The sequence below is a fragment of the Rhincodon typus genome, chromosome 6 (assembly GCF_021869965.1).
Source record: "Rhincodon typus isolate 14 chromosome 6, sRhiTyp1.1, whole genome shotgun sequence".
Lineage (NCBI taxonomy): Eukaryota > Metazoa > Chordata > Chondrichthyes > Orectolobiformes > Rhincodontidae > Rhincodon > Rhincodon typus.
In genome coordinates, this window is record NC_063337.1 from 50,556,241 (window position 1) to 50,676,954 (window position 120,714).

Consider the following 120,714-nt stretch of genomic DNA (forward strand, 5'->3'; position numbering starts at 1 on the left):
CTTCATCAGACCCTTTTCTGATGAAGGGTCTAGGCCCGAAACGTCAGCCTCTCTGCTCCTATGATGCTGCTTGGCCTGCTGTGTTCATCCAGCCCTGCACCTTGTTGTCTCGGATTCTCCAGCATCTGCAGTTCCTACTATCTCCAAAAGTAAAAGGAAAGTACTTCTACAGTTTGCATTCTATAGTCAGCAGAGATTAGGGGATGAAGAAAGAGTGAGATATGAGAAGCAGGAACAAGTATGCTGATCTATTAGTTTTCAATTTATTCAGGTCTGTTGCTGGTCATACTTCTAGAAACAATGACTATTACCACCATAATCAGGATTAGGACATGCTGGCCCAACTGTCCCCTAACATATCCTGTTACATCCTGCCGCATTTGACTGTGCATCACTTTTTCCTATAAGCAGTAAAGGGAAGAATGTCAGTAAGTGCTGTGCAACCATTTGCTGGATGTGGTCACCATAGTTAAACAGCTAGCGATCTATGCAAATTGTAAACGTGGATTTGAGACTTGCAACAGTACTGTGTGAGGGAGCATATTAATATTAGATAGGAGACCTGATTGATGAGAGATTGTTAATAGGTGACTTCCGACTATATGGTGAATTCAGGAATACCTATTAGTTAGTTGCAGATGGCATTTGAATGCATACTTTTATGAGCACTCATGTGAAGTTATTAAACTTGAGACATCACATTCAGGTTCTCAGGCAGGTTCTGAGCGTGAATCTGGAAGGCCTCCCAGTTCTTTTTGTATACAGGACATCTCTTCTCCATCTCCTCCATCAAAGCCTCTGGTGCATGCTCTCTGCTATTCTATTCTTCATTGTTTTCAAGGTTAGATTCACTTCCTAACTAACTTGCATGATGCTCCATGAAGCTAGACTGCATCATTAGTGGTTAATCCCCCACAAACAACATCCCAGTGATCATAGTTGACCAGAAGTGTAAATGACACAACCATAGTGCACGGCAGCTCAGTGGTTAGCGCTGCTGCCTCACTGCACCAGGGATTCCAGGTTTGGATCACTGTCTGTGTCGAGTTTGCACATTTGCCCCGTGTCTGCGTGGGTTTCCTCCGATTGCTTCGGTTTCCTCCCACAGTCCAAAGATGTGCTGGTTAGGTGGATTGATAAATTGACTGTGGTGTGCAAGGATGTGCCGGCTAGGTGGCCTAGCCATGGAAAATGTGTAGTTACAGGGATAGGATGAGGGGGCTGGGTCTAGGTGGGATGCTCTTTGGAGGGTCAGTGTGGAGCTAATGGGCCGAATGGCTCTTTCCACACTGTAGGGGTTCTATGATTCTATGATATAGATGTTATGAGTGCATGATCCTTCCATCATTTGCACATGGTAGTAGCAGTGTATACCCCTTACAAGACACACTACAGCACCTCACTTTTCCAATCTGCATGGACCCACTGTGAGCTTTGTGTACACTATTAGTTAGAGATATGGGTTAATTATTGTCTAACCTTTTATGTAGAAATAGTTGATTTGAAGCAAGTTATCTTTAAAAACAATATAAAACCTTTGTTTTTCTAATAAATATTTGAGTTCTGTGATATCTTTGGATATGTACACCTTCCATGAATAAATGTTTAAACAAAGAAACCTGAGTCTCGTCAGGCTAAAGAAGGAATAAAGGGTTAAATTAATCTTTCAGAACCATATCACTGTTAACTTACTGTTGTTGGGTTAAAATTCTGGAACTCACTCCCTAACAGCACTGTACCTACAGCCACATAAACACCACCCTTTCTCAAGGACAACATGGATTGAGAAACTAATGCTAGTCTACCAAGCAACACGCTTCCATAAATGAATAAGAAAAGATTGCACCTACATCAGCCACAATGCATCTCCCATTTCAGAGGAGTGAGCTGGCTTTAATAATGTTACAATGTTACTATGTTGGAACCTTGCTGATGCATGTAGCCAATGCATGTTGTTGTTAGTACTGGATGCACCCAGCAATCTTTCTAATGATCAGTTTTCATGAAGGTGACATGCTGCCTGCATTTCACTAAACAGGCGGGGGTTAATTGCACATCTCAATCCCCATGTCTCTTTGCATAACTTCATTTAAAAATATGCAAATATAACATTAAAAATACCTGCGTGACGCCAACAAAAAAGGACATACTCAAGGAAACTGCCCTTCTTGCAACATTAACGATTGCTTTGTTTTCTCTCACTTACATCAGTAATGTTAAAACATTCCTGCAGACAAAATTATTCTCATTTCAGGATGAATCAGATCTGGTTCAAGTGCAAATACAAAATTACTCTTGCAATGTTAATGTTTAAAACCTAAATTTATTGATATCAAATATTTAAAATCTCACATCTTTCAACCAACTGCTTCCAGTTCTCCATGTGCTTATCATTAATGGCACTAAAAATACTCAAATTATTAGATATCACATCCTAGAAGTCTGTTATTCAGTTTTACTTCTATCACAGTTCATAGATTGTGATTAATAAAACAAATAAATAATTAGTCACAAAATTATCACAAATATCACCATTATACTTTAGCTGATTTCCTCCATTCACATGAGCATTATATGTCCAGATATTTCTGAAGAGCAGATACAATGGAGAACATGGACCATTTAATGATTTTGAATAATGTGATATACTTGGCCAAAGAAAATATGCCACTGTTTTAAAGTAAGCACAAATTGTGGCATTTTTTAAAATACAAATATCCAGCGCCATCCATTTGACTACTTCAGAATATCAATAACATTTTAAAATAAATGTAAATAAATTTTCACATATAACAAAATAACATCTTTAAATTTTAAAAGTACATCAATAAACTCCTTTTTATCAGGGTTGAGTCCAGCAATGAACTATTTGTCGGTTTAATTAAGCAGCTTGGGCAGTCGATCAGCATAGGAATTATTTCTTAGTTCATACACTGCTGACAATTGGAAGTTATGGCTTGTGTTAAATGTTTGCAGTGTAAAAATTGTTCTGCTGTGAAATCCATTTACGTTTTGAAACAAATTTTGCTTTGCAGTGTATAATGCAACCATAATAAAAAACAGTAAATAACTGCCCAGACTTCACCACTAACTTACCAACTATCTCCATTACCTCACTGCTCAAAATGTCTTCCTTAAGTCTCTGTTATTCCTTAATGTCTGCAATTTAACCGTCATTTAATTTCATGTATTGTTGATTTGAGTGCAGGAAGACTGTGAGGTTACCTGGGAAGGATACACATAGATAAATCCTCAATTATAAAGTGTAGTAAAAGAAATTACTTTAAATAAAGTTAAATGAAGATTTAAAAATAATTATAGTGCAAAAATAAAATTACACATACAGATTTAGAAATTAAGCCCTGCACTCTCAAATATGGACATGGGTGAAGTTGTGCAGGCTAGCACGCAAAAATTCATTTAATCTAAATTCCAAGTGAAGACAGCAAAACCATTAGGCACTTCAGTTTTCCTTGGAGAGGTCTCTATGTAGTTTCTGGCTTAGAGCCAGTGTAGTTGATGTACAATTTGGCTGTTTGCACGTCTAACATATTTTGCAGAAAAACAATGTGGGGTAAAGCCCAAATGTCTAAAGGATAGATTTAAGTCTTCAATCCTCTTTAATATGCCTTTACCAGTAAATGATCCAGGATCATTGTGAAATAATGTATACAGTGTAACAAAGTCCATAATCTGTACAAGGTGAAAAATAATTAGTGAGGAAGCATAGACATCAAGTGTAATAAATGCATTACAAAGGCAAACACAGTGAATGTCTAAAATTTGCTGTTAAGAAGGGAGTTCCAGGATTTGACATAGCGACAGTGAAGGAATGGCAATACACTTCCAAATCAGGATGGCGTGTGATTTGGAAGGAAACTTGTATAAGACCAAACGACATAGGAGCACAATTAGGCCATTTGGCCCATCGGGTATACTCTGTCATTCCATTGCGGCTGATCTGTTTTTTAAACCCATTTACCTGCCTTCTCCCCATAATCCTTGTCCCATTAACAATAAAGAACCTATCTATCTCTGTCTTAAATATACCCAATGACTCACCCTCCACAGCCCTCTGTGCAATGAGTTCCACAAATTAACCACCCTCTGGCTGAAGAAATTCCTCCGTAGCTTGGTTTTAAAGGGTCATCCCTTCACTCTGAGGCTGTGCCCTCGAGTCCTAGTCTCTCTAACTGGTTCACTCTATGCAGGCCTCTCAGTATTCTGAAAGTTCCAATCAGATCTCACCTCATCCTTCTAATTGAGTACAGACCTACAGTCCTCAACCTCTCCTCATGTGACAAGCTCTTCATTCCTGAGATCATTCATGTGAACATCCTCTTGGACCCTGCAAAGCCAGCAAATCATTCCTTAGATATGGAGCCCAAAACTACACACATCATTCCAAATACAGTCTGACCAGAGCCATGCCCGCTCTTGTATTCCAGTCCTCTTGAAATGAATGCTAAATGGCAGTTAGGACAGCAAATACAAACTAAACCTGCACGTTAAGCTTAAGAGAAGCTTGAATGAAGACTCCAAAGTCCCTTTTCGTGCATCAGATTTCCGAAACCTTTCCCTGTTTAGAAAATTGTCTATGCTTCTATTCTTCCCACCAAAGCACACAAGTCACACCTTCCCTCTGCTTTTTCTTTGCCCACTTTCCCAGAATGTCTAAGTCCCCACTTCTTCAATACTACCTGCCCCTCCATCTATCTGTTTATCATCAAACTTGCGATAATGTCCTCAGTTCCTTCATCCAGATCATTAATGTACAACATGAATAGTTGTGGTCCCAACACTGACCCATGTGGAACTCCACTGACTGCCATCCTGAAAAATACCCTTTTATGCCTACTCTCCGCCTTCTGCCAATCAGCCAATCCTCTATCCAGGCCAGTACCTTGCTGAGGAAGTTATCCAAAGATTATTAGTTTTTTGGTTCTGCTTTTTAGTTTAGCCCCTAGTTGCTCATAATCCCTCAGCAGAACCTCTTTCCTGTTCCTACCTATACTGTAGGTACCTATATGGACCACAACAACCATGACAACCCTCCTACTCCAAGTTCCCCTGCAGCCCAGATGGGATATTCTGAACCCGGGCACCAGGCAGGCAACACAGTGTTCAGGAGTCTCGATTCTGGCCACTGGGAACAGCGTCAATTCCTCTGATTACACTATCACTAAATACAGCCATGTTTCTCTTTTCTAGCCCCTCCCCCCTTCCTTGAATGGCTTCCTCTGTACCATGATGCCCTTGTCCTTGCAGGTGGTAGGATTTGGAAAGGTGTCAAAGGAGCCTCGGTGTGCTACTGCAGGGAATCTTATGGATGCTACACACTGTGTGAAGGGAGTGAATGTTGAAGGTGATGGATGTGGTACCAATCAAACTGGCTGCTTTGTCCGGGATGGTGTCAAGATTCTTCAGTTTGTTGGAGCTGCACTCATGCAGGCAAGGAAAGAGTTTTCCATCACACTCCTGACTTCTGCCTTGTGGATAGTGGACAGTCAATGGGAGACAGGAGATGACTTACTTGCCGTAGAATTCTTAGTGTCTGACCTGTTCTTGTAACCATGGAGAGGATACTACTAAGAGGAGAATCGTTAGAAGTTTTCAAAATCATGACAGGTCTAGATGGATTAGACAGGGAGATACTGTTGCTGCCAGTAAAAGAATCAAGAATGGGAGGGTACAGATTTGATTTTCAGAAGTAGCAAATGTTATGCGAGAAAAAAGTTTCTTCATTGGTAAAAGACTTGGATTGCACTGCCTGAAAGTGCAGTAGAGTTTGATTCAAATCGATGCATTTAAGAGGCCATTAGATGATTTAATTTTAAATAGAAAGAATGCAAAAGACTATGGGGAAAAGCCAAGAGAATGGCATTAAATCATAATGTTCAGCGAGCAGATGCAGACACAATGGGCCAAATAGCCTCCGTGTGTGTTTTAACAATGCTGTGATTCTCTAATGTGGCCTTACTTGTTCAGTTTCTGATCAATGGCAAATACCAATCCTGATTGTGAGGTTCCAGTGATGGTAATGCCATTGACACCAAGGGTGGTTTAGATTCTCTCTTGTTGGAGATGGTCATTGCTTTTTTGTCTATATTGAACCAAGGCTGTAATGAGATCAGGAGCTGAATGGGCCTGATGGACCCAAAACTGAGCAACAGTGAGAATGTCATTCCTTTGCTAGTGTCGGTTGATCGCATTGTTGACAACTCCTTCTATCACATTGCTGATGATGGAGAGAATGTTAACTGGCTGGGTTGAATTTGTCCTGCCTTTTATGCTCAGGACTTACCTGGGAAACTCTGCAAATAATGCCAAACAAGGTCTTACATGAATTATAATACTTAGTTCTACGGCCAGTTCTCTAATTATTTCCTTCTCTTTCAAATGCCACACCGCTTTTCCCAAGTTCTCATGTGAACCTTGACTGTGAACAGCATTACGATTTAGCCTGTTCATGAACTCACCACATAACCATACACATTTTTTTACAATGCAGGCCAGTCAATTACAAATAATGTAGTTGTGGCACTTGTCCTCTTCTCTAGGTCATTAGTACTGAAGCTAATTGCTGCAATCCAATGAGATCAGCTAGCCTTCCGCAAGGGTGAAATTGAAGTGGGATCTCCCTTTTACTGTGTCTCAGGCACATAATATCCAGTACCTTTACTTACTAAGAAGTGAGGGAGCTGCACGTATATTTCTGAAGTAACTACCAGTTCCTAACAGTTACTGCAATTACTTAGTAGAGAACATGATTACTTGTAATCAGCAATGATGATGAAACTGTAAAGTTCAAAACAAAACGGGGATATTTTCAAATTTAAGATGGATTTAACTTTATAGTTACATAAAAGTAAGCAAAATCAAAGATTATGAATGAATATGAAAGTAGTGACAGAATATGAAGGCAGCACCTATAAATACAGATAAATATACGCAAACTTTTAAAGGGGCTCGGCTCCTTTTAAGTTATATGGTTATAAGCACGATTTGAAACAAGCTTATTTGCTGCACATTTCAAAATGAAAGGTTTGCCGTTATTATAGTAGGTATCTCGGCAGCAAACTGTGCGATTAACAGGCTTCACATGCATCCATTCATTCACATATGCAATCCGCGAAAATAATAACAACGAGTGTAGCAATCTCAACTGCACCAAAACCACAAATATGATAAGCGTTATGGTTTTTTTTTAAGATAATTCGAGAACCGAATGAAAAGTTGCACCCAACTCTGTAATTTTAGCGTGGCATCCATCATTCACACACAGGTCTGGATTAACATGTTTGCTGCAGACAATCAGCAAGCAAAACGAATTTTCACAACGCCGCCCACGCGAAGTTATGAAATGTCAGTGACGATTTAACGCACGAAAACAGCAGATAAACGGCAGTCCGAGTCGATAGATGCATAACATTAAGACAAGAGTTTTTAAAAGTCCCGCTTAAATCTACACGGTCGGAAAGTTGTTTTTCACCAGAACGTGTGGGGTGCCGAAGCAGGCAGAAGAGGGGTAGGGTGACAGCGGTGAGTGAGCGGGGAAGGGTGCCTGTGGTTTACCTCCTGCCGCTGCTGAGACCTGCCGTGTGTCTCCACATGGGCGACCCGCTGCCGCTGTCAGCTGAGGCGATCTGTGCACAGCCACTAGGCACCACCGGGAAGCTGCGGCTCGCCAGGAAACCCGCGCTCCTACATGCTCTCTTCCCGTTCTCTCTCATGTTGTAAATACATCTCAAGGCAGGAGACTAAACCTGGGCAACCAAAATAGTGAAATCCGAATCACCATAGAAACCAGTAAACGGCTAAAGAAGCGCACTTTAAAATGAAAAAAAGGGAACCGATTATATAATCAATCCAATTCTGTCACTGTTCGCGGGAAGTGATGATCAAGGAAAACTGACACAAAAACAAATTGGGATAAATAAACGTTAAGTAGGTCAGACAGTTTTTTTTTTCTTCCGCCCCCTCCCTGTGTTGCCGGATTGTAAATTGGTTTCTCCCCCCTCCCCCTCCTGTCCTTTCTGACTGGAAGAGGAGGAAATGATCCACTGACCTAAATATTTTTCCAAACATCTGTGACCTTTTTCTGGCTCCTGTGGGAGGAGACAGGCGCGGGTCCAATGAACGGAGCCAAGAGGAATCTGCAGCGGGGAGGAAGGTTCCTGTGGCTCGAGCCGGCTCCAGCGCAGTTGTCATTCTGGGCACGTCGGGGTGTTTTCGCTCAGCACGGCCGGACTCTCTGCGAAGAATTATTCATTTCTCGATAGAAGCTGGCTGCAGAAATTACTGAAGGAGAACTATGCGCGGGGCAACTGGCCCGGCGACAAAAAAAAACATAGAATGGTGGGTGTACCCTGCTCTTTGGTTCACTCCGAGATGACAAGCACATTGACGCCGCTGCACGATGGTGTGCGGGGTTTTTTTCTCCCTCCTTTTAGAAAGTAGGTCAGTAATTTCAATGTTCGAGCTTCTTCCGTCATTGTGCTGAAATTAGCCACTCCTTATGTAAGATGTTACGACGTTTCGAGATACGATAGGCTAACGTTAAAACGATTGTCAAGTGTTCTTGACATGAAAGTTTAAGATTTTGAAATGAAAGTAGCCGACAGCGAAGAGACTCCAGCATCTGCAGTTCTTGCTGTCTCTGAGACCAGCTTAAGTCAGTGGTTCCTGCGGCGCTATCCTTATGTTGCTTTGCGCAACTTTTGGAAAATAATGTGGCTGGAGTTGAATCGTTCGTGATAAAGATGGAAGCACGTTTTTATTCCTGATGGGTCAAATTCCTTGAGTATGATCTAATCACTGATTCAGGGTCCAGTGCTGGTTTAATGGAATAGGCTCACGATAGGCAGCATCTGTGGAGCAAACCATGGGGTTAATGTTTCAGTGCAATGACATTTCGGTACTCGGGCGAAGGGTCCACTAGACTAACTAGCAGAGAGTCATGCAGAGCAAATTACACTGGTTAGTCTCGACTATCTTTTTAAAATCGTGGGAAGAACAAAGAAATCCTGGCCCTCTCGCTGGGTGACCAGTCGTCTTTGGCATTGCTTTTCTTCCCATTGCAGCCTGGAGGCAAAGCTATTTCACAAGAGTCATGCAGCACAGAAACAGACCCTTTGGTCCAACTCATCTGCACCAACCAGACATCCCAATCTAACCTAGACAACAAGGTGCAGAGCTGGATGAACACAGCAGGCCAAGCAGCATCATAGGAGCAGAAAGGTTGACATTTCGAGCCTAGACCCAAAAAAGAAAAACCTTCCACCCCAACCTTAAAGAAAACCTTCCACCCCACCCTTAAAAAAAGAAAAAATTCATCCACTTCACCAACACCTTCCACCTCAACCTTAAAAAAAGACAAAAAAAATCTCTTTCAATTCCTCCCACTTCCTACAGACAAAGGGGATGGCCATGGGTACCCGCATGGGCCCAAGCTACGCCTGCCTCTTTGTAGGTTACGTGGAACAATCCCTCTTCCATACCTACACTGGCCCTAAACCCCACCTCTTCCTCCGTTACATTGATGACTGTATCAGCGCCGCCTCGTGCTCCCACGAGGAGCTCGAACAGTTCATCCACTTCACCAACATCTTCCACTCCAACCTTAAAAAAAGAAAAAAAACCAACCGTGCCAATCTAACCTAGTCCCATTTGCCAGCTTTTAGCCCAAAATTCTCTTAAACACTTCCTATTCATATACCCATACAGATGCTTTTTAAATGTTGTAATTGTGCTCGCCTCCACAATTTCTTCTGGCAACTGGTCCCAGTCACAAAGCCTCGTCTGCGTGAAAAAGTGACTCCTCAGGTCCTTTTCAAATCTTTCTCCTCTCATCGTAAATCTATGCCCTCTATTTTTGGACTCCCCCACCCAAGGAAAAAGACCATGTTTATTCACCCTATCATGATTTTAAAAAACTCTATAAGCTTCAGCCTCTGATGCTGCAGGGAAAATAGCCCCATCCTTTTCAGTCCCTCCCAATAGCTCAAAACCACCATTCCCAGCAACATCCTTGTAAATCTTTTCTGCACCCTCTCAAGTTGAACAATATCCTTCCTATAGAAGGGTGACCAGAATTATAAGCAGTATTCCAGAGGTGGCCTCACCAATGCCCTGCACAGCTGCAACATGACATTGGTGAGGCCACCTCTGGAATACTGCGTACAATTCTGGTCACTCTTCCATAGGATATTGTTCAGCTTGAGAGGGTGCAGAAAAGATTTACAAGGATGTTGCTGGGAATGGAGGTTTTGAGCTTTTAGGAGAGACTGAAAAGGATGGGTCTATTTTCCCTGTCCTGGACAGCTGCAACATGATCTCCCAACTCCTATACTCAAATATTATGACCAATGAAGGCAAGTGTGCCAAAAGCCTTATTCACCATCCTCTCTACCTGTGACTCCACTTTCAAGGAACAATGCATCTGCACCCCTAGGTCTCTCTGTTCGACAGCATTCCCCAGAGGCCTACTATTTACTGTATAAGCCCAGCCCTGGTTTGCCTTACCAAAATGCAACAGCTCACATTTATCTAAATTAAACTCCATTTGCCGCTTCTCGGCCCGTTGGCCCATCTGATCAAGGTCCCATTGTACTCTGAGATTATCTTCGCTGCCCCCTACACCACTTATTTTGGTGTCATCTGTAAACTTACTTACCATACCTCCTATATTCACATCCAAATCATTTGTATGAATGATGAAAAGTAGTGGACGCAGCACTGATCCTTGTGGCACACCACTGGTCACAGGCCTCCGGTCTGAAAAACATCCTTCCACCACCAGGTCTCCTACCTTCAAGCCAATTTTGTATCCAATTGGCTATCACCCCCTGGATCACATGTAACCTAACCTTGTTAACCAGTCTACCATGCGGAAACTTGTCGAAAGCCTTACAGAAGTCCATACAGACAATGTCTACTGCTCTGCCATCATCTATCTTCTTTGTCACCTGTTTAAAAATTTCAGTCAAGTTAGTGAGACATGGCTTCCCATGCACAAAGCCATGCTGACTATCCCTAATCAGTCCTTGCCCTTCCAAATACATGTAAATCCTGTCCCTCAGAATCCCCTGCAACAACTTACCCACCACTGACGTAAGGCTCACCTGGCTTTTCCTTACAGCCTTTCTTAAATAATGGCACCACAATAGCCAACCTCCAGTCTTCTGGCACCTCACCTGTGACTAGCGATGATACAAGTATCTCAGCAAGAGCCCCAGCAGTCTCTTCCCTAGCCTCCCACAAAATTCTGGGAAACACCTGATCAGGTCCTGGGAATTTATCTACCTTGATGCGTTTTAAGACCTCCAGCACTTCCTTTTCTGTAATATTGACACTTTGCAAGCTATTGCTATTTATTTCCCCAAGTTCTCTAGCTTCTATGTCCTTCTCTATAGTAACTACTAATATGAAATACTCATTTAGTACCTCACCCATTTCCTGTGGTTCCATACATAGCCTTGCTGATCTTTAAGGGCCCCTAGTCGCTCCCTAGTTACTCTTTTGCCCTTCAGGTATTTATAGAATCTCTTTGGTTTCTTCATAGAGTCATAGAATCCCTACAGTGTGGAAACAAGCCATTCAGCCCAACAAGTCCACACCACCCCTCCAAAGAGCATCCTGCCCAGACCCATCCCCTTACCCTTTCCCTGTAACCCTGTATTTCCCATGTCTAATCCACCTAACTTACACACCCCTGGAGACTATGGGCAATTTAGCATGGCAAATCCACCTAACCTGCACATCTTTGGACTGTGGGAGGAAAGTGGAGCACCCGGAGGAAACCCACGCAGACACGGGGAGAATGTTCTTAACTCTATTTGCCAAAGCTATCTCATGTTCCCATTTTGCCCTCCTGATTTCCCTCTTAAGATACTCCTACTGCCCTTAAACTCTGATAAATGTCTCCTTCTTTTTCTTGACCAGAGCTTCAATTTGTCTAGTCATCCAGCATTCCCTGTACCCACCAGCCTTGGCCTTCACACTAGCAGGAACATACTGTCTCTGAACTTTTGTTATCTCATCCTTAAAGGCCTCCTAGAATCCTCAATTCAAATCCCGTATGCCCAAGTGTCCCTCTGTCTCTGATAATTCAGTCCTATGGAATCGGAGGAGCAAATCAAAGGAATAAAAGGGGGAGGTGGTGGGGAGTAGGAAATAAACACAATAACTATCGCTGGCAAAAAATATATTAGGGTAACTAATGGGGCTAAAGGCCATTAAGACCCCTCGCCCTGACAGGTTGCATCCTAGGATTATAAAGGAAATTACTGCAATGATAGTGAATGCACTAGTCATAAACTTCCAATAATTTTTAGATTCTGGATTTTTTAGAATTTTGTCCCAGAGGATTGTAAAATTGACAAAATAACACCCTTACTCAAAAAATGGAGTGGGACAAAGAATGGGTGACCATAGACTAGTTAGCCTAACCTCTGTTGTTGGGAAAATATCAGAGTCTGTTATAAACAATATAATAGCAGAGCATTTAGAAACACATAATCAAGCAGCGTTAATATGACTTTATGAAGGGGAAATCATTCCTGACAAACTTATTTCAGTTCTTTGAGGAAGTAATGAGTAGGGTAGATAAAGCAGAACTTATAGTTGCAAAATATTGAATTTCCAAAAGGTATTCAATAAAATGCTACATTTAAGGGTATTTTATAAAACAAGAGCCTATGGTTCTTATGGAGTAGAACATCACCATGGATATAGGATTGACTAATTAATAGAAGACAGAGAATTGGATTATGGAGGCATTTTCAGGATGGCAGTCTAACTAGTGAAGTGCCACAGGATCAGTGCTTGGGCCACAACTATTTACGATATATCTTAATGACTTGGATAGGGGAAGTGAGTGCATCATCGCTAAGTTTGGAAATGACAAATTAGGTGGGACAACAAGTAGTAAAGATAACACAAAGAATTCATAGAGGTAGAGAAACAGGTTTAGTGAGTTGGGAAAAATTTGGTAGATGGAATACAATGTGGAAAAATGTGACGTTATACACTTTGGCAGGAAGAGTAGAGGAGCTGAATATTATTAAAATGGGGAAGGACTGCAGAAAGCTGAAACACAGAGGGAATAGGGGGTTCTGGTGAATGAATCACAAAAAGCTAGCATCCAATTTTAGTGGGTAATAGAGAAACCAAATGAATGTTGGCCTTTATTTCAAAGGGAATAGGGTATAAAAATACAGAAGTCTTGCTAAAACTACCCAATGCACTAGTCAGATCACAGCTAGAATATTGTTAACAGGGTTTGGTCTCTTTATTGAAAGAAAGATATACTGGGATTGGAGGCTGTCAGAAGAAGGTTCATAGTTTGACCTGGCGTATGGAATGATTTTTTTATGAGGAAAGGTTGAGTAAGTTGTGCTTGTACTCACTGCAAATTAGAAGAATGAGAGGAGGTCTAATATATAAGATTATTTGCCAGGGTTGATGTGGAGAAGTTGTGGAGAAAGCCTAGGACTAGAGGGCATAATTTCAGGGTAAAGGGTCACCTGTTTAAGTCAGAGATGAGCAGGAAATTCTTCTCTCCAAGGGTAGGGAACTTATGGAATTCTTTACTGCAAAGAGCTGTCAAGACAGGGCTGTTAAGTATAGTGAAGGCTGAAATGGACAGATTTTTAATCATTAAGAAAATCAAGGATTATAGGGTTAATGCAGGAAATTGGAGTTGAGGATTATCAGATCAGCCGTAATCTCATTGAACAGTGGAGCAGACTTGATGACCTGAATGGTCTTGTGGTCACTGACCTTGATGTTTTTACCAGATCTCTGCTAAATTGGGTATCCATTTCCTGCAGAAATCCTGGGATGTGTTCAAACCAACAGAAACATGTTCACCAGAATGAATTTGAATGTTTATTAATTTGAGACAAGATGATGAATTGCTTTATATCCCTTGTTATTCTGGTATATTTGACTTCAGTTCATGTTGAATGTCAGCAGCCTGTGTAATTTTAAATGTGTGCACCTTTGTTCAAGACAAATTTTTGTGCATAATGTGTCCCCAGAATTTTTTTTGTGTTGAGAAAAGCTGAACTATGAATTTGGAAATTGTGTTTTGCTCTTCCATACTCCAGTGTACCAAACTATTGCATTTGAAATTTTTTCTACCATTGAAGGAGAAGAGATCAAAGAGTGGACATTCCTGCTGGCAGAAGATGATTAATGATAATATAGTGTTGGTCATTGATGATCTGCACACTAATGATATTCATGAGGCATTCTGGGCCTGTGGACACAATGGCCCAAGTTTTCTGATAGTGATTGCTGGAACAAAGACCGGACTTGCATGTTGGCAAAATGCAGAAGTCCTGACAGAGCGAACTCTGTTGGAATAGCCCAGAAAGTTGAAACTTCCAAAGGGCAATTACATGGCATGAAAAACTCTTTAAGACAGTCCTTGACTTAGAATTGGAGAATCTGGATAGTTCCAACTGACTTATCTGAAGAGTTAGCCAGGAAACGTTAGAAGAATAAAATCAGCTCTAACTCCAATTAAATTGACACAATCTTCTGTCTCAACACTGATCCCACAAGCCTTTAGGGACACCAACCTACTGTAACATGACACCCAACCTGCCTGGGAACCAACAGCCAACCCTGAACCCAACCCTTGGCCTACATCACCCAAGACCAGTCATTCCCTGGACCTGACCCAAGGCCCAACACCAATTCCTGCCTTCCATTGACCGTACCTACCAGAACACCACCCTCCACTCAAAATGGCATTCCCTGGAACTGGCACCCCACTCCCACTGACCTCCGAGCATCCTCTTCTGACCTGACCCAACACCATCCTTCCTGATCTATGTGTCCTTCAAAGGACCTCCCAACACACCTCCAAAGACCTGACCTAATATGAGCTCTCATTCACTCACCTGGCACCCTATCCCTCACTTATGTTCTGTTGTTAAATTATATGCGCAGTCTCTTGTGTGAATACGTTTCAATGACTAACTACCACAGACCAACAAAAATGATGACATGTTTGATCTATCTGGAATCTTCTTTCACAATTGCTATCAGATCTGCTGATTTTCTCCAGCACTTTCTGTTTTTATTTTAGAATAGTACTTTGCTTTTATATGATCTACCAAAACGTTTCATTCTGGACCTGACTTTGTCCGGTATTATCATTAGCTGGGATCAACACAATGCATCAGTCAACTGTTTTAAATTTATCTGGGCAGCATATTGACTGCTAAACATCGGTATAAAGAGATTATGAAGTCATATCTTTTTAGTTAGCACTCATCAAGACTGAAATGTAAGTGAACCAACTTAGAAAGGAACAAATAATATATAAAGCACGAGAGGCTGGTGTTAATTGGTCGTGGTATGGTCAGAAGGAGATGCGTGCATGTTCACAGTCTTAATTAACAGATTAAATTCAGACCAGGCAAAGTCAACTTGTATTAATTAGGAGGTTTCCATGGGGATGCAGGAGGAATTGGCTGTCTTCCACAGCACTTTCCTCAGTGAGAAAGGTCCAAAGTTTTATTTGACTGCAAAGAATAGGGCCACCTGTGTGAATAAATGCAACCTTAGCATGTGCAAATGACTCACACTGCAAGGTTTATTTATAATTTGGTTTGCATTGTAATTCTTAGAACGGTCCAGATTATTTACTAAATGTTGTCCAATAGAAGCACATTTAAGGTTAGTCACTATTTCTGAGTTTTTCAAGTGCTTGAAAAGAGCTGGAAGTATAATAATGAAGACTGGAAATGAAACTAGGCAACAGATAGCATACCTGCTTAAATGGAACAAACCAGGCATCTCTTTGTTTGTCTTTTCTATTCAACTACAGAGAAAGGGCAGCATTTTAAACACCAGCAAATAATTGGATGCTGGCAAGCCCAAAGGATCAATGTTGTTTAAGGGATCCTTACCCACTTTAGAAGTTCCAAGATTCTAAGTTAGAACCTGACCATCCTTTAATATCATTTAAAAATAAACCAGATTACTATATTGTGTGCATGGTACAGGAAGCTAAAAGAAATCTCAAAAAACTTCTTCATTAATTGTCGTTTAGAATCAGCTTTGAATTAACATTGACAGTACTTGATAGTCTGGGTCAAATTTTCATGTGATGATATAATGAGAGCTGTGTTGGGTGCCCATGAGCACAGAGGGAGTCCAGAAGTCAGCGCAACATGTTTTTTAACCCATCATTTGCATCCTAAATAATAGGCTCTTGTCTCATAAACTAGCTCTATAGATATCATGATAATGACAGTTGCAGCATGGAGTGGTGGGGTTGAACAGAGTCTCAGCATGCTTGGCCATAAAGGTGGGGAGATGGGGCTCCTAATCCTTTGGTGACAGAGCTGAATATCAGATAGCCACATGGCATGCAACACACACTCAGCTACTGGAATATGATCATGTTCATGATATTCACTTAAAGATATTTACTGTGACAGATTTAAGTCATGTCATCCATCTGCTGTGGCTACCAAGTGTCCCATGGGAATGACCCAGGTGGATGACAAGGCCAACTCAGAGGCAGTCACACATTCAGAGCATTCACCGTCACAAGACTCATGCCGATTGTCAGTCACTTTGGTGGGATCAGTGAGAAACTGGCCAGAAGTTTTAGGATGACAGAGAGCATCTCCATTGTTGCAAAAATGGTGAAAGTCAGAAAGTTAGAAGAGAATTGAAATGCTGTCCCTGAGTTCAGCATCCGCCATTTCCATGGAAGCAGGAATGGAGTATATTTTGTTCTACGTATAGTCATTTCACAGACACCTCCGCAGTTCAAGTAAAAATCCATGTTGAAAGGAATTCTAATTGCCATTAGCACATAGCTAGTTACCATATTTAAATAGATGTCTCTCTCCAGTGCGGACCTTGTGCACAGCTTAATGTGTTGCAGTTAAGTGTGAAGTCAGCAGTTGGAGATGAAGAACTGCCTGAAGAACTGACAATTTCAGTGTTAACCTCAAGCCACAAATCCCCTCTCTGCATGACTGAACAAGGTATCTTAGCATAGCTGTACATAGTGATGAGACCAACATCAGGTCGGGAAGTCATTAGCGCTGTCCAAGGCTCAGCTGTGGCATTAACATCTGACTTCAGGGTTTCCCAGTGTAGGAAGAGAGGGTGAGAGGGATGAATTTCAACTCTTCAAACAAAGGATTTCCCTTTGAAAGAGCATAGGGGACAGAAATAATTGACTGCTGTGACACAGGAATAGAAAAGACCTGTGAGCACTATCCCCCAAGCCTCCTATCTGAAATTCATGCTCTGGGATCAAAGTGAGATGTTGATCGCCAATGATGGGACAATATCTGGCATGGACTGGGTTGGAAAGACAGTTTTTCTGAATTTTTTATTTCTTTATTTTTCTAATTTATTCCTATGATCTGTAATGCTGGACATTTTATTTCTTTACTTTTCTAACTTTTTTTTTCCTAAGAATTTGTTCTTAGGAAAGTAATCTAGTATAATGTGTCCATTGAACAAAAAAGTTTGATTTGTGATATTGGTGGAAATTGGTTATCTGTTTCTTTGTACAAGATTATTTTAAAATGAGGCTCGGTTACTAGTCCTGCTATTGTGCATGCCCATCCTGCATCACCCATTGAAGACGATGATTTGTTGTTATGAAATCACTTGCCTGTCTCCAGACATTGCATTCTCCAGTGGTTTCATAGCTTAGTGGGAATACACATGTAAATACAATTTTTAAAAAGTCAGTGGGAGTAACATTGTAAAAATAAAACAGAGAACTATGAACGCTGGATATACAAAACAAAAACAAAAGCAGAAATTGCTGGAGAAATTCAGCAGGTGTGGGAGCATCTGTGCAGCAGTGGAACTGTCTTGACCATGAAATAAATGCTGAGCTTTGTCAACCATCATTCGAACAACTATTCAGTCTCTGCTCACTGCACTGACATAGTATTCTTGACTAAGGTTGTTCAAATCATGGAAGGATCTGACAAAAGGTTACCAATATGAACCATTAATTCTATTTCTCCATCTCTATAGATGCTGTTTAACCTGATGAGAAAACAGAGTTAAAGTTTCGAGTCCAGTGACTCTTCTTTAGAACTAGAAGTAGCTAAAGAAAAGCTAATATTTAAGCTAAAGACTGGGCGGGGTGTTCCAGTGAGCAAATAGTTGGAAAGGGAGCCCAGAGAGAGAAAGATAGAAGGGTAGGTGGACAATTTGTCTCCACCTATCCTCTCGCCTCTCCCCCTCACCCCATCTTCAGCTTAAATACCATGTTTTCCTAGACAAAATTGCCCAAGGCTAGTTCTTCTCATAAGCTGGGCATCCAACCTTTCCCCTCAGAACACTATGCCTTTGGCATGTAGAAGATAATGTTGAAATGTTTAGGTAGAAGCTGCAGAGATGAGTTTGCTAAGATGTGGCAAGAAGAGAAAAACCCTGTATGAAACTTGTTAAAATTGACACTTAACCAAAAAAAATTAAGATTCTGCTCATCGTCGATGTTAATAATCTATGTACAATAATAAGACAAAATTTTGGAAGTACTCATCAGGTTGAACAGCATCTATAGAGATGGAGAAATAGAATTAATGGTTCATATTGATGACTTTTTGTCAGATCCTTCCATGATTTGAACAACCTTAGTCAAGAATACTGTGTCAGTGCAGTGAGCAGAGACTGAATAGTTGTTTGGACAATTGTTGATAAAGCTCAGTTTTTAGTTCGTGGTCAAGAGAGTTCCATTAGCTGCATACAACTAGTAAAACAGGAGTGCCTGATTTTTAGAGGCAGATTTTGTTTTTAATTACGCAGCTATTAGGTCGCAGATAAACAGGTTTCACCCTTCTTTATATAAAAAGCATGACCCAGTTTGTAGTGAATGGCAAATAGCGTAAAGGGTGTTGGTTTTCACCTTTGCACAATGAATGCAATTCAAGAATGAGCAAGTTATACAAGCTCAGCAAACGAAATCCGGAAATTCAGTCCAATTTATTGCACATTAAAAAAATTGTCTGTTATGTAAGGCCATATATAGTCAAAATTTATGCTTTACAAAGGCTATACTCTATTTCTGTAAAAGATATGGTATTTAATGCAAAATAAAGTGTTTTTCTCTGTGGACAAGAAGGAGTTCTCCAAACAACCTTAGATTTGCTTTTGTTGTAGAATTGACTTTACAAACGCTGATTCAGAAGATTCTGCCAACTACATGATGTATTAATCACATTCATTTAAAAAAGTAGCCACCTTCTCTCAGAAGATCTTTTATTAAGGAGGCCTCTAGCACGCTATTGTCTGATTAATTACACATCCAAATTGACAGTGGATATGGAAGGAAGACCATTTTGATTTATATGATGACTAATGTGGTAAATATGGATATTTCAAATATGGATATTTTGAACAATGCTATCAAATGTGAACAATCTGGGGAAAAGACTGTCATTCTGCAGAACTGAAGTTAAGGAGTATTTCTTTAAGACTCATGCTTTCAGTCATCTGACTACAATGGCTTAAAGTTAGGGGTAATTTACTTTCTCTACTGACAGGCAGGGTGAATCCCGATAAGACAATAAAATATAGGAGCAGAAATAGGCCATTCTGCTCTGCCATTCAATGAGATCGTGGCTGATCTGTTAATCTTTAATTCTACTTTTTTGCCTTTCCCTATAGCCTTTGATTCACTTCTTGATTAAAAATGTGTCTATATGAGCCTTGAATAGACTTAATGACCCAGCTCAACAGCCCACCTTGGTAAGGAATTCTACAGGTTCATTCATAAGTTAACAAGTAAATTCCTCATCTGTTACAAATTATTCTGAGATGATGCCATCTGCTCCTAGACTGTCCCACAAGGGGAAACAACCTGTCCTCATCTACCACATAAAGATGTCTAAGAATCTTGTATGTTTCCATAAGGTTGCCTCTCATTCTTCTAAACCCAAAGATTACAGACGCAACCTACTCAACCATTACTCATTAGACAATGTCTCCATACCCAGCGTCAACTTAGTGAATCTTCTCTGGGCTGTCTCCAGTGTCAGTATATACTTCCTTAGATAAGAGGTCTAAAGTGTGGTCTAAATAGTGCCTTGAATAGTTTTGGCAAGACTTTCCTATTTTACAGTCTATTTCATTTGAAATAAAGGCCAACATTCCATTTGCCTTCCCTATTAAGTGCTGAACATGTATGCTAGTTTTTTTTGTGGGGTCTTCCTCCAGTTAAATAATATGCAGCACCACTTTTTTTCCTGCTGAAGTACATAACCTCACATTTCCCCACTTTATATTCCATCTTCCATGTTTTTGCCCACTCATTTTAACTGTTTGCCTGTGGCTCAGATGGTAATTCAAAGATTATTACCTTTGAGTTGTAGAAGTAACAAAATATGCCAAAAAATTCAGAGAAAACCATGATAATCTCCTGCAAATTAATTGCTTGTCAAAAGCTGAAACTCAACATTTAACCTAAATATAGGCTTATTACAGAAAAGTGATAATTTTGTAATCAGGAAGTCATGGCCAATAGATCTGGCAATTTAGTTGCTCATGTACACAGAACACCAAAATGTAGCAATCAGGTTCAAAAAAATTTGATGAAGAATATAAAAGGCAGAGGTTTTGCAACAGCTGAAATGCTAATGGAATGCTGGTTTTTATATCTTGAGGAATACAAGGAGTAGGAGTTACACTTTAGCTGTAGAACGCCCTTGTTAGAGCATTCCTAGAGTACTCTGAGTAGTTGTGGGCATAACACTTTAGGAAGGATATATTAATCTTGGAGAAAGTACAGCATAAATTTACTAGAACAATATATATGATCTCCATGACTTGAACTATGGTTGTATATTCTAGAATTTAGAAGGTTAAGGGTGATTTGATCGATAATAAGAGGAAAAGATGGGATAAATTGGCAGAGTCTAAATGCAAAATGAAAGGCAAACATAATTCAAAAATTAGAGTCAAACCTTCTGGGAATGAAAGTAGGAAATATTTCTTAAAGCAAAAGATAGAGGAAGTTTAGACTCTCTTCTGAAAATGTCATTGATGATAAATTATTTGTTAATTTTAAAACAGAGATTGATAGATTTTTATTAACCAAAGGCATGACAGATATTGGCTGAATGTAGTTAGGTCATAGATAAGCCTTGATCTCATCGAATGGCAGAACAGGCTCAATGGTGTAAGTGGACCACTCCTGTTTCTATGTTTCTAGCAACATAAAGCTCTTGTTAGACCCCATATGGTGTACTGTCTGTTGCTCTGACACTATTCTTGGAAAAGATATGTTAGTCTTGGAAGGATATTTTGTAGATTCACAAAGTTCTCCCAGGGCTCGGAGGTTTAAATTTTGAGGAAAGATTACATAGGCTTGTATTCCCTGAGAGACTGTAAGATAAAAGATGCTTGGATTGAGGTTTTATATTTTAAAAGGAATTGATTGGGTAGTTGGATAAAATGTTTCAGCTGCTAGATTATCTAGGACAAGGGAAGATACCCTTAAAATCAAAGGTAGCCATTTGATTGAAGCAAAAAACAACTTCTTCATGCAAAAGGTAAGTGAATTATGGAACCTTCTCCTACAAGAAGCTGTAGGTGCAATGTCAATAAATAATTTTAAAACTGAAATGGTTTTGTTTACTAACAAAAAGAAGAAATCTGGAATCTTAGTGCGTGGATGGATTTAAGATGCAGATCAATCATGAATGCTTTGAATAGTGCAACAGGCTTGAGGGGCTGAATGGCCTACTTCTGTTTCTACATTTCTTTGTACTAGCATATAATGTTGATCACAAGTTCCTCTGAGAAGGTGATCTTCTTCTTGAAGCATTACAATGGCAAAAGTACTCCACAGTGCCATTGGATAAAATGTTCAAGGACATTGACATGCAGTGATGAAGGAATGGTAGCACATATCTAAATCAGTTGCCATATTATAACAAACAAGTGTTCTGCATATCCTCTGATCAATTCTACATTCCATGTCAATCTACTTCTTTGGGGCTCTAGCTGATGTACTGTTGTACGATGGTGGACTAGTCTTAAGATCTAAACAAGATTTGAATGCTATATCTTGGGGTTCTATCACAATTATATAGAATTATACAGAATATACAACATAGAATTAGGTCATTCATTCCAATGTGTCCATGCCTGCATTCACATTGCTCTTGAGCTCTTCCTTTCCTTCCTCACCGTAATGATTTAGCATAGCTTTAAATTCCCTTCTCTGTCATACACGTAGATAGCCTTCCTTTAAATGCAAATATTATTTGCCTCGACAGCAGTTATATGTTCCACATGCTTGTCATTCTTCAGTGAAAAATGTTGTTGCTAAAAAGTGACACAAAGTCAAAGCTGTTCGTTTTGCATTTATCAGGTGAAAGGCTTTAGCAATGTTTAAGTTCTGTACTACCAAGTAATTATTTGTGTAGAAGTTACTTTTGAATTTCTCATTTAATTTCCTGGTGACTATCTTCTTTACATGGTTTTGGTTGGTGCTCTTCCCAATTTACATTTTCCTTTAGTCATCTGTGGGTGTAACCTGGAGAAAGTCTCACTTAATACATCACTTTGTATCCATCATAACCGCTTGTCCAGCTACGGCACTCTAGAGAAGCGAACTAACATAACTGAATAAGGGACACTGTGAGAGGGAGTATGTCAAATAATTAGAGGAAAAAGAGTAAAGTTCTGGTACACTTAAGCTCACATTGTATTTTCATTTGTATGCATAGGAGAAGAATATCTTACTTGGTATCAGGCCTTCACAGTAGTGTGGAGTCTTCAAGTTAGGTTCAGAGTTTTTAATGTAAACAGAAGTTTTGATCTTCCAGAATTTATCAGTATCCAGTGGCTACATTGGGAGAGGTGAATGCTAATCCTGACAAAAGTCAGGAGTGGCAACTAAAGGTGAATTGATGACTAAATGTGTCACTCCTGCAACTAGGTCAGTTTGCATTTTTTAGACCCAATCAGAGACATTGGGAGGTGGACTGTGAAGTTTGAGCAGTGCATGTATCCATCATTTTTGCCATGCTTGAGCCCTGGAGAGGACACTCCAATTTTACTGCAAAGTATTACCACCACATGGGAGAGACAGTAGTCACAAGCAATAAGCCCGACTTGCTTGGTGTAGAGGTTACATAGTACCTGTTGGTGGTAGAGACCATCATGTCTCACCTCAAGTTGGGAGACCCCCTCCTCGTAAGGCGCTGACCCACCAGGGCCTGACTGCTTGGATTTTGGAGTTTCTGCTTAACAAGTGAATGGACTCCAGTGCATGGCAGAAATAAAAACAAAAAGAAAGAAGTTGACAACTCTTTAATTGGCAAGCTGTATTGCTAGGACTATGTACTTAGCACGTGAATTTGCAATTAGAATTTATTGTCATGTGTACTTTTACAAGAAAAATACGATGAAATGTGTTATAAAATCACCCTACCATGGTGCCTACATTAATGACAGAAGTCATTAGTAAATTCATAAGTAACAATAAAAAATAAATTTAAGACAAAGTTCATCACAGTCTATGTAACAGCTCCTGGTTTCGGAAGAAGCCAATCAAAAGAAGAAACACACAAATAGAATCAAACCATTAATCCATGACGAGAATGCCACGCCACGACGAAACTGACACACTGGGCCATCAGACAAACAGGGCCGAAAGCCTCCACTGAAGAAAACCGCCACCGGGATAAAAACGCTGGGCTGTCGGAATGGGGCTGAAACATCTGCCGAATGTGGGCAATTGCTGACTATACTAGCATTTATTGCCCTTTCCTAATTGTCCAAAGGACAGTTAAAAGTCACCCACATTGCTGTGGGTCTGGAATCACATGCAGACCAGACAGATAGTTTATTAAAAATATACAAACGAAGAATATCCTTTAAGTGGAGACCTATTTAAACAAACTAAATGTTCATGAAAACCAAAAAAAACTGCGGATGCCGTAAATTAGAAACAAAAAGCAAGTCCAACAGCATCTCAGAACAGTTCTGAAGAAGGGTCACTCGAACCAAAACGATTTCTCTGATTTCTCTCCACAGATGCTGCCAGACCTGCGGAGCTTTTCCAGCAATTTCTGTTTTTGTAAGTGTTCGTGAAAGTCAGATAGTTTTTTGTCCATGCAAAGTTCATAAAATGAAAATTAAGCAGCTGCTTTTTTATTATGGCTACTAAGCACTGAAATTAAAATTAAAATTTATTTGTGTTCTTGCTTTTGATTTTGAACATAATTGGGCAATATGTATGTTTATCTACTGAAACATAAGAAACTAGAATAAACATGATGCAATAGATTTTGTGATGTGTTTATAATATGACAGAATAATTAATGTTGTGATGGTGGTAAATATGATCCTGTTCATTTTGAAGAATCTCATCAGTTGCATTAATTTGTAATGTCCACATTAAACAGAATATATTCTACATAATTAATGGCAAACTGCAAATGCTACAGCATGTCTTTCGTTAGAATAATTAGAATGGGATTGGTTTTATTTAAAACAAGTACCAATTAGATGTGAATTCTCTTAAGTTAATAGAAATAGGAATTGAACATTACATGAAAGTGGAAAGTTCTAGATATAGAATTGAACAGTCAGAAGTTTGTACCAGAAACTGCAAATGTTACATGATTATAGCAATGATTTTAAATCCGGTAAAGTGTTTTAAAGGAACATCATCAGGCAATGAGATTTCTTAGACTGGATTTTCTTGATGATTGTCTGTCTATTTTCTGTTTAATGTTTGTGAGTTTGACATCAGTGCTAAAAACACTAGGTTCATTTCAGAAGTAAACTCAATTCTGTGGCCTGCTGGGTTTAAGTTATTGGTCTAAGTATACTATTGCATGGAGCCTTGTACCTAGAAACAGAGATGAAATGTCACTGCTGCGGCCGGCCTGATAACTTCAACAATAAGGTCCATGTCCAATAACGAGAGTTAGAGGCACTCAGGTTTTCACAGGCACTGGAAAAGGTACCTTCTGAATCTTGTATCTTTCCTGCTCAACTTCTTCTATCCTTTAATGGGGAGTAACTTGGCAAAGGGCTTAAGGTTCACATCTTCTGTGGTTTAATAAAGACAGATGCTAGCCAGCAAGTGAACAAGCAGGTGTGAATATTCACTTGCACCTCATTCATATTCCAATGATTAAATCTGGGCTTATTGAAATCTCAAATATTCTGCATTATCACCCTCCGAAAAAGCAGAGCTCTGAAAAGGCTGAAGACCTGATATCATATGTATATACATTGAAAGCTGGAAATATACATTCCATATGTACAAATAAGAAGAACACATCTCTTTAGTTATTATTATGGAAAAAACAATTATGTAATCTTTATCATTTGGAATACTATCCTTAAAATGCTAGCATCTCAGTAAGTTTCTAGCTGTATGAATGAGGTGGCTATATTCAGTTGCATGAAGGCCTTATGTTCAATTAATATGTCAATTGTAGAGCCTTATTGAACTCTCTGCAGTTTTTACAAATGTCTACTCAATGCTCTTCCAGTATTGTCTTCCACTTCCATTCTTACTTGTACCTATCCAGTACACACATCCTTTCAAATGTTTTAGCTTCCAATACTGCACAGTCACACCTGCCATACCTCAGACTCCATCCTCAAATTCCTCCTATTCCTTATTAACATATTGCATCAGCAACGTAATCTTCAAACAAGGTTCCTCTGGTACATTGATGATATTTATGGGCAAGTTTTCACAGGCTATAGGAAGTGTACTTGGGCATATGAGGAACTAAATTCCCTCAACATGGCTTTGAATTGGGAACCAAGTATCACCCTGTCACTTTCTGGGTTTTATTCAGATGGGTTTGAAGGCAAATGGAGGTTGTGTGGTCTTCTCTTACAAGAAGAGAAGGCAGAAAATTATTGGGTTAAAATGATTTATATGGATAGGGTGGGAAAAGCAACATTTATGAACAATATTGAGGCATGGGTGTAATAGAGGGTGGTAGGATAAAGATGAGTTTGAGTGTTGGCTGATCAGATAGGGATGATAGAAAGTACCCAGAGAGAGAGAGCAATGAGTATAACAAGGTCATCCAGATGGATCTCTTAGAATATGAGTTCCCTGATGGGGGCTGTTAATCTGGTCCAATCAAGGAGCCTTGGTTGACAGATATAAACAGAAGTGTCAGAGGTTCTGTTCATTCCAGGATCTGGCTGTAAGGAAGCCAGACCTGTGTTGAGTACTATGTAAATATAAATAAAGGGTGACTTAGTGACGGGCTACTGACCTCAATGGAGTTATTTCAACGAAGTGTGTTGTGCTGAGGGGTGCTGTGCTGGGGATTATTTGGAAAGTCAGAGCATGGGCAATTGAAATTGCCATGCCATTTCCATTTCCCACCCTTCTGAATCCTTTTGGTACACTCAAGGGATGACACTCCTGATGCTGACTCAGTCAGCCAGTTCTAAGCATACCTGTTGGAGAGATCGGAGATTTCTGTGATCCTGGGGATAAAAGATACCTGTTTGGTTGGAGAGCTTGGCCTGATCCTTGTGTCATTGGGAATGAGCCCTACTCTGTAGTCTCTCAGATTCCTCAACACGACCTCCAGGTAGAAGTGAGAGAACTGAAAAGGAGCCTTTCCAGGTGCACTCTCTGCAAAACTCCATGTGCTTTTGAGCCTTTTGGATCCATGCCAAAAGTGTGATTCCATGATTGTTCGGAGAACCTGAAAGTGGGATGTGTGTATCATGACTGAGCTTAAAAGCCTTCAGAAAACCTGCCCCCTTCACCATTTGTGTTGCTGACCCAGTGCTGGACACATAATTTCGATGGGGACGTCGAGTTGAAATTCCACCCATGTTTTCTCCATCCCCACTGATGTCAGGATTATTAGTGAATTACCTGACTGTCAGTCTGACATCAACTTCTTGGTAAATTGTAACTTTCCATAATTCCCATTTGACAACAATTTATTCAGTGACCCAAAATGATATATAAAAGGTGGTGATTTGTGGAGATAGAGTCACTGAAGGAAGTGTTTTAAGGAGTTGCTGATGATAGCATTTATTCTATTTCCTGATGTGATTGGGATCATAATGAAATGAGGCCTGGAAGATAAAATAGACAGGTTGACATGCTGCTGCTGGAATGGTACTTTCTGCAATAAAGGAATATTATAGACATTGAAAAAGGCAAACATTGATATTTTAAACATTTTGTTTTAAGCTGAGAATCTTCTCAAGGGAGTAATTGGGTTGCAATGTAGTGCAGCTAATACGACAATTTATTTAGACTAATACTTAAAATTAAATGCAAATATAACTTTAAAGATATGAATACTAATTAATACAAATGATTAATACTAATATTAGTAAATAATGTTTTTTTCCAGCTGTATCTATTAATATATATATTCAAAATGCCTGTTTCCTGTCCACCATAAAAGGAAATTAGTTACCAATGTGAATTTCCTTCTAGCTGTTTGTTTTATTTTATTTTTAATTTTCATAGAACATCATGATATCAGAGATATTAAGTTAAAACTAATGCTGTACTAAAAACAATATGAAACCTTAAACAATGAATTCTAAAGTAAATGCTTTATCTTGCACACACCCTTACCTCTATGTGGTTCTGTATCCAAGGATGGCAGTCAATACTTCAATACCTTTAGAATCATAAAATAAGAGAATCACTATATTTTGGAAGCAGGCCATTCAGCCTATCAAGTCCAGACTGCCCCTCTGAAGAAAATTACATCCAGACCCAGCCCCTACCCTATCCCTGTAACCCTGCATTTCCCATGGCTAATTCACCCAACCTGCACAACTCCCGAGATTATGGAGCAATATAGCATGGTCGATCCATCTAACCTGCATGTCTTCGGACTCACTAGGCCCCATGTGATTTCCTGCCACTTAGGTTTTTCCACAAATCATTCTCCTCAATGTCTGTGTTTTCCCCAACACCCAGACTTCACCACTGCTCCGGATGCTGACTGTCTCCCTCCCAGATTTAACCACTGCTCCAGGCATTGACTCTCTTCCCCCCTGACTTCACCACTGCTCCAGACGCTGACTCTTTACCTCCTGACATCACCACAGCTTTCTTCCTTGAATGCTATGAATGTACAGTGGGTGCAGTCTCAATGTTCACCTGCTGAACACTAGCACACTGTGACTGCAGAATGTACATTTAGCAGGATGCACTCCAATACAACACCTCTCCCTTAAACTCTCCCTTCCCTGGAATTTCTATCACCAAGCAATGATAACAGTAATATGTGAGAACATCTTCAACTTGGGATTCACCTCAACCATCTCGATTTGTACAAACATCACTATTTTCCCATTGGCCATATCCTGGACTGTCCTACTTTGGGGGTGAGTACCATTGCCACAAGGACTGCAGCTTTTCAAGAACATGACCTGCTCCTACCATCTCAGAGGAACTAGGTACGGATAATAAATGCAGGGCTTGCCAGTGTTGGCATATCTTGAGAAAGAATGGTAAGTTAGAGAATCTGTGGATAAAATAATGTACATCTGTAACCTATAGCTTTGTCAGCATTAATAAAGTGATAATCATCTTCATACTGTAGTTGTCACTGACAGGTGAAAATATAATGCTTTCCTGATTCAATGAACATTACACACTGAAAGTAGGTCAAGTAGCGCTCAGGCACAAATTGACCAGCTTTGACTCCATGCTCAGATTTGTACCTTAAGTTCAAAGTGAATATAATCATAAGGAGATTAAAAAATAATATTGAATTTAATGGAAAACTCTGTTCTATGGAATTAAAGTGAAATTTTAAATACACAATGGTTAAAATCTTGTGAAGACAAGCCAGGTTTTGGAAGTTTAGTCTCTGTTACTTAGTTTTGTGAGTGTGAATAGAGGATACATAAATGTTACTACCAGCAAAACAAAGCATTCAGTAATTTGAAACAAAGAATGGGGTGGATTATGTGTTCATGTGCCATTGTCATCATTGCAATTGCCATAGAGTTGACAACACTTAAATTGTGAGCTTAAGGCATTAAATGAACATTTATTTGTTGCAAACATTGGGTTAAGTACAGAGAGTGTTATTGATATGCAGGTGTGATATCCAGGATGACCCAGAACACTTGGCGGCAAAATTCTGGTTTGCATGATCTGATGAAGAGTCACCAGACTTGAAATGTGAATTCTGCTTTCTCCCCACAGATGCTGCCGAACCTGTTGAGTTTCAACAGCAATTTCTGTTTTTATTCTAGCTTTGTAGTACTGGTAGTTTCGGCATCTGTTTCACAGATAATATCATTCATACTGTTTCATCAGTGGAACACCATGTTGATGAGGGCATAACAATTGCTGTTAAGTCTCTGCAGAATTGGAATCTCGCAGCATAGGCAGATCAGGAAGTCAGTCAGCATCTTACACTGATCTGACAACCAACCTGCCATTTCTGCAGTTTAATCCCTTATTACTTTGCATTGGTTCCTGCCAAGTTTACGGAGGTACTCAGTATTTGAAGGCATTAAGAACAGTGGCATTTGTGGTTACTTCAAGGGCTGTGTGTACCCTTTTGAACTGCAGCATCAGAGGGAGTTGGAGAAAAGGCAGCATGGAAACTAAAGTGTTGACAGAGCGAGGAGAGAGAAAGAAGATGACCATATCCACCTACGTCTTTCCGGGACCATGACTCTTACTTTTCCTAAGCCAGCTGTATTACGTTTGGTGTCTACAATTCACCAACAAAGCGGTGACATAACTGTGCCATCTCTTGGCGCCAGACCCGCAGTCTTAGAGCATGGGGAGGACAATGGCTGTGAAGGTGACAATAACTCTGAATATTTTTGAGATACAATTATTCTAGACTGAAACAAGGACAAAGCTAACATCTTGCAGTTCGCTGTCCATTGCTGCATCTGGGAGGTGACAGAGCCTCTGCATGCCAGGAGGATGGACTTCATTATCTAATTTCTCATTGAGTGACAAGATCATGGGTTTCCCCATGGTGCAGGACACATATAGCTTTTCACATTTCAAGTATGAAATGTACTGAAACTGCAAACGTTACCACCCACTTAGTGAGCGGTTGGTCTGCGATTATGCTCAGCACATCATGCTGGTAAATGCCCACTATCCTGGCACAGTCACAATGTGCATATCCTGCACCAGTTCATTCAAGAGAAAAGTCATGTAGGTTCCAGTTCCCTGAAGTGCAAGGGTGGTACAGGAATTCTGCTGCAGAATATTTGGATGGAGACTTCAATGAGGCTTCTCCATGCTACCTGAGAGTGACAGCAGACAGACTGAAGTCTAACCAATGCATCAAACAATTTTTCAGCTGCCACATTGAACCAGAGGCCCAATGACGTGGGTTGTTCGCTGTGTGCCCTAGTTGCTGGTTTCACAACACAACTGAACCACAGTGCATCACTATTCAGAAAGCGGTGGTATTACCAAAAGTAAAGAATTTGTGTGTTAGGATGGAGTGAATATTCTTATTTATAATAGACTGTTGCATACTATGCAATCTACCCATCACAAGGGTATGACGTTGCCAGTATAGATTTGGTAAGCATTATAAAAGGAGATGGATCATCATGATGCCAATTCTGTGAATATATCATTCAGCTCCAGTTCCGACAAGTAGAACCCAGGTCCCCAACCTTCAACAGGTCCACACCATTCCTCCATTTGGACCACTGCAGTCTCCTGTTGGCCCCAGTCTTGAAATAAAAACCACAACAAAATCAAACCTTGCACATCAACTTTACCAAATGAAACACCTCATACTTCAGATAATACTCAATTAATCGCCATGTATTTCCATAGTTGGCTGTCATGTTGGTGCTTTTGCCTGTTCAAGTGTTAGCTCTGTGGCTGCAGCACAGCTGATGGAAAGATGCTGACTTTCAATAGAGAAGATGGCAGGAAGTCCTGCAAGTTGATCTTCAGCAGTTCTGTGCCTCGAAGACTTCAGAATGCATCACCTGGACTTCTGTAGCAGCAGCAACATCCGGGGCTGGTTGGCTAACAGGCAATTGAAGGGTCACTGATGGACTGACAGTGATGGGAACATGAATGCTGTCAACCAAGAGAGGGTGGCATGTTTTATCTTCTTCTGTATCAATGCCCTTTCCAGGGCGTTGTTCTTCAGCTATTACAGTTGCTGGTAGAAGGACAGATAGTTGAATAAGGTTGTAGACATACTGGCCGAGCTGGTAGGTTTGGTTGAAAATATTTCGTCACCCTGCTAGGTAACATCGTCAGTGCGCCTCTGGTGAAGCGACAGTGTTCAGTCCCGCTTGTTATTTATATGCCTCAGTTGGTGTTTCTTTTGGTTCTGTTTCTCAGTGGTTTGTACACAGGGTCTAATTCAATGTGTTTGTTGATGGAGTTCTGGTTGGAATGCCAGGCCTCCATGAATTCCCTGGCGTGTCTCTGTTTGGTTTGTGCAATTATGGGCATGTTGTCCCAGATGAATTTGTGTCCTTCTTTGTCCGTATCTAGTGAGACAAGTGAGAATTAGTCGTGTCTCTTGGCGTCTAGTTGGTGTTTGTGTATCCGTATAGTCAGTTTTCCTCCGGTTTGACCTATGTAGTGTTTCTCACAGACCTTGCATGGTATTTTGTATATAACCCCAGTTTTGCTGGTTTTGGGTATGGGATCCTTTACATTCGTCAGTAGCTGTTGTAGGGTGGTTGGGGGTTTGTGGACTACCTAGGGGTCTGTGTAATTTTGTGGTCATCTCTGAAATGTCCTTGATGTACAGTAGGGTGACTAGTGAGTCTGGTCATGTTGTGTTTTCCTGTTGTGTTCTGTCTTGAAGGTAACGGCGGATTGTGCTTTTTGGATATTCATTCCTTTTGAAGGCTCCGTATAGGTGCTGCTGTTCTGCTTTGCATAGTTCCGGGTTGCTGCAATGTGTTTTGGCTCATTTAAATAGTGTCCTGATGCAGCCCTGTTTGTGGGTGTTGGGGTGGTTGCTAATGTAATTGAGTATCTGGGCCATATATGTGATCTTTCTATATATGCTAGTGTGGAGTTCCCTGTTGCTTTTGCATTCTACCATTATGTCCAGGTAGGGTAGTTGGCTGTTGTTCTCTTCTTCTTTTGTGAATTTTATCCGTTGATTTGTTTGTATATGCCATCATTGAATGTGAAGTGGGTTGTGAGGCACAGATCAAGTAGTTTTATGGTGGTGTCCTTATTGATGTTGTTGGTGTCCTGAGGAGCCTGCCTACTTGATTCATCCAGTAGTGTGGCAATTGTCTTTTTGGATAGGTGAATGTTTATGGATGTAAATAGTGCTGTTACATTGAAGAATATCATCATCTCATCCTCTTCTATCCTGTTGTCTTTGATGATGTTGAGGAATTCTTGGGATGAGTGGATGGAGTGGTAAGTGTTGACCACTAAGTATTTCAATTTCTGTTGTAGTTCTTTGGCAATTCTATATGTTCGTGTACCTGGCAGTGAGACAATGGGTCTGAGGGGGACCACCAGTTTGTGTACTTTGGGGAATCTGTAGACTTAGCGTGTGTTGGATCCCTCTGTCTTCTCTTTTTGCTAGTCTGTCTTGCCTATATCTCCTGAGTTGTGTAATTTCTTCAGGGTCATTGTAATCTGATTCCTTAACTGTGGTGTCGAGTCTGTCACCATCTGTTGGTATCTGCTAGTAGTGTGTTAGCTTTCTTGATGTATTGGGTTCTATTGAGAATTATTGTCATGGGTCCTTTGTCCGCTGGTAACATTACAATGTTCTTGTCTTTCTTGAGTCTTTCCAGGGCTTTCCTCTCTTCTGTGTTGAATCTGTTCCACTTTCCTTTTTGTTTTAATGTTGGGACTATCATCTATCTGATGGTCTATTGTATTTCTTATGTGAGTCCGTTGTTCTTTAGTGTTGATTCCAGCGCAGCCAGGAAGTCAGTTTTTTTGGCACGCAATTTCCTGCTCGAATGATAAAGGTTATGATCAACAATGCCCACAACTGCCTCCACAAATACGAGCGGGAAATTGCACACCAAAAAACTCTGCACTCCAACGCAACCAACCAGGAATAGACATCCACACTGGAACAATCCTTCAGCATACAACAACAAAAGACCAGAACAAAGAAGAGAATAGCCCTTTAAGAAAAACTGTCCAAAATCACCCGCATCAACGACATGGACAACACAGATTCGTGGATTAAAAACATCTCGGACTGACCACTTACAGACACCGAGAAGACCATCCTAGTACGAGGACTGAATTATAAATACAGAAACGCCAAAAAAAACTGACTTTGTGGCTACACTGGAATCGACACTAAAGAGCAACTGACTCATGGAGGAAATAAAACAGACAGCATTCCCCACTATACAACCCAAACTTGGGTCCGATATGTTGATGACACCTTCGTCATTATTAAACACACAAAGCTAGAAGAAACCACTGACACATAAACAACATCCTTACCAGGATAAAATTCATGAAAGAAGATGAGAGCAACAACTGACTATCCTTCCTGGACATATGGTAGAACACAAAAACAATGGGGAACTCCACACTAGTGTATATAGAAAGACCACACATACGTACCGGATACTCATTTACACTAGCAACCACCCCAACGCCCACAAACGGAGCTGCATCAGGACATTATTTAAATGAGCCAAAACACATTGCAGCAACCTGGAACTACGCAAAGCAGAACAGGAACACCTATACAGAGTCTACCTGAAAAGCACAATCCGCCATTACCTCCAAGACAGACCACAACAGGTAGACACAACATGATCAGACTCACTAATCCCCTTACCTTGCATCAAGGACATTTCAGAGATGACCACAAGACTACTCAGACCCCTAGGTATTAGAGTAGCCCACAAACCAATAATCAACCTACAACAGCTACTGACGAATGTAAAGGATCCCATTCCCAAAACCAGCAAAACCAGTGTTATATACAAAATACCATGCAAGGTCTGTGAGAAACACTGCATAGGTCAAACCGTAAGAAAACTGACAATATGGATACACAAACACCAACTGGCCGCCAAGAGACACAACCAATTCTCACTTGTCTCACTACATACGGACAACGAGGGACATAAATTCAACTGGGATGACATGCCCATAATTGCACAAACCAAACAGAGACACACCAGGGAATTCCCGGAGGCCTGGTATTCCAACCAGAACACCAACAACAAACACATTGAATTAGACCCTGTGCACAAACCACTGAGAAACAGAACTGGAAGCAATACCAAACACCCCAGCAAATCGAGGCATATAAATAACAAGCGGGACAGAACACCGACGCTTCACTGGAGGCGCACTGATGCTGTCACCTAGCAGGGAGACGCAACGTCTGCAACCAAACCCACCGGCTCAGCGAGCCTGTCTGCAATCTCATCCACAACCCAAGCTAAAAATCTCATCGAAAACTTTAGATAGTTAAATAGCTGTGAAACCTTGAAAGTGCCTTTTAGCACTGGTACCAGCAGCAGAATGGGCCTGTATGTACCTTCATCAGCAAGCTTTGAGAATATGAGCTCAGACTGAGCTTGCAAGGCAGCATGTAGATTAGGTGGCTTCTGCCTTGTACATGATTGGGTATGCAAGTATACAGATGGGGATTGGTTTCCGCTTGCATACTGGTAAGATAAGCTCCAAAAGTTCTGCGAAGCTTATACCACGTTCTCCATTCTACTTTAACATGACATAAGGCTGCCTGCAGGCCAACCAATGCACCAGACATTTCTGTATGTATCCCCATCAGCTTTTCTCTTTGCACATCCCATTTAAGTTCTCATTTGAATTCTCCGGAGCAGAAATCCTGGGTGACCCTCAGCTCCAGGGAGCTGGCTCCAACATGACCGTTCACCCTGATCTGGCTGGGACCTACTCATGGCAGGTGACTCACAACATGCAGTTCAGCATCTCTGCTTTTACCACCCTCATAACCAAGTTCCAGGACATTACCACGCACTGTATCTCACGCACAAAACTTTAAATCTATACCCAAATGATGATCGCTCCAATTACTTGCAGCATTGATCCCTCCATGACTCTAAGTACATGCAACTGTTCCTGGCTTGCCACTGACTGTCACTATCTAAATGGACCAAGTTGCTCTGGAAAAATACATTACTGTGTCGTTGCATGTGGTACAATGTGTTGATGATGCCTTTTAACCACACATTCCCATAAACCTTTATGTCATTGATAATCAAAAAAATGATCAACCTTACCTTTAAACATACTCAAAGACAGTTTCTGACAGGCCTTTGGGGTATAGAATTCTAAAGGTTCATCACCCTCTGAGTAAATAAGTTTTCATCATCTCGGACCTAAATGGCATCATCCTTGTGTTCAAGTAGTGCCCCCTAGTTATAGACTCCCAAACAGGAGAATCAACTTACCTGCTTCTTTCTGTCTATCCCAAGGTTTGAAGAATGTAACTGTTGGATTGGGTTCAACAGATGTTGAAAACCAATGCTGGAGAAAACGCTTCATTGACCTCATCTAGATTAATCCAGCTGTAACAGAAATAATTGCCCGCCACAGCATTGGCAAGAGATAGCAATGCATTAAAACAAGGTAGTGTCTTAGAATTTCTGAAGAAGAGTTATACTATGCTTGAAAATCAACTCAGATTTTCTCAGCGCAGATGCTGCTAGACCTGCTGAGTGTCTCCAGCATTCTCTGTGTTTGTTTCAGATTTCCAGCATCTGCAATATTTTATCTTTACTCCTTCCAGAATCTCGTATGTTCCATGAAGACCCCTCTATTTTTCTAAACTCTAGACAATATAGGCCCAGTTTACTGAGCCTCTCATCATTAAGACCATGACCATCTTAAATCTGAGTGTCAAGTGGATGATCCATCTTGGCCACCTCCTGAGGTCCCCACTGTCACAGATGTTGGTCTTTAACCAGAGTGATTCACTTTAGCACTTCCTCAAAGTTTCTGTCCAAGTCATACACCATCCTGACTTGGAAGTAGATCACTGTTCCTTCACCATTACTAGGTTAGAATTCCAGACCTCTTAATAGAATGATGAGAGTACTGTATTCACACAGATTATAGTTCAAGAAGGCTGTCATCATCAATTTCTCAAGAGCAATTAGGGAGGGATAATAAATGTCAGCTTTCTCAGTGATGCCTGTGTCCCATCAGCAAATAAATAATTACATTTTTATGAGATAATTAAGAACCTTAACTCATTACAGCTTATTTTAATGTTATTGTATAAAACATCTGCATCTTTTCATTTAATTCACTGTTTGACTTACTGCCACTTCTCTTCCAGGAATGCTCGTCTTGAAGATGTTCTGCTATTCTCAGAGGTATATAAAAAAATTTTCCAACGCCTCTCAGTTCTGAAGAAATCATACCACACTTGGAATGTTAACTCCGTTTCTCTCTCAACAGATGCTGCCAAACCTGCCATGTTTCTTCAGCATCCTGTGTTTACAGTTTTTTAATGTTTGTTTAGTATTATTGCTTTTATTTGTCCCCACACAAGATTTTTTTTTTCTTTAGACATGTTTCTCTCATCTTTCAGTAAGTGCCTCTGGATGTTTTAGAGTTTAGTTTTAAACATATTATGCCCCCTCTGAAGACACAGAGCCACAAATGGCTAGTACAGGGATGAAACTGGTTGGAAAATTAGGGGTTTTCTGCTTTGATTTTCCACTTGTTTAGGCTATTTATCTTAGTGAAAAGAGCAGCTGTCTTTGCTACCCTGAACTGGAAAAGAAAATTGGATGGCCATTCTTGTGTGCCCCATACTATCCAATCAAATCCAACATGAACTATGCACAATCCTGCCCTCTTAGGTCCATGATGTGACGGAACCTCAAACAAGAGAAATAAAAAAGAATTCACACTTAAGTTCATCAAATTTGTGTAGAGGTTGAGCAAAATCTGGATTCCAATTCACCTTTATTCTTATCACACTACAAGCAAAGTCTGCCATCTTGTGTACTGTTAGAAATCTAACAGAGTCAGCTATACCCTGTTTCTCAGAGCTTAGTCACAGATGAAATAATCACATGACTTCATCAAGACAAAATACACACTTTCCTTCAGTCTTATCCATAAAACTGGGAACGCAAACAAAAGAAAGACTGATCCATTCCAACATAGTTAAGAACTAATGATATAATTGACAAGATGTCTTAAAGAAAACCTTGAAATAGTGGAAGTAAGCTTTCTAGATTTCAGCTGAGATGGCTGGGGGAATCGAAAGAATAAAAATGAGCCTTTGAAAAATCTTCACACTAGTTAGATTTTAGCGCTGATAGCTGATACCATGTGGGGTAACTCCAAATTTCATAACATCGACAAATTATGCTAATAATTTGAACTTAACCAGTTCTATTGCAAGAATTTAGGCAATTTACTTGCTATATAAGGCATGCTATGTATTGCAGCCTGATATTTTATATGTATGCTAGAAATATTATAACATTAACAAGATTTAAGAGGAAAAATAAGATGTACAAAGAATTGGGAGAGTCAAACAACACAGCAGTAAGAAAATTGTAAAGTATTAGATTGGGTCAGTGTGAGGGAATGCAATTAAGTTTGGAATTAGGCTTACAGCGCATTTATGTGAACATGTGGAGTGTGGTATATAAGGTTAGTGAGCTGCATGCTGAGGAAGCCATGTGGAAGTATAAGGCTGTGGAGATACAAGAGACCTGGCTGAAAAACATACAGAATACTAAGTACTAATTACTGGTCACTAAATTTTCCTGGATGATAGGGAAGGAAAGATAGGAAGAGGGATAGCAATATTGTTTAAGGATAACATCACAGTGCTGGAGAGAGGATGACCTAGAGGTAGCAAGGACAAAAGATATTGGGTCAGAGATATTGAACAATAGATGTACCATTATACTGTTGGAGCGTATTCTATAGGCCTCCAAGTATTGAGAAAGACAGAGAAATAAAATTAGAAAGAAAATAGAGAAGTTATGTATTGTTATAATGGTGGGATTTAATTATCTTACTATAGCTGAGAGAGCAACAGTAGAAAGGACAGAGAGGAGGAAACTTCTAATGTGCGATCAGGAACATTTTCTACATCAGTATGTTTCAGTCCAATGAGGAAGAAGCTCCCTGCCAGATGTTGCTATAGGGAATGAGGTGTGACAAGACGCATCAAGCCAATGGGTTCCCAAGCTGTGGTCCTGATTTCCAATGGAATTGCAGATATAGATTTTGTGGTTGTACACTCTCCTTCCTTTGACTTATCAATGGTGACTGTGGAGAGGATACTCTGTTCTGACCACACCAACCCATTGCCTGCTAGCACCAAACTGCAAAGAGGTAAATGGTGAGCCTAAAACACCCTTTAATATTCAGAAGCACTTAGAACTGCAATTATTGTGCAGGACCAGGATGTTTGTGCATTGAGTGGTGCAGGCAGAGGCAGGTAAATGAAATTTAGTCACTGAGTGCAAACAAAAATCATGCAGCTGAGCCAGGAAGGCAAGTGGCTACTTCAAACTTTACTGTGTTTCAGGAGATAGCAAGAACTGCAGATGCTGGAAGTCAGAATTGATACGGCATAGAGCTGGAGGAACACAGCAGGTCTGGCAGCATCAGAAGAGCAGGAAAGTCAACATTTCTGGTCAGGACCCTTCATCAGGACTGAGCATTATAACATTAAGTATATAGTTATTTAAGTAATTATAAATTATTAATTTTATAATGCATCATATAAATATCAAAACATTTATTTTTAAAGTACTTTGTAAAAACGTTATTTTGTATACTCATGTAGGTTCCAAGCTCTCCACGTTCCCTGGTGACAAGATTCTTGAAGCCAAGTTAAATTCTTCTTAAATATTATTAGCTTATCACAGTAATGCATTTCATTTTCTAGAAGCCTTTGCTGTAAAACAGGCAAACAGGAGCTGAACCACAGTAAAGAGTCAATACAGTGTGGAGGTGGAGGAACACAGCAGGTCAGCAGCATTAGAGGAGCAGGTTTTTGCTGGTGTCTGTAGTCACCTCATTTTCAAGCATTAAAATGGTCTTTTACTTTGAACAATAATTTCAGAAGTAGTGTATTAAGGGAAACTTTAGAAGACAGTGTTCACACTCTCATAGAATTTAGGCTGTTTGTAGGGAAAAGGTAAAGAACTACGCAATGTATAAACAATTGGGTAAGATTAATTTCTGTGAGAACGAAAATGGCAAAGATTGGCGGGTAAAACTGTAATTGACCATTGGGTTATCCGTGAAGAGGAGATAGTTCAGCTACAATAAAGGATGATGATACTGGCAAAATCATAGTGAAAGCAGAGGCAGTTGAGCCACTGAATGGATTAAAAGTGACAGAGAGTTATTAGAAATACTGGCTGAAATTGAACTGATATTGATAAGTCAACAGTACCATATCAATCACAGTCCAGAATACTGGAGGAAGTAAAGATGGAAATTGCAATCCATTGGTTATCATTTTCCAATCTTTCTTAGACACAGGGCTGTATCTAAAAGAAACCCCAGCAACCACAGTATAGCCTCTGTGGTAGTACAGCTTTTTTAGATGTGATAAATTAGGACAAAATTCATTGCCCCTTGGAAAAAGATGAATTAAATTAAGGAAAGTCAGCACAGACCTATTATAAAACAGTGGCTTCACGGGCTTGCAATTGATTAAGTGACAGGAAACAGAAGTAGTGAATGAGACAACAGTGTGGAGCTGGAGGAAAACAGCAGGCCAGGCAGCATTAGAGGCACAGGAAAGTTGACGTTTCAGGCCGGGACCCTTCTTCAAAAATAAGGAGGGGGAAGGAAGCTGGGAAATAAATAGAGAAAGGAAGGGTGGGGCTGGGGAATGTAGGTGGGATGGTGATATGTGAGTACAGGTAGGGAGTGGTGGGGATTGGTTAGTGGGATGGGTGGGGAGGATAGGTGGGAGAGAAAGAGAGATAACAAGGTGTAGAGCTGGATGAACACAGCAGGCCAAGCAGCATCAGAGGAGCAGGAAGGCTGATGTTTCAGGAGAGAAGATGGACAGGTTGTGTCAGGTCAAGGAGGCGGGGATGAGAGGGACGGTTGGACAGAGGGTTGGGTTGGGGAGGTTTTAAAACTGGTGAATTCCATGTTTAGGGCGTTGGGCTGTAGGTTCCCAGGCGGAATATGAGGTATGGCTCCTCCAGTTTGTGGGTGGCGTCATTGTGACACTGGAGGAGGCCCAGGATAGACATGTCATCCAGGGAGTGGGAGGGGGAGTTAAAATGGTTGGCGAGTGTAAGGTGGAATGCCCCATCTTGGGAGCAGATGCGGCAGAGCTGGAGGAATTGGGAATAGGGGATCGTATTCTTGCAGGAGGGTGGGTGAGAGGAGGTGTAGTCTAGGTAGCTGTGGGAGTCAGTGGACTTGAAATAGATGTCAGTTTCGAGGCGGTCACCAGAGATGGAGACAGAGAGGTCCGGGAAGGAGAGGGAGGTCCAGGTGAATTTGAGAAGCACCCGCATGGGCCCAAGCTATGCCTACCTCTTTATAGGATATGTGGAACAGTCCCTTTTCTGCTGTTACACTGGCACCATCCCCCACTTCTCCCTCCGCTACATTGATGACTGTATCGGCGCTGCCTCGTGCTCCCACGAGGAGCTTGAACAGTTCATCAACTTTACTAACACCTTTCACCCCAACCTCAAATTCACCTGGACCATCTCTGATAACTCCCGGTCCTTCCTGGACCTCTCTATCTCCATCTCTGGTGACCACCTGGAAACTGATATCTATTTCAAGCCCACCGACTCCCACAGCTACCTACACCTCACCTCCTCTCACCCATCCTTCTGCAAAAATGCGATCCCCTACTCCCAATGCCTCCGCCTCTGCCGTGTCTGCTCCCAAGATGGTTTTCCTCCCACAGTCCAAAGATGTGCAGGCTAGGTGGATTGGCTATGCTAAATTGCCCATGTTCAGGGATGTTTAGCTTAGGTGGGTTATAGGGGGATGGGTCTGGGTGGGATGCTCAAAGGGTCGGTGTGGACATGTTGGGCCGAAGGGCCTGTATCCACACTGTAGGGATTCTATGATCTATGTTACTTGCTCCACAGATGCTGCCAGATCTGCTGAGTTCCTCCAGCATTCTGTTTGTTTCTGATTTGCAGCATCCGCAGTTCTTTGCTTTTATTTGAAATTTGAAAAGGTATTTGTACTGGAGAATTTACAACAAATCTGATATAATTTCTAACTTTTTTGTCAGAAATGACTTTCTGGAGCATGGTTGTCTTAGATTAATGTTTCTATATTCCTGATCACAGCTGTTTAAGATAACCTGGATGTTTCCAGGTGTGAATGCATTAACTGACAATAATTCTTAACATTGTATTTATCAAATTGCCAAATTGCCAGAGTTTCGAAATAAAACAAGGGGTCTGACTGACCCAAGTTAAAAACAAAGCTGTGATATACATTCAGAATTACAGCAGGCTTAAAAACAAGTGTCAAATCAGTGTTTAAAACTAAAATGTTGGGGGGTCACATGCCCTAGTAAATAGATTGTATACCTTCAGCCCTCATACCTCTTTCCAATAATTTTGAAATTGTTGGCAGCAATAGGTTCAACTATTGCTACCTTAAAAGGACAGAAAATTAAATCAATTGACATGGTTAAATAGCAATGCAAACGGAACTGGAAACGTGGTGCTGCTTATAAACTGTGGCAGGGGAGGAGGAGCTGGACAAGTGGTGGTCACTGGCTATCCTTGCCAGGGTCATTTACTTTGCTGCCTTTGTCACTTGCAGTTTTCATCTTCAGGTCGTCAACTCCCAGCTTGGCTGGTAGGTCTGCCAATCTCCACACTGGAGGGTCATGGGAGGTCATCCATTGTTGGGGAGTCTGCCAGCAGTCCCAGTCTGGACAGTTAGCACAGACCTGGCTACAGCTTTGAAAATTCTAGTGGCTATGCTTTAGGTCAGGTGTTGGACTCACACACTTTTCCAGTTCCCAACCAGATTGAAAATCCAGTCTACGGTTCTTTAGTATCTACTATTCCATTGGGTGACATAACTCATCATTCAATCTGAACTCTCTCTCTCTCTCTTTCTGTGAAGACTCCAAATTAATTATTCTTGTAAAGTTGAAAAGTACACTCTCCATAAATGACTGAGACATAACCAAATTAATATATTTTAAACTTCAAAGTCCAGAAAAACTTACTAATAACAAACTTCATAGAAACTTTTTTTGAACTGGATAGATTGGTTCCTCCAGGAGATAACTGACTGACAATTACATTGTGACCAAACTCCTACGGGAAATTGACAGGAATGAACTACTTTAATGATATGAATGACTTTTGTCTGTTTTTTTCATTTTTAAAAACTGGCAGCTTGCTCCCAGGTATCTACCAAAGTCACTCCAAATTGCTGCCTTTAAAATTAATTGACAGTACCTCAGGATGGGTCATTTTCTGCTGCGCAATAATCTACAAAGACTCAGCCAAGATAAGAAATTCAATGCCTATATCTTGTTTCACTTTGGTAAGGCATAATTTTGTTTTAATTTTGAAATGAAAATGCAAAACCAGTGAGGTTTACACCTGAAATGATTTAATTATGAGAATACCTTTACAAAACATGAACAACATCTTGCTTACATGATTTTACAGGATCGTGTACAGAAAACAACAAATGAATATACATAATTTAGAGGAACATTTTGATAATGCACAGCAATGCAATAGCCCTGATAAGACAAAATGGAGTTCTTACTCACAATAAGCAGCCTTTATGTAATTGGTGCCTGTCCTCTGAATCAGATTACTACATGAAGCACACCCAGGTTTTTATATATTGATTTCATTTGGATGTGTGGAATATAACATTTTCATTAGAGACTGTACTTCCTGGTACTATTATGCCATATGTCAGTGCTTTTGTGTCCTTAATGGAAAACAAATGTTTACACAATAGCATTAACTCCACACACAGCCAAATTAAACCATTAACTAATCATTCTTTTGGATGGCATTTGAAAAAGATATTAAAAATTGACTTGTTTTCAACAAAAGAAAAATTCAGGCATAAAACCCTATTGACTGGGATACCAGTTAATTTTCAATACAAGGTCCATTTTATATTATGTGGGAGTCATCACCAGAAGGAGCCATACCAAGGATGATCATTTTTTTAAAAAGCTACAAAATTAAAGTGAGCTATTTTCAACATAAATGGGAAAAAGCAAAAGGTACAACAAGGCAGGAAAGTGAGGCTGAGAGAAAATAGAAGATATGGCAAATAGGAACTGTATTAAAAACATTTATTGTGCAGTAAAGAAGCTACTTTCAAAATCTGAGTAATTCTATTCCAGCAGTATTCGAATTTGTTTCAATGATGTTTGCAAACTGAAAATCTTTGTTAAAATGTGTTCAGTGAGCAAGTTGGAAATTTCCCTGGTCATCAAGTGTTATATTTAAAGACTTAAGCCAATCTTACTGCGGGTTTCATATCATCATACATACCCTGTTCAGAAAAGTTGAGCATTTTTGTTTGCTTTTGTTGATAAAGGAGCTACAAATAATTGTGCACATTAAGTTCTGATTTTTTTGTTAAGTAAAAGTACCTTCCCATTCCTTGGTGAGTCAAATTTCTTGTACTTACACTTCATGTAAAATTTCTCAGCATCTAAGCCAAAGATTTTTCTATGAGTTACCTATTCAACTAATTAGCAATAGGTATTAATAGTGTACACTTAATAGGGAGTGAATGAAATATGCTTAATTTCATGAAGAAGAAATCTATGAAGAAGTCTGTAAACTGGTTTAGTACTTGATCAGACTCTTCCTGGGCAATCTATCCAAAGCCATGTTACAGCTGTACAAAAAGGCACAAATTCCTAACTTGAAGAGCAATTTTTCTCTTTAAGATGCAAGAACAAGACTGACAAAGCTCACTCATTTAGTCAAACATGAGCAAGAACCTTCCCCTCCTCACATCACCAACTTCCTGCACAATCTGTATGGATTGGATTCAACAGATGCTGGCAGCACTCCAGGTGATTGTAGGTTCACATAGACAAAAAAAAAAGTCAGTTAATTTTAATGTATATGACCATGGTCAGATCATTATAAACCTAATCTTGTTCTGGTGTAATAGTTTTTCCTGTTACATTTCCAGTATTTCTATGCTACCTTTTCAATAGGCGCTGATTTCATGCCGAGTAAAGTTCCACAGGAACTCTCCAGTACTTGGCCAAATATGTAATATTGAAGTATGAGCCTCAACAGTAACCACTGGCAATGATTCCTACCAATTGATGAAATGGGGCAGGGGAAGGCAGGGTACGTAGCAACATTATAATTGTCCATTTTCCACAAAAATAGGCCTTCTGCAGGGATCAATTCATTACAAATCAGCAATGATTGCTCTAGTTCATCATCCTCTTGTTTACCCGAAAGGTGTAATGCCACGATGGTAGCCTAGAATGAAATTAGACAAAATCAGTGCATATTAGACATTAAATCTGAAGTCTGTATGCATGGCTTAAACAAATATATTGGAAACAACATTTGTGTTGATGTGCTTTCTGATTGTTCTAGGATTTTGGTTTTGAGGATGGAAAAAATGGAATATTGGGTCATAGTGCTTTATATTAGATGTATATCATAATATTGTCCTGTAGAGTCTTGCCATATTGAGACATCAACTGTGCAGAAGAACTTTATTCAAGAATGCCAAGTTTCTTTTTCCCAAGATTTTGTTCCAGCATTTACTTAATTTAACATCAATTATAGACATTACTGCTTTCACAAAAGAATTATAAATTAAATGGAATTTCTGTGCAGTATACAGCTGCAGTTTTAAAACAAAATTGAGGCTCTTTTGAAGACTGAATATGAAAACAAAAACATAAATATCGAGTGACTACAAATGTAAGAATTTGAATACTTACATTTTTTAAAATCTGTTAATACCCACGACCACTCTCTGGAGGTTCCATTCAAATACTCATCCACATGCAATTCCTCAACATTTGCATAACTGGCAGAATTTTAAGTTCTGATATTTTGCACTAAATTTAAAAATATTACACTAGAAGCAAGCCTAGTCCATAACACTGACCATGATTCAGAATAAGTTAATTATCGAGAGTTTATGATAATGGTGTTTGTCTGTCAACTTGAAGGTCCAAAACTTAAGGAAGAATTTTTAAGCACAAGGGCATTTATTAGTATGTTTTGATTTTTGTTGGAAAAAAAAAGGACTGACTTTATTGTAAAAAAATCAGGTCACAGCCGAAGGGCCTATTCCTATGCTGTATAGTTCTATGTTCTATGTTCCATGTTCACACACACACAGGTTGGATTGAGACTGATGTGAAGTGTTTATTTTTTAAATGACAAATCCATGTAATAATGAAGCTTTACAGATTTACCACAAATATTTTGAGAAATTTATTTTGAATTACATTAAATGTGTTTTAAAATGTTGCCTAATTCATAACTGATTTTGTGTTCAGTGATATGGAAACAGAATGATTGGAAACTCAAAGACAGTCTTTTCAACATGGATGTAATCTGCATTGGAATCATCAAATGCACTCAGAATGGAAAATTTTACCCCATTGCATTTTAATAACTAATCTTCTTCAGAATCACTGTTGCTGTTTAATGGAGCACTTGTCCTGATAGATGACATCAATTTATCTTCAATTTGTCTTCTTGGGTTTTCCTCTAGTTCAGTTTTGATTGCACCAGAATCTGACAGTTTCCATTCCAGTTCTTCATTGAAAATAAAGCAAGGAGACAAGAAGATAGAAAGACAATAAAAGGAACTTACAATATTATTTAATTCAAAAAGATTTTAAAAAAATCCTCTTCCCTACATTCCTCCAAATGGAACTTATTGTCATTCCGTATATATTAACTAACGGGCATAAAGACTAAATTGCAATATACAAATGTACATTCCAATGATTTAGATCAGGATTGTATTGTATACATTACGATTAAAAGTCTCAGTAGATCTGATGACCCACATTCTTCAAAGGTCACCACACTAAATCTGTTAAGAAAAAAATGGTGTGTGATCTGACACTTATTTTAATCAAATAGCTAATTGACTACTTATAAATGAAGAATGTATTAGCAGCAGTTAATTGTCTAAATTGCTGAAATCATTTTGACATTGATTTGAGTCATCACCTAAAACGTACTGACATTAGGGTCACGGATGGTTCTTAAAGAAAATAGCTGATTTTAACCATCAATAGCGGCATGGTGGCTCAGTGGTTAGCACTGCTGCCTCACAGCACCAGGGACCTGGGCTCGATTCCACCCTCAGTTTATGTGGAGTTTTTACGTCCTCCCCGTATCTGCATAGGTTTCCTCCGGGTGCTCCGGTTTCCTCCTACAGTCCAAAGTTGTGCAGGTTTGGTGGATTGGCCATGCTAAATTGCCTGTAGTGTTCAGGGATGTGTAGATTAGGTGGATGGGTTTGGGTGGGTCGCTCTGAGGGTCGGTGTGGACTTGTTGGGCTGAAGGGCCTGTTTCCACATTGTAGGGATTCTATGATTCTATGAATAGCATTATAAACCTTTGGGAAAAAAGGAGACATTCATTTGAGAGATGTATCCCATACTGAGAGATTCGGGTACAATTTAAGTACTTACCTGGAACTTAAATTCTTAGCTGTGTCTATTATACTGCCTCCCAATCTAAATACTTTCTTGACTACTGCTTAGTACCCTGCCTGTGGTTCACTCCTGCCTAGTGCAGCCAATTATCTCTCTCCCAGCATCAGTTCATGATGAATCAGTTTGTTTTTAATCTTTTTCCCCGCTAATATAGTTCATCCTGCATGTACTGTGAACAGAGTTATGTAAATTGTCATAAATGGTACACATTACAATGCAATAAATAATGCACATTAAAAATGTGCACATGTAAACTAGCGAACTTTCATCAATAGTTAAAGTCATTACCTGCAATTTCGAAAAAGCAAGTGACCCAACAAGCAGCACAGACATGTTTAAAGAAGCAGTAATTGAAGTCTGAACTGCAGATAGTGAGTTAGAGAGAGACCTGAAGAAAATCTGTTTATGTTTCATGCAACAGATGTTGAAAGCTGTGACTTTTAACTGATAAGTCAGAGACTTTTTAAATGAGTGAAGTAGCCAGCTTGTGTCTCTTACCAACTAGTGAAAGATTCCGGAGAGAAAGATGACTGAAGCAACATGCTGGCCAGTGGAAAAGTCATAAAGATCAGTTCAACTACAGAACTTGGGAATGAAGACTATCTTTACATTTTTCCCCCCTGTCCATTTCACCCAGTCTGTTTGTCTGTGTGTGTAAGGGGCAGTTTATAAGGGGATTACGGTTTTTAATTAGTGGTGTTATATACCGATGATTTGGAGCTGTTCACTCATAGCTAGAGTTTAATTACTTGTAACGAAAAATAATTCTGAAATGCAAAAACCTGATCCAAGCTTATTATCAATCTGGGCCTGAAAAAAAAAAATCAGTAAATTGGGGAACTTGGCGTACTTTTTATTAATTTTTTTGACGTTTCTGGGAATAGCAAGGCTCAATTTTCAGCGCAATACCCCAGTGAGGCACAACACTAGCATCAGAAAGGGAAGGAGCCAGAAACACACATTCAGAATGTAGTCATGCTCATTACATGTTGGATATTCCTAGAGTCAGAGTTGTACACAGCTCATAAATGGGCCCTTTGGTTCAACTTATCAGTGCTGACCAGAATGATTGAAATCCCATTTTCCAGCATTTGGCTTATATCCCTCTAAACCTTTCCTATTCATATACACATCCAGATAGCTTTTAAAATGTTGGAATTGTACTAGCCTTCACCTCCTCCTTTGACAGCTCATTCCATACATGCACCATCCTCTGCATGAAAAAGTTACCCGTTGGGTCCCTTTTAAATCTTTTCCCTCTCACCTTAAATCTGTGCTCTCTACTTTAAGGCTCCTCCACCCTGGGAACAAGACCTTGGCTACTCACCATGTCCATGCCCCTCATGACTTTATAAATCTCTATGAGGTGTGTCTCCCGCCCCACCCCAGCCTCCGACGTTCCAAGGAAAAAAGCCCCAGCTTATTCAGCCTCTCCCTACAAATCAAATGGTCCAGTCCTAGCAACATCCTCGTAAATCTTTTCTGCACTCAAGTTTAACAACATCCTTCCTGTAGAAGTGCGACTAGAATTGTATGTAGTACTCTAAAAGTGGCCTCAACAATGTCTTGTAAAGCATCAACATGGCATCTCAACTCCTGTACTCATGTTCTGACCAATGAAGGCAACCATGCCAAAACACCTTCTTCACCACCCTGTCTACCTGTGATGCCACTTTCAAGGAAATATGCATCTGCAGCCCCAGGTCTTAGTTCGACAACACTCCCCAGGGCACTACATTTAATTGTATAAGTTTGGCATTTTTTGAAAAAAAAATGAACAAACTTACATTTATATAACACCATTTCATAAAATACAAAATGCTTTCGTCGTGAAGGAAATACTTTTGAATCACAGTGAATACTAGAAGGTAGGCAAACACAGTAGTCAACTTGTGCACAGCAAAATCTGACAAATGCTATGAGATAAATGTCAGTTGATTGCTTTAGTGATGTGGATGAGGTATAAGTACTTGCCCAGCCGCTGGGGTACTTTTTATGCTGCTGCATCAAGAAGATGCTGAAAGGTGATGACAAGTTGGATGTGAAGATGTTTCCTCTTATAGGAGAATCAAGAACTACAGAATATTTAAAAAACACAGGTTGCCTGTGTAAAACAGAGATGAGGTAAATGTTCTTCTTTCAGAGCATCGAGTGTCTTTGAAGCTCTCTTCCTGAAAAGGTAGAATCATGAATATTTTTAAGGCAGAGGTAAATAGATTTTTTTGAGGGGTGAATGGTCATCGGGGGTGGCAGGAAAGTGGATCTGATATTGCAATCAGATCAGCCATGATTTTACTAAAATGGCTGAGCAGGTTCGAGGGGCCAAATGGCCTGCTCTCTGTTTGCACGTACTGCTGTACCCACACTTCAGGAGGAGATAAATCATGTATAGTTCTTCTGATAACGTTCTTGTTTTAGTAACACAACAGCCACTGGCCTGCGTGACCCATGAGAGCAAATAAAAAGTTGTGTTGAGTTTGCTGCAACCTGTTCCTTCAATTAAAAGAAAAATCCAACTGATTAATTTTCCACAATAGCTCTGGCTCATAAGTATGGGAAAACCAGGCTGAAGAGTACAAACTGTCCACTGAGGTAATGGAAAAAAAATCTACAACAGCTCAGTGCTGTGCTGTACTGTACCTGTAACATAATACACAAAGACTGGTTCTTGAGAACACAACTTAGTGCTGAATAAAAGCTCCCAAAACACACGACCAGGTGGAAAACAGTTTATGGTTAGTATTTTGTACTTTAATGTTCAGTACTGTGAAGTACCTCTAATGTGTCTGACATACCAATAAATGTTGAGCTTTGCAATAGGGAACAGTTAAAAATTATAGTTTAATCTGCTTTCAGGTCAAATCTTAATTTATGAACTGCATCATGTCACTCTGCGCATCCCTCACAACCTAATGCAGCTACACTAATAACTCTCTGCTCCATTAGTGGCAGCATGGAATTTCCCCAGCGTGTAATTTAGTCACTAATTGCATAGTCAATCTCACAGGAAAACAAGGAAAAGAATAAATCTCGTATGATGAAAACATGTCAATTCCACTCAAAGTTGCAAAGTCCAGACTTAGGAAATGAAGAAGTCATAAATCTCCTGATAGTGATAGCCCTATGCAATAATCTACACCTTGCTACCACTGACAAATGCATTTCCCGGAGGTCTGCAGCATTACAGATGCCAGTCTTTGCAATATTCAGTGCCTTCTTGATATCAAAGTGAATTGGCTAAAGACTATGGACCCTGACAACATTTCAGCAGTAGTAATCTGTGCACCAGAACTAGTTGTGACTCTAGTCAAGATATTCAGGCACAACTATAACAGTGACATATAGCCGACAATGTGGAAAAATTGCCCAGGTATGTCCTGTACACAAAAAGCAGGACCACTCCGATCCAGCCAATAACTACGCTATCAGTTGACTCTCGATCATTAATAAAGCAATGAAAGGTGTCATCAACAGTGCTTTCAAGCAGCATCTGCTCAACAACATGCTCAGTGATGCCCAGGAACAAAAACATAAGTTGCTGGAAAAGCTCAGCAAGTCACAGGACCCGAAATGTTAACTCTGATTTTTTTCTTCACAGATGCTGCCAGACTTGCTGAGCTTTTCCAGCAACTTATGTTTTTGTTCCTGATTTACAGCATGCGCAGTTCTTTCAGTTCTTATTCAGTGATGCCCAGTTTGGATCCACTCAGTTCCTGCCCTCATTAGCTGCAAACACGTCTGGCAGATAGAAAAATGGTCATGATTGTTGGAGGTCAGTCATTTCAGTTCCAGGACATCTCTGCAGGATTTCCTCAGGGTAGTGTGCTAGGCCCCCAATCATCTTCAGTTGCTTCGTCAATGACCTTCCCTCCATCATGAGGTCAGACGCAAGGATGTTCACCAACGATTGCTCAAGGTTCAGCACCATCTGCAATTCCTCAGATACTGAAGCAGTTCAAGACCAAATATAGCAAGACCTAGACAATATCCAGGCTTAGGCTGAGAAGTAGCAAGTAATATTTGTGCTGCAAATGTGTCAAACAAGAACACCTTCAATAACCATCACCCCTTGACATTCAATGATATTAACATCATCAAATCCCCAACTTTCAACATCCTTGGGTTATCTTGACCAAAAACTGAACTGGATTAACCATATAAATACTGTGCATAAAAAGGGATAATCACAGGTTAAAAATCCTGAAGCATATAACTCAATCCCTGACTCCCAAAATCCTTTCCAACATGTAGAGTGCATAACTCAGGAACTTGATGGAATATTCCCCATTGCCCAGATGAGCACAACTCCAACAACACATAAGAATCTCAACATCATAGTTTGCACATTCTCCACGTGTCTGCATGGGTTTCCTCCAGGTGCTCCAGTTTCCTTCCACAGTCCAAAGATGTGCAGGTTAGGTGGATTGGCCATGCTAAACTACCCATAGCGTCCAGGGAGGTGTAGATTAGGTGGATGGGTCTGGGTGGGATGCTCCGAGGGTCGGTGTGGACTTGTTGGGCTGAAGGGCCTGTTTCCACACTGTAGGGATTCTATGATCTATGACCACCTGGAACAAATAACCCTGCTTGATTGGCACCATACCCACAAACATACACTCGCTCCACCTCAGATGCACAATAGCAGCAATGTGTACTATCTATAACATGCACTGCAAATATTCACCAAGATTTCCTAGCTAGTATCTTCAAAACCCATGATCAAAACCATCTAGAAGGTCAAGGACAAAAAGTACATGGAACCATCATGACCTGCAAGTTCACCTCCAAACCACTCACCATCCTGACTTGGAAATATGACACTATTCCTTCAAGTCAAGATCCTTGAACTCCCTCCCTAATAGCACTATGGCTCTGCCCACTAAATGGATTGCAGCAGTTCAAGGTGGCAGCTCACCAGCTCCCACGAGGGATGGGCAAGCCAGTGAAGCAACATACCATAAATGAAGTTATATAAAAAAAATAGCTGGGAGTTATCAGAAACTTCGAGTAGGAACTGCTGGGTGGAAAGTGCTCACTGATTATCCCTGGGATCAAAGACAGTACTTTTTTTTGTAATTCACATTAACAATGAAGATTCAGAAGTTCAAGGCAAAATGATCAATTTTACATTGAATAATAAAACTGGAGGGTGAAACAATTTACGAATCAGGGAATGCAGCCTATAAATGAAAAAAAATGAAAATATACCAGAGGATAGCAGTGATGGATGAAATCTAATGTGGGTCTATGTTGAGAATCTCACATAAAAAGACAAAACTGGGTGAGCAAGATTGTCCTCTGCTTAGCACATTTCATGTGAATTTCCTAGTAGTTCATAGAATCATAGAATCCCTACAGTGTGGAAACAGGCCCTTTAGCCCAACACGTCCACACTGACCCTCACAGCATCCCAACCAGACCCATTCCCCTATAACCCACCTAAGCTACACATCCCTGAACACTATGGGCAATTTAACATGGCCAATCCACCTAGCCTGCACATCTTTGGGCTGTGGGAGGAAACCGCAGCACTTGGAGGAAACCCACGCAGACACGGGGAGAATGTGCAAACTCCACACAAACAGTCGCCCGAGGGTGGAATTGAACCCTGGTTCCTGGCACTGTGAGGCAGCAATACTTCAGTTGGGTTGCCAGGTCCTAGTGGTCCCAGAGGTGAGACAAGGAGAACCAGGGCGGTCTGTGAGTATCACGGAACTGTAGGAAACCAAACAACAGAGATGCCACTCAACCCATTGCATCTGTGCCAGCCCTCTGAAACAGCAATCGAACTGGTCTCACCTCCTTCCCCTTCCCTATAGCCCTGCATGTTTTTTTCCCCTTCAAATATTTATCAAACTTTTCGTAGTTACTAATAAATCTGCTTAAGTTGCCCTTTCATGCAATGTGTTCCAGATTGGATCAACTGTATTTGGAATATTGTGAGCAATTCTGAGCCCTGTAGGGAGCGGTCCAGAGGAGGTTTACAAGAATGATCCCAGGGATCAAGGGTTTTTCATATGAAGAGCAATTGAGGACTCTGGGTCTGTACTCAATGCAGACCCAATTTTCATGTGTAGAAAACTAATCCCTTGTTTCCAATAGTCTGCCAAAAGGAGAGGTCCATGAAATATCAAAATCTGAATTTCATACTCCCTTTCTGTTTGTATAAAAACATGTTTCCTGTTTTACTTTTTTTCCTGTCCCCTAAAATTGCTTGAAGCAATAAATAGTTTGATCTGATGAGCATGAATGCCTGAGCTGGCACAGAGTCAAATCTTATCGCAATGGACTCCAGCACCAGCAATCTAAACTACTGAAAATTTCCAGTAGAAACTGTTGGAAATCCAGCATCTGCAGGACAGTCAACAGAAATATAAAAGATTGGGAAGTGTGAGGGAGAACAAAGGATTGCTCTGGGAATGCTATTGTTTCAATTCCCTGTTACACTGCCAACAAATAATTTCAGGCTGTGTTCCCATTAAGTGTTGGCAGATAACAACTACTGAGAACATTTTACTTTGGGGAACATCAGTGTTTTTAATTTATGAATGGGATGTGACCGTTACTGACTAGGCCAACATTTATTGCCCATTTCCAGTTGCCCTTAAAATAAGACACAAGTTGACAGCTCATGGTGCTGTAGTTTAAAAATGTTTAACTCTAGTTCAACTGGATCTAATGTGAATTTTCTTTTGAAAAATAATGTATGATTAAAAATAGTTGCTATTCAAGCAAACAGTCATTTGGTACAAGACTTGAGAATAGAACACAGAACAGGCCTTTCTTCCCACCATGTCTGTGCTGTCCATGATGCCATTCTAAACTAATTCCATCTGCCTGCATTTGGTCCATATCCCTCTAATCCCTGCCTGTTTGTGTGCCTGTTTAAATGCCTCTTAAACATTTCAATCATATAACATTCTAGACTTCTACTGAATTCAAATTTCACCCCCTGTCAATCCTAAAATTTGAATCCATGCCCCAGAACATTAGCCGGAGGTTCCGGATGACTAATCCAGTGACATTATCGCTATGCCAACACCTCATCAGAATGGATGAAAGAACAAAGAGACATGCTGTAGAAACTTTTCACCTTGCACTCATCAGGACACCATCACAACAATGCCAAATTTCCAAGGAACAACAGTTTATACCACATGAGGAAAGGGTGCTGATTGGTTGACACATTCTCTCAGATTGGTCGAGGCATAGCCGCAATGAATGCCCCTGGGAAATTTTGTCCTCTATAACTTTTTTGAATTAAACAAAGGCTAAATGTCTCCTCATTTGTAACTGAAAAATGGAGGCCCAGTTAACATATGTAGAAAACTACAATCCCCGGTTTCCAGTACAAATTGTTCCAGAAATGCTTTTAATTTATTTAAAGGATGTAATTCTGGGTAGGCCGACATTTATTGCATGTCTCTAATTGCCCTTGACAAATGACACGTTGACACCTCAGATGCTGTCGTTTGAAGAGAATCTAACACAATTTCAGCTGGATCTAATGTGATTTTTTTTTCTCTGAAAAATTGTGTTTGATTCTGTTTGTACAAGTTGATAACGGTTATTGGTTTCTTGGCCATATTGTCGGTTGATCATTGCAAACCGTTGTGTTATTAGCCGATTATAGACCAGTAGTCACATCCAAAGAATACTTTCCAGATTGACACACCGTTCAGCTGCTTTGTTCTCAATCAAGGGAATCTAACTTCCTTCCTTTATTTCGAGCAAGTGTTTATTCTTAAGTGGTGATCCTACCCAGAGTGTGGTCAATATGATTTACAGGCTGCAACTCAAACAATCTGGTTCGGTATCCAAGTGCTAAATAACAGCTGACAAAAAAAAAGGTCATACAACATTCAAGTCCATAAATCAGCTCTTTAAAGGAGTATTTTTCAAATAAAAGTCTTTTAAAGGAAAGCGGAGTTTATTTTTAAAAATGTCTATTAAAAAGATGACAAAGCATGAACATGGGTAATTGTAGATCTGCATTAATCAATTTTAATAATCACTTACCATCTTTTGTTAAATTCATGCCTCCAAATACTAAGGGTCCAACATACTGTGCCTTGATGTCTCCATCATGATAAACAAATATTGTTGGCAGATTCCTGTCAGGGTAGTTGGGTATACAGGTTGTGGATATTGCTTTAATAAATTTAGTCTCTGGGAACATCCTTGCTAGTTCACTCAGATGTTGATTTACCAAGGCACAAAGAGGTATCCTGAAACAAAAAAAAAGGACAAATAATTGCAAAACAATATGAAGGACATATTAAGTCATGCTCAAAATCCTTATTTAAGCAATTAAGGATGGGAGTTAAAATCTCATGTATTTATTTAGGACACAGTAACATTTTAAAATAAAACTTAAATCTATTAAATTCCAGATGGCATTAAACTATAAAATATTGGTACAAATTGGAAATATTGGGAGAAGAGATTTCAAATAATTCTCTCTCCAATGACATAATAGCAACATCAGCCATTATCTCATGTTAGCATGGTGAAATTCTTATTGCATGTTTTGTTACAGATTATGACAACACTTCTTCCATTAGAATTACACTGAGGATGAAGAGGAAAATCCCCTTCAATGGTGCCCGCTGTACACTGATCTGGTTTGCACAAAGACAGCATAACAACAAAATGAAGTTTGAGATAGCATTAAGTAAGATGAATGTTTGAGATTCAAATTGCATCTACATGTAACATACATGTCTTAGATGGTTTTTAAACTTACCCCTGTTTGTAAAGGTGCAGTATTACCCACACATCCTTGCCAGCTTTAGTCACCTCCTGCACATAGTCTGGCCCAGAGATCTCCAAAATCTCCCCAAATATCATCTTCATCTGGGTTGCCTTCCATTCGGCTAGCCGCTGCTGTCTGGATAATATTGAGTAAATGATTATCTTCTATTACAACTTTAAATAATAGCTAATCCTTCAAATTCCATCTAACAGATCTCTAATGTTTGATGCCACAGCTATTCAACAAATTTCTTTCCTATGAGAAATGTGTATACAAGAAACAGCAATTGGAATTGAAATTGCAATTGGCCTCTGGCAGGCCTGCTATGCTCCCATCTCTATCCCACTAGAATTCATGGTGGGAAGGCCGGTGAATGTTCTTCCTGCTCTGGCACTATTCAAGGCGCTGAAGTGGACAACTAATGCTCACTTTACCTCATTCCACCACTGTTGGTATTAACTCAGTAATGGGCAATAGGTGGACAGACAGAATGACAAGCACACCTGTATGCTCACTTGTGGGCTCCCCGAGGGGGTTCCCTCATTCAAACACACTAAAATGGGTCCCGGTATTGGGAAGGGGTTCCTGCTGACAGCTACCTCTTTCTTTGCTGTCAAACCCCTTTCCCACCCTCCTCCATAGCTCCCACCCAGCAGCTGTTATGTCCTGGGATCCAGCAACGATGTTGGGACCTTGGGAGGGTGCAGTAATGGCAGCCATTACTACAACCTCAGCGGCAGTGCATTCATCACAGCCGTCAGTCTCTGCCTGGCCAGAAGCTCTCAACAGGAGCCACTCCTTCCCTCAGGGTCCTTGACCCCAGGGAAGACCTGCTGCTGTCCAGCAACTGCCTGAGTGACACTTAATTTGATGGGCCTTCCTTAAAAAAAAGACCTTACAGGGCTCTTCCTGGTTTTACAGCCCAAGGCAAGACCCCATCGCCTTCATTAAATAAAATCCTGCCCGAAATAATGTGAATATGACAAAAGAGACCCTGTGAGTTTGAATCTCAAAAAAGCATGGCCAAGTAAAAAGTACACCAGCATAAAGACATCAATGCTCCACATGTCAAGTGCATATAACATAATGGATAGAATTTGCTGCAGTGGAGTATTGAACAGCATCTGCTGGCAGTTAGACTTGCCCTTCCATATTTAGATTTTCTTCAAAACTTTTATGGTGGCAAGCTGTTGAAAGCATGAGTTGGTGTTGGCACAGAGAAGGAAACTGGACTTGTGGGACCCAAGTGAACAAAAGGAGCCAACAATGTATCTTCTAAACTGACCAGATTGGGCACTTGGAAAGCAAAGACAAAAGGACAGAGAAGAAAGTATTAACTAGAATTGGTGAATTCAATGTCAAAATCAGATATACAAAAACAGAAAGAGAAAAAGACAAAGACAAAAAAAGAATAAAAGAAAGAAAAAAGGTAAAATTATAGATTTAACATTGTTAAAATCTCCAAACACTAACACTTGGAGGAATGTGATTCCACACTCAAAATCAGTAAAATCACCACATCAAGTGAGTGCAGTAACTTATGCTTGAATGACAAGGCTAACTTGCTGTGGCAAGCTTAATCATATCTATCGTGTAAACAGTGACTACACAATATTCAATACATTTCAATATGAGACAGACAACAAAATGTCATTTTCATGGAGATAAATTGACTAAGTGAAATTCCCTTGCCATTTAACCATGCAACAACTGCTTGCCTGAAGTTTATTTATTATTCATTCAGGGGACGTGAGTATTGTAGCAGGGACAGGGTTGACTGCCCATCTCTATTTGCCTGTGAGAAGCCGGTGGGGAGTTGTCTCCTTGAACCTTTACAGTCCTGCGTTACTGTGTGGAAGTTGCACATTCTCTCAGCGTCTGCGCGGGTTTCCTCCAGGTGCTCCGGCTTCCTCCCACAGTCGATGCTAAATTGCCCATAGTGCCCAGGGACAGGCAGTCTAGGTGGATTAGCCATAGGAAATGCAGGGTTACAGGGATAGGGCAGAGGTGTGGGTTTGGATGGGAATGCACCTTGGCGGGTTGCTGTGGACTTGATGGGCCAAATGGCCTGCTTCCACACTGTAGGGATTCTACAATTGTTGATTGCACATGTGTTAATACTGAGTGTTTGTAATGGAGGGAGTGGATGCGGTGCCAATCTAATAGGCTGCTTTATTCTGGATCGTGTCGAGATTCTGGAATGTTGTTGGAACTGCACTTATTCAGACAACTGGAGAGCATTTCATCTCACTCCTGACTTGTGGCTTATTGACGGTGGACAGGGAGTCAGGAGGAGAGTTGTTGGTTATTGGATTCCTGGCCTCTGACATGCTCTTCTACACACAGAAGTCTAGTCCGGTTCAGTTGCTGTGCCATTTGCCTCACTAGTAATTTAACAGTAAAATTGGGGTCTATATTAAAGCAAAAGGAAGATGAATGTGAAAATGCCACCACAGCAAATGGTAAAATTTGAATTCAAATTTTAAGAAAATCTGGAATTAAGGATCTAATGACAACCATGAACCCATTGTCAGAAAAACGAATCTGGTTCACTAAATGTCCTTTAAGGAAGGAAACTGTGATCCTTACTTGGTTTGGCCTACATGTGACTCCAGACCCACAGCAATACGGTTGATTCTTAATTGCCTACTGGGCAGTTAAGGAAGGGCAATAAATGCTGGTCCAGTCAGCGATGCCGTCATCCCATGAATGAATAAAAACAACAATTTTTAAGAAGACAACCCAATGCACAGATATAAAAGTCAGTGTAAATGGAAAGAGCCTACTAATTGAAGAATGTCCAAGTATTCTGCAAACTTAGACAAAGAAGAAGAACTGTTTCATTAGACATCACAGGTGCATTATCCATCAGACTTGGCATTGTGAACATATTCAGAAAAAAAACAAGTAGGTCACATATTAAGAGCTGTCAATCAAAGTAAAAATAAATTCTCTCACATTATAGGGTGGACCCTGGTGAACGTTTTGGTTTTCAACGCTAAATTGATGTACTTAGGTTTGCTGGAACCCCAGCAACTAAATCAGATTTGCATTTCCCACACCCTTCTTTAAAATCTTCCAATCAATTACCTGTACATCTCAATGGCTCTTTCATCTTCTTCATTGAATTCATCCTCATTCTCCTCTAGCTCCTCAAGGGTCATGTCTTCATATGTTTTAACTGTCAGGAAGAAAGCAGATTTGTTATCTGAATATGCTGAAAACATCACATTTTAAAAAAAAAGTGAACCTTTAAGCATGCATTAAAGGGGTACTCTCCTTCTGTACGAAGATACACAGCACATGTTTTATTTAGAAATGGAGCAGAGAAACCATGGGCTGAATCTCGTGCTCGGTTGCCCATGTCCAAATGTTTTGAGGGTTTTTTGCCATGTGGCCAAAGGGATTTTCCTGCTGTATCTTGCCAAAAAACACCTAATTATCTACCTACCACCCCTGTGGTGACCCTCACATCCAATTCTAGACATACCACTCGCCTTTCCCAACAACCACCATACAACAGATATCCCAGAAAACTTTAGTATCCCTCAAGCCCACACCATCCTTAAAGGTCATTGTGTAAGCACTGTCAGTCCAGAGCTGCCCTGTAAAGTTCCTGACATTTTGACATGGATATGGCAGACAAAGGGAGGATCTGCACTTTGCTGTGAAGGCAGGGACCTGGAGCTCCTGTTGGATGGCGTGCGGCACAGGTTTGGGGCCTTACTCTTTCTCCAGTAAAGTGAAGTGAAAGCCATGAAACCAGACTATTCCAGTCTGGTCTGAGGTTGCCTCTTGGCTCAGTACAATCTCGGCCATTTGAAAGAATGCCCAGCACTGTAGGAAGGAGGGCAAGGCCTTGTCCACTCCGCCAAAACAAGTTCCATCACTTTCTCTCAGATACCTCACCCTACCTCCGCTACCGCACCTACCTCCCACCAAGGCTTGACCACCCTCATGAATGCCTGCAATATCGTCCTTCATTCACTGCCACCCACACCAATCCCCAACTAACCCTGCCACCTAAATCACTTGCTTGGGACATCTCCCGAACTAGACCAGAAGTAACAGCCTTGCCACCTGCTTTCATCTCCCTTGATACCTGCCTCTCTGTCTCTCTCTCTCTCAATCCAGGAGACAAATGGTCCCCATTAGGGCAGAAAATTCAAGACAGGCGGTAGGCTGCTTGACATTCAGCTCTGGTTTCCATGACGAGTTTTCTCGATGTGTAGCTTGTTTGGCTGAATATTAATGAGGCAAGTTGGGTCATCGACAGTGCCTCTACCATGCAATAATTCCCTTGAATTGGCAACTCACTGCTGCCGAGCAAGAAGCTAGAGGCATAAAAGATGCAGCAAGATGCTCCTGGGGTCAAGACTGGCCTATGGGACTTCATCAGATTCTTCCATGAATCTGACTGTAGCCCATGTTCCATCCCAAATGACATTTTACTCGTTGAGAATATCTATTTCATGGCTCATGTGTTTTAGAGCATAGGTTTAAGTTTTTGGCATTAATGTCTTAAATGTGATGAATGTAATTAAAATAAGCTTGGAGTCTATTACACTTAAAAAGTTGGGCCAGTTTGACTTACAAGTTAACAGCTAGAAAGGGGAGATCATCAAACTTGGACTTAAGTAGATACCAACTGCAAATGTAATGTCTGCAAATCTTGTAGTAATTGCACTCTGGGGAAATGCTTCTGCTCAGAGAGGAGCAGCCAACTTTGTTTAAAACATTCAGTGGATCCTGAAAGACTGTAAAACCCATGTATTAGACCAAAGAAGAAACTGTAAATGAAAAATCATTAATCTATAGGCTGGTTTGAGGATTATCCATTGCAGGCAGCATCATATGGAGATAAGGGAGCATAGGGGAATTCTCTGGGCATTTGTTAGCATATTTATTTTGTGGTTTGCAACACACTGAAAGAAAAAGAGAAAAATGACAGTTATCCAGACCCGCACTGTAAAGTGAGTTTTTTAAAAAAAACATTAACAGTGTGGAATCCAGGTGAGGTGTGATCTCAATTTAAATTTTGTGATGGAGCAAAATCTGGAGGGTTGTATAGTTTCAATCTACAGTGGTCCTCCACATGCTTGTGAAACATAAATCTGCTGTATTAGCTGTACATTAACAGAAAACTGATCACGACAAGGGCATGAGACATCCACAGTCAAAGTAGGATAAATAGAACATTTTCCCTCGAAGAATAGGTGGAGTTGAGAATTTTCTAGAGGATCGCGGCATCTTACAAAAGTATATAATTCGAAAAGAACTTTTAGGGGAAGTAAGAAATAAATGAGTCCATGACATTCGTGATTATAAACCATACTGTTGTGTTCTCAGTGTTTATTTTACCTTTTTATATAAACTTTTTATTCAGAAAAAAGTGAAATATTATGGTGTACTTCTATTGATTGAAGCAAGATTTTAAGCGTTTTCTTTACAGCTTAACAATCCTTAACTGAGTTCAAACAACATCTTCCACTGATGATAATATTGCATTTGTGTTTTTATCAAGTTACTTATTTGCTTGTATAGAAATTCAAGAAGGTTTTGCTAAAATAAGTAAGCCAAAGCCAGCGACAGTCTGGAACTACGTAATACAGCAAGTTTAAATATCATCTTTTCACCTCTGACGTAGACTTAGTCAGAGTGCTCACAGGATAGACAATGGAGAAATCAAAATTTTTTATTCATCTGCATGACATGAACAATGTGGATAGCTCACACTTATCAAAATAAGCCAATCTAACCAAGCTGGCTAAAACCTGAAAATTATATCAGCAGCAGGTGGTGAGAAATACAAGAGGGAAAACATAATTACCCAGGTCTTCAATCTATTGTTACAAATGCATCGGTATCTGTCCATGATAATATCAGTAAGGAGTGACTAGCGTACGTTTCTGAGTAGCCGAGAATACGTCCTGTTTTTACATAGCAGCTAGCCTCCATTTTGCTATATGGAACTGTTGCTATGTTATACATGATAGACTCAGAACAGACCCAGAAGGTCAAAACTGGGCATCCATGAGCCTTCAGCAGGGGCTGATCTGTACTTAACAATAGTGTAATTTCACTGCCTGCCCTGTTTCTGCTCCATGTTCCCATCAAGTCAGGGTTCAATTAGGAGTCCAGAATGGCATGCCTGCAGTAGGACCAGGTATCCCTAAAACGAAGATATCGGCCTGGTGAAATTATAATATAGGACTATATCAATGCTGAACAGAAGAAGTAGCACTAAGACAATGTTGAAAATTGTCCAAGTAATCCTGTCGACAAAAAGCAAGGAAAATCCATCCCAGCCAATTACTGCTTCACTGGTCCACCTACAATTATCAGAAAAACTGATGGAAAGTGCTACTAAGCGACACACATTCAAAACCAGCCTAGTTACAAATGCTTACTTTGAGTTCTGCCAGGACCAAGGGTTGGGTAGGTTGGGCCAGTACTCATTGGAGATTAAAATAATGAGCGGAGACCTATTGAAATATCCAAAGTTCTCAAGGGAATTGACAGAGTAGAGGATAGTGAGGGAGCCCAGGATCAGAGGGCATAATCTCAGAATAAAGGGTCGTCCTGTTAAGACAGAGATGAGGAGAAATTTCTTCTCTCAGAGGGTGGTGAATGTGTCGAATTCTCTACCACAGATGGCTGTTGAAGCTGGTCATTAAGTATGTTCAAGGCTAAGATAGACAGATTTTTAAATCAGCAACAGGAAACAAAAATAATCAAGAAAAGTGGAGTTGAGAATTGTCAGTCAGTCACAACCTTATTGAATGGCAAAGCAGACTCAAGCACCTTCTGTTCCTACTTCTTATGGTCTTGCCTCGCCTGCAACACACAAACCAATAACAAATTAAACGTCTTCACCTACCAACTGGTTTCTGGTGCTGAATGAGCACCTCCTCCGCTGCCTCAGTTGGATCCTCTTTGGGAGGGAGGATGCCCTTTTTCCGTAAAATGTCATTCCATTCAGTGTCTGCATTTGGATCCTGAAGTAAAAGAAAAGGAAACCAGTACAAGCATTTAGGACACATTTGTACATCCTACACTCATCACAACAACAACCTCACTGCAGGGGACGAATACGTTCTTTAAATAGCTCACAATACAGTAGCTTTAACAACCTCTCCTCGTAGCCTATAATTGAGACAAGGGGGCACTGAAGCAGAGTTTGCCTCTGCACACTTTTCACTTGAAGGAAAAAAAGTGTGAACATCAGCAGAAGGTCTAGAATCAAGACAGTGGAAGTGACTGGCAGTGCTTGAAGAGATGCAGCACGGAACTTTGTCACATTGTAGCCTCTTTTCCTTTCTCACTTCCATCCTGCTTTCCTTACTTAATGGCAAACCACAGATACCTACTGGCACCCCTTCTTTCTTCGATGTTCTGCACTTTACATTCATGTGCTGAAAAAACAAGTAGAAGCCTATTGCTCACTTATGCTGCTTCATTCTATTCACAGAAAAGGATGTAATTTTTTTTTCTCTTTGGCTTCTGTGATATGAGAATGCACAGACAATCGGACGAGCGCACAGAATTTTCAACCCAGAAACAGCCTAGAGCTTGTGTGTCAATTATTCTTGTGCCCATGCCACTTCATTCAGCCTATCATTCCATTCCTTTCTCCACTGTGTACTTACCTTCCTCTTAAAAGCAACTATGCTATATTTGCTACCAAGTGGTAGCAGATTCCACTCTAGGTAACTCAGTTTTTGAGAACTCCATTTTAGGTTTGTTAGTGACAAATTAACAATGTGTTTCAAAATAAATGCTAACAAAGTGGGTACAATTCCTGCTTGCACTGCCCCTAAAAAGTGGAAAGCAATAGCAAAGCACCACATACAAGAACTGCCAAGAAAACAGCTTGGGGTGAAACATTAGGTAACAACAAGTGCATGACTGGCTTTCAAACACAGTGCATACAACATGACATGATTTTGTCTCTGCTGACCTCTAGCTTTAGCTCTCCCAAAGTGAAAACTGTCAAATCCCTTCATAATTTTAAAGGCTACTATTAGGTCACTCCTTAGCCACCTCATTTCTCCAAAGAGTCAGAGCCATATAGCATGGAAACAAACCCTTTGGTCCAACTTATCCATGCCAACCAGGTTTCCCAAACTAAACTAGCCCCATTTGCTTGCGTTTGACCCATATCCCTCTAAACCTTTCCTATTCATGTACCTGTCCGAATATCTTTTAAATGTTGTAACCATATCTGCCTCTACCACTTCCTTTGGCAGTTCATTCCACATACGAACTATGCTCTGCTTGAAAAAATCCCCCTCACATCCCTTTTAAAATCCTTCTCCTCTCACCTTAAGCCTCTAGTTTTGAATTCCCCTACCCTGGAGAAAAGACCTCAGCTATTCACCTTATCTATGCTCCTCATGATTTTATAAACTTCTATAAGTGTCACCCCTCAATGTCTTATGCTCCAGGGAAAATAGTCCCAAGCTCTCCCTATAGCTCAAACCCTCTCACCCTGGCAACATTCTTGTAAATCTTTTCTGCACCCTATCAAGTTTCACAACATTCTTCCAATAGCTGAATTGGAATGCAGTAATCCAAAAGTAGCCTAACCAACATCCTGTACAGCACAACATGACCTCTCAACTCCTTTATTCAATGCACTGACCAATAAAGGCAAGCATACCAAATGCCATCTTCACTACCCTGCCTACCTGCGACACCAGTTTCAAGGAACTATGTACTTACACCCTTAGATGTTCGACAACACTCCCCAGGGCCCTACCACTAACTGTGCAAGTTATGGCCTGGTTTGTTTTACCAAAATGTATTACCTCGTATTATCTAAATTAAACTCCATCTGCCACGTCATCCTATTGGCCCAGTTCATCAAGATCCCGTTGCACTCTTAAATAACCTTCTTCACTGTCAACAACACCACCAATTTTGGTATCTTCTTCCCCCATCTATCTTCTTGGTCACTTCCTCAAAAAACTCATTCAAGTTTGTGCGACACGATTTTCCATGCACAAAGCCATGCTGACTATCGCTAACCAGTCCTTGCCTCTCCAAATACATGTAAATCCTATCAATCAGAATCTCTTCCAACAACTTACCTATCACAGACATCAGGCTCAGCGATCTACAGTTTTCAGGCTTCTTCTTACAGTCTTTCTTAAATAAAAGGCACAACATTAGCCACCCTCCAGTCTTCCAGCACATCACCTGTGTTGTAGATGATACAAATATCTCTGCTAAGGGCCCTGCAATTTCTTTGCTAGCTTCCCACAACATCCTGGGCCACACTTGATCAGGTCTCGGAAATTTATTTATCTTTATGCTTTTTAAGACCTTTAGCACTTCTCCTTCTGTAATGTGGACTGTTTTCATGACATCAATATTTATTTCCTCGAGTTCCCTAGCTACCATGTCTTTCTCTACAGTAAATACTGATGCAAAATATTCGTTTACGATCTCTCCCATCTCCTGAGATTCCACACAGAGATGGCCTCATTGATCTTAAGGGGCTCTATTTTCTCCTTAGTTGCTCTTTTGCTCTTAATGTACTTGTTGAATCTCTTTGGATTCCGCTTATCCTTACCTGTCAAGGCTATGTAATATCCCCCTTCTGCCTTCCTGATTTCCCTGTTTAGTATGCCCCTATGTGGATGTACCTACTAAAGGAGTGCAAAACATGACTGACTCTTGGGAAATAAGGCAAGGCAGATGACTGAGATGTCAGTGGGGGAGCACTTTGGGGCCAGTGACCATAATTCTATTAGTTATAAAACAGTGATGAAAAAGGATAGGCAGGATCTAAAAGTTAAAGTTCTAAATTGGAGGAAGGCCAATTTTGACGGTATTAGGCAAGAACTTTCAAAAGTTGATTGGGGGCAGATGTTCACAGGTAAAGGGACGGCTGGAAAATGAGAAGCCTTCAAAAATGCGATAATGAGAGTCCAGAGACAGTATGTTCCTGTTAGGGTGAAGGGCAAGGGTTGCAGGTGTACGGAATGCTGAATGACTAGAGAAATTGAGGTTTTGGACAAAAGAAGGGAGCATATGTCAGGTAGAGACAGCAGGGATTGAGTGAATCTCTGGAAGAGTATAAATGCAGTACGCGTATATTTAAGAGGGAAATCAGAAGAGCAAAAGGGGGCATGAGATAGCTTTTGCAAATAGGGTTAAGGAGAATCCAAAGGGATTCTACAAATACATTAAGGACAAAGGGGTAACAAGGGAGAGAACAGGGCCCCTTAAAGTTCAGCAAGGCCGCCTATGTATGGAAACGCAGGAGATGGGCAAGATACTAAACAACTATTTTGCATCAGTGTTTGCTGTGGAGAAAGATATGGAAGATATAGAACATGGGGAAATAAACAGCAATATCTTGAAAAATGTCCATATTACAGAGGAGGAAGTGTTGGACGTCTTAAAATGCATAAAGGTGGATAAATCCCCAGGATTTATTTCAGTGTACCCAGGACTCTGTGGGAAGCGAGACGAGAAGTGATTGCTAGGCCCCTTGCTGAGATATTTGTATCATCAATAGCCACAGGTGAAGTGCTAGAAGACTGAAAGGTTGGCTAACGTTGTGCCACTATTTAAGAAAGGTTATAATGAGAAGCCAGGGAACTATAGACCCGTGAACCCGACATCAATGGTTGGCAAGCTGTTGGAGGTAAATCCTGTCCCTCAGGATCCCATGTATTTGGAAAGGCAAGGACTGATTAGGGATAGTCAACACGGCTTTGTGTGTGGGAAATAGTGTCTCACTAACTTGATTGAGTTTTTTGAAGAAGTAACAAAGACAATTGATGAGGGCAGAGCAGTGAATGTGATCTATATGGACTTCAGTATGGTGTTTGACAAGGTTCCTCACAGTAGACTGGTTAGCAAGGTTAGATCACATGGAATACTGGGAGAACTACACATGCGGATACAGAACTGGCTCATAAGGTAGAAGACCGAGGTTGGAGGGTTGCTTTTCAGACAGGAAGCCTGTGACCAGCGATGTGCCACAAGGATCGGTGCTGGGTCCACTGCTTTTTGTCATTTATATAAATGATTTCGATATGAACATAGGAGGTATGGTTAGTAAGTTTCCTGATGACACTAAAATTGGAGGTGTACTGGACAGTGAAAAAGATTACCTCAAAGTACAATGGGATCTTGACTGGTTGGGCCAATGGGCCGATGAGTAGCAGATGGAGTTTAATTTAGATAACTGAGGTGCTGCAGTTTGGAAAGGCAAACCAGGGCGGGAATTATAAATATAATGGTAAGGGCCTGGGGAGTGTCACTGAACAAAGAGACGCTGAACAAAGTAGAGTCGTAGTTATATAGGATAGTGATGGCGGTGTTTGGTATGCTTGCCTTTACCGGTCAGTACATTGAGTATTGGAGTTGGGAGGTCATGTTGTTGCTGTACAGGACATTGGTTAGGCCATTTTTGGAGTATTGCGTACACTTCTGGTCCCGCTGCTACAGGAAAGATGTTGTGAAACTAGAAAGGGTTCAGAAAAGATTTACGACGATATTGCCAGTGTTGGAGGGTTTGAGTTATACAGAGAGGCTGAATAGGCTGGGGCTATTTTCCCTGGAGCATCAGAGGCTCAGGGGTGACCTTACAGAGGTTTATAAAATCATGAGGGGCATGGATAGGGTGAATTTTTCCTGGGGTGGGGCGAGTCCAAACCTAGAGGGGATAGGTTCCATGTGAAAGGGGAAAGATATAAAAAGGGACCTAAGGGGCAACTTTTTCATGCAGAGGGTGGTGCGTGAATGGAACAAGCTGCCAGAGGAAGTGCTGGACACTAGTACAAATACAACATTTAAAAAGGCATCTGGAAGGATTTAGAGGGATATGGGCTAAATGCTGGCAAATAGTTCTAGATTTATATAGGATATCTACCAGCATTGCGGAGTTGGACTGAAGGGTTTGTTTCCATGCTGTATATGTCTATGACTCTACTCCCTTTATACTCTTCAAGAGATTCACTTGATCTCAATTGTCTATACCAAATATATATCCCTTCTTTTTTCTTGACCAGAGCTTTAATATCTCTAGTCATCCATTATTCCTTAATCCTACCAGCCTTGCTCTTCACTCTTAATCTATAGAATCCCGACAGTGTGGAAACAGGCCATTCAGCCCAACAGGTCCACACTGACCCTCCAAACAGCATCCCACAGACCCATCCCCCAACCCTGTCCCTGTAACCCTGCATTTTCCATGGCTAATCCACCTAACCTGCACATTCCTGAACACTATGGGCATTTTAGCATGGCCAATCCACCTAGCCTGCACATCTTTGGACTGTGGGAGGAAATTGGAGCACCTGGAGGAAACCCACGCAGACAGAGGGAGAATGTGCAAACTCCACACGGACAATCACCCGAGGGTGGAATTGAACCCGGGTTCAATTGTTGAGGCAACAATGCTAACCACTGAGCCACCATGCCGCCCTGTTAACAGGAAAATACTGTCTCTGAACTCGTTATTTCAATTTTGAAAGCCTCTCACCTGCCAGTTGCTCCTTTTCCTGCAAACCGTGTATTCCAATCAACTTTTGGAAATGCCTGTGTAAAGCTGTCAAAATTAGCCTTGCTCCAATTTAGAACATTAACTTCCATAAAAGGCCTATTTTTTTCATAAATATTTTAAAACTAACAGAATTATGATCACTCGGCCCAAAGTGCTCCCCCACAGACACCTCAGTCAATTGCCCTGCCTTATACCCCAGGAGAAGGTCGAGTTTTGCTCCTTCTCTAGTAGTTACATCCACATAATCGAAAATGAAAATTTTCTTGAACACAATTAAATTCCTCCCCATCTAAGCCCTTTAAACTATGCCTATCCTGGTCTACGTTTGGAAAGTTAAAAATTCTCTACCACTACACTCTATTATTCTTACAGATGTCTGAGCTCTCCCTACGTATTTGCTCTTCCGTTTCCCACTGACTGGAGGGGAGGTGGGGGGGGATGATGATGATTTGCTATAGTGCAATCCCATCAAGATAATCATCCCCTTGTGCTTGTGCTCAGAGGCATTCCAAGCTGACTGAGAAGAACATATGCCAAAAAAAAAGGAACAAATACTTGCAGGACAGCCAGAGAAAGATCAAGGTTAGAGTACAGGATTTTGCAGAGAACATCTTGTGAACAAAAAAGGAAGCAAGTCAGTAATGGGGATGTATAGCTCTACCTACAAGAAACTGAATCAATTGCAAATGTTTGGTTAGAAACAAGTCCATGAAGATCTCTGCCAGATAGATGTCAGCTGATGATTCTGACAAACCAACTTCCATCCATGCAAGCCATCAACTAATTAAATCTACTGGAAGAAGACAAGGGAATTATTCTGCTGACCAACCATGGGCAATTAGATTAAGGAACACAATCAGCAAATGCAATGCTTTTAAACAAATACCACACTATGCAAGATAAAGAGCCGCTGACAACACATGATATTTCAGACAGACCATGGATGAAGCTGGGAGTAGACCTCTTCGCTCTCGCAGGAGCTGAGTATCTTGTTGACTACTTTTCTACTTTTCTTACGACTGGCACCTTGAACTGTCAATGTCAATGACTGCCACTGAGACTACAGAATGCCTGAAAGTGTACTTTAGACAGAGTGGTATTCCAAATATTGAGATGAGTGACAATGGACCTCAATTCATGAGGGAAAATGTCAGGTGCTCCATAGAGGATTGGGAAACTCGTGAGCCAAAGAGCCTGTACTGTGCTGCACCGTTCTATGTTCTATGTGTATATTCAATGCCACACATTATCTCCATACTATCCCCAGTCGAGCAAGAAAGCTAAGGCAGCGGTGAGAAACTACCAAAAAAGGGAGCCTAAGAAAAATCAAGCAAACCAGCACAGACTTGTACAGAGCAATCCTTGAATGGAGTAATACACCTACTGAATGTATAGCAATTAGTTCCAATCCAAAGATTAATGTCAAACTGCACATAATCAACTGTTGCAATGGCAAAAAAAAAATCAATGAAGCCAGAAACAGGACCAGATGTGACAGTGACAAAATCAAGTTGAGACAACAGAAAACCAAATTTCCCTTTAATCTAAACTGACAAGATGTTGCCAGAACTGAACACTGAACAGCCAGATAGAATTTGCAGAATAATCTGGGCCTGACAAATAGTAGCTATCACATCAATCATACTTGGTGGACATGAAAGCAGATACAACAGCAGTCTCAGATAACTATGGACAACTACCAAAGCTGTTCCCTCACCACAAACAGCAGATCTAGAAGAAGAGGCCTGATCACCTGCACAGACAAAAGGATGATTCAGTCCTGGAGGTGCACTGTTCCCAAGCAAGCAAACTAGATCTGCAACACTCCTCAGAGAAGGAACATCCACGAAGATCAAGCTGATACCAGAGGAACAAGCAATGACAAATGCACATGTATCATTAGGAAATCTACGTGCTTTAAGACCCTAAGATATAGGACCAGAATTAGGCCACTTAGCTCATCAAGTCTGTTCCACCATTCAATCGTGGCTGATATGATTCTCAATCCAATCTCCTTCCTTCTCCCTGTAACCCTTGATCCCTTTACTAATTAAAGAACTGATCTATTTCTGTCTTAAATGCACCCAATGATTTGGCCTCCACAGCCCTCAGCAGCAATGAGTTCCACAGATTCACCACCCTTGGCTGAAGAAATTCCTCCTCATTTTCTCAATTTTAAAGGGTCATTGCCTCACTCTGAGACTGTGCTCTCGGGTCCTGGTCTCTCCTACCAGTGGAAACATCTTTCTATGTCCACTCTATCCAGGCCACTCAGTATTCTGCAAGTTTCAGTCAGATCCACACACCATCTTTCTAAACCCCATTTAGCACAGTCCCAGAATCCTCAATCGCTCCTCATATAACAAGTCTTCATTCCTGGGATCATTCTTGTAAACCTTCTCTGGACCCCATCAATGCTGCCACATCCTTTCTTAAATACGGGGCTCCAAGCTGCTTGCAATATTCCAAATGCAGTCTGACCAGAGCCTTATGCTGCTGAAGCTGTACATCTCTGCTCTTGCATTCTAGTCCTCTTGAAATGAACGCTAACACTGCATTTGCCTTCCTAACCACCAACAGAATCTGTACAAGAACTGCGGATGCTGAATCTGTATGTTGACCTTAAGAGAATCCTGAACTAGGACTCCTAAGTCCCTTTGTGCTTCAGATTCCAAAACTTTACCCCATTTCAAAAATGTGTCTATTCTTCTGACCAAAGCACATGACCTCACACTTTCCATCTGTCACTTCTTTGCCCACTCTCCTATGCTGTCCAAGTCCTTCTACAGCCTCCCTGCTTCCTCAAACTACCTGTATCTCCACCTATCTTTTTGTCATCTGCAAACTTAGCAACAATGCCCTCAGTTCCTCCATCTAGATCATTAATGTATAACATGAACACGGACCCCTGTGGAACTGTAGTCACTGACTGCCATCCTGCAAATGACCCTTTATCCTTATTCTCTACCTTCTGTCAGTCAACCAGTCCTCTATCCATACCAGCACCTTGCCCCAACACCACAGGCTCATCTTATTTCGCAGCCTCCTGTGTGGTACCTTGTCAAAGGCATTCTGGAAATCCAAATGGATCACATGCACTGGCGCTCCTTTGTCTAACTTGCCCATTACCTCCTCAAAAAATTCTAAAAGATTTGTCAGGTATTACGGTGTTGTGTAGAATATTTGTGAATTGGAAGGCAGAAAATCAGAATTTGTTTGTAAAAACGATAGTGGGGAGAAAGCAGTGCGTGGTCCCTTTAAAAGACTGTGCTTTGTCTGTGCTTGGAAGTTACTGTACAGACAGCCCCAGATTGAAACAGTGTATCAAAAGGCATTACAGTTGGTAGGCAAAACAGCAGTCTTGTTTTGCTGTTTTGACAATAAACTGGACTTAGCCAATTAACTTAAACCAAGCACTCAGTGATTGAAAGCCAATTGAATTTAAAACTGATGGTTTTGACAACCCGAAACCAATCATATTATAAGAAATTGATCTGTCATTGGGTGTATATAAGAAGGGTTTTTTTTGAAAAATCAGGATAGAACCAACTGCCATCTGAAGCGAAAGTAAATCTGCCATCGGGGAAATAAACCTAGCTCTCACACAAAATCATTAAGCTCTCCAAAACAAAAGCAACATCAAAGATACCACAGCACTTATAACTAAGAATCCTCACAGAAGAAATTACAGTGAAAACATTCCTGACAGCGGGATCAGCAGAAGAAAGGCGTTTATAACTTGAGAGACAGTGGAGAAGTCAAAGCATTCCAGAAGACACATTCTGTGTGAACTTTGAGAGATTAAGTTTTAATTTATTGTTTTCTTATTACTTGTAATTATACAAGCGTAATCGGTGTTCATTGGAACAACATACGATTAGAAACTTGTTTTATTAGGAAATAGTTAGTAGTTAGAGGGGAATTGTTTGGTTTGTTAGTAGTTCTGTTAATTTGTTCAATGTTAGGGTTAAATAAATAAATTGTTATTTGTTGCTTATAAAATAAGTATCAGGGATTCCTTTCCTTTAACTACACTTTTAACAGATTACGAAGGGCAAGGCGAGCTCCTCTGGGTGTTTCAGGTTTAATTTTTAGAAGGGAACTTCTACTCCCACCAATAACAGATTAGGGCTGGTGTTTCGGGTTAATTATCAGAGTGGTTCAACCTTTCCCCACTTCGTGACACAGGTATGACCTCCCCTTGATGAAGCTGTGCTGACTTAGCCCTATTTTACTGCAGACTTTCAAGTACTCCACAATCTCATCTTCAATACTGGACTCTTTAAATTTTAAAAATGACTGAGGTCAGGCTGACTGGCCTATAATTTCTTGTCTTCTGTCTCCTTTCCTTCTTAAGCAGAGGTGTTACGTTGGCCAATTTCTAATCCTCTGGGACCCTTTTGACTCCAGTGATTCTTGTAGGATCACCTCCAATGTCTCCACAATCTCCTCACCTATCCCCTGAACTCTGGGATGTGGTCCATTTGGTGATTTCTCACCTTCAGACCTTTCAGATTGCCAACACCTTTTCCTTAGTGATGGCCACTACACTCACCTCTTGAAGTTTTCGCATCTTACTGATGTCTTCCACCATGAGGACTGATGAAAAGTACATATTCAGTTCCTCTGACATTTCTCTGTTCCCTGTTACCACTTCTCCAGCCTCATTTGTCAGCAGTTCAATGTCCACTCTTGCATCTTTCTTACCTTTTATATAACTAAAAAAAACTCTTGCAACTCTCTTTGATGTTTTTAGCTAGCTCAACTTTAAATTTCATCTTCTCCCCCTTTATCACTTTTTAGTTGTCCTCTGATGGTTTTTAAAGACTTCCTAATCCTCTAATTTCCCACTAAACTTCACAACATTGTAAGCTTTCCCTTTTGTTTTTATGCTGTCCCTGTCTTCCCTTCTCAGCCTCGAATGCCTCATCCTCCCCTTAATATGTTTCTTTGTCCATGGGATGAATTTCTGCCATGCCTCCTGCATTACTATCACCCCCTACCCACCAATTCCTGTCATTGCTGCTCCCCTGTCTTCCATACTAGGCTCCCCTTCCAATCAACTCTGGCCAGCTCCTATCTCATGTCTTTGTAGTTACCTTTAGTCAATTGTAATACCATTACATCCGATTCCAGCTTCTCCCTCCTACATGGCAGGGCAAATTCTATCATATCACGGTCACTGTCCTTAGGGGTTCCTTGACTGTAAGCTCTCTTATCAAATCTCCCTCATTAAACAACACCAGATCCAGAACTGCCTGTTCCCGGTGGGTTCTACCACAAGCTGCTCCAAATAACCTCTCGTAGACATTCCACAAATTCCTTTTCTTGAGATCTGGTACCAACCTGAATTTCTTAGACCACTACATATTGAAGATCCCCCATGATTACTGTAATTATGCCAATCTTACATAACCTTTGTGTCTCCTGATTTATTTTCTGCCCCACAGCCTGACTACTGCTAGGAGGCCTGTATATAACTCCCAATGAGAATATACAATACATATGCAGAGACTAACATAGACCAGACTATAGGGCTGCTTGCTCATTAGAGAGACACAACTAATGGTCGTTTAACCGGAGGGCCACCACACCTCAGGCAAGGGGAGAGTTTTGAGAGAGTCCTTCATAGTGGGAGATTTGAATCTATGCTGTTGGCATCGCTCTTCAGCACAAGCAACCCGTCCAGCCAACTGAACTAACTGACTCACTATGTAGCTTATATCAGCAAATGATAGTGCATGCATTTCTGTTCTTGAAAAGAGAATGTTGAGTTAATGGTCTGGATGGTTTGCCATACTCACAGGACCTCCAACTCTGCTGCAATGTTTAGTGTGCAATTTGTGGCCTATTGAACACAAGTTGCAACACCAATGCCAAGGAACGCCTAGAAATGTCTTCCCTGAAATAGGGCTTGCAGCCCTCATATATCCTTTCGAGTGATCCTCGTATGTGTTGTTAATCATGTAAATAAGCAGTTTCCGTGCATGTGCACATTTATAACTTTAAGATTTCTTTGATTGCTTCAAAGCACATGCAGTTTGACAAGACTGGTGAATTCAAATCGTGCTTTTATGTGGAACAGTTTTGCAGCCCTCACTGTGGTAGGCCAAACAAGACTACAAAGTTTCTCGTGGATCAATGGAAACATGTTTAATCGTCGCAGCTACATGTAGTACCAACGATCTCAGGTTTCGTCTCTTGTCAGCCTGCACACATATGAGAATAAAACATGCTTCTGCTCAGTAGCACCCTACAAAGGCGTCTCTTCCGCTTATATGAACAGCAAGGAGAAGAGTTGCTGACCTGCATGCTGTCGGGATGTTGCTGATTCGCTGCTTAGAGCAGCCTTGGTCTCTCTCTCTCTCTCGCAATGTTCCAGGGCACACTCTCCCGCTGCAGCTTCACCCTCAATAACACGAAGGCAGATAGGATTCCTCTCCTGTTGGATTTCACTCCCTGCAGATTGAAAGCTGCTGCTGGTCCAGGGGATTTCTTTTCAGAGCGCACTAATTTCCGGTTTCTTACGATGCCATTTATGGAAAGGCAGTGACACAATTTCCATATGAGGAAATAGCGAGCCAGTGACTCACTTCCATGTTCCCATTGCTTCCCTTCTGGTTCATTGCTGAGGTGTGGCAGATAGGAAAATGGTTTATATTGATGGACGTAGACCTCAGAATGTTGTAATAGCACATGTACCGTGTATGTAGCAAGCAGCTTTACAAACTTGTGATGTTGGAAACTTGAAATTAAAAAGTGATTATTCTGCATGTAGGTGATACGGGTAAGGCTGCATTCATTGACCGTCACTGTTCCTAATACAGTATCGTACTTCCTGCGACAAGTGCTTAAATATTGAATAAAAACCAAAAGAACTGCGGATGCTGCAAATCAGGAACAAAAACAAAGTTGCTGGAAAAGCTCAGCAGGTCTGGCAGCATCTGTGGAGGAGAAAACAGAGTTAACGTTTCGGGTCCGGTGACCCTTCTTCAGAAATGGGGGAGGGGAAGGGGCTTCTGAAATAAATAGGGAGAGGGAGGGAGGTGGATAGAAGATCGATAGAGGAGAAGATAGGCGGAGAGAAGACAGACAGGTCAAAGAGGCGGGGATGGAGCCAGTAAAGGTGAGTGTAGGTGGGGAGGTAGGGAGGAGATAGGTCAGTCCAGGGAGGACGGACAGGTCAAGGGGGCGGGATGAGGTTAGTAGGTAGGAGATGGGGGTGCGGCTTGAGGTGGGAGGAGGGGATAGGTGGGAGGAAGAACAGGTTAGGGAGGCGGGGACGAGCTGGGCTGGTTTTGGGATGCGGTAGGGGGAGGGGAGATTTTGAAGCTTATGAAGTCCACATTGATACCATTGGGCTGCAGGGTTCCCAAGCGGAATATGAGTTGCTGTTCCTGCAACCTTCGGGTGGCATTGTTGTGGCAATGCAGGAGGCCCAGGATGGACATGTCGTCCAAGGAATGGGAGGGGGAGTTGAAATGGTTCGTGACTGGGAGGTGTAGTTGCTTGTTGCGAACCGAGTGTAGGTGTTCCGCAAAGCGGTCCCCAAGCCTCCGCTTGGTTTCCCCGATGTAGAGGAGGCCACAACGGGAACAGCGGATACAGTATACCACATTAGCAGATGTGCAGGTGAACATCTGTTTGATGTGGAAGGTCTTCTTGGGGCCTGGGATGGGGTTGAGGAGGGAGGTGTAGGGGCAGGTGTAGCACTTGCTCCAGTTGCAGGGAAAAGTGCCGGGGGTGGTGGGGCTGGAGGGGAGTGTGGAGCGGACAAGGGAGTTACGGAGAGAATGGGCCGTCCGGAAGGCAGATAAGGGTGGGGAGGGAAAAATGTCTTTGGTAGTGGGATCAGATTGCAGATGGCGGAAGTGTCGGAGGATGATGCGTTGTTCACCATCTCACCATCTGGTACGTGAGGACGAGGGGGATTCTGTTTTGGTTGTTATTGCGGGTAGAGGGTGTGAGGGATGAGTTGCGGGAAATGCGAGAGACAGGGTCGAGGGTATTTTCAACCACTGTGGAGGGGAAGTTGCGCTCCTTGAAAAACGAAGACATCTGGGATGTCCGGGAGTGGAATGCCTCATCTCGGGAGCAGATGCGGTGGAGGCAAAGGAGTTGGGAATAGGGGATGGCCTTTTTGCAGGAAGGTGGGTGAGAGGAGGTTATTCTAGGAAGCTGTGGGAGTCGGTAGGCTTGAAATGGATACCAGTTTCCAGGTGGATGCCAGAGATGGAGACAGACAGGTCCAGGAAGGAGAGGTATCAGAGATGGTCCAGGTGAACTTAAGGTTGGGGTGGAAGGTGTTAGTGAAGTGGATGAACTGTTTGAGCTCCTTGTGGGACCACGAGGCGGCGCCGATACAGTCATCGATGTAACGGAGGAAGAGGTGGGGGGATAGGGCCAGTGTAGCTTTGGAAGAGGGATTGTTCCACATATCCTACAAAGAGGCAGGCATAGCTTGGGCCCATGCGGGTACCCATGGCCACCCCCTTTGTCTGTAGGAAGTGAGAGGAATTGAAAGAGAAGTTGTTGAGGGTGAGGACAAGTTCGGCTAAGCGGATGAGGGTGTCAGTGGAGGGGGACTGGTCGGGTCTGCAGGACAGGAAGAAGCGGAGGGCCTTTAGGCCATCTGCATGGGGAATGCAGGTGTATAGGGACTGGACGTCCACGGTAAAGATGAGGTGTTGGGGACCAGGGAATTGGAAGTTGTGGAGGGCGTGGGTGGTGTGACCGACGTCGTTAGGGAGTTCCTGGACCAAGGGGGAGAAAATGGAGTTGAGATAGGTGGAGATAAGTTTGGTGGGGCAGGAGCAGGCGGAGACAATGGGTCGACCAGGGCATTCAGGTTTGTGGATTTTGGGAATGAGATAGAAATGGGCGGTGCGGGGTTGGGGAATGATGAGGTTAGAGGCTGTGTGTGGGAGGTCACCTGAGATGATGAGGTTGTGGATGGTTTGGGAGATGATGGTTTGGTGGTCGGGGGTGGGATCATGATCAAGCGGGCGGTAGGAGGAGGTGTCAGAGAGCTGGCGTCTGGCCTCGGCAATGTAGAGGTCAGTGCACCACACTACAACTGCGCCTCCCTTGTCCGCGGGTTTTATGGTGAGGTTGGGATTGGAGGGAGCGGAGGACTGCACATTCTGCAGGGGAGAGGTTGGAGTGGGTGAGAGGCGTGGAGAGGTTGAGGCGATCGATGTCTCGACGGCAGTTGGAGATGAAGAGGTCGAGGGAGGGTAGGAGGCCTTGGGGTGGTGTCCAGGAGGAGGGGGTGTGTTGGAGGCGGGAGAAGGGGTCAGTAGAGGGAGGGTTGGCTCACGGTTAAAGAAGTAAGCGTGGAGGCGGCGGAAAAACTGCTCAGTGTCCAAACATGAGTTGTATTCGTCGATGTTTGGGTGGAGGAGGATAAAGGTGAGTCCTTTACTGAGGACTGACCGTTCGTCCTCAGTAAGGGGGAGGTCTGGGGGGATGGTGAATACTCGGCAGAGCTGGGCGCTGCGGCCTCCCCTGGAGCTGCTGGCTGTGGAGGTGGTGGGCGGAGCGACATTGGCGGTGGGCGGAGCGATATTGGCGGTGGGCGGGGCGACGTTGGCGGTGGGCGGAGCGATATTGGCGGTGGGCGGAGCGACGTTGGTGGTGGGCGGAGCGACGTAGGCCGGTAAATCTTGGATGTTGGTGGCAGCGGCGTACTCGATGGCTACTGTTTCTCTTATTTTTGGTTTCTCGTGCATAATACATTAAGTATGATTGACCTTTATAAATAATTTTACTAGACTTGCAGTAGAACATATATTTTAATGTAATTTAATACATTTGATCTTCAAACTCTTTATGTACAGAGTAACCAAGTGGTATCTTCCCACACAGACCAACCAGCCACCTCAACATAAACGATCATGCTGATTGCAACTGCATCATGTATTTCACTGGAATATATTCACTGAGTTCGCACTGCATTACCAGGAAGTCATCAACAAAAGAACACACATAGCATGAAGGAGATAGAACAAAAAATCTGGAGTTGATACTAGACACATTTTAGTCAAACAGAGAATATTCATACCAAGTGATTTGCATGTTTGCCTGTAAGATGAGTATAGTCAAATATCTGCACCATGTACACAGAATGTTGGACCATGTTACAGACAGAGTCAGAGAACCGTCAGTATCAGTAAACTTTCAAGGCAAGATGTTTGTGTGTATACATGCATCTGTATGTGTATGTGTGTGATGAGTGTACAAGTGTGTTGATGAGTGTACACGTGAATGTGATGACTGTGAGTGTGTGTGAGATGAGTGTATGGGTGTATATTTATGTGCGTGTACAAGTGTGTGTACATGCGTGCACCAGTGTATGTCTGTATATAAGTGTGTGTGTTTATACAAGTGTATGAGTGTCTGCGTGCATGAACGAGTATTCGTGCGTGTGTATATACACACAACTGTTTGTGCACGAATGGGTACGAGTGTCTGTAAAGTGGAATAGTCTTAAAACAGGAGCAAGCTGTTTGTGAATTTAAATCAAGCTGATTGCTTATTCATATATTTGTCCTGAAATCTAACACTGTGGCTCTCACTCATACAGTCACACACAAACACACTCAAGGAAGCACAGTTCAAGAGAACTGTGCATGTTTACAAGTCATAAACAAAATGAATAGTTCATTATTTGTGTGAATGGTTTGTACTGAAAATATATGTTGTAGGCTTGCTAAAAAGCATATTTTGGTTTCTGAAGTTTAGTTTGGGTGAATTCAAAAGCTGAAGTCATAGATCAAAGTGATTTCAGGATTCTATCAAAGAAATTGACTTCCACCAGTTCAAAAAGTTAAATACTTGTCTGCTTGTCACCATTGGTCAGTTTACTGTATTGTCAGACTTGAAAAGGAACAGAATTGGAGACTTTGAGATGTTATAATTTCCAATTCTGAAGGCATAGGCATTACTGCCCTTTCTGCTGCCTAAAACAACATTTAAAGACTAAGGGGGAAACAACATGGCTCTTTTACCATGGGTCTTGTCACAATTCCTCTTTAAAAACATGATGTTGATCTTAGATTGAACAGCATCAACCTCATTTATTGTTTAAAAACTGAAAGATCTGCGGACGCTGGAAATTGGGAGCAAAAACAGAACTTGCTGGAAAAGCTCAGCAGGTCTGTCAGCATCTGTGGAGAGAAATCAGAGTTAATGTTTGGCTCAAGTAACCCTTCCTCAGAACTCAAAAATCTGAGGAAGGGTCACTTGATCTGAAACGTTAACTCTGATTGTTTTCTTCACAGATGCTGCCAGACCTGCTGAGCTTTTCCAGCAACTTTCTTTTTGTTCCTTGGTTCCAACATACTGCCTCCCTAGTGGGAAAATGCCTAGTGATAGTCATTTGCTTATAGCTGAACAGAGCATATCTAGCAAGACCAATGTGTATCTATAATGTGAGGAAATTTTCTTTTATGGTTAGTTATATTGTTTCTTCATTTCTATTATATGCTATATATTCCTTTTTAATGATATGCATGTCAGACTTAGCAGTAGTAGGAATATTGTGGAACACAGCTCCAATGTTTCTTGATCTGCATAAACACGGGAAGGAATTTTTGAATTGAACATACAAGAAGTTGGATTTTCAAGCCTATAGAAATAAGGCTAGTGACAAAAAAAAAGCAGAGAAACACATTAGGACTGCTTTCTGCTACATTTCAGCCTCTGGGCGATTTTGCTAGGGGAGAAAAGGGAACAGGGTTGCCTGCCCATTCCACAGAGCTAGGCTGCCAATTAGTCCATTTAAGACCCCTATTTAAAGCCATTTTACATTTTTGCTACTGTTTCATTGGAATATAGGAAACCTTCCCAAGTGACTGAGGCATTCATTATCTGCTGCATCACTTCCAGAGGGTGCTGTTCATCCTGCAACTTACTCAATAAAAATACTAAAACAGACAATAGAAAATGCTGTGTGAGATATTTATTATTCACAGTAGAAAGCACATCTCTAATTTTCAGCAGCATATTACAATATCTTGTGATTTACCACAAATTGTCCAAAGTTACAGCCTGCTTATAGTTAATGATTATTAGACACTTTCAAGGGATGAAGGTCCACTGAAGCTTGTAATTGTTCTGTTATGCCTCAGGGGTTATTCCAAAGAATCTGCAAAACAAAGGTTCATTTGTTATATTTTCATACAATATTTCAAAATTGTAGGCCAGTGAAGCTCCTCAGGTTAGATAGGATGATGCAATCTAACCATTAAACCAATTTCACCAGATTTCACTGCATTTTAGAAGTCTTATTCAGTGCAGCTGAGACTCAAGCCATCAAATGATATAACCAAGTTTATTTATTACCAAAAACGCCAGTTATTGGCTTCAGTTTTTATCATCAATAAAATATTCATTTTATAATTTCATACTTGTAGTGCAAAAATTCTATAATCGACATAGAACAGTAGAGCACAGGAATGGGCCCTTCAGCCCACGATGTTGTGCCAAACATGATGCCAAATTAAACTAATCCCTTCTGCCTGTCCTGCCATTCCATTCACATTCATGTGCATATGTAAAAGTTCCTTAAATGCCCTATCGTATCTACCTCCACTGTCACCCCGGCAGCTCGTTCCAGACTCCTTTGAACTTTTCACCTCTTACCTTAAATGCATGCCCTCTAGCATTAGATATTTCAACTCTGGGAAAAAGATTCTGACCGTTAACCCTATCTATGCCCCTCATAATTTTATTGACTTCTATCAAGTCTCCGCCTCAGCCTCTGCCACTCTAGAGAGAGCAACCATGATTTTTCTAGCTTCTCCTTATAGTTCATACACTCCAATATGGGCAGCTTTCTGGTAAATCTCTTCTGTACCCTGTCCAAAGCCCCCACATCCTTCCTGTAATGTGGTGACCAGAATTGAACGCAATACTCTAAGTGTGGCCTAACCAAAGTCTTGCAAAACTGCAACATGACATCTTGACTCTTGTACTCAATTCCTCGACCAAAAAAGGCCAGCATGCCATATGCCTTCTTTACCATGCTGTCTACTTGTGTGGCCACTTTCAGGGAGCTATGGACTTAAACCCAAGATTCCTCAGTACATCAATGTTGTTCAGGGTCCTACCATTAACTGTATACTTTTCCATTACATCTGATTTGCCAAAGTGCAGCACCTCACACATAGCCAGATTAAACTCCATCTGCCACTTCTCCGCCCATATCTGCGACTGATCTACATCCCGCTGTATCCTTTGACAATCTTCTATATTATCCACAACTGCACTGGTCTTTGTATCATCTGCAAACTTACTAACCTGCCCATCTATGTTTTCATCCAAGTCATTTACATATATCACAAACAGCAGAGGTCCCAGTATGGATCCCTATGGAACACCACCAATCACAGATCTCCAGCCAGAAAAACACCCTTCCGCCACTACCTGCTGCCTTCTATGGGCAAGCCAGTTTGGAATCCACACAGCTAAGTTACCATGGATCCATGCATCTTGACCTCCAGGATGAGCCTACCATTGGGGACCTTGTTGAAAGCCTTACTAAAATCTATGTAGACAACATCCACTGCTCAACCCTGATTGATCATCTCTGTCACCTTGTCAAAAAATTCAATCAAGTTAGTAAAACATGACCTGCCCTGTACAAAGCCATGCTGACTGTCCCTAATTAGAACATGCATTTCCAAATGCGCATAAATCCTATCGCTAAGAATTCTCTCCAATAGCTTCCCAACCACTGATGTGAGACTCACCAATCTATGGTAGGGCATTTAAAAAAACGATGTTGGCAACGTATGACTTTTTCAGTACATTTCCACTGGAAGGTCATTGGGAGTACTTTAGAAGAATTACAATTTTGTTTCAGTGTTTATGGTTTGGGACGGACTCCCTGCCTGTCCCAAATACAGACATTCTTACAGAAAGGAGTTGAAAGGAATAAGGACAATTTATGAGCATACTAATTAGGGGCAGGAGTAGGCCATTCAGCCTCTTGAACTTGCTTCACCATTTTATAAGATCATGGCTGATCTGGTTGTCACCATGAATCCATTCTTATCTACCTTCAATAACCTTTCACCCCTTGCTTACCAAGAATCTCTTCACCTCACCCTTTAAAAATAGTCAAAGATTCTGCCTTCACTACCTTTTGAGGAAAAGACAGATTACGTTGGGATTTCTCATATTCCCAGCTTTCTGAGAAACCCAATGGAGGTATATCGGATAAACGTAAAAGATGAGTCTCTCTGGGGGCCTACAACAGCAATGGGGCCTGGATCTTTGAAGAAATATCTCTAATTTTTTTTTAAGAATTAATGTTGAATGGACTTCCTAAAAAAACAGGCTGCAGAAAGCTCATAAAATACCTTTTAAAAGGGCATCATTTCCACCCAACAATTTCCATTGTGTAACCTGTTTCCAACAGCAATTGGCAAGGAATCAAGAGATTGCTCAAAAATACAAGCTTTGGTGGGCAAGGTCTTGGGTGTTTGTACCGTTGTAGTACAATTTGCAGGATCTGGTACCTGGCTTGTTATAGGTTCTGATTCAGAAGTGTATTCCCTCACAGGGAATGATGTACTTTTACCTTGTGATGGAGTTCCAGAATTTTGTTTTTCCTTTATTCATTCATGGGATGAGGGTGCCACTGGCTAGGCAGCATTTCTTGCCCATGCCTAATTGCCCAGAGAGTAGTTAAGAATCAACCACATTGCTGTGGGTCTGGAGCCAAATGTAGACCAGTCCAGATAAGGATGGGTCTGGAGCTTCCCGAAAGGACATTAGTGAACCAGATGGACTTTTCCCAACAATTGACAATGGTCATCATTAGACTCTTAATTCTAGATTTTTATTGAATTCAAATTCCACCATCTGCTGTGGCGGAATTTGAACCTGGGTCCCCAGAACATTACCCAGGTCTCTAGATTAACAGTCCAGTGATATTTGCACTAAGCTATTGCTTCCCCCTGAGGCCACCATCCCACTCCATCCATGCATTCACCCTGCCAGACAATGCTGAAGCAGTCCATGCTTTTTATACATCCTCCAAGAGAGTAGAGAATGTTGTTGGAGATGATTGTATCAAGCCAAAGAGACTTGTGGAGAGGGAGAAAATGGAAGTTGAGTTAACTGTTTGTGCCTAAATGTTAATAGTTTAATTTGCCTTGTGTAAAACAACTGGAGAATTAGGGCTGGCAAGGGAGGGAGTGGGGGACAATAGGACGACTGGGGTAGAGGGGAGTGAAGGGTTTACTCCAAGAATAATAATGGAGCATGCACCAAAGTAGCTATGTCTTAGAGACATCAGATTACATGGACCTGGAGTGTCAGTTTGTAAGGCTTTAGCAATATGTCCTCTTACCAAGCCTTGTGAATAGTTATGTTTAACAAAGCCTGTTCATGTTCAAACAGCTGACGAGTTATGTTTTATAAAGTCTGTTCATGTTCACACAGATGATTGTAGACCTCATATTTCTACAGCATTTCACCATGGCAGCCACAATGGCTGTCTTCAGCACTTTAACTTAGGCCTGTACTTTCAGCCCCTGCTTCCTTCTCAAACCCACCGTCCCTCTTAGCTGCCAAACCTGCTCTACAGCCAAGTATATGTAACCTCTAGGTAAATTGCATCCAGTGACTGCCTTCTGCAAGGAGTTGGTCTGGAACAGAAAATGGTACTGACACCAGGAGTCCAACCTCCTATGTTCTTCCAGGGTGAGATTACAGGTTTGTGACAGGTTACAAACTGTACATATAAACTCTCATTCACCAGGACCTGAACTGTGACTGCTCAAACTTGGTTCCTGTAGGTTATCCTTTCAAAGGTCTTTTGAAATAATGGGTGAAATCTTAAAGGGATTGGAACTAAGGGGGCTCTGGCAAGATTTCTGACAGAGTTAGATACGAAGTCCAACAAGGCTGTCAGCAACAACTTGCTCCATATAATATGTTTTTAACAAGTGGCATGGTGAGTTTCTCACTGGGCAGTGGTGAGCTGCTTGTTAAATGCCTTGTTGATGGCCCGTTAGTATTCAGCTTTCTAGCTTACCAAACTTGGCAAGCAAACTAGAGGCTGAGAAAAATGACATGGAAACCAGAATGGGCAACTGGACAATTCAACTCGCTGCTTGCTCTGAATGACAGATATTGGGCACCACAAACTCAGGGCATGTACCGTGAGCACCAGCCAGATGCATCCCACATCCATAGACAGTGGCATCCGACATGTGCCAGCCTCTAACAACGCTCGTGGCATATCTCCAATTGCTTACAGGACGCTGTGGTGCTACAATGACGCACCTTGGGCTGTGCCAGCAACTATTATTGTAATGCTGCAGCAAGGACACTTTGCACTCAGGGACACACACTCAGTTTATGGACTGTACCAGGCTGCAAGTCCAGACTGCTTGCTTGCTCTTATAATGCTCATTCACTGTAAACCTACCTGGATGCTCATAGCATCCCCTCTTTGCATTGCCTTGCTTTGCCCTCTCAGCTTCAAGGCTCGTATTACTTCTGTGTGTTTTGCTTAAACAGAAAAGGAGGACATTTGTCATTGTTATCAGCCTCAGTCAAAGTCAGGGCTGGGGATTAGCCTTCACTCAGTGGGTCTCAGCACAGTAAATCATGGGCAGCCTCCGATACAGTCCAAACGCAGCTGCTCAGGCAAACAGAATCAGGAAGCTCTCTACATAAGGGGGTGAGGAGCTGAATGCCAAGCAGCACGGCTGTTACTTCTGGTATAGATCGGGAGATGCCCCAAGCATGTCAGGAAGCATTGCAAGAAGGTGTGAGAGTTAGTGGCGTCAGGGTTTCGGGTGGCTGAGAGTAAGTGAGGAGAGATGTTGCATGTAATAATAAGCCTTTGTGGGAGGTGGGTGCAGCAGCAAAGATAGATTGAGTGTAAGGTATCAGAGAGAGGATGATGGCACTTACCCTGGCTGAGTGAAGAAGGCGATTGACCTTCTTCTTACAGTGTTGGGCACTCCTTCAGATGGCTGAGTGTGCTTTAATGCAAGTGACAACCTCAGACCAGATTGGCATGGTCTGCTGTCGTAGTCTCCACCGCTGGTCCTGGGGAAAGACAAAGTCCCATCTCTGCACAATCCAATCCAGCAGGACCTCCAGGACTCTGCCTACAAAGCCAGGGTGCTGATATCCCCTTGTCTGCCATGTCCGAGGCAAATATCAGGAACTGTGCAGAGCAGCTCCGGGCTGACAGCGCTTATCCTGGTGCACAACAGGTTTTTAAAGATGGTATGGGTACAAGGGATGCTAGTGAATTCTGAACATCTGTTGAGTGGCACATGGTAATAAGGAGTTGAAACTGAACATGAGGGATGCCGTAAGCCTGGGATAGCTAGTTAATTGGACAAGTTTGCCAAGATACATGAGAAAACACTTTGTGGCAGAAATCCCTCCAAAAAATTTTATGTATCCAAAAACAACTTAAGATCCAGCACTCTGTTTTCATCTCATCAGCCTGAATTGATTAATAATCTAGTTCCCAGAGCTGAATGGATAGTATGTTAATACACTTCATATTTAGCCTCTCATAAATGCTGTTTGTGTGCGATAAAATGAAATTACTGCCTTCCTCTAAGATAACTTTTGTAAGAAGAGATGTTGATATAAACGTACATACGTTTCAGATGATGTTTTGTTTGTTGTGAATACACATCAAAAGTTCTTCCATTACGAGGCTGGAATTAACAACATAAAATATTATCACCCAAATATGTGATAGAACTGCTTAAAAAAGCAATTCACTTGAAACTGTAGTGTCATATTCAATAATTGCATCAAATATAGCAATTTTGCCGTACATAATATATACATACATCCTAAACAGAGCGAATGGCTTTCCCCAAGTCTCTGAGCCATCATGTGAAATCATGTGATAAGAAATCTTTAATAAAATATAGGAAAAAGCAATACTCTAAGAGACAATTTAGGATAATTGAGGACATACCTTTTTATATATTCTGTTTTGTGCAGGCTGTTGCTTCTGAAATGGAAGGTTACTTTAATAATAGATGTCAGATGTTGTTTTGTAAATTAACTTTACAATGTTAATAAGCTTTAATTATGCACTGTATGTTCAGGTTTCCCTCCTCCTGGGTAATTAGAGAGCTTAGGTTTACAAGACCCTTGAAGCAGCATCCCAAGAAAATAAGGTTATACAAATAGAATGGGATGAAGTTTACTAGCGTTTGGCTAAGTGTTAATTTTGTCCAGTTTTTGGCCTAGCAAGACTTCTCACACTATGTTCCAAAGCTCACCTCATTATCTGTGCACGCACTGCTTTGATACTCTGATAATTGTGTCCTTTCAGTCAACACAGGCAGAAGTACCTACTAGTGCTGGGACCTCCCAGGATTCCCGACTTGGCATCATTTTTAAAACCCAGATGTGTGCCCAGTCAAGTGCCAGTCAGGGGTTCCCTTCACTGTGCATGTATTTAGAGGGCAACCAAAAACAAATGCTTCTCAGGCCATATAAATAGCATGGCTGACATTTCATTGCAGGTCCAAGTGCACATTGATAAATCTGTTGCTACTTAAGAATCAAGCTACTCACCTTACCCACCCCTAATCTCATCTCATCTCAGTACCCTTACTCTTTCCCCAATGTAACCTATCATCCTCTCATTGTTCAATGTAGCAGCTCACATACTGGAAATCCTTCAAACACTTGAAAACACTCACTTTTATCCAGCAATAGCAGAAATGAACAATGAACAAATTCACACACTGTATTTGTCAATGGGACCAAAAACAAACTACGTGCCTTCTGAACACCAACAAACATACAGTTAGAGAGTGATCATGGCAATCAGCACTCATCGACTAGAACTGGGTGTCAATTCACCCCTGTTTATCTTATTGTATTTGATGCTACTGTGTTCCATTATTCAGAATGATGTTCCTCCTGCTTAATGTCCCCATTTTTGGACTCTGAAGACTGCTGCTGAACTTCCAGCTCTTCAGAGTCTAACTCTTTACCTCCTGTCTTGCTGCAGTTCTGCAAATCACAAAATGCTAGGATTATGCAATACACTCTGTGCGGATTGTACTTTAAGAATGCCCCTGACCAATCCAAGCATCTGAAATCTCATCTTTAGGAGGCCTATCATCTGCTCCATCACGGCCCTGGCCAAAGAATGGGCTGCATTGGATCTACCCTCGGCCTCAGAGTCATCAGACATGGCTGTAGAGGGTAGTCCTGGTCTTCCAGTAAGCATCCTGGTAAGACGTCTAGTTCTTGTTGGTTTAGCATATCCCTCCAAACAGTGGGACATACAGGACTCAGACAAGGATGGCTGTGGAATGCCTCTACATGGACCTTATTCCAATGAATGCAGAACAAGCCAATTTGTGCAAATACAGTAGGAGATGGTAAGTATTGATTACTGAAACCTTGTCTTCCCAGCTCTATACTACCTACAAAAGGTAGCATTGCATAGAAGAACGTGTTGTCAAATATCTACAGTTCAAGATGAGAGGGTATCAGCTCTGAGCCCTTGTGCAGTCTATGAAATCCTGGGCCAATTTTGTGAATTGTAGCTCACAGGTACCAATTTTAAGGTCATCTGTAATTACCTCAGCATCACAGAGATCAACCTGCAATGACCAATAACATGGTCAAGATTGTTTGTGACCAGTACCCAACACAGTTAGATGCTAACTGCATTTTGCATCCAGGATGCTATGATTACAAATGATTTCAATCTGAATTTTGAAAGTGCCTAATCAATGCAATTGTCCTATGAAGGGTTTCACATCATCCATAAGAAGACCCCATGTGCTCACGCAGTGAATAAAACACTTACTCCTCCCACTCCAGGTCTGGTCACAGTCATTTTCTGTTCCTGGTGCACAATTAAGATTTGTATGAGGGTCTGGAAGTCCTTGCAGGTTACATTTGGCACAGTGAGTCACAGACTCTGCCTGGGAATAAAGCCCCACACTCCTTCCACTAGCTCCATGCTTCTTTCTTCCTGGTACTCCCTATCAAGCCCATTAGTACTGACTTTTCCAACATTCCCATAAACCTCGATAATTTCAGACTTTATCTCTCAACATTACTCTCTGAACCCCAATCCTGCAGTTAATTCATGCAAACCATTGTGATATACTGGCCTCCATCGAGGCTGTGATGGGGGTAAATTCCCCTCTGGAAGTAACCCCTGAGCCTTCATTGCTGTATCATCTCCCCACTTCCTTGCATGCTGCCTTCAATCTCCACCACTGAGTTCCACAGCTTCCTTCTGACAGCAATGACTGCTGATAACCCACCCTGCCTTTGATGTTCAGTGATAGATCCATAGGGCTGAACATGGCCCACCCTCTTAACTACTTAGATGTACAACCCACCTGATCAGTGACCAGACCCCTGAGTAATCTCTGTGCAGCACCCAAACTGACTTAACAGGACTACTTGGACTGGTTACACTGGGAGCCACAGGGCTGACTGTGGCTCACTCCGCGGACTGTAGAGGTATGGGCACCAACCCCGCCAAACCTGAACTTCCTAAGGAGCTGACTGACTGTGCCCAAGCTCCAGGCCTGGAGGCAGCCATGACTTATTGTGCCTGGAAGCCCTGACTAAATGGTGTATCCCTTGACTTGACTGAAGAGTACTCCCCATGGCATTTGAGACATGGCTGTTTGGTTGAAACACATGCAGTATGCTGCTGGCCAATGATGCAGGGGTGAGATTGGTGCTTTGCAGCAATAGGTCAACACCCTTGAATGATGACTGTTGACAACCATGACAAACTTCCTGGCTTTGTGACAACAAGGTGCAGAGCTGGATGAACGCAGCAGGCCAAGCAGCATCATAGGAGCAGAAAGGCTGACGTTTTGGGCCTAGACCCTTCATCAGAAATGGGGGAGGGGAAGGGGGTTCTGAAATAAATAGGGAGAGAGTGGGAGGCGGATAGAAGATGAATAGAGGAGAGGATAGGTGGAGAGGAAACAAACAGGTCGAAGAGGCGGGGATGGAGCCAGTAAAGGTGAGTGTAGGTGGGGATTTAGGGAGGGGATAGGTCAGTCCAGGGAGGACGGACAGGTCAAGGGGGCGGGATGAGGTTAGTAGGTAGGAGATGGGGGTGCGGCTTGAGGCAGGAGGAGGGGATAGGTGGGAGGAAGAACAGGTTAGGGAGGCGGGGACGAGCTGGACTGGTTTTGGGATGCGGTAGGGGGAGGGGAGATTTTGAAGCTTGTGAAAGCCGCACCCCCATCTCCTACTTACTAACCTCATCCCACCCCCTTGACCTGTCCGTCCTTCCTGGACTGACCTATCCCCTCCCTAACTCCCCACCTACACTCACCTTTACTGGCTCCATCCCCGCCTCTTCGACCTGTTTGTTTCCTGTCCACCTATCCTCTTCTTTATCCATCTTCTATCCGCCTCCCCCTCTCTCCCTATTTATTTCAGAACCTCCTTCCCCTCCCCCATTTCCGATGAAGGGTCTAGGCCCGAAACGTCAGCCTTTCTGCTCCTATGATGCTGCTTGGCCTGCTGTGTTCATCCAGCTCTGCACCTTGTTGTCTCGGATTCTCCAGCATCTGCAGTTCCTACTATTCCTGGCTTTGTGCCTGTTTTAAAAGGCAGGTCAAGACAGGAACACTGTGAGCCTGTTAGATCTGGTTGGGGAGGTGGGGGGGGTGGAGGTGAAAAAGCAATGCAAGGCAAGGTAGAGTCGGTGCATTCCAAAGTGCAGCACTGATTTGCAGGAGTGTATTGTAAGGGCTTGGAGATGTGCCATGAGCATGCAATGAGGCTGATGTGTGTTTGAGGCCAAAGTCTGTGGATGTAGGGTGCAGGTGGTTGCTGCCCATGGATCTGGGATGTTGGGAACTGCTGCACCAGATGGAGGGCCGGAGAGGCAAGTGGTGAGCAGGAGCTGCCAGGTACCTGCTCTAACTTTCAAATTGGGAATTGTCACCATCTAGCTTCTATCCAGAAAGTGGGAGAATGGAAAACTGCATCTCAATGAGGTGAGATTAACTAACAATGGAATGCTAATAGATGTAAATAGGCCACTTGCTGCTCACTAGGAAGATTCACCTTGAACTATTCAACACTTGGTAGGAAAATGGGGCTTTTTGTTCTCGTCATTGAGAATTGCTGACTTCTGATCTCACCTGATTTTACCAGCTTTCTTGCCAATGCATATATCAAATATATACCTAGCCCTAACCTGGCTGAATGATGTCAATGTTTAATGGGTAAGAACAGGAATTGGCTGAGGTCTCATGCAATGCTAGGGACCCAAGGGAAGGATTTCCATTGTAAGGATAGACTTGTGTTGCATAGGGAGATGGAAGTAGGAGGGCTTGTGACTTCTATACCCATTCAGGGAAAGCGGGAGACAAAGCTGGGTCTGGAGGTGGCCAATAATCCCTTGCAAAGCCTGGGAAAGTGGATCCTGCACTCCTGATCCAGAAGAATTTCAAATGGAAGTAGCATTTTAAAATCTATCTTAGCCTTTATAAGAAACTCATATCCTAAGAACTGGAATAGTTCAAAAGGCAGCTGAAGGGCAATTAGTGATAAGGAATAAATGCCCATATCGCACAAACAAATTTTTAAAAATCTTTCCAGCTTCTGGACACTTGTTCTTATATTCATACTCATAGAACAGCGTAGAAATTAAAAACTTAAACTGCTTTGGCCATAGGGGCTACTCATGTTGGACATACCATCAAGCAGTAGTCCTCAGTAAATATATCACACTGATCTCACATCCTTTTAATCACTTTTCCTTCAACCATCTATCTGAACAGTTGTTCAAATTTGATATTAACTGTGTTTGAGTTGCTGATTCACAGGTATTTGTCACAGCCTTATAAGCCTCTGTTTCAGAAGGTTTCTCTTGCTCCAAATTTCTTATCACTTAGTCTTATATCTCTGTCGCACTTTTCTCAACGTTATAATCACAAACAGTCACACATTTGACCAACTGTCCTCAAACTGGTTGGAACATTACTTGAAAGGGATAATTTATTTTATTCATTCTTGGGAAATGGATGTCCATTGCTTGGTGAATATATATTACCCATCCCCAGCTGTCCTTGAGAAAGTGGTGGTGTGTTGTTTTCTTGAACTGCTGGAGTCAATTTCTTGTAGGTAGATCCATAATGCCACTGGGGAGGGAGTTCTAGGATTTTGACTCTACATCACTCAAGGAACAACGACATATTTGACAATGAGAATGGTGTGTGGTTTAGAGAGGTACTTGGTCATGTTCCCATGTAACTGCAGCCCTTATTCTTCTATTTGCTCGAGGTTGCAGATTTGGAAGGAGCCTTGGTGATTTACTGCAGTAAGCCTGGTGGATGGTATGTAGTGCTGTACGGTGTACCGGTGGGGGGAAGGGTGGTGGAGTTGCTTTGTCCTGGATGGTGTTGAGTTTCTTGAGTATTGTTGGAGTTGCATTCATCCAGGTAAGTGGGGAGTATTCCATCACACTGCTGATTTATACTTTGTAGTGGTGGGCAGCTTTGGGGAGCTGAGTTACTTGCCATAGAACTCCTAGCATCTGACCTGTCCTTGTAACCAACTTATATGGGGTTGGTCCAGTTCAGATTCTGGTCAATGATAAGCTCAAGAAGTTATTAGTGGAAATTCAAATGATGCTAATGAATGTCAAGGGCATTGGCTAGATTCTGCTCATTGCTAGTGGTGTGAATCTTATTTGCTACTTATCAGTCCAAGGCTGGGCATTGCCCAAGTCCTGCTGCACATGGACATGAACTCCTTCAGTACCTGAGATGTTGCAAATGGTGCTGAACATTGTGCAATCGTCAGTGAATATCCCTACTTCAGACCTATAATGGAAGGAAGGTCTGTAATGAAGGAACTGAAGTTGGTCAGATATGGGACATTACCCTGCAGAACTCCTGCAGAGATGTCCGACGTCTAACAACCATAAAAGTTGGGAGGGAGAGTTACTCTGGGAGTTCTCAACATGGATTTTGGACCCCATGAAGTCGCATGGCAAAGGTTAAACAGGTTGGGACTCCACCCGTTGGAATTTAGAAGAAGGAGAGGTGATATGGGATTCTTAAGGGGCTTTGTAGGGTAAACCTGAAAGGATTGGAGAGTCTAAGGCCAGAGGACATAGTCTCAGAATAAAGGGTTGCCAATTTAAAACTGAGACAACCAGGAATTTCTTCTCTGAGGGTTGGGAGTCTTTGGAACTCCTTGCCACAGAAAGCTCTGAGGGCAGAACCCTTGTGTATATTTAAGGCTGAGATCGATAGATTCTTGATCAGTGGAAGAATCAAGTGTTGTGGGGAAAGGGCAAGAAAGTGGAAGTTGGGAATGTCAGATCAGCCATTATCCTATTGAATGGTGGGGCAGGCTTGAGGGGCCCTGTTTCTATTTCTATTGGCCTTAACATTATTTTGATGCAGATCTTGTGACTTGTTTTGTATAAATGTACCTTGTCGTCTTATTTTATTTGTCTCTAATCAACTGCATGATTAATTCTTAAAATGGTAACATAAGTTATAAAAATTCAGCACAGTGATAACGTTTGATTTCAGGTAATCATGTGAATAAGGTCTAATGCGAATTGCTGTAAAGCATGTGACGCCTATTTAACTGCGGAGCAAAGAAAGATTCTATATAATCTTAACCATTCAACGCGACTGCAATGTTAGGGAACCAGTCAGCAGATAACCAGACATCGGCAAGATGACTAGCATCCTTAAGAAACAAATCTGAAATTGGTCATGTACCACCTAGCCAATCTGAGACTGATCATGCGCTATTTATGTGTTGCCAAGCTAATCAGAGGTCAGGGGTTCCACCGAACATGCACAGCAAGGGTTGGTAGGCAGTAAAACTTTTAACAGCCAGATTAGTGGCAAGAAATGAAGAAATAGATAGAACTTCAGTCAACAGAACACAGCGAGAACCAAGTGTGCAGTCAACCAGATTTTGCAAGCTGTTATTCCAAAGTAAATCAATTGATTCCACTGCCATTTATTAAGTATCATTCTTTTATACTTATTGTGACAATATTAATATGTTTTGTGAAACTTGTGCAATCATACTTGGAGTCAGAGTAGTCCTATGACTAGCTGAAATTGTAAATCCCTTTTGAGATTAGTTTTCCCAGTCAGTCTATAATTGTAATTGACTTAAGTCTTACAATTAAATTGAATTCTCTTCATTTCACAAGGTGGGCTTTCTTTGGAAAAGGATAATAATGACAAATTTCCAATGAGAAAGAAAAGTAGTCTTAATTAAAGCAATAAATGAATTTGCATGTGCACGCACATATTTCAGTGCATATGTTTTGAGCAAACGCAAAGGTCACTCCAAAAGTCTCACTAGGATTCTAAGAGCAAACTACAGAATTGATATGGCAAAGATAAGTTTCTTTTTAGGACAGATGTCAACCAAGCCAAAGGGATTAATAGGTTTGATGGGAAGACCCACAAACCTCTCAGAGATACATTTATTAAGGTACCAGAAGAATTCATCGTTATTACAAAAGATTTGAATTATAAGGATAAGGGAGTCTTATGGCAGTTGTGTGTGGCCTTGATGTGACCACACCCAGTCGCCTCAGCTGTGGAAGGGTATATACTTACCTTAAAGAGAATGCAACAATGGTTCACCTAGACTGATTCCTGGGATGAATGCACAGTCCTATGAAGGGAGATTGAGTAGATTAAGTCTATATTCCCTGGAATTTAGAAGAATGAGAAGTGATCTCATTGAAACATAAACAAATCTTAAGGGGCTTGAAAGAATAGATGGTGGGACTTTGCCATCCCTGGCTAGGAATTTTAAAACTAGTGGTCATTGTCTCATAGTAATTAGGACTGAGATGGAGAAAAAATTCTTCACTTGAAGCATTGTGAGCATTTGAAATCCTCTACTGTAAAGAGCTGTGGAAACTCAATCATTAAGTATATTCAAGTCAGAGTTTGATAACTTGCTGGCTAGTAAGGGAATCAGAAATATGGGGAGTGTGCAGGAAAGTGTGGACATGATTAAAGAATAGTAAAGATCCTTTTGAATGAGGCCAAAAGGCCTACTCCTGTTTTATTTGTGACGTTCCTACCACTGAATCCTGGATGGGATGAGACAATAAATGAGGTTTCTATTTAGATGGAGAGATGTTCAGAAAGATGTTAAAGATCTCATGGCACTTTGCAAAAAGAACATATTTCTGAAGTCCTAGCTCATCCTTGACCGTCATTAAAACACATCAAAAATAAATGAACCGGCACCTGAATTCAACGGTGCTTGTAACTTCTGGCAAACATGTTGCTACATTTGCCTACATAAGATATATAATTCTATCACAGCATCAATGTACATCTAAAGAGCACTTTGAACAGTAAAATGTCTCAACACTTATTTGGAGCATCATCAGGCAAATTTTGAAGGATAGATATAAAAAAGAGAGGTTTTAAGGAGTGCCATAAAGGAAAAGAGGGAGAGAGGGTGCTGGACTTTCCCTGTTGCATCGTAATCACAGTGTTGGCCTCAATTCTGGGTCAGAAGCCTGAAAGTGGCAATCGTGGGTTGTTGCTCAAAGTCTTCCTACAGGCAGCCGAGTAAGACACTGTCTTCAGGGACTGTGTCCAATTGTGAATATGGAAAACATCAGTGAATCACTGGCTGTAATGTTCAGCTGGCAGTTCCACCTGGAGAAGTGGGTGCCACTGAGTTAGACAAGACAGAACAAGGGCATTTCAAATTGAAATCATTGTCTAAGGTTTTTGAGTAGATTTGTAGCTCGGGTTGTGGTGGTTGTGGTTGGTTGGCGCGCCGAGCTAGTTTGTTGTTCCGCAGACGTTTCATTACCCTGCTGGGTAACATCATCAGTGCAGCTTCCAATGAAGTGCAAATCATGGTCTTTGTCATTGTTAAAAAAAAATTCCCTCATGTCTGCATTGTCAGGCCATCAGCGTGAATGGAAATCCTTTCAGTGAGTGACTTGCACCTGTGGTTTTGGCCACTTTATCCCAGAAGATCAGAGCTGTAGTGATGCAGAGGAGATGGCTACAGCCCAGTGACATAGCACTAGGAGGCTGCCTTCAATTCAATTCCAGTATCTGACCTCAGCAGCGGACTTGACCACCATCAGGAAAATCCTGGTGGTCGGAGCATCTCTCTCATAATTGCTGCAATGATTATCATAGATTAAGAAATGCCGCGATCCTATTTCAAGTTTATTATAAGGTACTTAATCAAATACATTTCAGAATCCTACAAATACAGCATCATTCTCAATTTTCTCTGTTACCTCAAATAAATGAACCAAATTAGTTAAACATTACTGGCTTCCCCAATTAATCAGTATTTAGAATCATAGAATTCCTACAGTGTGGAAGCAGACCATTCAGCCCATTGAATTCATACTGACCTTCTGAAATGCATCCCACCCAGACCCATCCCCTAACCTATCTCTGCATATCCCACCCTAGATACTACGGGAAATTTAGCATGGCCAATCCACCTAACCTGCACATCATTGGACTGTGGGAGGAAACTAGAGCACCTGGAGGAAACCCATGCAGACACAGGGAGAATGTGCAAACTCCACACAGATAGTTGCCCAAGACTAGGATCTAACCTCAGTCCTTGGCGCTGTGAGGCAGCAGTGCTAACCACTGTGCCACCGTGCTGCCCTAAGAAACCTGGGCTCGTCCAGAAGTTGAACCCAGGACCTTTTGCATGTCAACACTGTACAGTGAGCTGCTTATTTTGCTCCATACTATTATTTTGAAAAAGCTTTCCCCACATTGCGCTAAAAAGGACTGTAGTTGCTGGGTTTATCCTTGCATTCTTTTTTGGAGAACTGGGTAACATTTGTAATTTTCCAATCCTCAGAGCATCATCCTGAATCCAGGGATGATTGGAAGATTTTGGCCGCGCCTCCACAATTTAAACTCTTACATACCTCCAGCCTCCTTATATGTATCTCAAACTGCTGGCAACTTATCTACTTATCTATGACCTTTCTACTATCTCACTTTTGTTGATTTTTAGTAAACAAAGTAGCTCAACAATGGATGTTGTTATAGCGTTGATAGTACCTTTTTTCCTTGGACAGTAGTCAATTAATACATCAGCCATACCCTCTGCCTTCAAGTATAAATACCGTCTTTGGTGCCTAATTGCCTCCTCTCATACTTTTGCCATTTAATATGCTTATAGATGACTTTTGGATTCCCTTTATTATTGGCTGTTAGAGCATTGATACACTGTCTTTACTCTTTAATTACTTTCTTCAAAAAAAACAACCCCTAGCAATTCCTTTGTCTTTTGCAATGATTCTCCATACTAATGTCCTCACTTGCTCCACCTCCACCTTCCCCAACAGTATAAAAACCACCATTTTCCAACTTCTTTCCATTCTGAAAAAGTCATATCAGGGCAGGACTTACTCAATTAATAGTGGGGCCCTGCAGAGTTATAAGGAGAGGCTGGGACATATTTCACTGGAGCATCGGAAGCTGAGGAGTGACATTAAAGAGGTTTATAAAATCATGAGGAGCATAGATAAGGTAAATAGCTAAGGACTTTTCCACAGGTTAGGAGAGTATAAAGCTACAGGGCATAGGTTTAAGATGAGAAGGGAAAGATTTAAAAGGGACTTGAGGGGCAACCTGTTCACATAGAGGGTGGTGCGCATATGGTATGAGCTGCCAGAAGAAGTGGTAGAGGCAAGAACAATTACAACATTTAAAAGATATTTAGACAGATTCATGGATAGGAAAGATGTAGGGGGATATGGGCCAAATGCAGGCAAATGGGATTAGTTGAGTTTGGGAAACCTGGTCAGCATGGATGAATTGGGCCAAAAAGTCTGTTTCCATGATCTATGACTCTATGACTCAAAACATTAACTCTGCTTCTCTCTCTAAAGATACTGCTAGACCTGTTGAGTTTCGCTAGCATTCTGTGTTTGTTCATCATTATCCCCGTCTTAAATAAGTGACCCCTTACTCTGAGATTATGCCATCCGGTGCTAGATTCTCCTGAAGGGGAGGTGATGGCCTAGTGGCATTATTGCTGGACTGTTAATCCATTGACCCAGATAGTGTTCTGGGGACCCCGGTTCAAATCCCGCCGTGGCAGATAGTGGAATTTGAATTCAATAAATATCTGGAATTAAGAATCTAATGATGACTGTGAATCCATTGTCAATTGTCAGGAAAAACCCATCTGGTTCACTAATGTCCTTTAGGAAAGGAAATTGCCATCCTTGGCCTACATGTGACTCCAGACCCACAACAATGTGGTTGACTCAACTGCCCTCTGGGCAATAAACGATGGGCAATAAATACTGCCTGGCCGGTGATGCCCTCATCCCATGAATTAATAAAGAAAGGGAAACAACCTCTCCTCATCTATGCTGTCAAGCCCTCTAAGAATCTTCTATGTTTTAATAAGGTTGCGTCTCATTCTTCTAAACTCCAATGAGTACAGGCCCAATCTACTCAATCTCTCTTCATAAGAAAATCTCTGCAGAGTATGATAAGATTGGTAAACTACAGATGCAGATTTACATGGTGGACTGTAGTGGAGGCATGACTTAAAAAGCAGAAGGACTGATATCAAATATTTCTGGATAAAAAATGTTTAAGAATAATAGGGAAGGAAAGAAAGAATGTGGGCAGTGGTACTGATTAAGGAGAATATAAAACTGTGTGGGAGAGAAAGGGGGTCTTGGAGAGTTCAAGGAAATAATCTATTTGATAGAAGCCACAAAAAAAGCCAGCATTCAATTAGTGGATGCATTATTTTGGGGTCCAACTAGAGAAACAAAAATTTACAAAGAAATAACAGAGGTACAAAATCTACAGAGTAGTTATAATTTGGAAGTTTAATTATCCTAATATAGATTGGGATATTAGTAATGTAAAGACCAGAATTTCTAGAGTTTGCTCAGGAGAAATCTCAGGATCAGTACTTTTCCTGAACAAAAACAAAGTTGCTGGAAAAGCTCAGCAGGTCTGGCAGCATCTGTGGAGGAGAAAACAGAGTTAACGTTTCGGGTCCGGTGACCCTTCCTCAGAACTGATGGTGGCTGGGAAAACATCAGTTTATATGCAGAAAATAGGGAGCTGGGTAGGGTAGGGAGTAAACGATAGGATAGAGCCCAAAGAGAGAGAAAGACAGTTGGACAGACAAAGGAGTTGCTAACGATCAGGCTGGGAGGGTGAATAGTTGTTAATGGGGACTGTTAGTGACTAACAACAGGGGATGTGTAATGGCAGGCTATGTGGTAACAAGGCCTGGTGTGTGGGGTAAGGGGCTGGGACATGGGAGAGTTTAGGCCCTAAAATTATTGAACTCAATATTGAGTCCGGAGGGCTGTAGGGTCCCCAAGTGGAAAATGAGGTGTTGTTCCTCCAGCTTGCGTTGGGCTTCACTGGAACACTGTGGCAAGCCGGAGACAGAGATGTTGGCCAGGGAGCAGGGTGGTGCATTGAAGTGGCAGGCAACTGGTATTTCAGGGTCTTTTTTGCGAGCAGAACGTAGATGTTTTGCGAAGTGGTTGCCAAGTCTACGCTTCATTTCCCCAATGTAGAGGAGACCACATTGTGAGCAGCGAATGCAATAGACTAGATTCTTGGAAGTGCAGGTGAAGTGTTGCTTCACCTGGAAGGTATGTTTGGGCCCTTGGATTCTGGGGAGGGAGGAGGTAAATGCGCAGGTGTTGCACCTTCGCCGGTTACAGGGGAAGGTGCCGTAGGGCTGTGGGGAGGTGTTGGGGGTGAAGGAAGTGTGGACCAGGGTGTCCCAGAGGGAATGGTCCCTGCGGAAGGCGGACAAGGGATGGGAGGGGAGTGGGACACATATGGGACACATATTGCTGAATTCAGTTCTGAGGAAGGGTCACCGGACCTGAAACATTAACTCTGTTTTCTCCTTCACAGATGCTGCCAGATCTGCTGAGATTTTCCAGCAACTTTGTTTTTGTTCCTGATTTACAGCATCCGCAGTTCTTTTGGTTTTTATTCAGTACTTTTCCTGGTTGTCTGAGGAAGGAGACAGTGCTGTTCTGGGGGAATGAGTTGGCACAAGATAATGAAGTACCAGTTGGGAACTATTTAGAGGACGGTTAACATAGATTTAAGTTAGCAATGGAAAATTACTTTATTGACTCCATATAGGTAGAAGTAAGAACTAACAAGATGAGAAGACATTGGTGGGAGTAGTCTATAGGTCCCCTAACAGTAGCTGATCTATAGAACCAACAATAAATTATGAGATACAAAGAATAAATTATGAGAAAGTGAAGGCATCTTAAAAAAGGCAGACAATAATTGTGGGTGACTTTAATCTTAATGTGGTCTATGAAAATCAAATTGGCAACGATTACGATGAGGAATAATTCATAGAGGTTCGTATGTTGATGTTTTGTAAATATTCCCAATAATGGATCAGGCTATTTTGTATCTAGTAATGTTCAATGAGGTAGTTTTAATAAATTATGTCAGAAGAGATTCCCCAGGGAACAGAGACCTAACATGATAAAAGTTAGCATTCAGATTAAGGAGGAGAAGCGTGGGTCAGAAACAACCATTCTACACTTAAATAAGGGCATTTACAAGAAAATAAGGGCAGATGGGTAAAGCAAACCAGGGCAGATTTATACAGTGCCTTGGGGGGTGTTGCCGAACAAAAAGACCTTGGGGGTGCAGGTGCATAGTTCCTTGAAAGTGGAGTCACAGGTAGACAGGGTGGTGAAGGAGGCATTTGGCATGCTTGCCTTCATTGGTCAGCGCATCATGTTGCAGATCTACAGGACATTGATGAGGCTACTTTTAGAATACTGCATTCAATTGTGGTCTCCCTGCTATAGGAAGGATGTTGTAAAACTTGAAAGGGTTCAGAAAAGATTTCCAAGGATGTTGCCAGGGTTTGAGAATTTGAGTTACAGTGAGAGGCTGTATAGGCTGGAGCTTTTCTCCCTGGAGCATCAGAGGCTGAGGCTTGACCTTATAGAGGTTTATAAAATCATGAGGGGCAAGGATGGGGTGAATCGGCAAGGTCTTTTTTCCAGGATAGGGGAGTCCAAAACTAGAGGGCATAGGTTTAAGGTGAGAGGGGAAAGATTTAAAAAGGCAACTAGGGGAGAACTTTTTCATGCAGAAGGTGGTGCATATATGGAACGAGCTGCCAGGGGAAGTGGTGGAGGCGGGTACAATTATAACATTTAAAAGGCATCTGGATGGGTACATGAATAGGATGGGCTGATAGGGAGATAGGTCAAATGCTGGCAAAATGAGACTAGATCAGTTTAGGATATCTGGTCGGCATGAATGAATTGGACCAAGGGGTCTGTTTTGATGCTATATGACTCTATGAGTTGGCTGGTGGACTGAAAACAAGTTTAGCAGAAAAGGCAGCTGAGGAACCATAGCAGATGTTTAAGAAAATAGGTCATGACTCACAGCAAAGATCTATCCCAGTGAGGAAGAAGGACTCTATGAAGGGGTTAACCATGAATAACCAAGGAAGTTAAGGGTAGAATCAAATGGAAGAAAAAAATGCAATGTGGCAAAGATTAGGGTAAACCAGAGAACTGAGATAGTTTTAAAAGTCAACAAAAGATGACCAAATGAAGAAGAAAATGATTAAATAAACCATGAGGACAAAGTAGCAAGTAATATAAAAAACAGATAGTAAGAGTAAGAGCTAACAAATAGTAAGATATAAAAAAGAAAAGAGAAATGAAAGTGAACACAGGCACCTAAAAAATGAGGCTGAGGAAATAACAATGGCAAACCAGGAAATGGCAGAGGTGAATAAATAATTTGCATCAGTCTTCACTAGAAAACATTCTAATAACATTCCAAAATTACTAAATAATCAAAGGCCCAATGTGGGGAAGAAATAAACACAATAACTATCACTAGAGGAAAGGCACAAGGGAAACTAATGGATTAAAGACTGATAAGCTAATTGGACTTGATGGGTTGCATCCTAGAATTTTAAAAGAAGTAAAGATTGATATAGTAGATATATTAGTAGTAATCTCTCAAGAATCCTTAGATTTGGAAAAAGTCCCAGTGTATTGGAAAATTGTCAATATAATACCCTTATTCAACAAAGGGAGGAAGACAAGAAGAGAAGGGAACTATAAGCCTGTTAAATTAACATTTGGCATCGAGAAAATGCTGGAGTCTATTATAAAGAATGTAATAGCTGAACAGTTAGAAGTACATAAAATTAAGCAGAAACATCACAGCTTCAGAAGGGGAAATCATGAATTAAAAATTTATTACAGTTCTTTGAGGAGGTAGCAAGTAGCATTGATAAAGGGAGACCAATAGATGCAATATGTTTGGATTTCCAACAGGGTATTCAATAAAGTACTGCACATAAGGTGAATATTAAGATAAGAGCCCACGGTGTTGTGGACATTATATTAGCATGGTTGGAGGATTGGCTAGCTAATAACAGATAGAAAGTTGAACATTTGAAATCAAAATTGTAAAGATGGCTTTTTCATTCAACCATTTCTAGCCTTTCTGAATGTCAGTAGTAGTACTGAATATTATGCTCTTACCTGCAATATCAAATCAGACTCAGTTCTTGTTCATGATCATTACAATGTTATCTTATAGTAATATTAGAAAACACATTTATAGAAAACTTTTATATAGATTACATAGGAGGTGTCTTCTTCAGAATGACATGGTAAAAGTTTTGAGTACTCTGATCACGGTGTTTAATGTGAAAGGTTTAAAATGATAATAGAAGCAAAATATACATACTGAATCAAGAGATCTATCCATTCTTCTTTCAGAAAGCTTTGGAGCAAGATGGAGTAATGGGTGCACAGCAGACAACTACAACAACAACAAAAAACATGATAAACACCAGATAACATTTAGAGATTGCTCAAATTTTCAAACAATCCAATCTTGGTACTTTTTTAAAAATCAGATATTAAATGGTTGAACAGATTTATCCCATTGACAGATTATTTAAGGATTAATTGCATTAAAGATAGCATGATTTTTGCCTGGTCTTGCATGGGATGGGTCACTGGCAATACCAATATTTGTTGCTCATCCTGAATCAGCCATGAACTGAATGGTTGGCTTTCTAGGTCATTTCAATGAATAGTTAAAAGGTATTTGAAAGTTTAATATTCACTCTTAGTCATTAAAGTATTTTAATTTTAGATTATAGGGAAAAAATATATTTAAACTTGCACAAACAAATTTATTATATTTATGAATTCATAAGATAGTAAAGAAGAGATTTCTTTACTATCGGCAATTATAGAAGGTGAAATAATTTAATTCCTATTATGCCAATATGACAGCACAGATACGTGAGCATTATTACTAAAACAATAACTGAAAATACTTACTGCATTTTTCAGATGTGGTGTTTGCGTTTTGGAGTAATGAAATAAAAACTGTATCAGAGAAAAACAGGACTTCACTAATGTACAATGAGGCAGACAAATTTCACAATTTTAATCTGTAAGCAAAATAATAAAAATGTACTCACTCTTTTATACATACCCATACTATCATCACCCTAGAATAGGTGTAATGATAGAATATTTGGTAAGTTAACAGCAGTAGTAATTTGTAACAGAAACAAAGCTTTGAATTTAGTAATTAAAAAAAGGAAATGGCAGTATCTGAATTTGAAAGAAAATGTGTAAAATAATTTCAATGCATTCAAATACTCGCCTCAGTTCTTGGCATATTTTGTAGGATGGTATTGCAAAAGTCCATAACAAATTTAGTGAGCTGAAATGTAAATATTTCATGTATGTTAATTAGCATAAACATAACAAAGATGGTAGTTCTCAAATTCCAATATTGTTTTGGTTCTGAGCAACTGCCCCCTCCCCCCTGCATTGCTCATTCCTTTTTACCTAAAAGAATTGGGAACTTAGACATTGGAATTGCCCAACATTGAATGGCAATATTAATTCGCATTGAATGTTAGGTGGAACAGGTCATCTAAACATCATTTTCTCCTTCTGTTATCCTTCTGTCAAAGGTGTAGCTTCCTCCTAAACCAAAGTGTTTTCTCTTTATTAGGAGATGGTAACACTGAACTACTGTGAAGTCTTATGCATGCTAAGGAAAACATGTTAGCTCCTTTAACATAAGAAACTGACCATAGATATTGTAGTTTTGACAAATCCAACAGGTATTTACTACAACTAACTATTGTGTAAAAACATTATATTTCTGAGGCATGTACGTTTCTGGATTTATTACAACAAAGGAACATTCTTCCAGTAGTGTGTCATGCTTCAAATGATCCAAGTTAAGATAAAGTATGGAATCGTTATGTCCTCAAGTTATACACAATAATAAAGTAATGACATCATGATCATCTCTTTTAAAGATGTGTCGATTGCGTGAAATAACACAACAACATCTCTCCGGCCAGTGAAAACTTTATCCTTTAATCCCATTGGTCTAGCTCACATCAAGCTCAGGTTACATGTGAATGGTCAACAAAACAATCCAAAATGCCAATTAGTCTACAATGAGTAGCAATATTGAAATTCAGAACAAAAATTTTATCCAAGGCCCTCAGAAACCTTATAATGATTTATATTACCATTTTCATGTACTCTCCTAAAAACTCAAGAGTGCAAAGGAAGACCAAAGCTCACAAAGGAGGAAAGGTGCAGTTCATTTCCCTGGCTGTGCTGAGTGAACTGATTTCTATTAACACATTAGTAAGGCATTGTGATCCCAGACTAGACTAGGTCCAATTTAAAAATAAGTTATGTCTGTCAGTATTATCCTTTGCGTCTGTAGGAAAATGAGGTAAGCAAAAGAGGTTTTGAAAGATGTCGGAAAAATTCAATAGAAAAGGATGAACGTGTATGTCAGTGCCCACCTCCATGGAAGTAGGATCAAAAGTGACTGCTATGATCAATTCCAGAGAAACAGCATCAAAGACATGAGGTTTACTTGGAAAATTTGTGTTCTCCTGAGTCTCATTGCACATCTTAAACAACTAAGCCATCACACTCAAAGTTACTATTGCATTCAAGTAGTCTTTGTTTTTAAGATGCCTTCAGCATACCTTAGCCATCATGGATAACATCTTCTAGTCAAAGAACCATTATTGCATTAGGCAAATCACGGTTACACTGCTTGCAAGTACAAAACCTTCTCGATAGATAGCAAAGAGCTGTGGGGTTTTTGGAAAGCAGGATTGGCTGAGATTCAGCACTTAACTATTCAATAATTTAGCTAAATGGTCATTCACAAAATGTGATCAACATCTCAGAAGGCTGTTTGACCACCGTTTTGACAAAAAAGCACAACATGACTTGTCTTGTACTAAGAAAAATAATGTCCGTATGTTATTGCACTTAAAGAATCTCCAATAAAAAAAGACATCACAAAGGTTACAGATAAATACATTTACTCCCCCTGTGTCTTTACAAAGAAGAAAATAAAATTTCTTATTTTACCTGAGGCTGTGTCTGAAGTGCCCTCCAATGACTGAAACACAAAGCCAAATTCTAAAGTGGAGAAAACAAGATCACAATTACATTTACATTATGTTGCTCATTCCTGAGGAATGTAATTTGTTGTTAAAGTTCGGCAATGCCAACCACAAAATCCAGCAAACATTTATTTGAGTCATTAATATTACCTCTGCATTGTTATTGTCCCATTCTTCAAAATAGTCTTGGAAGTGATGTGGAGAACCTGCCAACAGGGATAAATAAGTGTGATGGATGCAAATGGACAAAGAACACATTAAGTACAAATAATAACACTAACATTGAAGCATGGGAATTTGATGGAGAAAAAGTGTATAACAAAATCAACAAAGAAGAAGAGCTGAAATTTAGTTCATAAAAAACAGGTATTTGTATTTGAAAATCCCTTTGACTTTACAGCAATATTGTAGTGAATGAGACCAGGAAATGTGACAATCTGTTGTTATGCAGGTTTACCATCCACCTTGGCTTCTGAAATAACTCCACAGAGGCCAGTATCCCATCCCCAAGTCACACTTTATTTACACATGTACAGTCCTTGACTTTAGGACTGCCTCTTCAGAGTCAGCTCTCAAAGTGCAGCATCTCTGACACATCCCTTTCTATCCGTCAGCCAGGGCTCTCTGATTGGGGCTGTTAATCTGGTCCAATCAGGAAACTCATATTCTATGATGTCCAGCTGCCTGACCTCATTACAATCACTACAACTTCCATTTAAATGGGAAGACATATTTAAATTAAATATCAAAGAAGCAGGTATCAAATATCCCATGTGCCATTGTTATTAAAACTTGCACTGAGTGCTAATTGCATCTTTATAAAATGCATGTCCAGCATTGCTGGGCATTACAGAAAAAGCCGAATTGAATGCACAAGTCCAGCAAGGCATGACTTTTGTCAATATCAGAACTTATGCGAGATCCGGAGACACCCTTCTTTTAAAAATACACTAATGAGATCTGCAAACCTCTAATTCTTCAGCAGGACAAAGTATCCTGATCCTGTGGCCTGTCATATTATCTACATTTATGTTGCAGTAATACCTGATCACTCATGCTTTATGTATCAGCTTGCTTGTTCTCATCTGGCAGATTCTCAAAGTCCATTGGTAGAATGTCTCCAAAATTGGTATTTGTTGTGATCACGGGATAACAAGGTGTAGAGCTGGATGAACACAGCAGGCCAAGCAGCATCAGAGGAACAGGAAGGCTGACGTTTCGGGCCTAGACCCTTCTTCAGAAGGGTGATCAGTTGTGTTTTTGTAGTGAAGAGCTGCCAGAAGAATCTAATGCTTCTTCTGCCTCCATTTCTTCTTCTGGGATATTCAGGAAGAAAGGCAATAGCATAGCTTGTTAAATAGAACAGTTCTGATTGAAATTTCAGTAGAAGTTGTGACATGTTGGTACTATCTCTGACAGGTAATGCAGGATAAGGAGGAAAATAATATTATTATGATCGTCTGACTGGGACCTACCCTCCCACACACCCCCTCCATTCCCTAAGTATTTCCTTTCCTAGAAGCTCCTAAACTTGCACAAGGTGGAGGATGAGGGGATGAAGATTTGAAGTCCATTCATTATCTGTCCCCAAATCTCTGGTCACTTGTTCATAGAAAGAAAATCCTTCAATAACAACTTTCTTATCCTTGGGACGTTCCAAAACAATCAAAAATGCTGTTCTTGCATCTTTACTGTATAAGGGAATATAGTAGCCTGTTTGCAAATTGCAAGGTTCTGCAACATTAGAAATTCTGGAAATGATGTTTTGATCCCAATGACCAATCTTTATTTTTCTAAAGAGCTGTATATTTTGATAGTTCGATTAGCAGGGGTATAGTTTTGTCATTTGATTTTTTTCTTAAAATGTTCACTCATGGGAGGTGGGCTTTGCTGGCTGGTCCAGCATTTATTACCTATGCCTAAGTAGTTCCACAAAGCCTCTAGAGAGCAAATTCTAGGAACTTGATTCTGCAGGACATAAGGAATAATATATTTCCAATTCTATGTGGTTATTGGCCGGGAGGGAAACTTGCAGTTAGCAATGTTCCCATGTATTTGCTGCCCTTGATTTTCTGAATGTTAGTGGCTTTGAAAGGTGCTGGCTAATGAGCCTAGTGAATTTCTGTAGTGTATCTTGTAGATGGTATGCACTGCTGCCACTGAGCATTGGTGGTGGACAAGAGTGAATATTTATGGATGTGGTGCCAATCTCACTGGCTGCTTATCCTGAATGGTAATAAGTTTGAGTGTTGCTGGAGCTGCATTCATCTCGGCAAGTGGAGAGTATTCCGTTTCATTGGTGACTTGTGCCTTGTAGTTGGTGAACAGACTTTGGAAAGTCAAGAGGTAAGTCACTCACTGCAAGATTCCTAGCCTCTGACTTGCTCTTGTACCTATTGTTTCTATATGCTGGTGCAGTTCAGTTTCTGGTCAGTTAACCCTCAGGGTGTTGATTGTGGAAAATTCAGTGATGGTTCGGTTGTCTGTTGTTGGAGGTGGTCCATGTCTGGCACTAGTGTCATGTGAATGTTACTTGCCTTTTCTCAGCCCAAACCTGGATGTTGCCCAATTTCTGCTGCATTTGGAAGTGAACTGTTTCAGCATGTGAGGAGCTGCAAAGGCTGCTGAATGTTGTTCAAATATCAGCGAACATCCTCATTTCTGACCTTAAAGTGGAGGGAAGGTCATGGATGGAGCAGCTGAAGATGGTTGCACTGAAGACACAACCCTGAGCAATTTCTGCAGTGATATCCTGGATCTGAAATTACCAGCCTCCAAATTACTATAACCATCTTCCTACGTGTCAGGTATGACTTCAACTAGTGGGGAGTTTTCCGCTTGATTCCCTTGATTTCAGTTTAGCTCTCGCTCGTTGATGCCCTATTTGGTCAAATGTAGCACTGTTGTCAGTCTCCCCTCAACTCTGGAATTGAGCAGTTTTGTCCATGCTTAGACCAAGGCTGTAATGAGCTAAATGGTGCTGGCGGAACTTAAACTGGGCGTCCCCGAGCAGGTTATTGCTGAGCAGGTGCTGCTTGATAGCACTGTTGATGACATTCTCCATTAATTTCCTCATGATCAAGAGTATACACTTGGGGTGATAATTGGCCAGGTTGGATTTGTCCTGCTTTCTGTGTACAAGACATACCTAGGAAAGTTTCCACATTGTCGGGTAGATGCCAGCGTTGCAACTGTACTGGAACAGCTTGGCTAGGACGGTAGGAATTTCCAGAGCACATATCACCCATCCTATCACTGGAATTTTGCAGAGCCCATAGCCTTTGCAGTATCCGGTGCCTCCAGCCATTTCTTGATATCAGAAGGAGGGAAATGAGAGTGTAAAGGTCAGTGTGAGTGTAAAGTGGAAAGATTACTTTCTATTCACGTGATTTTTATTATTTAATGAAGTTAATTGTGGTAAGTTAGTGACCACAGGTGGACTGCAGCAGTTCAAGAAGGCAGCTCACCACCACCTTTTCAAGGGCAACTAGGGACGGGAAAAAAATGCTGGCCAGCCAATGACACCCACATCCCACAAAATTTTTTTTAAAAAACATCAGCCAAAATCACGTTAATCGAGTCACTGTTGGTGAAGTTAAAATAAACCCAAACAGCTCACCTATTTAAAACAAAACTCTTGCAAGGGTGCAAAATATTGAAAATCTTATAAGGAAGATGTCATGGCAGATAGGTATTAATGTTTAAGACCTTGCTCTGAACAATGGTTTGTGGACATTGTTTTCAACGCTCTCAACTCATTTTGATATTTCCCAAGCAGAGCAAAAAAATATAATTTCAGACTCATGTTTAAAGGTACCCTGCCCGTTACCGCTCAATTTGAAGGTCTTCAGGTCTGATCAATTTTCATATTCCCCCCTCCACAACTATTATTGTCCGGCTTGTAGAAGTTCATTTTTGATCTGTTCAGGATCCGTGCAACAGAACTAATTTAAAATGAACGTACTTTGTTGCGCTCGTAGAGTATTCGCCAGTTTCTGATAAACCTTTGGGATTTGACAGATCAGTTCGATTAATGGCAGCGAACAATCCTACAAAGTAGATGCAGTTTGTTTTACCTTTAGTGTAGTTTGAATTAGTGACACACAGTCTGCACCCTGACACAAGGCTAATACGAAAAACAAACATCTTTTCTGAATGCGTTTTATCGCTTCATAACGAATCATCAAATTAAACCAATTTTGCAAATCAGATTCCCTAAATAAAAAAAACGCAATTATCTAGCCTTTAAATCTCAAAGATCTGAAGCATTGCGTCCTGTTCTGCACATGGACTCGGAATGAGAAAGAGGACATTCGGCTCATTGAACCTGCTCAAGTACTATGAAGATGCAGTTTTCCAAACTAGAAATTACATCTCACTTTAAACCACAAAAACATCACAATTCTGAGGAAGGGTCACCAGACCCGAAACATTAACTCTGTTTTTTCCTTCACAGATGCTGCCAGAACTGCTGAGCTTTTCCAGCAACTTCTGTTTTTGTTCCTGATTTACAGCATCTGCAGTTCCTTCGGTGTTTAAAAACAGCACAATTATTGATCCAAAGCAAATATCGCTGTAATGATATTAAATAGGTTCCACTAAACAGCGAAGCTGGTTTAAAAAAAAGTGACAAAGTTGCATGAAGACACAAAGTAAAACAAAAGCCCAGATTTTTAAAATGCAACAGCTTATTCAGAAACAACTTAAATCGACCTACAACCGTGATATGGCGTTTATTGCTGCAATTTGTAAACTTTGTATCGGAAGACCTTTATTTGGATAAATACAAGAAAAAAAACACACAAGCTGGTCTTTTTCGTCAAAATCCTACGAACCTGAACTTAAAGGCAAAGCAGACAGGCAACACCAGAGCAGAAAGAGATGCACTTGTGAGCTGCCCTTCATTTCGGTGCTCTTGCTGGCTGGTCGTACCGTTGCCTTGCTGGAGCGACAGTTCATCATGGCACTATGCAGGAGTCCTCGCAACTCACTGCCGAGGTGGGAGCAACCATCCATTTATATATAGCCTCGCGGCTCCTGTGCCAAATCAGCGCTCAGTGGGTGTCCCCATCGCCGCGTAAATGTCACACTGCACTCTTGTTTATTAGGCAATCTCCCCGCTGATCAGCAGCACGCCTCAAACCTCACTTTAAAAAAGTTAATAAGATTAGCAGGAACTACTTCTTTACGACGCAGAAGGGAGTTTAATTAAATGTCACACAAAATTACACTTCGGAGACACGGGAACCTGATGTACATGTATGTTGCTTTACTACATGCCTTTTGCATTTCCGTACAGACTGTACGGCCATTTACTATCAACCTACAGAATTAATCATGGCAAATGACAAAAATTGCGAGGGGAACGCTCCCAAAACGTTAGCACCAGATCAAACAAGTTTAGAAGAGAAATGCGCCCCGAATGCGATAGAGTAAAAGGAGCTTTTTGGTTTTCAGCTACAGAAGGGTCAAGTGGCAGCGCGGATACCAGACGGTGGGAAACAATGTCTAAAAGTGACATAATGACAATGTCTGCGCTTGAAACATAGAACACCCAGCACATTGCAGGCAAAGGGAAAAACCTGCGGCAGTGAGAAATCTCAGCGGTGTCCCTGGGAATAACGACAAGACCCATAAGAGGCAGGAGCCGAGGTAAACCATTCGGCCCAGAGGCTGCTCTGCTATTCAATGGGATCATGGTCGATCCGATAACCCTCAACTCCAGTTTCCTGCCGTTTCCGCATACCCCTTGATTCCTACACAAATTAAAGATCTGTCTATCTTAGCCTTGAATATACTGAAGGACCCAGACCCAGATTTTACAGTCCTCTGTGGTAAAGAATTCCATTGATGCACTACTCTCTGAGAGAAAAACAGAACATTCTCCATATTAAATAATGACCCCTTACCCTGAGATTATTCCCTTTCATCCTCAATTTTTCCACAAGGGGAAAACAATCTCTCCTCATCTACCCTGTTAAGTGCCCTAAGAAACTTATATGTTTCAGTAAGGTTGTCTGTCATTCTTCCAGACTCTACTCAATGAGAACATAAGAACATAAACTAGGAATAGGAGGAGGCAATTCAGCCCTGAGTCTGCTCTGCCATTTGAATCAATCATGTCTGATCCTGTCTCGGCCTCAACTCCACTTTCCTGCCGCTCTCCACAAACCTCCAACCCATAACTAACTAAAAACCTATCCATCTCCTCATTAAATATACTCCATGGCCCAGCACCCACCACAGTCTGGGATAGTGACCCTTTGAGAGTAGTAATTTCTCTTCATCTCTATTTGAGATCTGCCACTCCTTACAGATCTATAACCTCTTTTTCTAGATTACCCCACTTGAAGAAGCATCCTTTCTATGTCTACTTTTTCAATCCCCTTTAGCATCATATGTACTTCAATCAGATCTTTTTTCATACTTGTAAAGCTCAGAGAGAATAGGCCTGAACTACTCAATCTCTCTTCATAAGACAAACTGCACATCTTTAGAATCAATCTAGTGAACCTCCTCTGAACTGCTTCCAATGCAATTACATCCCTCCTCAAGTAAGTGGAGCAAAAATGCAGTACTCCAGGTGCGGTCTCACTATTGCCTTGTAAAGTCGAATCAACTCTTCCATATTTTTATATTCCATTCCTCTAGTAATAAATGCAAAAAATCCATTTGTCTTGAGTTTGTGATTGACTTATTGTCACATGTACTGAGATATGGTGAAAAGTGTTGTTTTGTGTGCCATATAGGCAGATTGTACCATACAAAGTACATCAGGGTAGCAGAACAGAATGCAGAATACAATGTTAGAGCTGCAGAAAAAGGCGCAAAAAGAGAGAGATCAAAATTAATATTTGCGAGGTTCATTCAAAAGTCTGATAACAGCGGGGAAGAAGCTGTTCTTGAATCTGTTCATATGTGTATTCAAACATTTATATCTTCTACTTGATGGAAGAGAGTGGGAGAGAGTATAACTGGGGTTGGAAGAGTCTTTGATCATGTTGGCTGCTTTCCTGAGGCAGCCGGAAGTATACGTGGAGTCAATGGATAGTAGGCTGATTTGCGTGATGGACTGGGCTATGTTCATAACTCTCTGTAGTTTCTTGTAGCCTCGGGACAAGCAGTTGCCATACCATGCTGTAATGCATCTAGATTTATGGTGTATTGATAAAAATTGGAATGTGTGTTTAGGGACTTGCTGAATTTCCTTAGCTTCCTGGAGGAAGTAGAGCCATTGATGTGCTTTTTTGACCATCGCGTTGACATGGGTGGTCCAGGACAGATAGTTGGTGATCATCACTCCCAGGAATTTGATGTTCTCGACCATTTTCACTTCAACACCATTGATGCAGACAGGGGCGTGTCCTCCTCTTCGCTTCTTGAAGTCAATGACCAGCTCCTTCGTTTTGTTGATGTTGATGGAGAGATTGTTGTCTTTACACCATGCCGCTAAACAGTCAATCTCTTTCCTGTATTCTGTCTCGTCATTGTTTGAGAACTGACGTACAACTGTGATGTAATCAGCAAGCTTCTAAGTAGAGTTGGGCAGAATTTGGCCACACAGTCGTGAGCACATAAGGAGTAAAGTAAGGGGCAGAATATGCGGCCTTGTGGCGGCACCGGTGTTGAGGATTATGGTGGAGGAGGTGTTGTCACCTATTCTTACCGATTGCTGTCTATGGGTCAGAAAGTCAAGGATCCAGTTACGGGGTTGGGGCGGGGGGGTGTTCTCAGAGTTTAGAGATGTGTTTGTTTGTAATTATAGTGTTGAAGGCAGGGCTGTAGTCAATGAGTAGAAGCCTGATGTAGGTATCTTTGTTATCCAGTTGTTCCAGGGGTGAGTGTAGGGCTAGGGAGATGTGTTTGCCATGGACCTGTTGTACTGATAGGCAGATTGCAAAGGATCAAGGCAGTTTGCCAGGCTGGAGTTGATGTGAGCCATGAGTAACCTCTCGAAGGTCTTTACAATTATGGGGGTCAGAGCCACTGGGTGGCAGTCATTGAGGTTCATTATTGCTCATAGACTAGTTTTCTGTGATTCATGCACAAGGACACCCAGATCCCTCTGCACTGAAGCTCTCTGAAGTTTCTCTCCATTTTGAGAGCAAATTGTCTTTCTATTCCTTTGACAAAAATGGCTGACCTCACACTTATCTGCATTAAACCTCATCTGCCAAATTTTGGTCCATTCATCTAACCTATCCATGTTTATTTATAAGTTTTGTATTCCTTCAATGCAACTTAATTTCCCACCTATTTTAGTGGTATCTGCAAATTTGGCTGAAGTGATTTCCATTCCCATATCTAAATCATTGATATCAATTGTAAAACATTGGATACCAAGGACTGAACCGTGTGGGTACCCACTAGTTGCCTCTTCCCAACCTGAAAAGGACCCTTTTAATCTGAATCTCTGTTTTCTGCTGTTTGGCTAATCCTCTATCTGAGATGATAAATTACCCCTTACCCCACGTGATCTTACCTTGTGTATTAGCCTTTTGTGTGTCACCTTATCAAATGCCTTCTCGAAGTCCAGATGTCTACGTCTACCTGATCCCCATTATCCAAACAGCTTGTCACATCTTCAAATAATTGTAGCAGATTAGTCAAACACAATTTACTCCTCATAAAACCTGCCTCTCATGGATTGTATTTTAATTTTCCAAATATACTGTTATTACATAGAACATAGAACAGTACAGCACAGTACAGGCCCTTCAGCCCACGATGTTGTGCCGACCTATTGTCCTACTAAGATCTATCTACCCTGCATACCCTACATTTTACTATCCTCCATGTGCCTATCCAAGAGTCGCTTAAAAGCCTCTAAAGTATCTGACTCCACTACCATTGCCGGCAGCGCGTTCCACACGCCCACCACTCTCTGCGTGAAGAACCTACCTCTGACATCTCCCCTATACCCTCCTCCAATCACCTTAAAATTATGCCCCTTCGTAATAGTCATTTCTGTCCCGGGGAAAAAGTCTCTGACTATCCACTCTACCTATGCCTCTCATCATCTTATACACCTCTATCAAGTCACCTCTCATCCTTCTTCGCTCCAATGAAAAAGCCTTGGCTCCCTCAACCTTTCAAATTCCTTAATAATAGACTCTAACAATTTACCATTGACACATGTTAAATTAACTGGTCTGCCTCTCTCCCTTTTGAGTAAATGTGTTATACTATAATTTTTCCAATTTACTGGAACCTTTCCCACATCCTAGCCTACATACTCTACCTACTGAACTTCTCTTCCTAAGAAAATCCCTGCATACCCAAGATCAAACCAATGAACTTCCTTTGGATGGCCTCCAATGCCAGTATATCTTTACTTAGATAAGTGGTTTGAAACTGTTCACACTATTCCAGCTGTGGTCTGACTTTTAGCAACCACCCCATTTTTATACCCCATTCCTTTTGAAATGAAGGGCAACATTCCTTTACTTTCTCTATTATCCTTTGAACATGATTTATGCACAAGGAACCTTGAGTGCTTCAGTTTTCTGCAGTCTTTCCCCATTTAAATAATAATCAGCTCTTCTATTCTTACTGCCAAAGTGCATAACCTTACATTTTCCCATATTGTATTCTGTCAGTTCTTTTGCCTACCCACTTAACTTGTCTATATCCCTCTATAGCTCCTGGTATTATCCTCCTCACTTGCCTTCCCAATTGTTGTTGTCTTATCTGTGGAATTCCCTGTCCAGTGAAGCAGTTGAGGCTGCCTTGATGAATGTTTTTAAGGCAAAAAATAGATATATTTTTGAACAATAAAGGAATTAAGGGTTATGGTGAGCTGGCAGGTAAGCGGTGCTGTGTCCACGAAAAGATCAGCCATGATCCTATTGAATAGCAGAGTGGGCCTGAGGGGCCAGATGGCCTAACTCCTGCACCTATTTATAGACTTAGATGTACAGCACAGGAACAGACCCTTAGGCCCAATTTATCAATGCCAACCAGATATCCTCAATTAATTTGGCTCATATCCCTCTAAATCTTCCTATTCACATTTTCATCCAGATGCCTTGTAAATGCTGTAATTGTACCAGCCTCGTCCACTTCCTCTGGCAGATCATTCCATACATGCACCACACTCTGAATGTAAAGTTACCCCTCAGATCCTTTTTAAATCTTTCCCCGTTCATCTTAAACCTATACCCTCTAGTTTTAGACTCCCCCACTCTGGGAAAAGGACCTTGCCTATTCATCCTATCCATGCCATTCATGACTTTATAAATCTTCATAAGGCCACCCTCAGCCTCCAATGCTCCAGGGGAAAAAAGCCCCAGCTATTCAGCCTCTCCCTATAACCCAAATCCTCCAAACCCAGCAACATCCTTGTGAATCTTTTCTGCACCCTCTCAAGTTTAACAACATTATTCCTACAGAAGGGCAACCAGAAATGTATGCAGTATTCTAAAAGTGGCCTCACCAATGCCACAACATGACGCCCCAGCTCCAATACTCAATGTTCTGATCAACAAAGGAAAACGTGCCAAACACTTTCATCACCCTGTCTATCTGTGACTCCATTTTGAAGGAACTATGCTCTTGAGGCCTTAGGTCACTTTGTTTGGCAACACTCCCCAGGGCCCTGTGTATAATTGCTGCCCTGATTTGCCTTACCAAAAGGTAACACCTCACATTTATCTAAATTAAACTCCATCTGCCACTCTTGGCCCATTGGCTCATCTGATCAATGTCCCATTGTACTCTTAGATAATCTTCTTCACTGTCCAATACACCACCTATTTTGGGGTCATCTGCAAACTTACTAACCATTACTCCTATATTCACATCCAAATAATTTACATAAATGACTGAAAGCAGTGGACCCAGCACTGATCCTTGCTGCCCACTACTGGTCACAGGCCTCCAGTCCAAAAAACAACCCTTTACCACCACCCTCTGTCTCTTAACATCAAGCTGATTTTGCATCCAATTGGCTAGCCCCCGTGAATCCCATGTGATCTAACCTTACTAGCCAGTCTACTATGTTCTATTATCAATTTTGAATTGTTATGTGGAAATGATTTGTGGACTTTGAGACAGCTTGTGGTAAAAAGAAACAAACAGACCAAACAAGCTTTGTTTGTTTGTGAGGCTTGGCCTGGAAGCTAATTGCAGCTGTGACTTGATTAAAAAGGTTCTAACAGACACAGCAACCTGGGAGGAGCATTGCGTTTAAACAGATAGCAGAAGACTGCATTTGACTTAGAGTGGTATCAAGGAGCCCTAGCAAAATTGGAATCAATGGGTATCGGAGGCAAATGCACTCTTGGTTGAAGTCATACCTGGCACATAAGAAGATGCTTGTGATTTTTAGAGGTCAGTCATCTCAACTCCAATACATTTCTGCAGGAGTTCCTTAGGGTAGTGTCCTAGGCCCAGCCATCTTCAGCTGCTGAATCAATGACCTTCTCTCCTTCATAATGTCAGAAGTGAGATGTTCACTGATAACTGCACAATGATCAGCACCATTCATTACTCCTCAGATACTGAGGCTTGAGCTGACAAGTGGCAAGTAACATTCGCACCACACAAATGACAGGCAATGACCATTTCCAACAAGAGACAATCTAATCATCGGCCCTTGGCATTCAATCACTAACATCATCCTTGCGGTTACCATTGATCAGAAACTCAACTGGATTCATCACATAAACACAGTGGCTACAAGAAAATATCAGAGGCTAGGAATACTGTGGTGAGTCACTCACCTCCTGACTCCCCAAAACCGTTCATCATCTACAAAGCACAAGTCAGAAGTTTGATGGAATACTTCTCACTTGCCTGGATTGGTGCGGCTCCAACTGCACTCAAGAAGCTTGACACCACTTGATTGGCACCATCCAGAAACTCAACTCCCTCCACCACTATGCTAAGTAGCAGCAGTGTGTACTATTTACAAGATGCAATGCAGAAATTCGCCAAAGATCCTTAGACAGCACCTTCCAAACCCATGACTGCTTCCATCTAGAAGGACAAGTGCAGCAGATACATGGGAAAACCACCCCCTGCAAATTCCCTTCCGAACCGCCCATCATCTTGACTTAGAATATCCATATAGCATTCATTCACAAGATGAGGTCGTCACTCGTTAGGCTGACCCCTAATTGCCCAGAGGGTAGTTAAAATTCAACCACATTGCTGTGCGTCTGGAGCCACATGTAGGCCAGACCAGATAAGGATGGCAGTTTCTTTCCCTAAAGGACATTAGTGAACCAGATGCATTTTTCTGACAATCGACAATGGATTCATGTTCATCATTAGACTCTAATTCCAGATATTTATTGAATTCAAATTCCACCATCTGCCATGGGAAGATTTGAACCCGGGTTCCCAGAACGTTACCTGAGTCTCTGGATTAACAGTCCAGTGATAATACCAATAGGCCATTGCCTCACCCATTGCTGTTCCTTCACTGTTGCTTGGTCAAAATCTTGGAATTTTTTTCCCCCCCAAGGACATTGTGGGTCAACCTATTTCATGTAGACTGCAGCTCACCATAACTTTCTCAAGGGCAACTAGGGATGGGCATTAAATGCTGGCCAACCAGCAATGCCCATGTCCCATGAGTGAATAAAAAAAGAAAGAAGGTGGCTGTTAACAAGGTCAGTTTCTTAGAATTAGTTCTGGCAAGTCTGAAAGAGACCATATATTCAAGTAGAAGGCAATTGTTGAATGTAATTCCGGCCTTTGGAAGAGTCAATCAGTCTATCAGGGTGGAACTGGAACTAAGACTTTTTCTTAAACATGTTTTCTGAATGATGATTCTGGGCTGCTACTGAGACAGCTCGAAGATTTAAAATCTCCCTGCTTAATCTGAAACATCAGCTTCTGGGAGCTCAAGGAGTGGGAAGCTGAGTTGAAAGTATTACTGTCTTTGTCTAGGTGAACTGAGAAAATGACCCAAATCAACTTTTCAAAGAAACAACTGAAGAGTCCACATTTGTGCCTGTGATACAGTGCATTGTGAAAGCCATTTAAGTAATCTGGTCAGTTTTGTCCTTATTTTTTTATTTATCCCTTAATTGTGTTTGTTTTTCTGTCTGTCTTTTGTATGAATGTGGCTGAAAACAAATGTTTTTGGTTTAAAGCACAGACATTAACCAGCTTACCACGTTGTTTAATTTTCTCACTGCTAATGTTATTGTGTATCAAATAAATAATGAAGTCTTTCATTTAAAATACAAATGGTGTCTGGAAATTAATTATTTGCAAAGTCTGGCATCGGTTATTCAAAAGTGTGGTTAGGAACCATTGGAGTGACTATTTGGGCGGCCGGGGGGGGGGGGGGGGGGAGGGGGCTTTGGTTTAATTTTACTGTGCTGTTAAAACAGAGATAGAAAGGCTGATTTGGTTCAGCTGCCTGTCTCCGTGTCATAGCAGTATACTTTTTGACGGGTTCAATGATTTCTTGGAAGTATCAAGTTGTCAAGGGAATTGTCAAGTTCATTAGAAATGTTAAGCTGTCAAGAAGTTTGAATCTCCTGGCTTTAAATTTTTTAAAAAGGCAGCAGTTGAAAAACAAATAGGAATATTTGATTTCACTCTCTCTGTTGCCATAATCTTGAGCATTATCATGATAGGATTTGTGCTATGTTACTGATTTCACAATCTATCATTGTCACAGTGGGATGCTTGTTAGTTTACAGTTTGATTGAGAGCACCAAATGATTGTAAAGTCTTTGATTGGGGACTATGAATAAAATTGCAAATGCTTGTTTTTCTTATATAAAGAATTATATGTGGAAATATAAATGCCATGAATGTTTTTTTTTAATATTTAGAATTTTTAAACATAGTGAAGTCATCAATAGACACAGAACTTTCTTTCATCTCAGCATGAGTTCTGAGATATGCCAACGATAGATACTGGTTAATTTGACATGGAAGGTGTAATGGCAAAGGATGATGGGGGAGGCATACATTGGCATGAGTTGGTACTAAGTTGTCAACAAGGCTATAAAGTGCTGTGATGGCGGATAGAGTGGGGGCATGGTGGCATAGTGACATAGTGGTTTTGTCACTGGATTAAGAATCCAGATGCTCGGCTAATGCTCAGGGGCAGAGGGTCAAATCTTGCTATGGCAGCTAGTGGAGTTTAAATGCAATTAATAAAATTCAAATTGAAAGTTAGCCTTGATAATAGTGACCATGAACACTGGTAGTTAACTATCAACCATCATTAACTGGGATAGTTCCCATGGCAAATTTCTACCAATCAGCGCCCACTTGTCAACCAGTTAGGACTCTGCTCTCATATAAATGTTGGTCTTCCCCCGTATTGGTATTTTTGAAAATTATCCAGGTAAGTGCAAAATGAAATGCTCTGACAAAATGGGTTTTTTAAGAAACACTCTAACCAAATTAGTTGAACTATTTTCATTTTACCAAGTCATGTCGATTCTGTCTAGTTTTCTAAATGAATTCCTATTCCTTAATAATAGATTCTAGCATTTTTGTTATGACAGATTTACTGATGGGCCTGTGGTTTCCTGTTTTTTACAAAGACTGTATGAGTTGTATTTATAATTGGATACTTCAGTGCACCAATTTTACTTAGTGGAGCCTCTGAGGGAAGAGAATATACAGTAGATAACAGGCATGATAAAGGTGACATTTCCATCTACGGAGAGGTGATGTCAGATAATGGTGTTCAGGAGTTTGAATTTCCATTAGGAGCAGTTAGAGTTGAAAGACTCATTCCATGTGTTCTTTTAGGAAGGTGGATCATTAACCACTTTCCTCCCATGATCCATTTGTTGATAGCTTGAGCAAGGATACAAATTGGGCAGAATCTGAACTATGAAGAGGAGACAAGAGAGATCCTTCGACTTCATGGTACGTGATCAACACAGCGACAAGACTGGGAGGCTGCTCCAAATGCTTAGATTGGCACAGATATTGGAAAGGCAACAGGTGGTTTTTTCTTTCATGTTGAATGTAGCAATTTGAATGTAGCAGATATTCTTGGCTATTTAAATCCTGTGATTTTAGGCACTTTAAAAGTAGAGTGTTGCCCCAGGTCTTGCCTCAGGTGTGACAAAAACAGGATAAAATAGACAGATAAGAAGTGGGAAAATTAATGAGCAAATTTGAATTTTAATGGCAATTAGATATTTAACGAATACTGGATTATATCCATGTGTCTGTTTCATTCTGTTTTTCTTTATGATTGAACATTGTTTGTTTCCGAATCGTATAAAAGTAATCAAAGCAATTTCATACACACACCAGATGGGAAGCTAGGCTGCTAGAACAAAACATAAGAAATAAATTAGGATTAAGCCAAAGCACGTTGGAAACGGTGATTAATTTGTTTATGGATAAACATTCGGACTTGCAGACCAGGAGTTGGCAGGTAGAAGAAATTTTGGCAGCAAACAATGTTTAAAGAGGGATGAAAATTTTCAAAAGATGTTAATTTTTTTATCCAAATACTAAATTAATAGAAAATAAAAACCGAAAGAACTGCGGATGCTGTAAATCAGGAACAAAAACAAAGTTGCTGGAAAAATTCAGCAGATCTGGCAGCATCTGTGAAGGAGAAAACAGAGTTAACGTTTCGGGTCCGGTGACCCTTCCTCAAAACGTTGGTTTATATGCAGAAAATAGGGAGGTGGGTGGGGTAGGGAGTAAACAATAGGATAGAGCCCAAACAGAGAGAAAGACGGTTGGACAGACAAGGAAGTTGCTAATGATCATGCTGGGAGGGTGAATAGTTGTTAATGGGGACTGTTAATAGTAATAGAAGTACTTTGTCAAAATGAATGTATACAGTTTGGAACAACATTGGAATGTTTCCCCCAATTCCCTTTGACTCCAGGGTTCTTTGTTAGGCCTCACTGATGCAATGCTTGGTATCTCGGCGGGACCTCAGCATGTTTTTGTGGCGGCATGGTGGCTCAGTAGTTAGCACTGCTGCCTCACAGCACCAGGAACCCGAGTTCAATTCCATCCTTGGGCGACTGTTTGTGTGGAGTTTGCACATTCTCCCCATATCTGTGTGGGTTTCCCAGGCATGTGTAGCTTAGGTGGGTTATAAGGGGATGGGTCTGGGTGGGATGCGCCAATGGTCAGTGTGGATTTGTTGGGCCAAAGGGCCTGTTTCCACACTGTAAGGATTCTATGTGGAAAAATAAACTTTGCGTTGAAGTCAAGGACAGTCGCTCTCTCCTCACCTATAGAGTTCAGCTCCTTTCTCAATACTTGGATCAAGGTTCTAATGGGGTCAGAAGCTTGGTGAAACCCAAACTTAGTCTAAATGAGATAACAAGGTGTCGAGCTGG

General features: G+C 41.2%; 3 protein-coding genes across 7 annotated transcripts in view; all 3 read right to left on the minus strand.

Annotated features, from left to right (window-relative positions):
* Window positions 1-8,024, minus strand: part of LOC109916311 (neuronal PAS domain-containing protein 2) — a 131,700-nt gene extending 123,676 nt beyond the window's left edge. The window contains exons 1-3 of the mRNA XM_048597984.1: window positions 7,576-8,024; window positions 3,097-3,225; window positions 2,122-2,227 (exon numbers count right to left, since the gene is read on the minus strand). The gene's annotated coding sequence lies outside the window, so the exon portion shown is untranslated. The remainder of the gene's footprint in view (window positions 1-2,121; window positions 2,228-3,096; window positions 3,226-7,575) is intronic.
* A 34,510-nt stretch (window positions 8,025-42,534) lies between these two features.
* On the minus strand, window positions 42,535-74,457 carry pdcl3 (phosducin-like 3). Its single transcript, XM_048597986.1, has 7 exons — window positions 74,225-74,457; window positions 62,276-62,393; window positions 58,486-58,576; window positions 55,387-55,530; window positions 54,660-54,868; window positions 45,566-45,726; window positions 42,535-44,424 (listed from the first exon to the last, which is right to left on the minus strand). Exons 1-6 carry the CDS (start codon window positions 74,228-74,230, stop codon window positions 45,584-45,586), a joined length of 711 nt encoding a protein of 236 aa, XP_048453943.1. The 5' UTR covers window positions 74,231-74,457; the 3' UTR covers window positions 42,535-44,424; window positions 45,566-45,583.
* A 5,436-nt stretch (window positions 74,458-79,893) lies between these two features.
* On the minus strand, window positions 79,894-109,392 carry LOC109917739 (neuromedin-S-like). Of its 5 annotated transcripts, none has more exons than XM_048597989.1 (10): window positions 109,252-109,392; window positions 104,567-104,622; window positions 104,382-104,432; window positions 102,625-102,684; window positions 102,437-102,466; window positions 102,294-102,341; window positions 101,689-101,763; window positions 85,890-85,925; window positions 85,563-85,620; window positions 79,894-80,066 (listed from the first exon to the last, which is right to left on the minus strand). In XM_048597989.1, exons 1-10 carry the CDS (start codon window positions 109,376-109,378, stop codon window positions 80,053-80,055), a joined length of 555 nt encoding a protein of 184 aa, XP_048453946.1. In that variant the 5' UTR covers window positions 109,379-109,392; the 3' UTR covers window positions 79,894-80,052. The 5 variants fall into 5 exon arrangements, with proteins under 5 accessions (XP_048453946.1, XP_048453945.1, XP_048453947.1 ...); XM_048597988.1 differs by having other exon boundaries at window positions 85,559-85,620; XM_048597990.1 differs by lacking the exon at window positions 102,294-102,341 and having other exon boundaries at window positions 85,559-85,620.
* Window positions 109,393-120,714: the final 11,322 nt, after the last annotated feature.

Excerpts from the sequence above, each read along its gene's own strand:
- pdcl3 (XM_048597986.1), bottom strand. Across the intron at positions 54,869-55,386 it reads CTGCACCTTTACAAACAGGG|GATACCTCTTTGTGCCTTGG; the intron begins GTAAGTTTAAAA and ends TTTTTGTTTCAG. Across the intron at positions 45,727-54,659 it reads CATGAATTTAACAAAAGATG|AACTGGAATGGAAACTGTCA; the intron begins GTAAGTGATTAT and ends TTTTCAATGAAG.
- LOC109917739 (XM_048597988.1), bottom strand. The coding sequence starts at position 109,378 with ATGATGAACTGTCGCTCCAGCAAGGCAACGGTACGACCAGCCAGCAAG. Across the intron at positions 102,467-102,624 it reads AAAATATGCCAAGAACTGAG|GGTGATGATAGTATGGGTAT; the intron begins GCGAGTATTTGA and ends CACCTATTCTAG. Across the intron at positions 85,621-85,889 it reads AAAACAGAATATATAAAAAG|CCTCGTAATGGAAGAACTTT; the intron begins GTATGTCCTCAA and ends TGTTAATTCCAG.